This window comes from Astyanax mexicanus, chromosome 6 (assembly GCF_023375975.1).
Source record: "Astyanax mexicanus isolate ESR-SI-001 chromosome 6, AstMex3_surface, whole genome shotgun sequence".
Taxonomy (NCBI): Eukaryota; Metazoa; Chordata; class Actinopteri; order Characiformes; family Acestrorhamphidae; genus Astyanax; species Astyanax mexicanus.
In genome coordinates this window covers 47791447-47935625 of record NC_064413.1, presented here as the reverse complement: position 1 = coordinate 47935625, position 144179 = coordinate 47791447, and the positions used below count along the sequence as shown (strand labels likewise).

Genomic DNA, 144179 nt, shown 5'->3' with positions numbered 1-144179 from the left:
CAGAGCTGGGCAGACCGTGCTGAAGGTTGAGGAACTGGTCCAGAGGGATGAGGGAGGTGGAGGGTGTGAATTTGGTGACTCAGAGGGAGAGTCCAGTGGACTAAAAGCGAGAACGTTACAAAAGTGGGGTCACACCCTGACCTCTGGCTCTCCCAAATGAGGTCACACCCTGTGGATGGATACTCTGAGGCTATTCCAGAGCACAGAAATTGGTGGGATGCTCTGAGCCAAGCCAGAATGAGAGAGACGGAGAGAGAGAGAGATAGAGAGAGAGAAAGAGAGAGTTATTGAGGCCGAGAGTGTTATTGTAAGTGCTGCGAAAGGAAAACTGCTATGAAAACGCCTGCCTTAATGGAAAAATGAGGGTGAGAGCATTTGCCCTCTGTAATTTGTGTGTAATTTGTTGTATTTATTCTCCGTGCTCCTTTTCGCTCCAGAACAGGAACAAATATGGAGATGTTATGCAACCGCGCTCAGCAATCTTAGTTCAGTTTTTATTTTCATATTTCCATTTCGTCTGTCAGTTACGTTTATAGGAGCTTACCGAGACTCTGCAGTAGACTCTGTGGAGGTTTGTGGAGTGGTGAAGGCAGGCTGTTGACTGCTGAGGAAACTATTAGGCCTTTTTAGGAAGCCAAGAAGAAGATTGACATTTGTGCTGCATTACGTGTCCAGTTTATAATCCGTCAGTGTTTGTGTGGGTATACTAACACATATTTTGAAGCTTGAGTCAGGCCAAAGTCTGTGTGTAGTGGATGATGACTGCACACAATAGATATTTTAAAAATGCACAGAGAGGAAGAGGATTTCTTACACAGTCATTAAAGGCATGAATGAGCTTTTCACCCTTAGGTGATGGACACACACACACAAACAGAATCATAAATAGGTCATATATATCGTTATTTTACCCACATTGTCAAAAACAGTGCACCCAGATTGCTGTAATTGATTACAGCTGTGATCTGACTGGATCTTTGGATGCCTCTATATGCTACTTTTTGGTAGTTTACCTCTTGGTGAGAGATCGTTAACTGTTAGACATCCCTCTATCACACACTAAAGGACATTTCATCCAATTAAAAGACATTTAGAGAAGGCATATTATTAGACTGAGAGATGCAGGTTAGTCATTTTGATGACATGGCCACCAACAATGCAATCCATCGACCAGCCACCATTGCCTACTGTGCATTTGCAGTGGTGTGGTATTGGTGATATGAGGGAAATGGCATTTTTCAGCAGGATAATGTTTTTTTTTTATAAAGGCTTTCACTAGTTTGCAACTATTTGGCCTGCCCAGTCACCAGATTTGGCAACCTATAAGTGTGCAGGATCTACAGGACCAGCTATATTCATTGGCTTCAATAACTTTATCTTGTATGCAGGCTAGAGGTGTAACAAATTAGTACTTAAGGCTCCTTTCAATTGTACAGTTTTTTTCCCCAATAAACTAATGTAGCAGATATCACTTATTGTACTATACTCAGCCTTTTACATTGGCCATTACATGTTAAGGATATACAGTGTTTCTGTGGGGCAGTTATGATTTGGTCTGACATATACAGCTCAGGAAAAATAAGAGATCAGTTAATGATGATGTTTTTCCTTGATTTTACCAAATTGAAAACCTCTGGATTGTAATCAATGGATAGATGATCACAAGCCGTCAAACCAAGCTGAACTGCTTGATTTTTTGCACCAGGAGTGGCCTAAATTTATCCAAAAAGCAGTGTGTAAGACTGGTGGAGGAGAACATGCCAAGTGAAATGTGATTAAAAACCAGGGTTATTCCACCAAATATTGATTTCTGAACTCTTAAAACTTTATGAATATGAACTTGATTTCTTTTAAATATTTGAGGTTTGAAAGCTCTGCATATTTTTTCACATTTTCTGCAAATAAATGCTGTAAATTACAACATTTGTATAGAGAACATTTGTGAGAAATGTTGTCTATAGTTTATAGAATACAACATCATTGTTTATTTTAATCAAATATATACCTATACATAGCAAACTGATTCAGGAACAGAAATGGTCTCTTAATTTTTGCCAGAGCAGTATATCATATTATGGCCCTCATGTAATATAAGTGTGTTATATTAATGTAAAGTCAATAGCATTATCTTCTACAGTGGCATCAGATTTTTAGCCACTTTGACCAGAACCAAACTGTGATGTCTAGACAACTGGGTCAGAACGTCTCCAAAATATCAGACAGGTCCTTCGGGGTCGATCTGGTATGCAGTGGTCAGTACCTACCAAAAGTGCTCCAAGGAATGTAAACCGTTGAACCAGCAACGGGGTCATGAGCAACCAAAGCTCACTGAAGCATGTAGGGAGATCTGATCTCACAGTAGATGTACCACAGCACAAAAGTTCTGGCTTGCTATGTCTTGTGGAGTAGAGGCCTCGAGAGGACAGAGCTTTGGGTGGCATAAGGGGGACCTACACAATATAAGCCAATAGGGGGTTTTAATGTTGTGGCTGACTGATGTCTTGTATATACAGTGCATTGAGATGCAAAAAGTCATGGGATAGTATTATGTCAATTGATCATGAAGTGTTACATCACAGAAAAACTTCAACACAGCCCATACCTATATCATTTGTTAGGTCTTATCTTGTGAGTAAGATTGGAAACTGGCCAAAACTGGTCTGTGCATGTTGAGACATGGTCTAATAGTGGGAGCCAAACAAATGTTTCATAAGTTGCGCAGTCATTTAACATTCTTCAATACAGAGTGTCACATGTTTATCATGAATTTATCATAGAAGGCATTACCACCCACAGTGGACAGCTCAGTAACTGAGTAAGTGGTAGTGATTGTGACCAGCACTATCTGGCTAAAACAGTCCATGCTAACAGGCAAGCAAATCTTATCAAATCATACATATTCAGTTCTTTAACTTCCGTTAGGAAATGTAAAAAAAAAAAGGCATTGCATGTGATACTAGTCCATATCTCATGACTTCTGGCATGGCAGTGTATTTATTCATTTACTATCTAATAATACATTTGCTAGTAACCCATATAACCAAAAGGTTTTTACCTTTTACACACTTACTTACTTACACCCCCCCCCCCCAACAACACACACACAACTCCACAACACACACACACACACACACTTATATTAGCTAGGTCATGCTGCAGAAACCGGATGCTTTGTAACTGAGCTCTCAGGTATGTGTAAGCACTGGCTCAGTCTCAGTATCTGGCTCAGGCTCTAGGCTTTACGAATGTGACTGAAATAGGCTGCTTATGCTCGCTGAGTTACCGTATGCAAGTCATTCACTGTCTGATCTGTGCCAGAGCTCCTGCCCCAGCTTTCTGGAAGCTGATGTCACCAGAAATCACCTTACTGCTCCCCATTTCTGTCACTGTCTTCCGATAACTGTCTGCAGATTCATCTTGCGCTGGCTGTAGAAACATGATGTATGACATAATGCATCAAAACAAAGATATTTCTTCCATTTGTTACAAACACTGTATATAAAGTAAGAAAGGACAGCTCAAGATCTTTTGAAAGGGTAGTTACTGCAGGTCTAGTGCCTCTGCTGGCTGGTTGCAGTATGTTTTATGTTAATCTCAACCCTTTTTGTTGGTTTTAGTGGCAAACAGCCCATTTTCTAACAAATTCATCTAAACTGTCTAATCTTCCTATCTCCAATGTATAATTCCAGCAGTTAGTTTTCCCTGTGCTAATATTAACACATTGTATGTTTAATTTATAAAATCTTTTTCTGCTGTATCATAGTGATATGAAGTGATTTACATGGAGTAGCTAAGTTGTAAGTTCAGCAATCAGAAAATTAGCTAGTTAATCATATGATTCTTGATCAGGTGGTGTTTCTCTGCTGTTAGTCACATTAACTGACAGTCTGTGCGAAGTTCTTTCCATTTGCTGGACTCATTATTATTTCATTGCTGTCCAATAAAAAAACATGTCTCTCCATTTCTGTCGATTTTTAGTTTATTACATAAAACTAAAAACTAAATAAATAACAGAAAAACTGACCCTTACACTGTGCCAAAATGTTTTGTGAATGGACCAATAGAACTACTTAAAAATGACCTGAAATTAACTCTTTTTACATCGACTTTTACTGAAAGTTTAGAAGTTTTTTTTCTCTCTCCTGTAAAGTTGCTGTTTTAGAAATACTTGTTTTTTATTGGACAGTGATGATTTGTACTCTTTTGTCACATTAAGCCAAAATAATCTTTAAAACATGTCGGTCTAAAATTTAAACAGGACTGTAGTAGTTTCACTTAATTTCAGCGTTAAGCAATTTGATAGACATATAAATCATAAAGTAATCAAATGCATGAACTGCACTTTTACTGTTAAAATGTTAAAATACTTATTGAACAAACTTTGCTTCTTATCTTTCAGGCTGCAATGTAAACTCAATGAAGGCAGCCTGAGATGCTCGGACGCACCTGAGAGAAGGTTACTGGTCTACCAAATGCTTTGGTGTCTGCTGTGCAGATTCTGGTTGCAAATATATTTTTGATTTTATTTATAACTGGAACCCTGATATCCATGTTTATATGCATACATTGGTTTATTTAGACAGATCAAGTCTACAGATCAGGAACCACAGTGTGAGATACGGATATGTAGGACAACTTTCTACTTTAACAATGTCCACAGTCTATTGAATGGCTATCAAATGTGTGCAGAAATGCCAGGGGTAGAGTTCGTATCTAAAAATACTCTCCAATCCCGACACTTACGTGATGCTCTTTACTGCTAAATGAACAAGACATTTCTATTGCAAATGCCAGCCATCAGACGAATCTCATCAGTAGCAGCAGCAGCAGCAGAGTAGAAATGAGAGTTCTGTGTAGGAAGGATTTTATGGCCTTGTTTAACTTGATTGGAGTACGTTTATGCAGTCCAAGGAAAAATATCCACTCTGGAAAAGCGAGTCTCTCAGCATGTTAAAGATCTGCAGTAGTGTTTCCTATTTCTGTGTAGAAGAGAGATAACAGTGAACCTGCAGCTGGAAGGATACTGTTACAATTATGTTCCATTTCTACATATATGAGCACAGATGTAGTCATCGGGGCTACCCCGGGGTATATTGATATGCATAGATCATACACATAATTTTCATTATCTCTACTGTTCTCATATTTTCCCTCTCACTAGGGGTGGATAATATTGGAAAAACATACAGTATGGATTACAATATCTTGTTTTTAAGAGGTTTGTTTCAGTAGAGCTAACTAAAAGGCCATAGGATGGCCACAAAAAATCTGAAAATAGTAGAATATTGATTTTCCCCAATATTTAATATACTGTGCTGCATTCCAGTTAGTTATTAGTATATAAATAGCGATAATATCTGGAGTGTTACATACAGTTGCAAGGAAATGTAGGATTTTTTATTTGATTACAAACAAAAATGTGGTCTAATCATTATCACAGTCACAACTCAATCCAACTAAACTATAAACACAGGAAAACTGTTTTTAATAGACTTTATTATGTACATTAAGCATCTGCATTGCAGGCTTGAAAAAGTAAGTGATCCCTCTGAAACAGTCTTCACCTAATATTTTCTGTAGCTGTAAAGTATTCCTTCCAAATATTCCTTCCAGCAAATGTGCTTCAGTTGATCAATGTTTTTTGGATAATCTTCCCACGCCATAACATCAGAAACTTGGCCGGTCTAAAATCTTCCTCTTTTTTACCACTCTTTGGTTGGTTTGCTTGAGTGCTCTATATTCATTGCTATGTTGATATCTTCTGTTTACAAACACCTTCGGCAGAAAATCAACCCCAATCCATGATGCTCCCGCCACCATGCTTCACATTTGGGATGAGATTATGTGTTGGGGTACAGAATTATTTTTCCTTAAAACCATAGTGTTTTCTCACCCATCTATAGAACATTTTCAAAGAACAATGCAAAACTGGACTGTGGGGGTTCACTCAATGAGCTCAATAGGTGGCAAGAACAATACACCAGTTTATGTGTTATTTATTTAGTAATCAATGTAGAAATCATTGTAAATACAAAGGGCTCTATCTTCTTGCACCTATAATTATCACAATAGCAATAAAATGTTGTTATATTGCCCATCATTACTATGTACACCATTATGGACACTGTTTCTAGATCAGTAAAGCATATTAACCTCCTAAACTACTTAGATCATTGGTTCATTGCTTTTTCTCCAGTCACTCTTGTCAGTTTGCAATTTTTGCATATCGTCGCTGTCCGATGAAAAACAAGTATCTCTAAAACTGCAACTTTGCAGGAGAGAGAAAAAAAAACCTTCTTAACTTTCAATGGAAGTCAATTATTCTATTAGTATTTCTATTGGTCCATTCATCAAGAAAATTTGGTACAAGTACAGGACAGTTTGTCTGTTTCAATTATGTAGTAAACTAAAAATCAACAAAAATGCAGATACTTGTTTTTCATTAAACAGCAATGATATACAGTGTTTACGTATTAGTAATACCTAGGTTGTGATAAATACAGCAAAATTATAGGAAATAAAGCTCCAAGGTCAACATTTGTGCTCTTAGATGTTCGTTTGCTGAATTCCGCTTCAGAGTTTGAGTTTCTTTGATTTATTCATTGGTTGCGTTGGTTTCACATTGTTGATTTATGTGGGTGTTCTTTAGTTGAGTAGAGATTTGGCTTGGATACAAATAATCAGTTACTTGTGCATTTGCATCCATTAGTGCCAGAGAATGCCCTCTGTAAACTTTCACAAGCCACTGCATGTACACAGCCCTGATACTGTATATACTGTACGTGTTCTACCTTCCTACTACATCGCACTAAAATTGAAAGGGACTCACGTCTATATGGATCGCAGTCAAAGCAATAAAAACAAGCCTTGCTTCTTGATTAGACTGTCACTTTGAATTTAATCAGGTCACTGATGCTTGGCCAAAAAATACAATGAGCAGTCAATGTGCCAAAATTAAATGTTTCACTGCTATTTTATGGCTTGTCTGCCATTATTAGCAGGAGCTCATGCTGCAGGAACAATAGGAGTGTCTGTAACAAGTTATTCAGGTTAGAACAGGCAGATTGTGTGGACAGCGCAGTGCTGATGTGCTGCTAGAAGACAAGATAAGCCTGTTGTGATGCTGAATTGTGAGTGGATGTTGTTTTAAAGTCCCTCAAGTACCTATTAATTGGGTATGTGTACAGTGTGAACTCTAAAGTGCTGGGTTATTAAATAGTTTGGAAAACAGTAAATCCCCCAAGAAGCTTAAGATCTTAATACAATATTATATAGCAATTGTACCTTCAGATTCATGCTGATGGTGCACTGGCTGTATGAGGGAGAATGACATCTCTTCCTTCTTCTAACAGGTGTTCTAAACATATATGGCCCTAAACATAATTACATTTTCAGCTGTGTTTTGTCCTTGATCGTAGGTAGTCACCAAAGTCCCCACACTACACAGTCTGCCCTGAATGAAACATCACAAACTTATTTTTATTATGAGATTATGAGTGCAAACAAGAATCTAGCCGATGATTCTGTACCTCAAAGCATGCGGGAGATTTGATCAAAATTGCCTGGTCAGCTCCAGCTGAGTTTTGACTACAGCAGGGTGTATTTTTGTTAAAATTTTCTTATGATTTTCTGGTCTACAAGCATCCACAAAGACACCTTGCTCCAAACAAAGTTAACTTACCAGCATAAGATACGTTTTTTTGTGTGTGTGTGTTGATCAGCTTTTCAACCACCTTAACCATCAAAGAGCAGCTAACTAAAATCAGCTCACAGCTGAAGCTGGTCTTGAGCTGGGTTTTTCATCAGGGTCTCCTTGTATCTGTGCAGCAATCCAGCTTTGAGGTCAATCCCGCTTATTAACACAAACTGATTAAGATGAAAAATGACCCGTTACTGTCTGAACACAAATCCTGCGTAAACGCTGGAACCCTGCAGCACGCAGTGAGTGCTGAGTGCGGAAGTTATTGATACAGTCGTCTGGACGCTAACTCAAACAGGCCTATAAATTATGATCCCCGCTTGCTTGTCGGCCTGCGCTGATTAATCCTGGTTTAAGCTTGACACTCGAGCCAAATTAAAAGCTCGTCGCTATCTTTAAACAGAAGGCAGGTCTAAATGGGTCTGCTTACGAGTCGGGTTAAATGGACTGTATTGGTGCGGCAGTCGGTGGCGGTGCGGGCGGGAGGGGGTGGGGGTGGCGCTGAGAGAACAATGCTTCACAGACAGCTGCATATGTGTTGTTTAGATTTATGCAGCGATGCAGAAACTTGGCGGGCTGCCTCCGGCTTGTCAGCTCGTTGCTTGTGGCCGATGATATAGCATTCTGGGGGTTCGCGGAGCCATTCGGAGAGAATGGAGCAATTTGCATGGAAGGCTGATGCACTGCGGATTCCGAGCGGAGAAACACAGCACCCCCCCATTAAATGCACGTCAGTAATACCACTGAATCTAATGGAGGGAAAAGGCTTGGGAATAATGCTTTAGCTTAGGCGTGCGGTCTCTGTGGGATACTACTGTGAGATTGGTTAAAACACAATAAGAACAGATAATATAAGGACAGGATGTGTGGCTGCGTCTAATGTGTGTCTTTGAAAACGCACAGAAATGCAGATGCAGCTGAAAGCTCATGGGCCTGCTATGCTATGCTACACTGTTTTGTAAGGTTCTTAAGCTTTGTGACTGTGCTTGAAAACACAGCATTGCAGCATCTGAAGACTCAGGGTTCTCTCTTTCATGTGACAATGTCACGTAAAACCGAACGCAGCGAGGATGTCATCTGACAGAGGAAGGTTTTCAAAGTTTCCTCTTTTGTTGCGCGGGAGAAACATTTCACCAGTTTCTTCAGCGTCTGACTCAGTCGGTTTGCTGTAAAGTGAAGGGCACGTCCTTTAACACTTGCCATTTATGCGCTGGAGTCGGCCGTATGACAAAAAATCCATGCAGAAAGCTAAAAGTCCTAATTAGATTTGAGCACTACGTGAAAACACTGGCCCGTCCTTTTGCTGCATATCGACATTGACAGCTGCCAATACAATATCCAGCGTCTACATCATCGCCGAAATGGGAATATACAGCTCTGTCAGCTTCCGCGGAGGGGTGAATGTCTCGAGGCCAGAGGGAGGTAGAGAGAGGGAGACCGAGACACAGAATAAGTGAGACAGTACGTACAACACGGCGCCGTAAATACATTCAGCCACAGCATAATATTCATGAGACCACCCGCATCACCCTTTGATACAAACACCCAAATGAAATAAACATGCAGACGGCGTCCTTCCCCAAGATAATGTCATTTTATTGACTCGGCCGTATCACCCACCGACTAGAGCAGAAAAGCTTGACCCCTACAGTTTAACCCCAAGGACACCTAGACCAGGGGACTAATGTTACATCTCCCAATCTGTCCATCTGATTGACCTCCCGAGCTCTCTGGAGCAAAAGAGGAGCTTAACCAAATCTCCCCGCGCTGGCAGCCACAGCGTTTTCTCTTTTTTTCTCCCAGGTAATGTGTCCACGTTCACTCTCCCAGGTGAATAACACGGCTTAAACTGCCAGTTAAAATTCAGCAGGGCGTCTAGTGGAGGACAATCGGTGGCTGCAAGCCCTCGCTGCCTGACGATACGGACGCCACGAGCATCCGCATTTATTTATGCATTGCAGCACGAGGCCCTCAGCCAACGTCTCGCAAACTCCCCTTCAAAGGGACGATGGCAAGGGCTGGATTAAGACTGATTTAGGTAACACTTGATTTAGGCGGCAAACATGCATGTAAATGTGTATTTGTGTGTGTAGATATGGGTTGGGGAGTTCACGGGTAATGGAGAAGCCAGTGGGCACAAAAACATCATCTACACAACACACACACACTTCAAGAATCCTAACTGTACAGCCAAAACATCAACTACACAACACACACACACACTTCTAGAACCCTAACTTCACAGCCAAAACATCAACTACACACTAAGTAAAACTTGGAAACTCCAAAACCTTATCAACATACCCAACACATCTGTATAATTCCCAATTGTGTCTCGAAAACATTAACTACACATCAAATCAAGTTCTAAAATTTTAACCACACATCCCAAAAAACTTAAACCCATACACCTTCCAAACATTACATACACATCAAATTCAGCTACAAAATCTTGAAAACAGATTCAAAATATCAACTACAGACCCAATTTACCTCCAAAATAATAACAAAACATTGTCAAAATATCAACTATACACCAAGCATGCATCATAAAATAGTTCAGACTATACACACATCTACACTCCCAACTAAACCCTTAAAAATAACTACACACCAAACACACCACCAAAATCATAACCTATCCACTTTTAAAATATATTACCACAGTATACATGCAATATAACTACACACCAACTATGCCTCTAAAATCACAAACTACACTTCCAAAATCTTAACTATGCACCTAATACACTTCAAGAGTCCCATATTTCTTTTTTTTTTTTACATTCCAGTTACACACCCTTACGTGTTTAATGCATGTGGTGCAAATAATTTAGCCGTAATGAATAGAAATGTAAACGTAACATGAAAAAATCCTATGTATGAAAACCTGCAGTGTTCTGTGTTTGAATGGCTTTTTTTATTGTTTATGACTTTGGAAACAGAAATTGCATTTCAGACTTTTGCTGCCTTCAAACGTCAAATGTGACAAAAACAGTTTTCTAAGGGTTTGATGTGCTTTACAAATACAAATGACTTTGGGGATCTCGTTGGGCACCTGCAAACGAGGACCACATTACCATAAGTGCCCCCACTGGGACAGAGCTGCAGTTGAGATTTTAGAGCCTGTATGAGCTACGATTGCCCATAAAGCCCTTCTCTGCATCTCTACGCAAATACATTTTGGTGCATCTTCAGAGAAATATAAATCAGCCCTGAAATGCAGAGTGCCACTTCACACCTGCCCCACGCTGCAGCTTCAAACGCAGGCTGGGGGGATGGCATTTACCTGGATAAACAGCCGCGTTCAGGCTATTAAGAGGAAAAACAAACAGTGGCTTGATAAGGAAGTGGGATTAATAAGCAAAGCTGAGCACAAAAACACATAGAGCTGAACATGCATGAATTACCTAAAGCCGCTAGAATGCAGTGGGTCAATAATTGCAGATTGTTCAGCGGACCGGCCACCACTCCAAGACCCCACGTGCTGCTGCTCCTGGTGCTGCTGGAACAGAAAAAAAAGAGAGAAATGAGCAGCCTGGGCTGCTCAGTCTGAGAGAGAAACTGGGCCATGCGTTGAGAAAAGCCAATATAATCTCCACTCTGGAGGTCAGATGTTAATGAAATTCCCCAGTTTGGTTAAATACTCATTTATGTAATATACTGAAGCCCACACCTCCGCCCATAAATCACAGTGATTTAATAAAGGTAAGAATAATGATGAGACATCCGCCGAGGGCATTTACTCACACAGCTCATCATAGTTTAATAGTTAGAGTGTAAAACAGGAAAATGCCAGCCCTCGTTTGGATGGAAATGCATCAGAGATAATTAGGCTAAGCAATGTGGCCAGACTCCATCAGCAGACTTCCAGCCCCCCTCTAGCTTATTATTTTCTTTCTTAGATTTTCAGGGATGTCTGAGTTTCTGAAAGCGGTACGTACGTCTGCATTCTTTATGAGAACATTTAAAATCATATTTGCATTGTAAAGTAATGAGTAGTTGGCGTGCAGCATTTGTATCTTTAAAGTATATATTACAGGTAAAATCAGCATGATAGTTACACTGAAATACAGTGGCATGCCGAAAGTCATTGAACAGGAACTAGTAGTGTGTCCCATGACTTTTGCCAAGTACACTGTACACACCTGTGACATATGCATGTGGGGTCTGCTGCATTGAATGTTGGTGGGATTTCTGCCAGAGTTGCTTATCTGTTAGCATGAGCACATCTAGCAGGTCAGAATCATTGCCACTCTGTGGGAAGTAATGCCTTCTTTGCTGTATTCCTGGTACATATGTGACCCTGTATTTCTAAGAGGGGGCAGTAATAATAGTGTAGTGTGGTTTAGGTCAGGCAGATTAGAGGGGAGACAGCGCGATTGAGATAAAGAGAGAGACAAATTGAGGGACAGAAAGACAGTGTGAGTTAGCATTGCATGTTTCATGCAAAATATCAAAAACAGGCCACATTTTTTTTTAGACCATTCTTTACTAGGTAGTACTGAGACATTTTGGTCGGTGCCTTTTTGGTATTGAATTTCAATACCCAGACTAATTGGGGGATGTTAAAAGTCAGAAATAGAGAGGAATGTCCCATCTATCTGGCACCCACAACCAGGCCTCACTTCAACTCAAGTAATTGACATCGCCTTGTCATGAGCACAATGGCCAGTGTTTAGCCTCACTCACACAATATTACCTTAAAGCTGATGCAAAACTGATATAAAACTTCAGAATCAATTTACACACTTCTATGACTTTTGGAATGTCAGTATATACACTTACTGTTAAAAAAAGTAACTGCTCAGATCTGCATTTAGTATAGTACACTGGCTGTATTTGAAATGAATGGTCTACTCATTCTTTGTGACATGAAATGTCTTCATCTCTCTGCAAGACAATGAGAGTCTAATGATGGAGTGGGCTGAGCAGTGAGGAACTTGGAGTGATGTCATGGACCACACAATCACCAGATTTAAACCACTTTGAGAACTTGTGGGACTCTGTTGGTAAATGTGTGGGAAAGCGGAATGTAACCACTTTAAGATTTGTGTGAATAGAGAAGAATGTGAAAAACGTGTGGGAGGAAGTTCTTTTTTTTCCCCTTTTTTAATGCTACTGTGAAGATACTCAGTACTCATGCACACGACTGATAAATGGCTTTTTTAATTGTTGAATTGTTAATGTATGTGAATGACCATTCTAAAAATAAAATGTGAACAATATTTGACTGCAAGTCTACACATTTCCACAAACTTTATATCCCAATTAGCTGCTACTCTTATCCTTATAGGTTTAATACAAGATAAGATAATCCTTTATTAATCCCACAGCAGGGAAAAGTGCAGTGTTGCAGCAGTGCAGAGGACAGAACAGAAGTTTCAGTAAAATATATGTATCAACAAAACTAAGATGAGAGAATGCATGGCAGGTTAACAATACATAAATAGCAAATAAATAGTAAATAACTAATGATACTGCACATAGTGATGGTAAACAGATTATGCTACACATGGTGAACTCTGAGATATATTGTGCATAGTAGAGCACTAGACCAGTTAAACATTTTATTATACATAGATTTATTACACATACAGTTTTATTGCATGTAGTAATAAATAGTAAACTACTCTATACTAAGAGCAGCATCTGTTATATCATTCTCCTTTCTCCCACCACCAATATCAAACTCCATACACTTCAGAAATGTTTGAGTCAATTTCTTTGTACTGCATTATTTGATTATACTTTTCCAGTAGAGCTACAGACCACAATCAATTTACTGATATTCCATTAAAATCCACCATCTACATTCTTCAGGTGATACTGGCCATGCTACCTTAAAATCTATTGATTTAAGCTAGTTAATTCAAACTGTTAATTTAATAACTGTCTATCTCTGTGTATTTCCTGACCTCATGTTTGTTGATTTACTTTTTCTCTGCATGTGGCCTTGTGTTTTCCTCCCATGTCTCCACCATAGTGTTTTCACCTGTGCGTATGTGTAGCTCCGCCCCCTTGTTACCTGTCCCCTGGTGTATTCTGTTTCCTGTTCCCTCCATGTGTTTTTAAGTCCCTGTGTTTCATTGTCTGTTGTCGGTCCTTGTATGTTTTATGTGGGTTCGGTTGTAGGTTTTTCTTTGTTTTAGTGTATTCTCTACTTCTTATAGTTACCCTGTCTGTTTATTTGTCATGTTATGTGTTTCTTTTGGGTTATTCTGGTTTGATTCATTTAAACTCTCGCATTTGCGTCCTTGTGTCCACGTTGGAGCAACCCTAATTGAAACATAGAAAACAAAAAAAAAACATCTAAAAAGACATTTAAGAACCATGCAAGATCTTAAGGACCACCAAAACTAGTCCACTGGATCTGAAAGGATGTGGAGATGATCAATAATATCTTACTGAGAAAAGCAAGCAAACAAGAAAAAAATTACTTTAATTTGTTGTTAGAAAGAGCTGATTTATGCAGATATATTGAAATATAGTGCTGTACACTGAATTAGTGCTCTATAATGATATTTATAGGGCATTGTTTTAGACACAGCTTTCATTTTAGAGTTTATATAAATGTAGTTCCTGATTAATGAGTAATATTAGTTTTTACAGTGTCATGTAGCTCTGCTGTCATCACCATGTCATGGTGTCATGGTTTGCTAATGTCATGTTGCAGTAATGACAGTCTTTTTTCAGGTCCTCACGCATTTTTGGTTACAAAATAATGTAAAAATGGCATAAATAATAATAATGATGCTGCAAAAATCTGCTCCATGATCAGGAGGAATAGATGATTGCATTGCTTATTCCATTTTTATTTCCTGTTACAGTAGAGTAATTACAGGTAAATGTATGTAGGGTGCTGCTGTTGGGTTACTAGGATACTTAACCCTTTTGAACCCTAGCTTTATTATTTAGTTTCATGAAAATGTTATTCATACAGAAACTAGTACTGATTATTTGGCATATTTTGTGTATATTATAGGGTCAAATTTTAGGGTCTATAAAAATTATGTTTATTATACATATCTTGATTTTAGTCTAATCTTGGATTCAGAGGGGGAATTATTATGTCATTATTATGTCATTACATTACATCTACTAATTATTTGCCTAATATAATTTATGTAAACCCTATCTTGAATAGAATAAATTAATAATTTTATTACATGTTGGATTAAGTTAACTACATTTAATACCACAGGGTATTGAACTGATGTTAATTATGGGAGTATTGCAGTTTTTAGAGTGAAGAGTGAAGTGTATGCCCACATACACATTTTATTGAGTTAAGAGAAGCAAACCTGCTCACCGCACAAAACAGGAACTGGTTAGATTTCACTGTGATTGTGTCAAAAATATTTAAAAAATCCAGAGATTTTGTCTCCAATGAATAACATACAAAATTTGCAGCCAGATGCAGACACTGGAAAGACAGCACACAGCACAGACCTTGCACTTGTGTGGCCCTCAAAATGCAAGATATAGCTTACTTCATACTGCCCCCAACAGGCTGAGAGTTATTCCTACAAGCTGAAGCACCCCAGCATCCCTGGCTACTACCTCCACGTGCTCTGTTTTTGGGGGCAGTAAATGCGCCTGGCTGTGAACGATGTGGTCAAAACATCGTTGATAGCAGATTTGATTCTGTTCGGCTTTCGAGTTCGCGGCCTCTATTCTTAGACATGACACAATGAAATTATCAAGCAGGAACGGCAAAGAATGAAGCAAGACATCACGCCATCCCAACAAGACACTGCAGCCAGTGAACCAAATCAGACGTCAGCTGCAAATGCCACGGCAGCAGTTGCCATGACCCGCCATAATGTTTAATTCTTCATGACATTTTCCAGCTATTCACTGCAATTCACTTAGATATGCAAATTCAAGGCTGCTAATCTGATTCCCATAAATGTCATTCAAGATTTGAATGGGGACAGAAAAAGATGTCTTCTGTCCTTTCCACTAAAGAAGGGAAAAAACTCAACAAGAAAAGAGGAGAAACCTGTGTTGGTTAGATAAGAGTGGAGAGTGCGCGGGACACCGGCGTCTTATCTATCTAATACGAAACTGAAATGCTGCTATGCTGTAACACCACAACACTGACACACTTCTGCTGCCGTAACTTTTGTCTGCTGATTTTGTTTTATTTATTTGTTTTGTCCCTGTAGGCATGAACATACCCGTGTCCTTCATTTCACTTTGAATTTAAAGAACTTAAAGAAGAAACTGAGTCACATCTGTTTTTAATGTCTTTTACAGTTTACATCTTAATTAAATTCCTTATCAGCATCTACTAATCAAATTATCTACTAATTCAACCAACCAGGTAATGAGCAGCTGATCACTATCAGTATATTATTATTGATAATGACCCTGTAATGACCTAGTTATCATGAGCAAATAAGATCTCACTTCAATTACAGTTAATTAAAGCTAAAGATTATTTTTCATAATTGACTTTAACCCAATTAAAATGCAGTCATTATATTTGCCATTTGCCATGTGATTTCCATTTGTGTTTGTCTGAATAGGTTTTTATTTTTAAAGGACATACCATAATATAATATAATACTCCGAGCTGCAGAGACCCACTCATTGTTCTGATTGGTTAAACAAACCCCGTAATCTGATTGGTCCGGATAAAGCTTTCCTATTGGTCCATCAATCAGGCGTCAAAACAGGGTCAAAATTTGCAACTGCAGATAGAGCTTCGCACACGCAGCAGAGAAGATGAATGAGAGGATTTTTAGCTCCACAGTGAAAAACACCCACTGTCACATTTACAACCTCACAAATTCCATGTGATTTTTGGTCTGATCCAGCTTAAGCCATTTGAGCAGTACTGATTCACACATTCAAGAGATTGGATTTACAAATTAAAAAATATATATTAATAAATATATAAATATATAAATATTATTCATATTACTTTCTGTTTCAAGTTTGCACATTCCTGTTAATTTGTGGATTTGGATTTTCGTGCATGCAGTTGTTTAAACGCAGTTACAAGTTTCAGTACATTTGTGACTTCTGTTTTACAAACTCAAAATCTTTATGACCCTTTTTTGACTCCATAGGCCCACTGGTTAAGAAACCTTGGTTTAGGGTACTAAACGCAGACTCAAGCATAAATTGGCCTTAAGTTGCTGCCTCAGTATTTACTAAGATATTAAAGATGTGCACATAAGCAGTTTCTATGTAGCAGCAACTTAGTTATCTCAGTATTTACAGCATTGGATTATTGCTGACAAGGTTATGTGTTCAGTACCTGGGTTTACCAAGCTGGTACCAAGCTTGGGCTCTTGGGCAAAGCCTTTAACTTTAACTGCTCCACTGGTGCAGCGGGGGAGGCTGCCCACTGCTCCGGGCATGAGTGCACACTATCCACTATGTGTAAGTTTGTGTGTGTGTGTGTGTGTTCACTGCATTGATGCATTAATGCGGGTATTCCATATTTGTCTTTGTCTTAAGTAGCGTTCGGTTTTGGGAGTGGTCCATGCAGCGCATCAGAAATGACATGAATGTCTATTTATTTATACAAAAAAGCATTTGTAATCGAATCTAATTCAATTGAAACCACATCAATTCATTATTTGATTAATTGACTTATTTCATTTAAAATATACAAGCTTCGACAGGCATGGGTGTTTGGGGGTAGACGGCCTGCAGCCACCAATCCATTTTAATTTCTTTTCAATCCCTTTGCGCTTTAAATGCTGGGCTGTATTGAAAATGAAGGTCACCCTCAGTATATTTGCAAGTGAAATGTGATAAAGGTTGATTGATTGGCTGATTAAAAACTGTAGCATTTTAACAGACAGTTTGTTTACGTCATTGTACAGCTTAAAAGGTGATATTTCAATCAGACCAGACAACAAAGCTATCACATGCACAGTTTCACCAGCATTCACTTTTAATCACAGTTAGATACTAAATAAACACTTGTGCTTTTGTCAGTCATCATTATTCAACCATTATTACCAAAGACTTTCCCACCCTTACTAAGCCAACAAATGGGCCCTTGGCTTTGGATCAACCTATGACTGGGCACATGACTGGGTCTGGAAAGCTTGTAATGGTATTGTATTTGGTTTCTAAGCAGTACTCTTTTATTTTCAACAATCTGAGCTTTAAATTGCATTCCAACTGAACGCATTCACTCCCTGTAGTTTGAAACCACCCATAAGGCTAAATACCCTGTGCAGACTGAACAGAGGAAAATTACAGACAAACCAAAAGTCAGAATCAGAATAAGAAAAAAAAAGAACAACTAATATGATAGATGGCCAATGGCATTTAGCCTACAGGTGCATTTTAAAGAATATATAATTGAAAAGTTACTTTATTTTAGTAATTCAGTTCAAAATGTGAAACTCATATATTGTATAGATGTATTACACACAGAGTGATCTATTATAAGCGTTTATTTATTTTATTGTTAATGATTTTGATTTTGGCTTACAGCCAATGCAACCCAGTGTCTCAAAAAAGTAGAATATTATATAAGACCAATTGGTACTTTTGACAGTGTGGGCAGTGTACCAAGTCCAATGTCTCTCGAAACCATCACTGATTGGTGGAAACTTCACACTAGACCTCAAGCAGTTTGAACTGTGTTTCTGTGTGATGGTTTGGAGAGTCATCTGCTGGTGTTGATCCATTGTGTTTTATCAAGTCAGTGCAGTGTTTTCCCGCAAAATGACAACTTTTTTGGAGATTTCATTTTCCAGCAGGACTTGGCGCAATGCCCACTTGACCAAAATTACCAATTGGTCTTATATATTATTCTAATTTTCTAATACTCTGATTTTTGAGTTTTTATTGGCTGTAAGCCATAATCATCAATAAAAGAAAAAAAGACACTTGAAATAGATCACTTTGTGTGTATTAAATCTATATCATATAGGAGTTTCACATTTTGAACTGAATTATTGAAATAATGTAATTTTTTAATGATGTTAAATTTATTTAAGAAGCTCCTGTATATTATATGTTTGATATAAGAAGGGGGTAGGTAATGAGAAACTAGTCGATAGACAGGAACTGGCAGGTCCTATGAAAGCTATGGAACACTGCACTGACCTGTGGGATATGTGTGTGGGGTCTCCTGCATTGAATTTAGATGTGATTTCTGCCAGAGTTGCTTTTGTCTGTTCTTCTGGACAATTCTATCCAGACACCGCTGGTCAAAATCTTTACTACCTGATGCACTGTGTTGTAATGCCTTTAATGATGTATTGCTGGTAAACATGTGACACTGTGGATCAAGGAATGTTAAATACCCGCACAACTTCAGAAACAGAATGTCCTATTCATTTACACCCCTATAAATAAAGTCAGCTGTGTGACTGTGATGACGTTCAGTACCAGTCAAAAGTTTGGACACGCCTTCTCATGCAGTGTTTTTCTTTATTTAATTATTTTCTACATTGTAGGTTAATATTAAAGACATGAAAACTATTAAGGAAATTATATAGTAAAAAGTTTAAAAAAGTGTTAGTCCTCCACAGATGGTGATTTGGGATGAGCTGGAGCTTCACAGCATGAAGCATGAAAAGCAGCAACTATTGTTCAGCACCTCCCAGAACTCCTTCAACATGCTGAGAAAACTATTATATTATACTATTATATCCCTCATGAAGACACTGAGATTAAAATACCAAGAGTGTGCAGATCTGTCCTCAAAAATAAATGTGATACTTATTTAGAAGAATCTAAAATATAAAACATATTCTGGTTTACTTTACACTTTTTTGTTACTAAGTAAATATGCATGTGTTTCTGCTTAGCTTTAATATTGTCTTCAATATTAAACAAACAATGTAATAAATCATAAAAATAAAGAAACTAAAAGTTTTTTTTTTTACTGCATAATTCCCTTAATGTATCCCGTAATTGCTATAATTTCTTTAATATTAATATATCATGTAGAAAATCAATTAAATAAAGAAATAAAGACAAACATTGAATGAAAAGGTGTGTCCAAACTTGTGACTGTTACTGTAAATCAATGGCATATAAAATATACAATCCAATACATGTTCCAATAACCACATCTGGTCCACTTCTGGGTTATCATCTGGGTGGTGTATATGTGTATACATTGTTGAGCATTAAATGTAGATCAATTTTATAATAATGTCAATTAATAATTACTTAAGACATAATTTAAAATGATCAATATTTATATTTATATAAATTTATATATTAGTACTGTTAATTAGGTACCCTTATTGTAAAATGTTAACAAAAAATGATTTGCATGTCTGTATATACTGTGCATTTTGTCATATTATTCCCAAGCATCTGACAATGAAGTCCTTTATCTTTGCTCCTCTGCCTGTCACAGGTAAATTATGAAGTATAAATAGGAAACTTTACCTTGAAAAGGAAGCAGTTGGATGTCAACTGCTCCATTTGGTATTAAAGCCTTGGAGAAGCAGTGAATAACTGAGAACAATAACGTTTTATGCTCTTGCTGTTAAAGCTTCTGAGCTCAATGAGGCGAAAATAACTACTGCTGAAGATGATTCAGACCTGGCACAGGTACTGTCATCATTTTTTTTTTTTTTTTTTTTTGTCACCAGAATGCAGCATTTCTTTTTCACCACTAGAGTGCAGTGCTGCACTGGCAGTAGATGTGTAGCACTCTGGCTAGAGTGATGGGATCACCACTTGGTACGTAATCTGAAATAAAAGCTCAAGCTTTGTTTACATGCAGAAATCTCTAATCTCAGATTATCTCAGATTATATAAATACAGGCTGTCTCTTCACTGACTGGCTGGGATTTCAGTTCCAGGGTTAAGCAGTAGGGTAAACCCAGCTGTCAATCATTTGTGACAGTTTTTAATCACTTGTTGAAGGAGCATGATAGGGTATTTTAGCTGAGAGAGGGATGTCAGGAGTTGAAGACCGTATCTAGACTGCAGAGGAATGTCTAGGAATAACTGGGCTAGAAGGATCTATCCCAGTCACTAAAAATCTGTTTTTGTTTCTTTATTCAGTTAAAGATTGAAATGAGCAACAGAAATCTTAAGAAGTTATAAATAAAAAAATTAAGAAGAATAAGAGAGAAAGATTATTAAAAATCTGTAGGATTAGAAATTTGTGACCACTGCCCAGGTTCTCATACTTGTAAAAAAAGTATTTCTTCCACTTAGACTTGCGTTAAGATGATCTGATCTATACTGATAACAAAAATGTTTCTGTATAGTATGAAAAATGGATTATATACAGTACCAGTCAAAAATTTGGATACACCTTTTTATTCAATGTTTTTCTTTCTTTATTCAATTAATTTATTGTCCACATTGCAGAATAATATTAAAGACATTAAAACCTGATAAACTGAGCAACTATTGACATCACCTCTAGGAACGCCTTCCTTCAAGACACTGAGAAAACTATTCCAGGTGACTCTTCCTCATGAAGACACTGAGATTAAAATACTAAGAGTGTGCAGATCTGTCCTCAGAGATAAATATGCTACTTAGAAGAATCTAAAGTGTAAAACATATTCTGGTTTGTTTACAGAATAATTTTGCATGTGTTCCTGTATTGATAGTTACAATATTAAATTTACAATGTAACAAATCATAAAAAAGAAAGAAACACAGGTGTGTCCACACTTTTGAATGCTATTGTAGGAGGAACCACTACCTGCAATGTACAAAACATATATCATCATATCAGTATCATATCAATGTCTAATATCAATGTAAATGGTTGAAAGCGACAATATTTTATTGAAAGGATTTCTCTACCATAAATCCTCTGAAATCAGTGACAGATGCTGTAATTGATGTATATCAAAATATTAAAAAATCATTTAAAAAAAAAATCATCATTTTAAACTTGTTTCTATTGTGATATAGTACATTAATATTGATTGTCCTGCCCTTGCTGGGAGTAGGGAAAATACTTACCATACCATAATGGCCAGTGGGCCTCCAGAAGAACCCTTAGATTAAAGAACACTTCTATAAGCACACTGCCATTAAACCCTAAAGAGGACAATATGCACATATACAAAGACAACTTTGAACCATCAACAAGAACAAACAATGCACAATAGAAGCAGTTAAGTGGTCAGTAGTGGTCTCCACAGTATCTTTATTCAGAATGCATGATTGCTTTTATTCTAGTAATGTAGTTTTGGGCAGGAGAGGATGAGGACGGGTTCTTTTCAGTGTTTCCAATTCATGCTTTTTGAAACTTTCTCTTTTTCAGTCTTTGCTGCTTTCAAAGAATCTTTCTTATATTTTTAAAGAGTTAACCTCACTATTTGTCCCCGTGCCTGCTTAGTTGGATCGAGCTGAGTGATGTTTAAAATTTTTAGATGTTTTCAATACTGATAAATCAACTTTAATAACTGTGACAGATTTCTGAGTAATTAATACGCATGATGTTCCTAACATGCATACTGAACCTAATTTAGACTGCAAATTATGCTAGATCTTTAAAAAAATGCTTATATGCTCACTATGTTTGATAAGCCAGATTGATTAGCTACTTATTGTAAGTATGACATATAATACATATTTTTACCATTAAATTGTATTAATTTAATTTCTTTAAAACAGCTTTGTCTGCTGTGCAATTCATGCGACTTTCACGTATATAAAAGTCAGTATTAATGGTTAACAGGGGTTTGTTCTGTCAACCTTTAATAATAATAATGATCCACCATGATTGGGAGATCGCTGCTTTGAATCCCAGTCATGCAGCTTGCCATCAGCTGCCAGAGCCCCGAGAGAGCACAGTTGGCCTTGCTCTCTCTGGGTGGGTAGATGGCGTTCTTTCCCCTCATCACTCCTAGGGGGATGTTGATCAGCACAAGGCGCCTGTGAGCTGATGTATTAGAACCGAGTCGCTGCTCTTTGCTCCGAGCGTTAGCGCTCTGATGCTACTCGGAAATGCTACATCAGCAGCAGTTCAAAAAGAGGTAGTGGGTGACTTCACATGTGTCGGAGGAGGCTAGTCTTCACCCTCCTTGTGCTGTGCCATCACCAGTGATATATAGTTGAGTAGAAGCTGAATGGATGGGAAAATTGGTCTAGCTAAATTGGGAGAAAATGGGAAAAAACACCTTCCTAATTGTTCCTAATTATGTGCATGAACACTGCTGCAGCATCTTTTCACATTACCTGGCATGCAGCTCTGAGAACCCTCCGAGCGTTTGGACTAAAGGGCTAATAATGCCTCATGATAATGCAGATGCTCATTAGACAACACACTGCATCCCTCCAGCCAGCTGTATCATCAGGAACCCCCTGGCTATTCTGCACAGCATGAGACTGTGAGACGATTAGCAGCTGCAGGGAACTTAATGCGTCATACTCTCTGAGTGTAGAGCCATTTCAGCTACAATAGCTCTATATAAATGTTACTGTTAAAGACAATCCCTCTTAATTCCCTCAGTGCAGGACTTCCAGTATGCACTTTTTTTTTTTTGCTTTGTCTTCAACACCTGAACCAACTAATTAACAGCCCCCCTGTGTGCTGAGTGAGGTGTTCAAGCTAGTGCAGAGAAACCATAAAAATGTGAAAAGCATTAGGGAAGAGTTTGGGAAATCTTGCCTTAACAATATATAAAAAAAAAAAATCTCCTAGCATAAGTGATTTAGAAAATGCAATGTTTACATTGTATTGTAGTATATTGTATTATATTTATTTTATTTTTTGCTTTTAATATAAAGTGTTCATGTAAGATTATGTAAATTTCTTGGGCCAGTTCAGGCATCTGGTTTCAGATCTAAGCTGGTCTTTCCTTTTCAAAATGGTTTAAAAAGCTGCTCATCCAGGCAAAAACTATCTAGCTAACATAAACATAAATAGCGGTCTTAGAACATTCAATTTGTCAAGTTTTCTAGATGTTCTAAGAGCGTTTTTACTAACCGTTTTTATATGTTTCAGTAGAACAGTAGATCTCTAGGACATTATACAGGGTTTGTATGGTCATGAAAACCCTGTAAAAGTCATGGATTTTGAAAATAGCAGTGCCCAGGCCTGAATAAGTTTTGTAAAAATAAAAATACCTAAAAAGATTTGGAAAAGTCATGGAGTTTTGGTCTACAAATCTTTGTGTTTCAGTTTATAAATGGAGAAAATCTAACTTGAGCTAACAAATATGTCAGCTCAGAGTTAATTCAGTAATTTAGCTCCACACAATGGAGCTTGCAGGAATCTGACACACATTTTATTGTTAAGGATTGTGTGTCAACATTTTATCTGATTTGGTTTAGACCTATTATAATCAGTTTTAATTATAGTTTTAGTTGATTTTTGGTTTTATTGTCCATGTCTGCACTGATGTTTTAAAAACTGTCTGGTCATAAAAAATGCCTTGAAGGCATGGACAAAGTCATGAAAAAATCATGGAAAATTATTGGTTAAAACTTGAATCCTGTTATATTTCGGTCAGTCTGACACTGCCAGGTTACACTTCAGAATGTTCAGGAGCTCAGTGATCTAGAAGGAGGTCCCCCACATTGTCTCATACAAACTACTGACTACCATTTCACTTTGATTTTTGTCTGTATGTATTAGGACTCTTGCCTAAGGATGATTATTGGTGAAGAATGATGTTTAGACATTCTAACACTAGGGGGAGTGTTAGCCAATGATATTTAGCTGATGTTCTTTTCTATAGTGACTCAAATGTAAGGTTCATGTTACAGAGGTAGTTTGGTTTGCCCAGGTACTCTTATTGGTGTAGCATTAGATCTAGTCTGCCACTGGGATGGTGGTGTACAGCTTTACAGCTGTGGGTAGATATTACAGTGACATAATTCCTTACATTGCTACCTACAGTATGAAAGGAGACATGATACTCATTAGGACTGCTGTCAAAGTAGGACTTGTAGATAGGATATTTATCACCATCATGCTTCATCATACATCATGACATGCCATGATAGCATAGTCCTCTTATAGTGGAAGACGTTCTTTGTCAAAGCCATTTTTGTGCATTTCTATTTGTCCATTCATCATGCAATTAGGATACAATGTATAGGATAGTTTTCAGTTTCAAATTATGTAAACATTTGAAAATCAACATACAGTGACACACACACACACACAATGCCCTGTGAGATTCCCACTCTAAATGACATACAGTAATTTAAATATAAAACAAGATTTACAATATTGTAATGAACTGTAACACCTTACAACAAAAATGAGAATAATATTTTTAGGAACATGTATATGTGTCTTGTATGTTGATACATATTTGGAGAGACAATACTAGTAAATGTTTTTTTTTTCTTTTGTCTTTGTCTTCTTCTGCATTGTAGATTAAAAGTAAAGAAGTCAAAACTATGAAGGAACACATGAAGTAAATAAAAAAGTGTTAAACAAGCCAAAATAAGATCTATACTTCTTTAAAGTAGCACCTTTTACTTTGATGCCAGCTTTGCCCACTCTTGGCTAATTCTCTCAGTCGTCTTCATGAGGTAGGCCCTGGAATGATTCTTCAGCTGTCTTAAAGGAGTTCTAGAGGTGCTAAGCACTGAGTTCACTACTTAACTCCCTTAACTTCATAGTCCTCAATAATATAATATTATATTATTATTTATCTTTAATATTAATCTACAATGTATTAAACAAAACAAATAAAGGAAAAGTATTAATGAGAATGTGTCCAAATTGGTGACTGTTGCTGTATGTTGTAAAATAATATTAAAACACATCTGTTTATTACTTTTTCATTTTATATTTCTTTTATTTATTTAAAATACCATTTTCTTGCTATTGTTTTATTTTTTGACATGTTTATTATGTATATTTGTTTACTCTGTATTGTAAAACATGTTGAGCTACATTTTAAAGGAGAAATCTGGTGTGAAATTGACATGGGGTATTGAAAAATTATAAAGAGTACAAACTTTTATCAAACAGCCCATCTTCGTTCACCCCCTGCATTCCGAAATCCAGATGCTCCCAACTGACAAGCACAAACAAATATGTAGGATAGGGGAACAGATTGCAAAATAGATTCCATGGAAATGCATGAATGTCAGTTGTTGCTAAAAATGCATTCATGCATTTCCACTAAATTTGTTTTGCAATCTGTTCCCCTGACCTACCTATTCATTTGTGTTCTGGCACAGCAATCACACTCAGTTTCTGCAGGAACTGTAATCTAGCTTTTTTATTATTATTATTTTTCAATAAATTAAATAGCTACATACTGTGGCCTGTGTAATACGCTTTTTTGTCTGCTATCTAACTTTTCAAGGAGACTATATTGTCATTCACTTCACATGGGGTACATGAAGTGGAACAAAATTGTATTCTCACGGTCCAGTTACACCTAAAAAAAGTTATTGTTAAAATATGAGAAATATAAGATAAAATCAAATAGAATAAAATCAAATAACAATAAAACAGATATCAAGTTAAATACACAATATATAAAAGAAGAGTAGAGAAGTAGCAGCAACATAAAATCCAGAGTGTTATTATGCATGCTATAGCAGCATGGATAAGTGTAAATGAAGAGCAGTAAAAGTGTTACTGCATATATGTCCTTCATACTTTCCTTCATAGTCTTTAAAACGAATCTACAATGTAGTAAATAATATAGATAAATAACAAATATTAATGAGAACTTTTGACTGGTACTGTATGTTTTAAAATAATATAAAAAAAAAACATTTGTTTACTACCTTTTTTATTTTATTTATAAAATGTATTTCATTTATTTTGATAATCTCTTCATGCTGTTGTTTTATTTAATTGTGTTTATTTTTTTAATTAAATAAATTAGGTAGCTAGCTATATGGTTAGCCTGTGTATGATCAACACTTTGCTGCTCTTTAGCCTAGTGTATAAGACATTTTAAATGAGGTTGAGCTCTTTTCTAAAAGCTAAAAGTAATCTTAACATAATGGATTAGTTGTCCTGCTTTTTCTTAAACATCTTTATTGCATTTAATTGAATAAATGTCCAACAAATTAATACAATTATAAACGCTAAAAAATAATAATTATAAAGCAGGAAACCCCTGTTTAGCCCTGCTTAGCCCTGTGGAGCCCCTCTGAAACCGGTCCCCCGCCCTCTCGTAGCGGAACCTTTCTTCCGCGTTAGTTAGTATGTTGCAGGGATTGAGGCTCGGCTATGTAGTTGACAGCAGCTGCAGCGGTAGCGGCGGTAGCGACAGTAGCGCTGGGTTAGGTTTAGGTTTGGTTAGCTAGGCTGCCATGTCGCTGTGAGGTTCGTAAATGTGGTCATATAGTGATTAACGCGGTGTATAGTGCGTGTGTAGCGCTGTGTTGGCGGAGGCCGGCTGTGGGAGGGTTGAGGCGGGCGAGGCTGGCTGTGTTTGCGGGCTGTGCGGCTCCGGACGGCGGGCGGGTGGAGGCTGTTTTAGCCTGTATTTATTTATCTGTTTTGTTTAGCTGGTTTAGCGCTAATATGGTTATAAACACTGCGCTCCGCGGAACTGAGCCTTGGGAAAGTAGCTGCTGAGGGTGTGGAGGAAGGGGGTCCGGGGTGGGTAACGTTAGGTAGGTAGCCTAGCTGGTAATAGTGTTTCTCCGCCTGTTCCTCCCTCTGTATCTCCGTTCATCCGTTCCTCGCTCGGGTGGGTGGCTACAGCTACAGCCACACCAGAGATACAGTTAGCAAGGTGGTGAGGTGCCCACAAATACACCATGGGCAACACGACCTCCTGCTGCGTGTCCTCCAGCCCGAAGCTCCGGAGAAATGCCCACTCCAGGCTGGAGCCCTACCGCCCGGAGCCCGAGCTCAGCCGCGAGGACACGGGCTGCAACCTCCAGCACATCAGCGACCGGGAGAACATCGACGGTAGGACCTGTGTGGGCTGAGCCCTCGCTTATTAGTTACTTACACTACAGTTACCAAAACTGTGCTGGATGCAGGGTGATTAAATAGCTAACCTAGCTAACTTACTTAACATTGATATGGGTATGAATGATGTGATCCTAAATTCTATTGTATTTAACCTACACTGCCTGACTAACCCTTCAGTAACAGTACAGCAATAAAAAAATAAAAATAAATAAGAGACCAGTTAAAATGATGAGTTTCTTTGACTTTTAACAAATTGAAAACCTCTGTAATATATAATAAAGAGGAAGATGGATCACAAGCCGAACTGCTTAAATTCTTGCACCAGGAGTGGAATAAAAGTTATCCAAAAGCAGTGTGTAAGACTGGTGGAGGAGAACACTGTGAAAACTGTGAAAAAAAAAACAGGGTTAATCCACCAAATATTGGAATTTTAGGAATATAAACTTGTTTTCTTTGCATTATTTGGGGTCTGAAAGCTCTGCATCTTTGTTGTTATTTCAGGCATTTCTCATTTTCTGCAAATAAATGCTCTAAATTACAATATTTTATTTGGAATTTGGGGAAAATGCTGTTAGTAGTTTATGGAATAAAACAACAATGTTAAATGTATTTACACATATACCTATAAATAGAACAATCAGAGAAACTGGTTTAGAATCTGAAGTAGGGCATATTCCAAGTTGACTCTACCTCATAAAGCTGACTGAGAAAATACAGCCAATATGGCCAAAGCTGTCATTCAACAAGACATGCCTACTTTTAAGAATCTAAAATATAAAACCTATTTTGGATTCTTTAATGTAATTTGGTTTTCTCTATAACTTTGATGACTTTAGTATTAATCAACAATGTAGGAAAAAAAAATAATGTTAAACCACCAAAATTTAGTGGTATCCAAACTTTGACTGGTACTGTGTCTGCCTATGTACTAAAACAAACTTTGACATTACATAAGCTTCTGGAAATGATGCCACAGTCTTTGGGTGGCGTAATTAAAGCTAAAGGCAGTCCAACCAAATATTAGAGTGTGTGACCTTTTCTGACCAGGAACTGTTTTGTTTTATATAAATATTTATTGGCCACTTATCATGCCCCAAGCAGCCTAGTTGACACATTAACAACAAGGAACATACCAGGCTTTGTGGTGTTGTGCTCCCAGCCTGAGTAGCTTAGCTAAATACTACGTAGTTTTGTGCACAGTGTAGTTATAGTGTGTATATATAGCTGTCATGCCGTAGGCAGTCAATGAGTAATTGGTAAACCAATAAGCAATGTTTAGTTTGATGTAGCCTACATAGCAATAGATAGCATTTTATTTTTTATTTTATAATTACATACATATAAAAGGTTCAGTAGCTTAGCCATATACTGTATGTGATGTGTGTGCAGCAGTACAGTTATAATATAGCTGTCATGCCTGAAGCAATCAATGGGCAATGGGTAAATCAATAAGCAGTCTGTATGGTTTGTGATGTTGGAAGTAGAATTGATGACACATTAGAGACTGGGAAAAAATATAAGTACCAATGCATGGTAGATAACATGTCCTGCCAAAAATTGGATGCTGTATAATCATGTCATGCACACTATCCAGGCTGGAGGGCCTTTTTGTGACCACAGCCTTTGCTGTATGTAGTTTAGAAAGGATATTATCAGTGATGGATAGTTCAGAGTTCCACACCCTAGTGCAAAAATCCTGAGTAGCAATGGGATTTTTATTAGAAATGTATTCTGTATATTGAGTAGAATATAAACAGGAATAATATCAAGGTTGGTTGGGTGGCCTTGGGGTTGTGATGCCAGACTTTGTTGCATGCAGTGTAGAAAGCATGTTAGCAGTGATGGATGGTTTGTGGTGCCCTTTCAAGGGAAAAATCCATTATTTTTATATAAATATATGTATGTACGCTAGTTATCATGGCCCAAGCAGCTAAGCTGGCACATAAGAAACAGAAAAAGACCCCAAAATGTGTCGCATAAATGGCATATCAGCAGTGGGGTGGTTTGTGGTGCCATGACTGCAGTTTCTGTACTGTACGTATATAAATTTGTTGTGATGTATTTGTTGATGGTAATTAGGGTAAGATAAGTAGGTGAATTTAAGTTTGTTATCCTTGACTGTTCTGTTTACAAGGCATGTCAAGAGTTGTGTGGCTTATGGTACTATTATCGTATACTGTGTAGCATAAGTATTAGAGCTGCACAATATATACAATATATTGCACTAGTCAGATCACAGGACATGCAATGTTTTGTGTAATGGTAAATTATATATATTTTTAAAACTTTCTTGCTGCTTAATACAAAAAGAGAGAAATCACAATATCTACCAGATTTACAATTATATCAACCGAATATCATTTGTTTTAATACAGTCATTATTACACAGACTTCAATATTATTATGACATGTTGGATCACTGACACCTACCAAAATCTAGTGAAATTCCTGTATTTTTAAATAGCATATATATTGCAATGTCATTTTTCTTTTTCAGTTTTACGAAACTCTAATATGTACTGTGTATTTAAAGTGATCGTTTAGCTATTAAGCCTTGAGCTATCAACAATACAGTACATTAACAAAAGGGCCTATATCAGGGGTAGGTGGTTGTAGGGTTGTGACTTTAGATTAATTTAGTTAAATTAGCCTTATGACATGATGAGCAAAGTTTGAATGCCCTATATAGCAAGGACATGACATTAGAAATAGCAACAGGAAAATAACAAGGGTTGTAGGGTTGTGACCCCAGACTGTGTTACATCAGGAGAGAGGGGTGGTATGAGGTGATCCCAGCTTAAGTAGCAACAGGGAAATATCAAGGATGATGAGTGGTTTGTTGAGTTGAAGTAGCCTACAAGGCACATTAAATAATATACACAGACACCAGGTAGATATAATGCACTAAATAATCTAGATGACACGTACATATGGATTAAATCAATGCTAGGTGGCCTTTGCAGGGTTAAGTTATCATGTCCCAAACAATCAGCAAGCTTCATGCTTCATCAACAAGAGGTAATATCAAGCGTGGGTGGGTGTGAGGTTGTGACCCAAGATTAACTGTGATCGATGCAGCAGTTTATATGTAGTATAAGTAGTTTATATGGCATGTTGGCAGAGTTCGGTGGTACATGGTGTTACAACCCTTGATCAAGTAGATGATAAGTGGTTTGAGATGATATTAGCTCAGCCTAAGTGCCCTTTAAAGCACATCTGCAACAGGGAGAAATTCTGGGTTGGTGGTTGTATTGTACTATTAACTTGACTATATGACTATTTTCTGCAATTGATATGTCATTTAGTGCTTCAGCTAATGATTATTTTGGTAGCAGACTAAACTGACAATTTTTCCCTTCCTGTGAGCATGGCTCCTGTTTTAATGCACATTTTACCTTACCTGCTCAGGTCTGCACACCTGAGACCACTACCGTGTTGTCCAGTCTCTGTCATAACATAAGTTACCATATCTAATTAAATAGAAACAGATGAAAGTTGAATATAAGTGTAAGCTTAATAGCCTAATCAAATGTGTGTTAATAAAGTAAGTAATCCATACCCCTTCCCTGTTGTGTTTCTGTCTCCATGTCTCCTGACATTGTTGATTATGTTGAATAATAATTGTAGCCCTAATGTCACAACAATGCAGTTATAGCCTTTTAAAGAGCGGTTAATGAATTTAGATAAAACTAGTTTGGGAAATGGTTTTTGACCATTTACACTACCTGTCCAAATTTGTCATACATTTTTTAAGTACTGTTATGTTCAAAAATGCATGTTGTTCTTAGTTTTTACCTGTCCCGAGTCTGCTCTGTGTGAATGGAAAGCGTCATTATTGATGCCTTGGTCACTGCATTTATTGCACTCTTTTCATACACAATAGATGTTGCTGCTTAGCAGAACAGCGTGACTGGCTAAAATATAGCCATATATATATTTAATTCTTATATAAGCAAACACACAAGTAAACACATGGGCAATATTGAGGTTGGCAAAATGATCAAGGTCATGTCCATGTATTGTACAATAAGTCAATAATGTAATATTCGTGGCTGGTGTAGTTCTTAGTGCCATAATACCAATTTATATAATCTAGAATATTGATTGTGGATGATTTATGGTGCTGTTACTCTAGTCTAGGTAGCCTTGACGTCAGTGGCAGGAATATGATCAGTTTGGGAGGCCGTGACCTAAGTAGTTTAAGCTGCTTTTTAGCACAAGAGCTTACAAATCATGAGAGAACATTTGAAGAGCCTCATAACATATCTAAAAGCCTGTGGGGTGAGGACAGGAACAGTTACTGTTGGTGTTCTGCTGAAATCTGACAATATTAGACACTGAGAACTGTACTGAATTAATTTCACAGCTGTGATACGCAGTTCATTTGAGCTGCGGTTATTCATTGACAGCGTTCAGCATTGCTTTCTTTATTTGCATACCTTTTATGTGTTTTAGGTGGATTGTATTAGCAGTACATAGTTTTTACACCCCAGTGACCATAATTAAGCCTGCACACCTTAAGAAAGGCTTACTGTGTTTATCCTATTGGGTGATGAAGCTGCTTAAATATAATTAGCGTCATCAGCTTTCATCTCTGATCTTCTGCTGGTCTGAGGTGACTTGACATGTGTACATGTTTATTCATGATGTGCATCGTCTTTACTCACAATGAAGAAGCGCAGCATTGTTTATTTGAACCCCTCCACTTCTTTTGTGTTTGTGTGTGTGTGTGCTTTTTATTGAGTCTCTGAAGATTTGTGGGTGGCAGCACTAATCTGCAGTGCAGGCTTAATACGGTTAGCAGGCTGGGCATATGTTGCGAGTGTTTGAGCTGCTCTGGGTTCAGTTGTTCCCTCCTGGAGCAGTTTAGCATGTGAGGGGGTCATGTAAGAGCAGACAGGGATGAGCTGTGCTGATCCCAAAAAGAGGAAGTTGGGCCCAGCCCATCCTGCTGCTCCACTCTGTTGGCTATTTTAAAAGCCTAGACTTTGCTCATATGTTGGAAAAGTATGTTAGGGTGGAAAACCTTTATGTCCAAATGTTTACTCTGTATATCTGAATGTTTGTGGATAACACTTCTAAAAAAAAATGCATCCATCTGCTTTTAGGTGCACCCACAGCTTGTGTAGACAGCTTCCTGTAGACAAGAATTGTTTAGAGAAAAGGATATAAATGGAACGATCAGTCGATCAACTGTGTATCAATATTGGAGTTTTTTTTGCCAAAATACATGATCGGCATGATTAGGGAGTTAAGGTTTACTCAGCATTACTGTGGGGCTCACTGTTGCTCAGTCACATGAAGCTACAGTCACTAGATGGAACTACGGAGTCCACTAACCTGATAATAGTGCTCTCCAGAGTGATTTTCAGCTCCTACAGTGAGTAGCAGAGCTAACAAACACCACTAACCACTAACATACCAGCAAGTGCTGCAGACCACTCTTAACCCCCACCAAAAGTGCAGCAGCTGCATTTTCAACATACTTTTTTACTGCTTAACCATTAAATAATGGTTTAGCATAATTGTATCCATGTAATATGCCAGAATATTGGCATTAACAGTAATGGTATTTGCAGCAGTTTGATGATTTTATAAATGGTCTGTAAATGGATATGAGCATGTAAAGCTTTTGTACCTTATGACCCTACATGTCTGTACAGCAGTATTTAACTTTGATAAGACATAGCGCTCATATAGGTCCATGACTTTTGGCATGCAATGTGTTAATGCTTGAAATCAGGAGATGAAATTAGAAGAGAAAGAAAAACATTTGAGTTTGGCAGTTTTGATGTAATCAGCTTGAGTAAAGGTGCTTAGTGTTTATTTTTAGCTGATGCAGCAACATACAGAAAGACCCAGAAGGACTTAGAAATTGGGTCAGTGTGGTAGTTTATCAGATAGAAGAATTTCATATAAATGTGATGTGTTTATTACAACCTGTCAGTAGGAGTGTAAGACAATGGTTCAGTAGATTTCTGTCCCTTTAGTCCGAACTGTGGTTCTCTGCCCCTTTCACACCTGCTACTTTTTTATATTTTTTATATATGAAAGAATGAAGGAAGGAATGACAACTGGAATAGATTGTTTTGCTTAGAGTAATTCAGTATATTAAGGTATATTAAATAGTAACCCCTGTACAGTGTCATGTCGCCAAATTATTTCCAATACACAGTCCTACCAATTAGTCTATTTGCTCTCTGTTTACATGAACTGTCTATTGCATATCTAGGTCCAGTTCTCTCTTGGCCTTGGCTTGTAAACGTCAGATTTACTGTGTGTATTTAATATACGTTTGTGTTTCCTGCTTCAGCTACAGAGAGTGTATTCAGAACCCATTCACATAAGTGTCTTCAAATACAGGTTATATTCTTTACGTTGACTTACCTGATTATGCTCAAACAGACTCTCGCAGGTTTATCAGTTGTGCACGTTTACTCATCTTTTACAGGTCTACATCTCTCTTACACAGTCTGACTTCTGATAAGCCACCTTGGCATTAGTGTCGTGCGATATCGGTCAAATGAATACAATTTTTTTTCTTTAAGGTTAGCAAATAATATTTAACATTTAATGAAGGTAATGAGTGCTATCTAACTAAATTTGACAGACTTCAATGACTTTTATTAAATTACAGTATTGTAGTCTTTACTAATAACTATAATAACACTGTGTTTAACACTACTGTTATCCCATGATTTTGTCATGTCATGGTGTATTTTCCTTTCATACCCAAATATTTGTGACCACCCTTTCTAATGAGTGCAACCAGCTGTTTTAATTTTCACCTGTGTAAATGCACACACACTAATACAGACTTATTTTCGACATTTGGCCTGTATGATCATGTCAGAAATCCCCTGATTTTAAGAAAAATGTGATATTTGTATTTTACTCTCATTTACTTATTTAATATTGAAACTTGTCTACAGTTAGAGCTGTGATGTGATTTTTTTATTATTGTTTTATTTATTTTTTATTACAAAATCAAAAGTGTTTCCCAGCTGTTATCCGAAATTAATGATCCAGCCTAGGGGTGGGCGATAAGGCCCTCAAATAACATCACGATATTTCATGGTATTTTCACGATATGGTGATATGACAAAACACTTTTTAACAAATATTCAAAAATACACTATACACTAAAAAAAAAAAGATTTGTAACAAAAGTCAGTTATCTAGAATGTCATGATACTAATAATAATACACTCCAAATATCTCCAAATATCCAGGATTAAAGTAAAATAAATTATTCTGGACAGCTTAAATCTGCACAATATTTCAGGGTATAATATTGTTAACGATATTTAAAAACTTTGACGATATTATCGTGTACGATACAATATACGATATGGCACACCCCTAATCCAGCCATCCTTTCCATCAGGAAATCCAATGTTGGAGTAAAATAAACAGTACAGTGATATAATTCTTAATAGAGCCAAAAATGGTTCTTTTATGAATTTGTTCAAATAATGAATTGTAGCACCTTAATTTTTAAACTGCACAATGAATGTGAATATTGCTTTGCTCATGTGCATATTACAGTATTTGCAGACCTTGATTGTCATGCTACTTCTCTTGCAGTTCTGTTGGAAAGGAGGGACAGCGAGCGTGTTTGTTTGAGAGAAAGAGAGAGAGGGAGGGAGAGCATGAATGAGCAAGAGATGTAGGGCAGGGCTAATTCAGTATATATGTGTGTGTGTGTGTGTGTGTTCAGGGCCAGTCTGTGCCAGGCTGTTGAGATGGACGCAGCCCAGTGCTCTGAACTGGGCCTGATTAACACCAGGCTGTGTTCGCCACCCCTCAGCTGCAGCTGTGGAAAGCCCACTTAGAGCACAGACAGTCCCACTAATGAAGGCTCTCTTCTGCGTATTACTCAGAGCCCTTCACTCACAAACGTAATGACCATGCATCCTCCTTCTGCTTTTCAGCATCACTTTGGTGAATTGCTGGATTCCATTAGTATACTCTGTAATGCTCTTATAAATTACAGCTACACACACTTCAGATATTGGCTAGTGCCACCTCTTACTTCTCATTCAGTTTTCTCCTCTCCAAATGGACATGCAAATTACTTAAAGGCAGGCACTTAGAGTAAAACCTTCACTATGTGTCCTTCAGTCATATGGCTGATTAAGCTTTTGTTGTTTTTGGTTTGCAGCTTGTCTGTTGTTTCTCTAAGCAAAGAGGGCCTTTTTCTTGAAATTTGTCTTGGTTTTCCAGACCTGAAATTGGCATCTGACATTTCTGACAACTGAAAATGCTCTTTTCTTTTCTATATGTGTCATAATAATTATATTTATTTATGATTTATTGTCTGAGAATAATTAGGACATTAAGAGTCCCCTATCACTAGTAGTGCCCCTAACTCTAGAAGGATGAATACTAGCACTTGCCGCATCCAATACATGTGGAGTCATCCACCACTCCTTCTCCAGCTGCCACTGATGCATTATCTCTGGGTAGCCCAATGACCCTGCTCTCATACATCAGCTAACAGACACCAGTGATGACCAACAACAGACTGATGACTGATGAGGAAAGAGAGAGCCAATAATGCTGGGTGGTTAATTCCAATTAATTTAATAAATCAAGTTACAGTTTAATGTGATTTTCATAATGGCGTAATCAAGATTGTAGAACCTGCAAGATGGGATCTTAGCAGATAATGTTGTCTTTCTGTTTTTTTCCCTTTAACTGAAATGTTAGGAGATTAGGTTTGTACCTTGTTTCATATAAAAGCTGCATGTGCAGTTTTTTTATATAAAAAAAAAGCAAAACATTTTTTTTTGTTTTTATATTGGTTTGATTAAAGTTTTATTGTACTTCACAGTTTTGACTACCCTAATATGTTTTTGCTTATTTGTTGTAAAGCTCTAAATGCTACTGTTTGTTGCTGTTTTGGCACATCTACAAATACAGAAACTGAATAAAACTTTTTTTTTTTTTGAGTTGCTATGTAGAGTTAAGGACTACCAAATAGAATTTGTCTTAGAAAATTGCTGCTGATGGCAAGCAGCATGGCACAGTATTTGAAACGGCCACCTTTGAAGCATAGTGAGAGTTTTCTGAGCCCGTTTTTGTCATGTTAGGATAATTTTATCCCACTCATATTATCATAGCATCATAGTGCAATTTTAGCATTTAGCATTTTTTTTTATTCATAATGCCTAGAAGAAAATCACCTGTTGCAGTCTGCTGTGTGTATATAAAGGCACTAATATTGATGCATTGGTCATTATGAGACTAGCTATGATATTGGTGATGTTTGGAAACACAATGGATGATATCAAGGTCAGGAAAAATTATTCTGGTCATGTCTGTAGATTGTACGATAAGTCAATAAAATAATTATTGCAACAGGCCTACCTTTACTAAGAAGAGAGAGTGAAATGCACCAACCACAATTATTGCTCATGCCTGACTAGCTATATCACAGGTAGGGCTGCAACGATTAGTCGAAATAATCGTCAGTGTCGATTATTTGAAATTGTCGACCACAAATTAAATTTCGACTAACCGTTATGTGCAACAGTCCCGCATTGCGCAAAGTGCCGGGGACAGAAGTACAATGGGGGATGGGCCAGAAGTCTCCAAAAGTGCCTGACCACAACAAATGAAATATTCACTCACTAAATAATCAGTACTTTCTACGTTTTAACAACATCTAGACATTTAAATGCCTTATAAATCTCATGATCAGCTGTTTCTATCATTCTATCAAGGACATGGCAGAAGTAATCGCTGACTAATGGACTAATCGAAAAGAGAATCATCAAATTAGTCGACAACCAAAATAATCATTAGTTGCAGCCCTAATCACAGGCCTGATTGATCCTTTTGAGAAGATTTTGAGGAGAAGTTCCTTGGTTAGTGCACATCATGCTTATTCTGAATGTTTATGAATCACAGTAGAAGCAGAGTAGGAACAGATGAAGAGATCTGCTTCTTCTCAGACCAAGACAGATAGAAGAGTTCTGTGTTGAAGTGCAGCCTGCAGGCTGTGACCTCCACAGTCATGAGACACAGCTCTCCTGATCTTTACACAGAATTGTTCTCCTTTTCTCACTCTGTTGGAACATTAGTGGGAGGAGTTGGGCATATACAGTACAGTGGCATGTAAAAGTTTGGACTTATATATTATTGTTAACCTAAATAGTAGATGTTAGCCTCATTTTCATGGTCAGTATTGATAGCACACCTTTGGCAGGTTTTGCGTTTGACTTTTCAGTTCTTGATGGGTGATTTTGAGCAATTCTTCCTTGCAAAAAAATAAATAAATAAAAATAAATTAATCTGTGGAATGCTTGGGTTATCTTTCTGCTCTGCTCTTTTGAGGTCTATCCAGAGATGGTACAGGGTCTTTAGGTTTTGAGCTTTGTGAGTGCCATTATAGAACGTTTAGCCTGCTTTTCTTGAGGTAACTCATTGTAGAGAAGATTTAGTCTGCAGTACAAGCCCAAAGCATGTAAGCCTCATGTTCTGCACTATTTTCTTCTAGGGCTGCAACAATTAGTCAATAAAATCGACAGTGTCTATTATTTAAATTTGACAACTACAAATTTCATTGTCAAATAGTTGTTCATTTGTAACAGTACTGCATTACACAGTGTTGGGAACAGAAGTGCAATGGGAGATGGGTTAATGGCTCACTTACACAGGTTACACTCAACTTCTGTTGAGTCTGTGTGTCTAAGTGCCCAAACACAACAGATATAATACATATTTAATCACTGAATAAGAATTCTTTCCACGTTTAAACAACACCTAGACATTTAAATGCCTTTTAAATCTCATGTTGAGCTGTTTCCATCGTTTTAGAGATGGATAACATGACAGAAATAATCGTTGACTAATCTACTAATCAAAAAAATAATCAGATTAGTCGACTACCAAAATAATCTTTAGTTGCAACTCTATTTTTTTTTTTCAAATAATATGCAGATATATGTAACATTTCAGTCTGCAGGACCTGTTTCAAATAAATCCCACACTTGTTTAGAGTTGGTGTTCTTTTACAAAATAACATTTGAAAAATATGTTTGTGAGGATGCAAGGAAAGTTATGACTGATGACTAATGACTATATTTTAGCAGGTATTGGTGCACAGTAGAATAGTGCACCACCTCATTCTTATCATCCTTCTTAGAATGCTATCATAATAGTGGTGCAGTGACTACTCCGGTTCTGACTATGTTTACATTCTGCAAATCACTAATATACAAAGGTATGTCCAAAATTATCGAGATACCCTTTGTGTTTAGCACTTAGCATAACGCCTTCCCTGAGGAGTAGAAGCTGTTTCTGCAGCAACACAGTCATGTATTCTGTAATGATTGATTGTAGAGGAAATGTTGGGTGTAGTGTGTAGGTAATGACCACAGGTGTTGAGAGTTAATGGTGTCCATCATATTAAATTGGAGGGGGAAAAAACCTGCAGTGTGTGAAGATCAAGTTACTGTGTAAATGGAAGTGGACTGTTATTAGAACGCACTGTTCTTGCAGCTCAGAGAATCTAATGGACACTCAGGTGGTGTGAGTGTGTGATAAGAGGAAAATATGCCTATCTGATTAAAAAAGTCTCAGACAGACCTGTGTGTGAGTGTGTGTGTGAACATTTTTCCGTTGTTGAATAAACTCCAGCAACCTGGCTATTCTTCACACATGGATTCCAGTGTGACTGCAGCATGATTCTGTGCATGTGCATGTGTGTGTGTGTGTGCCTGTGTGTGTGTTCACGCCTTTAGGCTGCATATGATTTGTGGGTTCTAAACGTGTGACCACTAGGAAGTCAACCATGAGACTGCTGGCTGGAGACCAGGCAACGTCCAATAAATCAGTTACACTATATTCATGTTCCACAGATTTATACATAGTTTTAAAAATATATATTGCATAAAAAACATGTTTTTTACTATTTATATTGTGACAGCCAACAACTAAATCATCCATGTGAGGAAATCAGATTACTAAACTCTCAGTTGCTTCATATTTAATATAGAAAAGCAGCCTAAATTAGCAAATTTTAACAACAAGTCACTGCCACTATAATGCCAAATAATGCGCTAAAAATATCCATACTGACCTAAATTTGAGTATAATAAAAGTACATAAATGTTCATTTTCATACTATATAATAATAATAATAATAATAATAATAATAATAATAATATAATACATATTAATTATATAAAAGATCACAATTTAAGAGCCCAGTGTTTGATTAATATTTTCTGCAGAATTCTAAAGAGTATAGTGTGCCATTTTTTTTTTACAGCAAAATCCAATATACAGCGTTCATCATCAAACAAACAGTTGTACACAAAAGGAAGTGTCAGATTTCAATGCTATTCTTAAGGAAGATAAAAATTACTGACTAGGCCTGTCACAATAATTACATTACCAACGTATCGTACAATAAATGGACTCACCCTCAATAATTTTACTTATTGGGGAGAGTCCATTAATGTAAGACTATATGTCAACTTAGTTTTTACATGCAAAATGTATTCTATTTTACTTTATTTTTATAAGATTTAGGCCTGCCTGTCATGATGATTACATAAATGACAAATCGTACAAATCTCACAAATATATGGAGAAATGTTTGCTGACCTTGGCCGGAATATCAGCTTTGTTTAAGAACACAGCAGTCTTATCTTATTATTATTATTATTATTATTATTATTATTATTATTATTATTATTATTATTGTTATTATTATTATTATTATTATTATTATTATTATTATTATTATTATTATTAGGATGTTTCATAAAAGTAGTATTTCAGTTTGAATGTTGAAAATATATAAGTTCACCACTCTATGCTTTGTATAATTATATTGTCATATTAAATCGTTATTTTAGCTAAATTAAATGATAAAATGGTCTCAAATGACAATATTATTGATTATCGCAATAAATTATAGGATAATATATCGCCCATTCCAAAATTGTTATTGTGATTACTGACAACAATAAATGGTTAAAATGATCCTGAAATACAACATATATAAGTAGTGTTTAATGCATGTGTAATGCAACAGCATGCCAGACATTTCCTTATGGAGTTCTAGAGGTTCCTAATGTTGACTTGATAATCTATCTTAGTGTCGTGCAGTTCCTGCAGAAATTTACAGTTGGGTTGGGATGTTAATAGCATACCCAATAGCGTCCCTTACGTTTTTCATCTGTGGCAATGCTGAAATTCCAGATCTATCCCCTGTTGAAAATGTAAGGGTTGCTATTGCACACACAGTCAACACAATGAGGGGAGAAGTCGAGTGTGAATTATTGATACTGACAATGGGGGAAATAGCATTTGCATTAATACAGCATTTAAAGAATAATAAAACCCTACAGTCTGTGTATTGTTCAAAAAGAGGCCATACTGAAATGAGGGAATCCATCTATCCATTTATTCATCCATCCATGTAGTCAGGCAGTCAGCTAGCCCCCTGCATTAACGTCATTTCAAGCCCGATTGCTTCTGCAAATCCTCCTGTGTTTTTCTCATCTCCCCAGGCTCTTCTGCTCCCCTCCTAAAAAAAAAAAGAAAAGGTGAATCCAAAGCTGATTTAGTGAATGTCTTTAGCTAAGAAAACGAGAGACAGAGAGAGGGATGAACCGTTTCAGCATCCTCTTTCGCCTGCTGTCATCTTGTATCGCTGGTTGGCGTCGGCTCTAGACCAAGGCTAATTTTAGCATAAGCGTACAGAGTGGTCCAAAATATACTGTTACAGAAAGCTACTCCTGGTGTTTTGACATGAGGATGACTGTGATGCTCTGTGTGTCTGTGTGTGTAGGTGTATGTGTCTCTCACAGTGTAGGAGTTTGAGCAGGCCTGGAGATTAATGGTGTAAAAGCTTGGGGAATTAGCTGAAATGTAGATTCAGACTGTTAGCCTCAAGTGTAGTGACTGTGTGGGTGAGAGGAGGCAGTGAGCTGTTAGTATAGGTTCACATATCGTACACTCAGGGGATCTTCTGGGCTCTTGTTTTTGGGCTGGTGATGGGTGTTACTTTGCAGACTACAAACTTGCGTGCTTTGTTGGATTACATGTAGAACGGTGAGATAATTTGAAGAAGTAGTAGAGCACTGTTTAAGCCGAGTAATCAGAACAGTTAGCATAAAACTCAGGTGTTATTTAGGTGGTTAATAGAGTTTGTTCTTGGTTAAGAGAACACATGGTCTAAAGATATGCTTTTATGTAGGGGGGTAACTGATCATTTGCGGAAGCAATAAAGCAGTATATTTAATTTAGTTAGTATAGAACTATAGAACAGGAGTAAAGAAAACTATGCTTAGGATTGATTAATATTGTCCTGTTATGTCTGGTTAGAAGTACATAACTAGCAGTTATTACTAGCACTAAGCTATGTTAAGCATTGGTTATACCTTACCACGTCATATATGTTGTCCTTGAACAGCAGCAGCCTCTTTGCCCTGCTAAGCCTGTACACGGCAGGTGAATGCCACTGACAAACTAAAGTGGTTTAGCTCCTATTGTGTGCTGTTTGTAGAATAAAGCCCATGGCACTCTGACCTAACCTATTGTTTGCTTTTTGCTTTAGAGTGCTCAGAAAACACTTTGATGGAGATTTTCTTTTCTGTTTCAGATGTATTAGTGTGAATAATAAAGGGCATTGTAAAGATTTTTCAGCAGTCATGGGATAATGCAGGTGTAGCACATAGAATTCGTGGAGTCTGCTGGTGTTTTTGAGCACCTAAAGGACCAGACCAAGGTCTAAACCACGATGGACCTGGTTCGGACCAGTGTGAGCGGTACTAAAGAACTTTAATACATCTTATCTTCATCAGTTATGTGGGCTGCGTCTCTCTGTACTTCATATTCATTGGTATAGACAGGCGCATATTGCTATGCATACATACATGTAGCAGAGTGTAAAGGCTTATTCTCAGATTCCTTTTTGTTTCTGTATATAAAAAAGGTTTAATCTACTGTTACAGTAAGTAAGTGAATTCCCAGTTTGTGCGTTTGTGTCAATACTGCTGCATGATGCTCCTGGATGCCGAGTGGAGTTGGATTTCGGCACAACACCAAGTTTAACAAGCCATCTAGAAAAGTATTTCACACTGCAGATAAACCAGACCATGGTTCAGTAGATCCGGACAGAGACCCCCTTTTTTTGCGCGGAACAAACTCTGGTCCTTTTGGTTCGTTGTTTGCGGTTCTTTCACTACATTGACCACTGCATTGATTTCTGCCAGGGTCACTTGTCTATTCACACAGATAATTCTAGACAGACACCACCAATATTTTTACCCACTGCACTGTCCGCTGTGAGTAGCAATGTCTTTTGTAATGTAGTCCCAGTACACAAGTGACACTGTGGATGCCTGCACAGGTTCTGAAAAGGAAATGGACGTTCCTAAGTTGTACCTTGTGATACAACACTTTACTCTTTTGCCTTACTTTTTTTTTTATTTACCTGCTGATATCCCATTACTTTTGCAAAGTCAGTGTAATTAGTTTCTTAAAGAGCTGTTTAGCTCAAACCGGAACAGACCGAGACGACTTCTTCTCATGAGTCTCTCTGTGCAGTAGTTTTACTCCTCACCTGAGAGTGATTATGCACTTATTCCTAATCAAAGAGGTAAAACCACCAAGGGTAAAAATGACACAAAGTGTGATTTAACCAGGATAAATAGTGCATGTGTGAAAACGCCCTTAAATACAGACTCCATACCTTTAGATCCAGCTTAACTGAACAAACACCAGCACAGAGTTGTCGTCATTGCGTGTGTTAATTTGTTCTTTGAACTTAGTAACACCCTAAAGTAACAAAAGCCCAAACCTAGGTCAAAGGCTATAATGGAGGTGTCTGTGTGTGTCTGTCTGTGTGTGTCTGTCTGTGTGTGTCTGTCTGTGTGTCTGTCTGTGTGTCTGTCTGTCTGTGTGTGTCTGTCTGTGTCTGTCTGTGTCTGTCTGTGTGTGTCTGTGTGTGTCTGTGTGTGTCTGTGTGTGTCTGTGTGTGTCTGTGTGTGTCTGTGTGTGTCTGTGTGTGTCTGTGTGTGAGAAGGTTGCTGACCCTTGCAGCTGACTCCTTTAGCTGTAGACAGAGCTCAGCACAAATCTGTGAGGATCACTGAAAAAATGCTCATGTTTGATATTTGATAAGGATATAGAGGATGTAGGAAATGTACTGCAGGATGCTAACTGTTCCTTATTTGCCTGTGTGTGTTTTTGACCCTGCTCACACCTGCACACCTGGCATTAACATGGGTCCAGGGTGATCCAGTCATAATTGGCCAACAAAACGTTTTAGGTGTGAATGTAGGTTACTTTATATCCAATCAAATGGGTGGGTTCTAACAAGTACAGTGTGGCTATCTAGTGGGCAGGGTTTAAACGCAAAATGAACCACTGTCTGATACCAGTCTTTACATTTAAACAGAGATGCACTCTGTGTACAAAATATGCTACAATGACAAGCTAACAGATAAAGATGATGCTCATGGCTGATTCATTGGGATTTGTGCTGAGAACCCAATTCAAGGAAAATTGGAAGACTCTTACTGTAACTGCCCCCAATTCCAGCGGATATTATCTGAGAATTTTGCAGGGAAATCTTGTTTATTGGAAATATTCTGGTGATATGATATACATTACAACTCAGTATATTGTGATAAATTGTTAACAGGATAGTATATATATATTTTTCCTCAACAAATCAAATTCTAAGAAAACTGTCACCATTACTTTTTATCCAGTCATTGCGATATGACTAAATGAATCACTGTTTGCCACCAATATTTGTATGTAAATTATAAATTAATAAATACACTTATGCTGTGTTATTCGGAATCAGTATTGAGATACAGTATTGCAAAACTTAATATTGTAATAATTTTATATAGATCTTCACCCCTAATGCATTAAAAAGCCAGGTGTGAACAGCTATGTGTTGGGATTTATTTGTGATCAGATCAGGATGCATGTTGGAATGTGTGAAAAAGATCTTGTGTTGTGTGGTATTGGAGGACATATAACACATGAAATCTGCCTTTTGCAATTTAACACACTAGTGAGAACAGTGTACAATGTGAACGACCCCTCAGTGCCGTTTACAGTGAAACTCAGTGTTCCATATTGTGTGTAGGCTTAAGAATCCATTGCCAGTGGCCCTCATTCCTTCTGCTTCTTTTCTATATTTACGATGAGCTTACGCTTTGATGTTTATCCTTCCTTTCTTTGTGCTTATTTTAGAATCTCAATGCTTCCCTTCTGATATTCACACACACTCATACTGTACACGCACTCAAACACACAAAGACTTGTCTGGATTCCTTTGGAGTGTCATCTAAGTAGGTCTGCAGAGCCTGAGCGAAATTTAGATTTATAAATATACTGGAACAGTATCAGTACTGAGGCTGTCCAGCTCTGATGAGACTGTTGCACATTCACTACCGCTTATTAGCCACATTTATCAAATTGAGACAAACCTTAGAAAACATTAAATTAGTTGGCTGCTGATTTTTATTATAAACAAATATATATTTTTTGTTGATTTGATTGTTTTTATTGATTTGATGTAAAGTCTTTAATTCAAAACTAGCTCTTTGAACACTTTAATTCAAAAATATGAAATGAATGATGAACTAGTCTAATTGCTAAGTAACTGATGCAATGGTGGGTCTAAATGCTTGCTTTCTCAGTATTTTAGATGGCTGCTATGGTGTTGCTAAGTGTTATCTTGGTGTCCAGAAACATGTGGCACAGTTCAGGGTTCTTACGGTCCTGAAAAACCTGGAAAAGTCATGGAATTTTAAAATGGCAATTTCCAGGCCTGGAAATTGAAGTTTTGGAAAAATATAAATAGCCAGAAAGTTTTGGACAAGTCATAGAAATATGGTCTACAAATCTATGTTTTAGTTTATCGATGAAGAAAACTTATTTTGAGCTAACAAATGCAACAGCTCAGAATTGAGCCCTACACAATGGAGCTCTCAGGATCTGACACACATTTTATTATTAAAGATTGTCTGTCAACATTTTATCAGATTCATTGAAGATTTACTTATAATTTTAGTTGACTTTATGGTCATATGGTCATTAAATTTTGCCTTAAAGGCATGGAAAACCTCTTGAACAAATCATGGAAATGTATTGGTGTAAACATGAATGAACCCTGAAAGTTAGACATGTAATGATAACCATTTTTTTTAAACTGTATGTAATGATGATCCTGTAGTGTAATAATGCAATTTCAGCCTTTTAAAGACATTACTATTCAAATATTTAAAATCTATAAAACATTATTAACACACACATTTTTCATATCTTTTCAGTCATAAAATATGCTTGGTCCAAAAGCTCTTTCATACACAGACCGTAAATGAAAGCAATACTTCTTTAAGGAAGATACTTTGAGAAGAATTGTCTTCTTGCAAGACAAAACTAGAGATCAAATATACAAATAGAGCATTGAATTTTTTTTTATACTGCTGAATACAAAATGTTTTTCAGTGGAAATGTGTCCAACCAGAACACTCAGAAATGATTTATTTGAAGATGTTTGTCATGGTAAAGCAGCTATAAACAGTCTGTTTTGCTTTTTTCAGTGTTTCAGTTCCTCCTGTGAGAGTTTGTGTGTACACCCTTAGTGAGACGTTTTTAGTGTCTCAGAGCCTAATCAGCAGATCAGCACGTCTGAACTACAGGGGGCTAATCAAGGCCGCATGAATATAAAAGAAGGCCATTTTGAGATGAAAGGCTTCTGTGTGACAGTGACTATTTACGCTATATGTTGAGATGTTTGTGGACATCCCTTCTGATCAGTGCCAGGTGGTCAAGACCAGCTTAAAGCTATAGTATTAAACTGTGAAGCAAGTAGGAAATGTTTTCTCTGGAATTGTTTGTTCTTTTCTGGGGATTTTGTTAACATTAGGGCTAATGATTATTTTGGTAGTCGACTATTTTGACGATTTATTTATTTATTTTTCTCTCGATTAGTCAACGATTATTTCTGCCATGTCCTCCATCTATAAAAAATGATACAAACGGCTAAACATGAGATTTAAAAATCATTTAAACGATCAGATGTTGTTTAAACATGGAAAGTACTGATTATTTAGTGAGTAAATAAGTAATCTGTTGGATTTGGGCACTTTTGGAGACACGTACTAAGTTGAGTGTAAACTGTGTGAGAGTCATTTACCCATCTCCCATTGCACTTCTATCCAACACTTTGTGTAATGCAGTACTGTTTGAAATTAACGATTAGTCAACAATGAAATTTGTAGTCGACAAATTTAAATAAACGACATAATCTTCGCAGCCCTAGTTAACATTGAGTATTGTCTATGGTCACTTTAAAACTTTGCTGTTTGGGTATATGGGACATATTTCTGAACTTCTATCCTGACAGTTAAAAAAATAGCCTTGTGTGAGTGGGAGCAAGATATATAGGCAGAATACAAGGTGATCTTAAAAATATACAGTAAGTCCCTCAGGCTGACCCTCCTAACACATATACCTGCTCCTTTTCTGAAGATATTAACACACTGACCTATAACTCAATCAGATCTTTGAACTCTGAAGAGCCTGGAGAATCTGATCTTTTATGTCGAGCCTTGAGGTAAGTAACTGATATATGAAGCCGGTATCAGATGTCTAGTTGTTCCAGCAGTTCTTCTGCTGGTGTTTGCCTGTGTGAGGATGTCCTGAAGGCATGCACACATTACCTGTTAAACTAAAACCACATTTCCCACTATGTATCTCCTCATTTTCAGCATGTTCACCCTAGGGGATTCTGAGTCAGATTCACTCCGCCGGACAGAGAGCTCGGAAAGCAGAACGAGTGAATCACTGCCGACTCATTAGCGATTATCTATCAGGCCTTTGTGCTAACAGAGTTCACCCTTCCTGTAGCTACATTAAAGCCCTGCTAAAAGCACTCTGTAGTTGCAGCATTGGGGCAAGTACAGAGCAGGGTGGGGCTAAGGGGTGTCTAAATGGACAAAGCCACAGCTGTGTGTACTCCTGGCCCTCTGACAGGCCATTGTAAACATTTGCCATGTGAGCTGAGCTGATTCAACACAGCCTTTTCTGCCTGCTTTAGGGGTCTTACTCTTACTCTACACTGTAAATTAAATTAGGTCCTGGTGAAAACTCCAGGGTTTGATTTTCTCACTAAACCATTTTAATTTTAAGCAAACAGTTGTGCTGGTAGCTTGCAATACTGACCGTTTATGAATTTACATGTGCAATAAATAAATTTCCATTAGTTTAGATTAGCTAGACTTAAAGATTCTAATAAGCAGTGGCAGAAAATATTTATATATTAAAGCAATATTTCTTTTTTTTGCAATACTGTATTGATTTTCTAAAACTTAGTGTCTATTTTTAATTGCATACATTTGTATGTAAGTTTTGTGTCAGAGAGTGTCGTGTTGTGGTGTTCTGTCATTGATCCCATGTGATCCCACTTTCGCTATTGGGAAAAAAAAAATCTAAATAAATATTTTAAAATATATTTTTTATTTTTGTTTATTTGATTTAAACAGGCACAACAATCATCTAATAATATATTGCAAAATGTTGAATTATAATTTCTTGTTAATACACAGCCCAACTGCTTAGTTGAGGCCAATTTATACTTCTGCTTAAAACCATTACCATATCCCTACATATGTACATGTACTGTACACCTGATCCTGACTCTCACCTCCCTGGAAATTTAGCTATGCCTTGCACAACACAGAGAGCAGCAGCTGTGATTGGCCTCAGCAAATAGTCAGATTTAATCTATATTTGAAGACTGTTGTTTTTTAAGAATATGTTGGAGATTATTGAGAACAGTTTTCATTGTTTGTGTGGACAGTAAAAAAAAGAAAAGAAAAACAAGGCTTTTTAAAGGCACTGCTGTCACTGTGTATGGTTTTGCTTTATTCTGATTTAGCATCGTTGTGGCTGTTATGCTGCATCATGACGCATTTGATATCAAGCTTTGTGAGGTGCTGGTACCCCCTGATTTAATGGTTACAGTCATTTTAGGGAGATTTTTGTGTTCTCGTGTAGATGAAGAGATTTGGTGTTTTGTCAGATGCTTGCACCTGTGAACAGGTATATTGTCTGAGCTCTAGCTTTAACACCTCAGTCCACATTTCTGTGTCTGTTGTTTGCAGAGCAGGTTTTGAATGGGGCATATTGTTCTGGGTCGGATTAAAGCTGTGCAGTTCATTCTGAGGGTATTAATCAAATTTAGACTCACTTAATGTGCTATGGCTGCTAGATCACATCCATTGAGGGGTGAATCCAGTGAATCACTGGTGTGTCTGTGGAGTGTGCTGTGAATTGTGTTGAATGGGATTAACTGCTATTCATTGAAACAAACAGTGACAATCAAGGTACTGCTAAAAATCTACACAGATTTATTTCATTCTATATATTATAGCTCTATAATTTGGTTATCCTGTTCTCTACGTGTACAAAAGCTCTAGCAGTTCCTCTGAAACAGAGGTGCAGTTTGTGTTTTCCACATGATGAGATGTGTTTTTAGTCCTAGTTTACTCTTGTGTATTGCTGTGTTCAGTTGGTACACCATTATTGCACAGGTTAATGGATGTTATTGCACAGCAACATGCGGGTATTAAAGTACTAAATGCTGTGATGTAGCAATTCAAAGTTGATAAATGTTCAAATATTGTTTTACAGAGGAAAATACGTACACAAGACATACAACATTGTACACTATCAAAGAGATGTCGGCAATGTGGCAAAAATGTGTATCATGCTACTGCATATACATAATCACAATTCAAGTTATGTGTCATGTTATTTGAAAATGTATTTAAAATGCAATAGTGGTGTCAATATTTACAGTGATTTTTCTTGCACTGCTTCCAGTTGAACCAGATTTTTTTAATACTATTTTTTATACTATACTATTTTTTTTATACTATATACCAAATCATGCTGCTGTTTAGTGTTTTTTAATCTCTTGAAACTTGAAAATTTACTTATCAGTTATTAACTGATTAACTTATTCGGGAGCCATTTAGGTTAGAATATTTTGTTGAGTCCCACATGGTTCTATTTTAGGGCTTGTGAAGTTAGACATGAATGATTTATAACAGTAATGTAGTTCTGAGAGTGAAGTTATTAAATTTCAGAAACACAGTTTTTAATGGAAAAAGTGATATATACACTACCGTTCAAAAGTTTGGGGTCACATTGAAACGTCCTTATTTTTGAAGGAAAAGCACTGTACTTTTCAATGAAGATAACTTTAAACTAGTCCTAACTTTAAACAAATACACTCTGTACATTGCTAATGTGGTAAATGACTATTCTAGCTGCAAATGTCTGGTTTTGGTGCAATATCTACATAGGTGTATAGAGGCCCATTTCCAGCAACTATCACTCCAGTGTTCTAATGGTACAATGTGTTTGCTCATTGGCTCAGAAGGCTAATTGATGATTAGAAAACCCTTGTGCAATCATGTTCACACACCTGAAAACAGTCTAGCTCATTACAGAAGCTACAAAACTGACCTTCCTTTGAGCAGATTGAGTTTCTGGAGCATCACATTTGTGGGGTCAATTAAACGCTCAAAATGGCCAGAAAAAGAGAACTTTCATCTGAAACTCGACAGTCTATTCTTGTTCTTAGAAATGAAGGCTATTCCATGCGAGAAATTGCTAAGAAATTGAAGATTTCCTACAACGGTGTGTACTACTCCCTTCAGAGGACAGCACAAGCAGGCTCTAACCAGAGTAGAAAAAGAAGTGGGAGGCCGCGTTGCACAACTAAGCAAGAAGATGAGTACATTAGAGTCTCTAGTTTGAGAAACAGACACCTCACAGGTCCCCAACTGGCATCTTCATTAAATAGTACCCGCAAAACACCAGTGTCAACATCTACAGTGAAGAGGGGGCTGCGGGATTTTGGGCTTCAGGGCAGAGTGGCAAAGAAAAAGCCATATCTGAGACTGGCTAATAAAAGAAAAAGATTAAGATGGGCAAAAGAACACAGACATTGGACAGAGGAAGACTGGAAAAAAGTGTTGTGGACGGATGAATCCAAGTTTGAGGTGTTTGGATCACAAAGAAGAACGTTTGTGAGACGCAGAACAAATGAAAAGATGCTGGAAGAATGCCTGACGCTATCTGTTAAGCATGGTGGAGGTAATGTGATGGTCTGGGGTTGCTTTGGTGCTGGTAAGGTGGGAGATTTGTACAGGGTAAAAGGGATTCTGAATAAGGAAGGCTATCACTCCATTTTGCAACGCCATGCCATACCCAGTGGACAGTGCCTGATCGGAGCCAATTTCGTCCTACAACAGGACAATGACCCTAAACACACCTCCAAATTGTGCAAGAACTATTTACAGCAGAAGCAGGCAGCTGGTATTCTATTGGTAATGGAGTGGCCAGCGCAGTCACCAGATCTGAACCCCATTGAGCTGTTGTGGGAGCAGCTTGACCGTATGGTATGCCAGAAGTGCCCATCCAACCAATCCAACTTGTGGGAGCTGCTTCTAGAAGCGTGGGGTGCAATTTCTCCAGCTTACCTCAACAAATTAACAGCTAGAATGCCAAAGGTGTGCAATGCTGTAATTGCTGCAAATGGAGGATTCTTTGATGAAAGCAAAGTTTGATGTAAAAACAATGTTATTTCAAATACAAATCATTATTTCTAACCTTGTCAATGTCTTGACTCTATTTTCTATTCATTTCACAACGAATGGTGGTGAATAAGTGAGACTTTTCATGGAAAACACAAAATTGTTTGAGTGACCCCAAACTTTTGAACGGTAGTGTATATATATATATGTATATACGTTTTTTCTTATTACATGAGAGAGTGGAGTGTTTAGCACGAGTCCTCTGCCTTTTTAACTATTATTATCAGCTAGTTTGGACAGTTTATACCACTGTGTGACACCTGTGTATGCAGAAAAGTCATTGAACAGTTCTGGGTTAGTATCACAAACAGAAAGCAGATCTTTACTGATAGTCTATGCATGATCAAAAATAAATTTATTTAATTAAAAAAAAAGAAAAAAAAACAACACACAAATAAGACAAGTTGAAAATAAATATGCTAAATTGACAAATTCACAGCTTGACAAATTCAGTGTGTTCAGCAAAGTCAAAATTTGTTCTTTAAGCCCTGAGATAAGGCACCCAATTATCATCTCAGACATTATGAGACTTATTATGCAATAATATAATGCTGTAATATATAATATTTAAATATTCTATTTGGTTCTGTTTGTACATTTATGCCCTGTCCACAAGAAATAGTGTTACAGACACAACCCAGAGCTCATTCATTTCCATATTGCTGTTAAGAACACCACCCTCGCAGGGGGGCTGCTATTCTTTTTATTATATTGTTGTGTTCAATGCAGCAGGCATGAGGATGAAAAGCAGTCGGCTGAATTAAAGGCCCCTCAGGCCGGACTGCAGGCTCCATTGCTGGCAGGGTGTGGGAGTTAGAACCCCCTTCTTTACAGAGACGCATAAATATCACTGCATGTTCATTACAGCACCAGAGAGAGAGAGAGAATGAGAGAGAGAGACAGAACCCAGACAGTAACCAGCTGGCAGAATCCTGTCTGACTCTCACTCGCCCTTCTTATCTGCCCACTTTTCACTGTCGCTTGCTCTTTTCCTCTCAGATGCACTTTCACTTTTTCACATTTCATTTTTCTCTCCTTTGCCCTCGCATCAGTTGTACTGTTATCTCCTTTCTTTCTCATTTTTTGTCTCTCACTTTTTTGTCTTCCTCACGCTCTTTTTTTTTTTCCTTTTCCCCACTTTCCCCTTTACTTTTTTGTCATTCCCATATCTTTGCTCTCTATTTCTCTCTCTTTCTCTCTCTTTCTCTCTCTCTCCTTGATTTGGAACCTCATCTCACAGCTTCATCTCACAACCTCAGCCTCAGGAGACTCCCCCTCCTAATAGTGACATAGCATAATGTGTTCATCAGCCTCATATCACAGCCACATTTCACAACCTCATCTGACAGCTTCATCTCATCTCCCAGCTTCATCTCCATCACAACGGCCCTCATCCCACAACCATGTTTTAAAAACTTGTTTTGGAGTCTCATCACCTAGCTTTGTCTCATCTCGCAGCCTAATCTAATCTCGCACAGATTAATCTCAGTCTCATCCCACATATTCATCTTGCCCAACCTCGTCTTACATAACCATACGTCTCCTCATACACTCAGCTCACACAGTCTCTTCTCAGACAGCCTTATTTCGCAAGCCTTATTTTGTCTCATAACCTCGTCTCAAAGCTTATCTCACAACCTCATCGCAGTCTGTTCTCAAAACCTTGTCTCACATCCTCGTTTCGTTTTTGTCTCACAGCCTTATCTCACATTCTTGTCTCACAGCCTCATCTCACAGCATCATCTCACATAGACTCATCTCATCTCACAACCTCAGGGCCTTAATCTAATAATGTAATTAACCTAATAACTTTCTGCCACATCTACCTCCATACCCAGCTCTGAGAGTCTGAGAGTAATGGAATAGGTGCTGATCTATAAAAAGAGCTCTTCTGCAGCAGTCATGTCTGTGGAAATTACATTAGCCTGCATTCACTGTTCTCCAATCAAGAGCTGGGCACATCTGCAGGAAGCCTTTCCTATGACATCATCTCAGCAGAGATGCATAAAACAGCAAGCTGAGGGGTTTCCTAGACTGCCTCACTGATAGCAGGCCAGCCCGTCTTCAGGAAACCACGCTCTGCATGCTTCTGTGCACTCTCTTTTAAATAAAGATGCAAATGGAAAGCCTTTAGGCTAACTTTGGCCTGGGTTCTACACTGTAAGCGACTCTGCCATAGAACAATCAGATTTAGTTCAGTTTCTTTTAAAGAAAGTGTTTTATAAATATGAATAAAAAACCTCCACATAATGCTTTTGCACCAGTTCATCATAGTTACTCTTCTACTCTTACTACATGTTTTACTCTACTTACTCCACTCCAATTTGGAACATAATCAGCATTAATTTAATTATTCAGTTATTGAAAAGTTCTAAATGTTGAGGCATTTAATGAAATCGTTGCTGTTTCCACACCACAAAAGTTAATTTTTCAGAATCACATTTTCACACTATTAGTTATACAATTCACTAATAATCCTACTACTGGGAGCCATTTTAAAAAAAGGTTGCAGTTAGTCCTGTGGTGTCTGACGTAGCAAACATGCAAAACTAAAATTAAAATTTGATTTCTCTTGGCCTTAATGTTCTAAAAAATGGCTGAGTATAGAATCTTTTCTACAAACAAACAGCAAACATGTTTTTGCTGATGAACTACATTTTGGATGAGGGCCAAACTGTGCGAGTTATGTTTTCCACTACACTTCAGTCACTTGAATGTCAAAGAGCATTTGTATCAGCAATATATCCACCTCAGTACATTGCCGGCTGTTGCCTGCGGCTTTGTATAATCATAGCTGTGTTTCTGGAAGAATGACTGGAGCTGTGTTCTGTTTCCTCTGTGCAGGAACTCTTACAGGTGTCCGGGTAATTACTGCAGTCTCCAGCAGCGCTGCCTGTTCTCTGAGGAGCCTGTGGGAAGAGCTCCACTGTCTCCATTAGATCAGTGTCTCCAAGTTTAATAGTCAGCTTTTAATATATGGCTGAGTAGTAGTGCACCGGGTGAACATGTTTAAAGGGTAAAATTATTTGTTAATAAATTGATATAGTGTAAATACAATCAATCAGACATTTTACTGACATTTTAAGTGTTAGGAACTAGATGTAGTTATAGAAACTCTGTGCGTAAAGTATTAGTTGTTTTTTATGTATTAAGGTATATTATATAAATATTATGTATATTAAGGTATGTCGCAGCAATTCACATACAATTATTGAAAATACAGAATAAAAGCTTTGCTAGGTGCATGCTGTTGTTGCTATTTTGATTTTTAAGTTGGTAAGGCTCTGCAGTTGTTATGGTACGTCAGGTAGTTGCTATGGAGTTGCTAGGTGGTTGATGTTGTATTGAAGGTTGTTGCCATGCTGTTGCTTGGTCGTTGCTAGGTGGTTTATTATTCCTCAGAGGTTGCCAAGTAGTTGCTGTGGTACCCCATCAGGATGGTTGGGTGTTATTAGTGTATTTGTGTTATTATGACATTAGTGCATAGATGTTTGCTACCTGTTTATTCTTGAAGCTTGCACAGTGTCGATATATTGAGGAAATGCATTGTGGCAATGTATTCTATTGCAGTGCTTATTAAACAAGAGGTGTGTGTGTGTGTGTGTGTGAGAGAGAGAGAACTTGAACATCTGTGCCAGCTGTGGGTGTACCTTAATGCAGCTGAGTACACTATAATGAAAGGGTGTCCAAAAACATTTGGACATTAAGTGTATTTACACTCCTCCTTTTCCGTGTGAATATCAGGCAGGCAGTGTGGTGCTTGGCACAGATGGCCTCTCATTGAGGCACTCCTCTCTACAGATACAGTGTGTGTGCACTGTGTGTTGTTCAGACCTCCTGCAGTGGTTCTTACTCAGCGGATAACACTCACAACACACTCCATCACTCAATGCACGGAGTACAATACGGTTGTAGTAGGGCTGTACATTTGCAATAAACCATACAATATGTTATGCTATTATGAAAGGCTATTTTCTGGTCTATTGTCATTCATGCAGTGAACAGGGGTGTCCTGTTACAAGGATCTTTTTCGTCTAATTTAGCAGCTCTCTCCACTGGGTGTTGGTGGCGGGGTAACTAAGTTAAGTTAAGCTAAGCCAAGTAAACAAAACTGTAATTCTTAAAAAAAGCATTTTCTTTTAAAGTCAAATGAGCACTGGATGTTAATCTACACAGATTTTGCTCCTGAAAACTGTTTATTTGGGTGAGTAAAGCGCTTCCAGGTATTTACAGTAAGCTAAGATTTCCAGATTTCCAATAAGGCTGGGTGTAGCAGCATTAGCATTAGCAGCTAACTGCTTAGCACAGTAAGCGGCTATGTTAATACTGGTTCAGCATTGCTAATCGGAGTTAGCAGCTGGCTACAGGCTGATAATACTTACCTCTGAATAGTGAAATATCTAGCGCTTAGTGGCTAATGCTAATATTGCTCCTTCCTCGGTGCTGAAAAACTAAACTGAAACTCCTTTATAATGTTGTATTTCAGCAGAGTGACTTTACTGCTCCTTACAACCTGACTGGTAAAATTCATGCACAAGGCGCACTGGATTATAAGGTGCACTGGCGCCTTATATTGCAAAAATGTACGCTACATACATTTTTTGTAAAATTGTTATGGTATAAAGAGCACACCATTTTATATAAATTAAATCTGGAATCTGAAAACAGAGTACAGCACTGCTATTGGGATTTAAACACAGCAGTAAATAAACCGCTGTTTGCCACCAATCTTTACATGGAGACTGGTAATTATTATTAAATCCAAACTGTGTTTTTGAGAAGTGGTACAATATTGCACAATATAATATTGTGATACTTTGATATATTAATCATTTCTTAAACCAGTATCATTTTCATTTTTTTAACTCAATTATGAATAATCTTCCAATATTTTAAGGTGCCTATTAGTTACTGCTGGAGTTTCTTAGTCTGGCTCTGCATTTGAGATCTCTTCCATGTCAGTTCCATGTCACAGAGTAGCTGGGGTGGAGTCATGTACAGTCATGTGGGGGTTTTATATCCCTCTAGCCCACACCTGGCATTAGGCATTGTGCCAGTAGGTTCATGTTTCAGGTTCATCTGCTCCAAAGAGCACTATGCTGCTAGTGGAAGTCCTTCTCTACACGGTCTAGACAAGCTAAGTATGTGAATTTGCACATCTGTGTCAGCAGCTACATTTTAGCATACATTTGAAGGGGTGTCTTCAAACATTGAGAAATATAGTGAATTAGCTTGGTAAGTTCAGGGCTACTTAGCTGTTATTATGTGCTTATTTATTAGTAAGCAGTCTGATTGGATCGTGCAGTGCTCTGCTGTGTCGTTCTGTAACTATCGTTCCTGGTTTAGTGCTAGAGAACATTATGCAGTAGTCTAATACTAGTGACTTTTCCCCTCTGGCTGTGTGTGTTTTGGTTTGTGGCAGTGCTGTTTTGATATTTTGACTGGAGTGGCAGTGCAGAGTGACCTGTTAACATTCTCGCTCATGCATCTTTCTTTCTTTCTTTCTTTCTTTCTCTCTTTCTTTCTTTCTTTCTTTCTTTCTTTCTCTCTTTCTTTCTCTCTTTCTCTCTTTCTTTCTCTCTTTCTTTCTTTCTCTCTTTCTTTCTTTCTTTCTTTCTTTCTCTCTTTCTTTCTCTCTTTCTTTATTTCTCTCTTTCTTTCTCTCTTTCTTTCTTTCTCTCTTTCTTTCTCTCTTTCTTTCTCTCTTTCTTTCTTTCTCTCTTTCTTTCTCTCTTTCTTTCTTTCTCTCTTTCTTTCTCTCTTTCTTTCTCTCTTTCTTTCTTTCTTTCTCTCTTTCTTTCTCTCTTTCTTTCTCTCTTTCTTTCTCTCTTTCTTTCTTTCTCTCTTTCTTTCTTTCTTTCTCTCTTTCTTTCTTTCTTTCTTTCTTTCTCTCTTTCTCTCTCTCTCATTCTTGATACTACTGTCTTTTTTTTGTTTCAAGTTTCTTCTCAATTTGAAAGGTCATTTTCCCAAACTCCTTCATCACTAGTAGTGTCAAAAATCACAGGGCATCTCATGATACAATATTATCAAAATACATTGCCCACAATAACAATGATATTGTGACAATTATCTATGATACTTCACACTAGGGGTGGGCAATATTATATTGTATACAATATACCGTGACACAGAAATATCGTGATATTAAAAATCCATATCGTGATAATAGAGATGTTCTGTCTTAAAAGTAGTCTATTATTTACTGTGAAGCTTTAGGTGTATTTATTGTATAATTGTTTTAGTTTGCAGTTTATATGCATCCACTAAATATTCTGCAATATTATTTGCTGCATTATATTATTTTATGCTATATTATTTATTTTGTCATATTATGATTATTCTGTTATACTCTTATACTATATTCCTGAAATGAATGAATTATTTTTCTGTTTTCCTATATCGCCAAGTATATTGTTATCGCAAAAATACCCTGAAATATCGTGATATTATTTTAGAGCCATATCGCCCACACCTACTTCACACTATCTGTGTTATTGAAGAGGAAAAATTACTCCTACATGGGTAATTTACTCCTACATAGGCAAATAATAGGAATTATTTAATATTCCAATATTCTTTACAGCAGGTTTACCCTATTCAATAAATCAACGCCACCACACAGAGGAAATGAAGCAATGACTTTAGTACAGCAAATTTCCACATATCAGTGTATCGCAAATTAAATTACATTTACATTACATTTCATTTGGCAGACGCTTTTGTCCAAAGCGAATGTATACAATAAATCACAAATAAATATTTGGACTACACACTCACATTCTCCCTCACATATATGTGGAACTTGTCTAGCTGCTGCTGATGTAGCATTGCTGGGTAGTCAGAACGCTCAGTGAAAAGTGCAGTGACCCAGTTCTGATACATCTGCTAACAGATGCCTGTTCTGACTATTAAACTATAGCAGCACCATCTACCCACCCAGAGAAAGTGTAATCAATTCGGCTGCTGATGCTGAGGCAGCACGATCTAGGATTCAAACCTGTGATTCCCAAACCATAGTGACCGTGCCTTAGTCTGTTGGACCACTCTGAACCCTGAGAGCCTGGTCTTCATCTCATGATACAATATTATCAAAACACAGTGCCCACAATCTTTTGGAACTGTCACGCATGCAGCATCACTAGGCAGCAAATGCACTCGGAGGGAAAAAACAGATCCCCAGCTCTGATACATCAGCTAACCGAAGCCTCTGCCAGCCACAGTGGAAGTGATGAGGAAAGGAGAGCATGACCAATTGAGCTGCTAATAGTGAAGCTATTATATATATAACTGTCAGCTTTTATCAGTATTGTGTAGCCCTAGTTCCTGATGCTTTACTCTCCTCTACATCTTTTATTGCTCAGTTTGATTTATCACTTGTCAAAGTAGTGTAGATCTATTTTCCCACTTACAGGGCAGTGTGTTCTCTCGTTATGAAAGCAGAGTGTGATAATTGCACGGAGTAATAGCGTGTAATTCTGCAGTCTGAGAGCGCAGTGCTTACGGCTCCTGTTCTGTTAATATGACATTATTGCATTTAGTGTGTTCTAACTCAATAGCATATTAACATCCTCCTTCTCTATTTCTGTTTGTGCTGTGATGGTAAAAGCTTGTGTGTGTGTGTGTGTGTGTGTGTGTGAGAGTGTCTGCCTTTCTTTGAAGCCTCTGCCCAAGCCAGCTGAACCTTTTCATGCCTGCGTTGCCTAGCTACAGCGAGTGGCATGGGAGCGGGCTGCTGGAGTTTAGGGAAGCCTCCTCTTTTCTCCCTGCTTCCCTGGAGCTCTCGCACACACACACATGGGGACACGCATCCTGCCAGGTGCTTGACCTTTGACCCTTATCCCCATGATGCCCTGTTCTCACTGAAATCATAACACACGTAGCTATCCAGGTGTACCTTTTGTGAGCAAACGCACGCGCACGCGTACACTCACACTCACACTAGTGTCGCAGGGTATACCAATACTAGAAAAGTATCTGAATATCTGAATAGAACTGTATTATACCCCATTTATTTAGTATGGGCACTTTAACCCGATCAGCACCAGCGCCATGTTTGACACAAAAATTACATCAGGGCATCTTCTCAGCTTAATACATCAATGCCTCAATTAGGACTGCACGATATATCATTTAAGCATCGTCCCCACGATGTGGGGGTGTCAAGGGGCTGGTGACTGCATGGATCCAGCATTGTTTAATATCACGATATATATCGTCGAAAAAAAACAAAAAAACACAAAAAAAAAAAACATTGGAAATTCTACCAGGTCACAGCTTGCAAAGTTCAAAGTGAAATAAATTCCATAAACTTATGTTCTTACTTGATATGGAGAATAAACATAATCACATTTTCTGCTATTATTAATACAATCATTTTACTTTCATGTGTGATCTTCTATTATTCCATTCATTTCTATGTTCTAGGTTTTTGCCATGGTATTTTTTTTAAGATTGTGATATTTAGGCAGGTGTCGTATGAAAAGTCATAATTTTGTTATTGTGACAACACACTCACACACACACACAATGTCAATCAGTTTGATACAGTTTAATTCCCCTATTGCCACATGTGTACTGCCTTAGATTTGACATGTTTTGGTGTGCAAAGGTTGGCTCATCATACATCAGCCAGAATTACCCACTGTTTTCAAAGTTATGTTAGCAGATGTGGCATATTTGTGTTGGCTTAAAGTCGACCGGATGAAAGAATCCACAAGAGTATTTTGTACCATCTAAGAGAATGGCTGTTTGGGCTTCCATCAGATTTGCAGCACCCGTGCAAGGAAATATATGTATATTTTTCCTTCTAAGCTTTGCTTTCATATTCTCCGAAAGTAGACATTCCCTTTGTAACTCTGGATATGACATTCTGCATACATAAAAGTTATTTAGGGAAAGATTCAAATTGGCTGCAGTGGTGCTGATGCGCCAGCATCACAGAATCTATCAAAATTGCAATAATAGAACTGATTTTGTTCCTGAAAACAGCACTAACTCACATAATCCTGACCTCTCGTCCGGGGCCCTTCAGCCTCCTTCCTCCTACACTCTGTGTAATTCAGGTGTTTCTGCAGCATCGATTATGTAGTTCACTATGAATGAAGTGACCTTGGTGTTTCTCTTATGAAGGAGCTCAGTGGTTTAGAGAGAGATTGTGAGCTTTGTTGGCTGTAACAGAGGAGAAAATGAGGTGTATGCTTATTAACTTAGCCTTTGCATGCTGACAGTGTGGGTAAATTATCACACAACTACCTTACAATAATGTTGTTGGACATTTTTAATTCTATTGGTTACGCCGCATTGGTTGTAGCGTATTTGCAAAACAGGGCTAAGATTTGTAATAAGTGAGAAACATGAAAGCAACCATATTTGGGCTGTGTAATATGGTGATATTATGTGCAACAAAGATGGTATGATTGTGATGCTGTGATCAAGGTGATGTATTGCTGTTTTTTTTTTTTATAGTGTAACATTTACAATTAATGAAAAGTTGACAAAAAAGAAACAAGTAAATCTGTGGTAGTAAATAATGGGGCTGATTTTGAGACATATTTGCTCTTCCAGACAATCCCTAAAACTCCTTCATTTTAGTGTTTGTAAAAAGGCATGTAAGAAAATATTAGTTTACCATTATATTCTAAAGATTTTTGTTTTGCAGTTTCGTATTGATTTTCAAAAACATAGTAGCGATATTTAATCATTAGTTTAGATGTGTAGATTAGTGTCAGACTGTGGTTCATTTAGTGTTTTTTAAAGCCCACCCACTATGTAACTGCGTGTAATCTGTAGCTAAATCCCACTGTTCTGATTGGATAAAGTTTCTTGTACTCATATTTTCTAAATATACTTGTATATGTTGTACTATGACTGTGTGTGAGTAGCCAATACACAGCCCTGATTGTAAACGATACCCCTCCCACATTATTGTGTGCGTGCATTGGTGCGTATGTGCGTGCATGCATACGTTGTCCGAAAATCATACTTTAGTCCTTAGATCTTTTTGCAGTGAAGTCTGGCCGCCCTGATCGTCAATTGAATCATGATTTTATATCGTACCTAAAAGACCTTCATCCAATGAAAGCCCAGCTGAGCTGAGCTTTTTAAATACAGTAAGCAGGGTTTAGAAACACTGCACCACAAACCTGTAATTTCACATATACTATACTGCCTAATGTATATGCTCGCCTGCGTTTGTGTTTGGTGATATAAGGCTTGGATGGAGCTACTCGGCCATGGAAACCCATTGCATGTTCTATAGCTAAAGCTACATCTGCATCTAAAGCTACATGAAGTTTAGCAGCCTCTGCACACTATGCTCCTCAGCATCCGGTGACCACGCTCTGACATTGTACTTTAAAACAGTGAGTTTCTGTTGTTCACAGTTGCTTCCACTGTGTTATAATATCACTAAATGTTGAATTTAATAGTGAGGAAATTTAAAGACTGGACTTGTTGCACATTTGGCATCCTAATAGTGTACCACGCTGGAAGTTCACTGAGCTCTTGAGAGCGACCCATTCTTTTACAAATGATTGTAGAAGCAGTCTGCATGTCCAGATGCTTGAAAAGAAAAAACAATAAATCAGCATGAGTTTTTCAAATCCTGTTTTGTGGGTCAGGCATTAGTTTTTGTTTTTTCAAATAAATCTTTGAGAGCACAATTCATTTCACTTTTCTTGCACATTCAGACAGTCCCACGCATAATTTTGTGACTGTTTTGTTCACCTTTTCACATTTTATTTCTTGCTTTGTTTTTAGACACAAACACAGTCAGGGTAAGAATGGCACAAGTTGGCTTTAGGATGGCTTTAGGGTGAACACCCTTAGTGCACAGTCTGTTTCTGTCTCTCTCTCTCTCTGAGCAGATCAGCACATGTTCAGACATTCAGATACAGCTTGTACTGATGTCTGTCTGACTGGTGAAGGATTTGTGGCCGCTGTTTTAAAATGCATTTGTGTGGTAATGATTGTGGTGGTGCTTGTTCCACCATTGTGGGTGGTTATAATACTACAGGAGATGACTCAGTAATGCTGCTACACAACTGCGCTAGGTTATGAAATATAATTTTGTGAAGACCACAGGGAGACAGCGCATTCACACAGTCATTGCACGTACAATGAAACGTCAATCAGAGCAGTACTTTTTAAATTGTTGAACATGCAGGGTTTATAATAGAATCTGAGTTCTAAAAGCAACACATTCGGAATTAGCTGCTTTTGTGATGTACATGTTGTATAGACCTCTAATTTCGCCAATGCTTTTTTTTTTTTTTTTTACAGTATAATAGATTATAATAGTTGTTTTTTTATGTGTAATTCACCTATGGCAGGTGTACCTATTGAGCTCACATGCCCATTAAGCACAATACCATTTTGAACTTGTGTATTGTCGTGCTTGGTCTCTTGAAATAAAAAAGTGGAATAGGCATTACCTCATTTCCTGTGATTTTATTACAGTCAAGTTACTGCACGTTTCTACTGTTTCTGTTTTTTTTTTTTATTGCCACCACTGAATTCTATAAAACAGTGCAAAATTGCAATTACAAAACATTGACAAGGATTTTTAATTGGAGAGGATATAGAGAAATAAGGAAGACAGAGACATTAGAAAATAGACAACAGTAGAATAAACTGGCTTATGTAAAGTTAGATGGGTTCTAGAGTTAAAAAAGAACATGTAATACAGGTAATGTTACATAAAGCTTGTTGGAACACTGGAAGCACTTCAAGCTTTGTTTTGATTCCTCACTGCCACAGCTTGTCATGCAACATTTTGATAAGGAGAAGGTACTGTTAGGAGTCCTGCTCTTATTGGTGTAGCACATTGTGTTTGCTTGGCTGGGGATTCAATCCCTAGTCTCTTGGGTTCAATCCCCCAAAGGCAGCAGAATCAAACAATGTGCTTGACCAAACATTTTAAAAGCGTTTAAGCACAGATCAGATTCTTAAATGGTAGAGTGAGCATCACACACACTCTCGCACAACTCTCTCTCTCTCTCTGCAAGTTACGACGTTCCTAACACTAAGATGCTTTTGGCTCCTCTTTAGAAGAGCCTAATTGCGTGTTTAGTATTCAGACATTCTGCTCTGTACTGTGCTGGTCTTCTGCTCCGTCCAGCAGACGCTGCAGAGCTGAATCTCCATCAGATCAAGCTCAGCAGTGCTTTTACGCTTTCATCATCACATATGAGAGAGAGAGAGAGAGAGAGAGAGAGGGTTATGTGTCACTGAGACTCAGCCTGGTGCTCCTCTGCTTTATCACCGGTTGCCATGGTAGACCATGGGCAGACCCGGGCGACACAGTGTCAGAGCGGGCAGGGGCCTAAAAGGGCTAATTACTGCTATCCATTCTGTACAAAGTAGCTGTAACTCTCTTTTTCATTCTTTCTCTTTCTCTCTCTTTCTACCCTTCCAGAAAATTCCTGCACTCTCACACTGCTGCTCTCTATCTTATTTTTCATTCTTTCTCTCACTGTCTCTCTTTCTCTTACGGTTTTGCTCTCATTCTCTCGCTCTCTTTCCCTAACAATGCGTAAATCTGCTAGTAATAACACTAAGAAAAAAGGAGAAAAAATAGAGCTCTAAAACCTCACCCCCCTCTTTCTCTGTGTTCCTGTGTGACGTGTCCGTGGCATTAAGCTCTGGCTCTCTCCTCCATCAGGCTGTGTTGGTATTTGAAACACAATGGACTTTCCTTCCCTTCTCTCGCTGTGCGTCAGCGCCACTCACAATGCACCCCTGTGATTTATTTACTCTTGTGTAAGACTACAGGAGGTGTGCAGGGGAGGCGGCCGCTACACAGGAAAGCTGAGAAAACAAATGACCGCAGACTCACACACTCCTCTGTGTGTGTGTACAGTCATACACTTGTGTGAGAGGAAGAGGGGGACCCTGGTTTAATTTTACATTACACACACACACACACACACACACACACACACACACACACACACATTTGTTGAGACTGTTTTTATTTTGTTCATATTGCTACTGCAATTAAATCATATTGACCAATAGTTAGACTTATGTTTAAATATAAGCTTTGGCCATATTGTTAAGCCAGTATGTATTGTGTCAAAGGAGAACCTGTAAACTGCATACATATTTCATTCTACCCCATCCCAGTTTTCTGATTAATTCAGTAGATCTAGTGTCTGAATGAAAACTGAATATCATCTTTATGTTTAACCTTTTTTTGTTTGTTTGTTTTTTTATATATAATTTTATTTCTTTTTTTTTTTGTTGTTTTTTTTTTTTTTGCCACATTTTCTCCCCAGTGTACACGGCCAATTACCCAACCCACTCATTAGGACTCCCCGTCACTAAGGATGCCCTAACATCAGGAGGGTGAAGACTAGCACATGCCTCCTCCGACACGTAAAGTTAGCTACAACCTTTTTTTGAACTGCAGCTGATGCAGCATTTCCGAGTAGCATCACAGCGTGCACAGATTTCGTTATATCATCTCACAGATCAACATCACCCTTTGGAGTACCATCTATCCACCTAGAGAGAGCAAGGCCAATTGTGCCCTCAGGGCTCAGGGTAGCTGATGGTAAGCTACATAAACAGGATTCAAACCGGCGATCTCCTGATCATAGTGGCAGCGCCCAGCCGGCTGGATCATTTAAAGCCCCATATTAAACCAGTTTGAGAATGCTTTTGCTTTGCTTTATGGTACATCTTAAAAGATAGGTCAGTTGTGGCCACTAAAATATGCGCATTGTCAATGACGATATTCAAAAAATCTGTTGCATCCATTTAATGTTTTGTGTTAATGTCCCAAAGTGGGGAAACACGCCATTCCACATACCTTTACACCGCTTTTACCAGTCTGGACTGTCAGCAGAAACCCAGGTTCTTTGAACCACACCGTGTTTCCCCGGTCTTCATTTCACTATGGTATAAAATCACAATGATTATGTTTTTCCCTATTCTGGTGGTTGATATGGTCGGATATTATTTGTATTAGATAATTTCATGAGTGAGCTGATGTGCAGATGTTCTTAATAAGGTAGGTTAATGTAGGTGTGGGTGTGTGGGTGTGTTTGCATGTATGGTAATGTGTGATGGCATTTATTAGATTTATTAAAATAATTACCACAGCATGCATCCAGAAAGAGGATGTGACCTCTTCCCTGCACAGGAAGTGCTCTTGGATCTGTCAGCATTCACAGGAAACGTGAGTAGCGTATGTGGGTGTGCACACGCTTGCTGATGTCAGGCCACAGATGGTTCATTAGCCCTTGTTAATGATCCTACGTGACTCAGTCTTTCAATTTACTGACGTTGCCACTGCCAAGCATTTCAGTCTGTGCTTTGAGCCCTTCCCACTGTGGGTGAATAGAGTTCTACAGTTGGTCAGTGCATTCCTATCTGTAATATGTGCTTTAAAAATATCACTCCTTTGTGTTGGAATCATTGTATGTATTGTAGAATGCGTTCAGTGGTTGAAAAGACTAAAATAAAGCATTGGTTATCTATAATCTTGCACATGGACTGTTACTGGTGCAGCAAGTTGTGCTTGGCTGGTCAAGGTATCAGGCCCTGAGCTGCAAAATGTGCTTGTTTGTTGTGGGCGTGTTTCACTCTCTTCCAAATGGTGCACACCAAAGCTGGTTAAAACTGCTAAATTAAACTATATATCAGTGTAGATTCATGGTTGTTAATTTTATACAAATATACATACATTTTAATTACTTTCCGATATTCAATACAAAGTACTGTCAGCAAATTAAACTACATTTATACCAACAACAGCATAATAGCTTCTATTTAACATTACACAGATTTCATAGGTCCTAAGTAGTAATATGGTATAGGCATGTATGGCTTCTAGTGGTTTTTCTGTATTGTTGTATTTTTACACTGTTTCTTCAATTGGTGCTGCTTTTAAACTTTGAGATCATATTTGTCATTTATTTTACTGCAGCATTCTGTAATGGACAGCTTAAGTAAAAGTTTAAATTATTGGGTATTGATTTAACACACAGTTGGAATCCATAGATGTTCCTGAATCCCCAGTAACACACAGTTTAGTTTGAGCAGGAGCAGCAGGCTGTGATTGAATGTGCCATGTGCCCAGGGTGCCGGGGGAACAGTTCAGCGTGGTGCGACTGGTTCAGTGAGTAAACAGTGATTAGCTTCTGACTGCAGATCGCCATGTAATGCCTCAGTGTTTACCCAGGCCTGCTGGGAGTCTACCTTTAACTCTCTAATGGTGTGTATGTGAGTGAGTGTCAGTGAGAGAGGGCGAGAGACTATTATATATTGCTCAATTATGCTTTATAGCAAATCCAGACACTATTTAAGAGCAGGGAGTTTTAAGCCATGCTGATAGAGCCTAATGACCAAATGTAGTCACTCTGCGAGTCTTCTATAAACACTATTAATAATATAATGTAATGTACTGTAGACACTGTACTAATGAACAGTGCTGCTGCTGTGATGATGATGATGGTGATCATGATGATGACCCTCATTTTCTCCACCCCTGGTTTATATTTATGGAGAGAGAGAGAGAGAGAGAGAGAAAGAGAGAGAGAGAGAGAGAGAGAGAGAGAGAGAGAGAGAGAGAGAGAGAGAGAGAGAGAGAGAGAGAGAGAGAGAGAGAGAGAGAGAGAGAGAGACAGAGACAGAGACAGAGACAGAGACAGAGACAGAGACAGAGACAGAGACAGAGAGAGAGCGCAAGAGTCATTGCGCTGGTGAGCAGAGCTTTATTAGCTCCATTAGAGGACATTTTTCAAAGGGTTTTGGACCCACTGCGCAGCAGCAGCAGCCGAGGAAAACAGGCCTGTTGTTGGTTTAAAAGCTTCGTTTGTAACAGCCTTGCCATCTCACCCCCATAGAGCACAGTGTGGATAGAGCCTAATGACCAAAATGTCGCCCAGCAAGTTTTTTTTTTCCTCAACATTATGAGAAAAATATGGATAACTGAAATATCAACATAAGCTTGTTACAATTAAAATATATTAGTGGTGTTAATTGCTTAAAAATGAAATAAAATCATTATTATTTTTTTATGCTGGAATTTCCTAGTATAATTGTGATGGGACAGTAATAATAGTGTAGTGTGGTTTAGGTCTGGCAGACTAGATCATTTTTATGTATTATACTATCTCAGAGACAGACGGCACGAGCAAAAGAGAGAGAGAGACAGACAGATGGCAAGAGAGAGAGTCCGAGCGCCTAACCCTGTGTTCATACTGGAATGAAACAGGTGACCATTAATTTCCTATGGCAGCTCAGCGATGGTTGTGGACAGTTTGAATTAATTTGAACCGTAGTCAGCGTAATCGACAATGTTGATTATACATCTGGGATTACACACAGGGCCTATTCCCTTGGCCTATACTCCACTCTCTCCTCACTCACTATTACCTACATGACTTTAATGACTGACATGACGTAATGAAGTATTGGTATGCCAAATCAGTGCACATTGTCCAGCTGCCATTGCTGCTACACTTACATTATCCACTTTTTTCCTAATATTGTTACAGACATGAGTAGCTCCTCTCTTCATTTTACTCTGCATTGTTGAATAATATTGTCCATCACAATTGCTCTCGAAAACCAACTGGCACTGATTATTTATCTTTGACATTTGAGTATACTGAGATACTTATACACTTACATTTGTATTACGTTATACTGAAAAATTAGTTCAGTTCAGTTCAGTTACCTACTGATACACAGGTGGTATTAGGGCTGCAACTAATGACTATTTTAGTAATTGACTAATCTGATGTTTATTTGTTTGATTAGTCAATTAGTCACAATTATTTTGTCATGCCTAGGCCTGTTACAATAATTACAGTATCGATTTATCGTACAATAAATGAGCGTGACCTCAATAATATGATAATTATGATATTGTCTATTGTGTTAGTTTGTATGTTTGTTCACATATATAACAGTGAACAGTATTTTTGCCAATCCTGCTTCAAAAACTGATCAATTCTTTACACACAGTGTGAATTGCAGAAGGTTAAGAAATAAGTGTATCATTACCAAACCATGATTCATTAATTTTTTATGTCTTTAAAAGCATATCATTGTTTTAATGCTTTCTGTTATCATTAGGTCAGTGGCATTTAATGGTTCTAAAATTCAGAAAATATTGTGTATCGCAATAATTTCTGGGATGATTTATCGTCCACAAAAAATTCATATTTTGACAGGCCTAGTCATGCCCTCTATTTGTACTTCCTAATGGTGAGGACAGCTAAACTTTTAGGCCCCAAGACCAATTTACCTATATTAAACTAAAAATGACACAGTATATTATAGGAAACATAGGCTGGATGTTATTTTCAGGAGATTCTAGGATACTTTGTTTGTTTTTCCAAGGAGATACCTCCCTGAAATTAATGATTGTCTATGAAAATAAAGACTTTTTTTGTTGTTGTTGTTATTAAAGTCTGTAGTTATTATAACATATGAAACTTAATTTTAATAGTGGACAGACTACCGTATCTCCGTAACACTAATCCAGCTAGCATTAGTTTAACTAATGTTAATGAAGGGATGAAGCCTGTTTAAACTCAACTCAGCAGCTCAACATTGTCGATTAGGCTGACTAATTGTTGCAGCCCTAGTTGGGACATACCTGTACCTTAAATGTCTGAGGTTTTAATTAGACAGGCTCCTCCAAAATAATCTCTGCTGCTGATGTTCTGCTCCTCATTCTAATTTTGCACCTTTTAAGTAGTAAAAAATGTGGGGATGTAGTAGAATCTTGTTACTTTTATATTAAAATATATATTTTTAATATATTTCTTCAGTTTTATGTATTTAATTACATCACCTCCATATTACCTCAATGTCTCAATAGGTCAATGTTCAAAAAAAAAAAAAAATGATGTCCATGAAACATGTTCAAACAGATAAAGGTATTAATAGGATGTCTTAATGGTTTTGATATGGCTGTATCTCTTCTTCTACTGCTGCTGCTGGCGGTGTTGATGACTCATATATTTACACATCTTTGTTAGATGTTTCTATGCTGCATTTTTATTAAATAGTACATTAAACAATGTGTACATAATACAATGTGGACAACATGGTTATCTATCTATCACTTACTTAAAATGCTGCAGTAAAATCATTTTATTTGTTAATGTCTGTATTGTGGTACCCAGCATGAATAGATATATCTTACATTTTGTGGATTATATAATATCTATATCTGTGGAATAGCTGTATTATAGTGTTGTGAATGATCAATGGTGTCATTTGTATCTCGTCACAAGGCTGTTATCTGTTCAGAATGTGCTGTTCAGTGCAGGTTTATAACCAGTGCGAGGAAAGGAAGATGTGTGGAGAAAAAGCAGCTCAAACGCAGTTGAAACATTAACTACACTTATTAATTTTTCATATTCCGCTCTAAAATTGTTCCACACTGCAGACTATAAACTGCTTTTATATCTTCTCATAACGTCTCTCGCTGCTGTAGCTTTGGGAGTAATGTCTGCCCGTGGTGCCTAGAGGACACCAGATGAAGCTGTCAACAAAAGATTGGAACTAAATCAAGTTTAATGAATAAACAGCACATACCCAGTGCATTTTATTAAATATGCCTGCTTGCATCAGTGCAAGCCAGTCCACCTCATGTTGGCCTTGACCACTGAAAAGAGTTTGTTTCTTCCTTCTTTGTGTTAGAGATTTGTAATTATTTCATATCAAATGGTTTAAGGTCATATTGAATTGCAGTAAATGCAATCTGAAGTAAACACTGCTGTGGACGCTAATCATGAAGTAGCTAGCAGTGCTAATCCAACATTTTAACAGGCTATTTAAGTGACACTCTGTATTATTTTGTTTCTAAACTGAAAGCAGAAGCATTTCTGAGCAGAGAAAGGACAACATATTGTGTTTAGGCTAAGCCTAATATATTTCTTCTAGAAACTGGGTGTTGGGTTGCTTTTCACAGGAGTTTTTCTGGCCCCGTCACACGTCTTTACGTACTTACGTCACACATACAGCCTCTAAAAGAGCATCCGCCTCAGTTGTACTGAACGCGAGCAGCTGGTGGAGCAATGGAGACTTCAGAAGGGGAAACTCAGAGCTCAGTAGAGTCAGATTCGGAATTCCGGATTCATCCGCTCTGAAAGGAGACCGCATCACACCCGGCCAGTTTAAAATCATTCTTCCGCAAGCTCAATGCAATTACCCATTCTCATCAGAGAGGGCCCTGAATCCCAAAACTTACAAACATCAGCTTTAATCTTATTTAGAGCTATTTAGAGCAAAGCTAACACATTTTAGGACACATTTAATGATGCGATAATATCACATTGCACACAATAACGAAATCATGATACTGTAATTCTGTGATAATCAATATATATTACATGACACTTCTTCACGATACTTCACAGCATCTGTGTTACTGAAGAGGATAAAATAATCCTAAATAAGCAAATACGAGGAATTATTGTTTTTTTGGTGTTAGTTAAATATAATAACAACCATTTACCACGGTTAGTTCCGACCCTGCAATGTGATTGGCTGAAAGGCATTCTATAAGTGCCGTTATCAGCCAGTAATGCACTGTAACCGACGCTCTCTATGTATTACTCCGCCACATACAGGTAACCTAGCAACGATACAAGCCAAATAGTGCAGCTACAAACAGAGCAGCAATAGAACTATTATAACTGGCAAAGTTTTTATAACCAAACAGCTCGTATTTCAATAAACAGCGATAATGGAGCCGTGGTATAATTGCAATAATACACTCAAGGTTTGTGCTATAACGTGTAATGTTAAATTTAACCATTAATCTTCTTCACCGCAGGTTTGCTCTATTCATTTGTTTAGCTCCACCACTTCAAATAATAAAGAGGTCTTTAAGTGTGAACTTTTGTTGCATATTTCTTTCAATTATTATGTCTGAATTAAAACCTTTCAGCCTCACAGCAGATAAATTTCCACTTAATGGTTCATCTTCACACCTGCGATCCCTTGCTGTATAATTTTTGGGAGAGGAGGAGAGATAAAGAGGGTGTACAGCCCAGTGTTGCTTTATTAGCTCTATTAAACATCTTTCAGATGTGAGAATGAGCAGATTGAAGCAGGCCTGTTGTTGCTTTGAAATCTTCTTCTGTACCAGCCTCACCATCTTTTACCCCCCAGAGAGCACAGCATCACTGAGACTAATAATACTACTGTTGCAATTATACACACAGTAATGCACCATTCAGATGATAATTAAACTAATAAAGACCCAAACAAGTTCCTTTTCACTTCATTTTCTTCTGAAATTCCACTCTCAGTCATCTGAATACAAGCTAACCACGCTCAGTCTGAGGCAGTGATTGCACGGTACATACCTAATCCACCATTACGCTAATGAACATATGGATTTCTGATCTAATTACACGCTGAGAGTGAAGTATCATCAGGATGCATTCAGGCAGAAAAGGTTCAAACAGGCTGTAAACAGCCAGAAAAAAATAATGGATGTAAACAAGACTCTTCTTGTTTTTTTTTTTTAGAAAATGCAATATTAAATAGTTTTCTGCAGATATTTAGAATTTCCCTTTGTATGAATTACAAATCGGGACAATGGGATGACCTTACACTGTTCTAAAGGACTGAGTGTTCAACCTGATGCAGTTCAGCTTTGTTTCTTATTATTCTCTGTTCATGCCACTGTGGAACAGAGGCTTTATAATGAATAGAATCTGCATCAGTGAGACACATTTTTAGAAATGAACAAAGCAAATTGTGAACCCTGCAGTGTGGAACTGTTTTAAAGTGGAAATTAAACCTTTTTTAACCATGTTTGAAGTTGTTGCTTTTCATAGTAATACGCATGAACATGTAAATATGCTATCTTTATTTTAAAACATTTAAAACCTTATGAGACCTTGTATTATTTATGAACGTGTAGAGGTTGGACTGGATCATTAAGGACTGTTAAGGATTTTATTTTCTGCTGTAACTCATTATATATGATCAATACGTATTCTCAAATATTAAGAAAACATGTTAAGTTTAAGAACTGGGCAGCTCTTGTCAGTAGAACTTAAGTACTATGTACGTATTTGAACTGTGTGGTACATCACGGTGATCTTTGTGGCTTGTAGTCTCCGAACCAGTCCTATTTCCACATCCCTGGTTGCCAGGTATGAAACATAGCACAGAAACAGCGTGCTGCAGCCATGGAAATGGGCAAACTGGCTGTTTTTCTCCTAAACAAGTTATCGCTGAGCTTTAGTAAGGTTTGCTAGTCATTGCTAGGTATTATTACCACCACTAGCATATTAAACATTTAAGTGCAGTACAGGTCCATGTACAGATGGGTTATCAAAGCAGCTAATATTTGTGAAGGTTAGCTAAAGTGGTCTGAACTATGCTGGTTAATGTTATCATGCTACAGAACGCTAGTGTGGACTTATATGAGGCACAACAGACAACAAGACTGACCACAGCTGTTCAGTACTTTGGCATCAACTAGCATGGAAAAAAACAAATACATGACAGAAACCAGTAGTTCCACTCTGCATTGAGTAGTACAAATTCAGCATGTGTATTTTCATAGCATTGGACTTCTTTTGGGGATAATGGATGTAGCTTTGGTGCGTTAAGCTAACACAAATATATATTTATATAAAATACACATGAGTGCATTGATGGTGTGAAAACCATAAAAACACTGCAAACATACACATTTGCTGATCAGCTTACAGAGAGTATGACTTAGCATTGCTTGCCACTAAGTGTCAGCGATCTGGAAATTGTGAGAGCTTTGCATCTGGGGAGGGGTGGTCAGTGCAGTGAAATCAAGAGAGTACTAAAAAGAGAGCATCTTGCTTTTGTCAAAGTAACTGTTTTTATTGTCCAGAGAAAGTTTTATAGTGGATTTGATTACATTTAGTGGCAAGAGCATTAGTGAGGTCAGGTTGTTGGATGATCACCAGGCCACTTGGATGGAGTACCATTGATCCAGAGAACACAGTTTCACTGCTTCATTGCAGTGTGTATGCATTTGCACTTTTTCATAAATATAATTTTATTTTTATTTTTTTCCCCCACTTTCTCCCCAATTTACATAGAAACCAACCTACTTGTTAGCACTCCTCCCATCACTAGGGATGCCCCAAAACCAGGAGGATGAAGACTAGCATATGCCTCCTCGGATACATGTGAAGTCAGCCACCGCTTCTTTTCTAACTGCTGCTGATGCAGCATTGCTGAGTGACATCAAAGCACACTTGGAAAAAAAGCGCAGAAATTCGGTTCTGATACATCAACTCACAGATGCAGCCTTGTGCTGATTGAAATCACCCTTTGGAGTGATAAGGGCCGAGAGCGCAGTCTACCCACCCAGAAAGAGAAAGGTCCATTCTGCTTTCTCAGGGCTCCAGCAGCTGATGGCAAGCTACATGAACAGGATTCGAACCAGCATTTGCACATTTCAGTGAGCAAGTTGGGAGTGCAACTAAAAGTAGCAGAATGCACTCATTAGAAAGGGGGTCAGCCGGTGACTCTGTATTTGATGAGCTCTGTGGAATGCTGGACTTCCTCTGGCGTTCTCCTGCTGCGAACAAAAGCAGCAGCTTCTCCTTTTCACCTCCTCCACTAAAAAGCCAGTCTGATGGCTTGTCATGCCGCGCTGCTTCACCTCGGCTTTGATGGAGAGCGAGGGAGTGCCTCTGGTTCTCTGGCCAGCTGGGTGCTGTACTCAGGTCAGCATTCAAACACGCACACACACTGACGCACACTCACACGCTCGTCTTTTTGATTTGTGCTTCCTCTGAGCTTTGGCCTTACATGTGAGCTGCCAAAATCCTTACTGTGAGATGTGTGCACATGTGTTTGTGTGTTTGTGTGTGTGTGTGTGTGTGTAAGAAAGCGTGTGTCAGGCTGATGACTCAATCTGGAGAAGTTGCCCATGGCTAGCTGCAATCCATGTGGATTAGCTGTGTTGAGCCAATGTGTAGAGGCTAGGTAGAGGAGAGGAGGTGTACACACACACACACACACACACACACACACAGTGACTTCACTGGTCTCACACTGTGGGGTTTGCATCAAACTATGGTTCATGTTAATTACTGCAATGAACAGCCAGTGCACAATACAAAACAGTTGCAGAGCTTAAGTGGATTCCAATTCCTTAGTTGCTCCACTGTTGCTGGGTGGTTGCTATGGTATTCCAGGTGGATGGTATGGAGTTGTTACATAGATGCTAAAATGTTACTATTCTTTTCCATGTGGTTGCTGTTTCAGATGCTTTCTATGATGTTGCTAAGTGATTGCTATGATATCCCAGGTATGAGCTACAGTGTTACAAAGTGGTTGCTGTGGTGTTACTGGTAAGTGGGTGCTATCATACAGGGTGTTTGCTGTGTTGCTAAGGGATTGCTAGTTGGGTGTGACTGCATTGCAAGATAATTGCAATGTTATTTAAGTGCGTTTGCTACAGTATTGTTAGTGTTTGCAAGGTGTTGCTATGTGGTTTCTAGGAGATTGCTGTTTTCTGAGGTGATTATCAAATGTTTACTCTGAATACCCTATGTGGTTGGTTTGGGTGTTATTTGTTTATTTGTATCATCATGATGTTCAAAAGATGGCAGAACACCACTCATTCAGTCTGCTGCAATCTAAATTGTATAAAATATAGTTTTTTATGCTAATAATGCTAATAATTTCCATCATAATTCTGGACTCCCGTGAGAAAAGCTTTGCAGATGTTTTAATAAACTAAAAAGATGTAAAATCGATACAGACTGTATAAATGTTATTTATATTTATTCTAATATTGGCATTTTACTGAGAGCTGATAATGGTTCCTATCACACTATTATATACACCACAAACAGTGAGTGCCTCGTGATGTATGGTGCAAGAAGCTCCTTGAGGAACTTGCGCAAAACTGTAGTTAATGGAAACACTATAGGTTGCATTTTCTCTCCAGCTTTTTTTTTCAAATTTTCTTCTAAAAGATTGTGAAATTTTTAAACAGAATCCCTGATAATGTTGAGCACAGCAGTATTGGTTAGGTTTTATCATACCCCCAGTTAATACAGTTAGAGGTGACTCATCAGTTGATGCTTGTCCACAGTGGTCATCAGTAATTACTAGGGATGTGACGAGATCTCGTGAGATATTTCTCGTCAAGCTTAAACCTTTCTCCCGGGAAAAAAAAAGTTTAGTGTGGACTTTTTAAGAGGGATCTGGCAACACAGTAGCGATAGCAGCGAGTGTGGTGGCTGAGCAGTAAAAGCAGCTCTCAGCAGAGGAGGAAAATTCAGGCATTTGCATAGAAGATGCTTCTGCTACTTTTTTTAAGTTGAATGTCTGGCTGCATTTTGACTTTCCAGTAGAAACAATAAACGGTAACAGAGTGACCAACAAAACACAAACCTACATGTGACTGTTTCATAGGCAGTGGTACTAATCTCCTAGCTCTGTACTGTATAAAAAAAATTGTTCTGTCTCTGTTTGCACTTCAAGCATAGTCTTAATATGACTGGTTATGGTTATGCATAGTTAAATTACAAAAGATTTAGGAGAAAAAAACACAAACCCTAGGCTTAATATGACTGGTTTTGGTTTGCACTTATTGTTTGCAATGTGTGAGAGAAACCAGTCTGTTAAGTTTGCGTTATATGATTTTGTCAAATAAAACTCTAGTTTTCATTTTTGACATTTTCTTTAAAATGTTATTTTTAAATCTAGTCTCATCTCATTCTCGTGAACCCAATATCGTGTCTCGTCTCGTGCTATTAGTGTCACACCCCTAGTAATTACAGAGCTTTTCTAGGATGGCTATCTTGTCTTTGGTGATGTACAGTGATTTTGTCTTTCTTTACTTTCCTTTTTGTTTTTGGAAAACTGTCAAATATACCCGTTCCTCTCTGCTAGTCCCTTTTGTATGTTTAAAGTCTGTAAAAAAAAAAAAAAAGTGCAAGCCTTAGTTTATAGATCAATATTAAACATTTTGCAGGTGCAGAACTATTGTCTACAGATATTAGTTACTGTATTTTATTGTGCTGTATTCATTTAATCCAGAACCAATCCCTTCTTGCAGTCTGGGAATGGTTAATGCAGTAAGAAGTAGGGCAAGGGCAGGTAAGTGTGGGAGCAGGAAATGACTTAATCCGTGTAGCAGCTCTCACCCCACAGTGTGCCATGCTGAGCTCTTACACTCCCTGCTGGAGAGGAATCATGCACAGAAAGGCCTTCTTAACCTTATGAGCCTCACGTCCACCATGTACCTCTGTTCCTCTGGTCTCGATTCACCAGGGATTTGGAGAGACTTCTGCTGTGGGCAGGTCCAGCAGAATACAGGATATTTAATACAGTAGTGTGGGTGATATGGGGCTACAGGGATATTATGATTGTTATAGGTTGTGTTTCCAATAACTATATTCTAGTCAATGTGATTTTTTTAATTTTATTTTAAAACTTTGGCAAAATAAAGCAGTTTCAAACATTCAGCAAAAGCATACTTTTGTCTATTTTTTAAACAACATTAACTTGATATGATAATTTTTAAAAGCTTCTTTACTAAATTCAATTACAATCTTTTTTAAAATTGTATTATATTATTAATTATTCCAGTTCATAATTAAGTGCATACATAAAAAAACAAACATAAAAAGATACATTTAAAGCTTCACAGTAGACTGCATTCAAGAAACCATACTGCTTTTATCATGAATTAGATTTTTTAGATCATGGTATTACTGTCACAATATATTGATTGCAATATTTTATGGTCTAATCTTTAAAGTGGTAATCGGTAATCCTGAGATCTACAGCACCATCGATAATTAACACATCATGTTTATCTAATTATTGTCTACAGAAGTCCTGGATTACTATATACTACACATTACACCATTGTGTATAGTGTATATAGTGCATTTTACTCATTAGTATGTAGTACCCTAGTAAAACGTTGTCATGTTGTGATCATTTTTGTTATTGTGATATGATGGGTATGTGTTTAAATAGCACTGACCAACTACATATTTTATTACAGAGATTATAATTAGTCATTGTGATTGTGTGAGAGCATTAATAATACATCATGTATTGTGAAAATGTCTTTAAAGAGTCACAAGGGAGGATCTGATATTTTTACCATTTCACCCACCCTTATATTACACCACATTTACCATCATGTACAGCTGTGATTTCTAGCCATGGCATTATTACTGATATTGGTTGTTAATGATTCATTATACAGTGTTTTTCACACTCAGACACTATGAAAACATGTCCACAGATAGAAGCTGGACTGTACTGGGTGTATGATTCATTTAATTAGATACAAATATATAGAAGTGCTATCAAACTGGATGATACTTTTGGCAGCATGTAGCTTTTAAAAGCAAATACGCGTGGTTCATCTGTAGCATCTCTTAAATAACTGTTTGAAAAGTTTAGTAGTTGTAAAGAATATTTTTATTTAAATACTGAACCAAAGATTCATTGTAGAAGTTTGGAACTGTAGTTCTGCTCAGAGCTGCTCCTGCAGTGTTGATCAGTGGCAGAAAACTGTATCTTCCCTGGAGCTTTCACACTGTGCTCTTCTGACCTGCACTAAACACCGGGCTCAGGGTCACTGAGTTCAGGGAAGATGCTGCAGGTGTCTCTCGCTGATGGAGTGAGACGCTCAGCCAAAAACTCAGAGCAGAGACACACACTCCTCTTTCTCTTTCTATCTCTCTCTCTCGCTCTCCCTCCCCCTGGTCATCCATCTGGGCCATTCTTGGACAGCAGGGTGTGCCTCTGAGTAGAACCGCAAGTGTGTGTGTGTGTGTGTGCGCACAGTGATGACGTCTGTTGGCAGCGGTGCCAGGGCAGTACTGTACCCAGGGGCAGCTAAAGGCCTGAGGCCCAATGAACCGTTCCCACATCAGGATACAGTTGGCAGAGCAGAGATTCAGGTCAGGGAAGCTGATTGGACATCAGTGATTAAACAGACTGCAAAATCAGCCAGATCTCCTCAGCAGTGTTGAGTCTGCAGCTGACATTACCACTGATTTAATTACAAATCGAACTATTCTTTGATCAGAGATTTAAAAAAATATTAACAGGTCAATAATCATATACTTTACTTTAATTGGACTCGGATGACCTTTCTGCATTTGTTGCTCTCAGGTCATTTAAATTCAGATTTATTTACATGCAGTTTGATGTTGCAGACGCTTTAATAAATGTGTTTGATCATGAATCCGTCTGGCATTTGAGTGACCCCTTAGTACATCCCTCAGTGAGACAGTGAGTAAATACTGCAGCACTTTAATCCACAGCTCTTCTCTGCATTAGGGCTGAAGAACCTGCTCTGAATATCAAAACTGTGTGTCTGTATAACTGAACTAAATTTATACAGTATAAAAAAAGGTATACAGAAGTTCAGTCTTTGGCCCAGACTTTCAGGTGTGAAAACACCCTAAGATTAAGATGATCCTTAATAACTACTGGGTGCAGTGTGACAGACCTGAAGCAATGGGCAGCCACCTCAGTGTCTGAGGAGTTATGTGTTTTATGTTTCTTGCTCAAGGGGAGATTCCCCACCCCCGTTTCATATTGGTTCTGATTCCAAGCCTACAAATTGTTCAGATGTTAAAATTGTCATTTTTGTCAGTTTTTTTCCTTTTATTTGAGATCTGTTTTGCTTTACCACACCTTACTTGTGCCCACTGTCAGGTCTTAAATTTGCCCATGCACATGGTGGGAGTGTTTGAGGCAGCATGCGTTGTAGCCTGTGGACATATATCGGCGTGACCAGTTAGCATTCTGGCTAACAGCAAGCTTTCTATGGAGCTGCTCTTTACTTTCTTTCACGCTTCATTTTCCTCAGCAGTTCTTCACCTTTATGTTTAGAACCACACTGTTGGTGATAGGAATGAAATGTGGTAAAAAACATAAATTGTGTCAAAAAATGTCTCTTCACTCTTTTATAATTCTTTTGCATCTATACTTCATCTGTTGCTTACCACCAAATTGTGTCCACAAATTAAGTCTTCCCATAAGAAATGAATGGTTGCTTGTCACTCAGTCGCCTGCTAGCGTGAGCTTACTAGGTTATGCAGGTGTGGTGGTTCCCAAGCCATCTTCTGAGATCACGTGCCATGATGAACCTAAATAATGCTATCCCATGACTTTTGGCAATGCACAATATTGCACTATTACAAATCTTTCTATCCCTTTTTCTGCCCTTTTCTCAGTCCGTCTTTTCCCTCCTACATGGATCTGAGCTCCATCTTTTATTCATCTCTCCCTCTCTCTCTCTCTGGCTCTCTCTCTCGCTTGCTCCCTCTCCCTTGCTCTCTCCCTTGCTCTCTCTCTCTCTCTCTCTCTCTCTCTCTCCTCCTCCTCTCCTGTGCGGTGTTCTCCTCAGTGGAGTGATCTCGCGCTCCTTTGAGCCTTGAGTGGCTCTCCCACACAAAAAGACGCTGCTTCAAAAGACCTTCAGCACAATGGCCTGGCCTCTCTCTCCTGCTCTCAGCCATTCTGCTTTAGCGTCTCCCACGCCTCATCATGCCTGTCATTTCATTAACAAAGCACATTAACCCCACTGCAACACACACACACACACACACACACACACACACACACACACACACACACACACACTCTTACAAACAAACACCTAACATGCACATACTGCGTGCACTGGGCGAAGGTGGAATAGGGAACTCACTATAGACTTTAATTATGACATATTTGATTATGAAGTATTGTTATTATTGTAACATATTTTGCAGTGTACTATAAGTCATCATTACTTATTTCTGTGCAAATTATGCATTTGAGAAAAAGCAAGGTATCTAATATAGTTTATACTATATTAATCTTTAAAAAAAATAGAGAAAACTGCAGCATTTATTTTTATTTGTTGGAGTAACTATGCTGTATAAGAGGGACTTTCTATTAGATTTTGGAGCATTGCTGTGAGGATTTGATTGCATTCAACAACCAGAGTATTTATGAAGTCATAATATATGGATAATCACTACCTGACCTCATTATTCCAAACTTTCTAACTCATCCCAAAAATACTGAATGGAACATTTTTTCTGGTCCGTTCCAGAGAAGATCACTCTATTGATCCATAACTCAATGATGGGATGCTTTGTACCCCTTTAGTTAGGCGTGGTGCTAATAATTAAATATTTATCTGCTCCACAGTCTTATTCTATTGGCAGTACTTATCTAAAGGTGATATGAAAGCTTTGTGTGCATTTATGCATTTGTATCAGGAATGTAGATTAATACATTCATATCTGAATTAGAGGGGGTCTCTACAAATAGTTAGACATACAATATATGCCAATTTGCTGTTTTTCATTTGTTGATATAATGTGAATCAAGCAGTTCTTTGTATTCTATGAAACGCTAAATGGAATAATAGAAACACTCCACTATAAGTTGGAAGTAAGCATTTTTTACATTGAATTCCATTGCAAAATAAAGAGTTAAGGGTTGTTTTCCCATCTGCTTTAATATCTTGTGGTATATTAATAGTGTGTTACTGACTCTTCACAGAATGGGTGAGATTAGCTACATCAGGACCAGTGACTTAAGCCTTATTGTTATTAATGTTTCCATAATAATCTATAAACTTGCATCGGACTGTTTAGCATTTAACTACATATTTCTGAAGCACATTCCTGCGGAGCTTTCTAAAGGAAAAGGTCTGCGTTTCCTCCACTTCCACACTGCTTCTCTCTTTGAGGCGTGCCTCTATCCTTTCCCTTCCTGCCCTGGGCCGATGACATCATGGTTCTGTGGGTGCACTGTGGGTGTGGGTGCAGGGTGAAGAAATCTCGGAGATTACACAATCAGTGCACACAAATGAGCCCTTCAGTGACCAGCTGCCTATCAGAGCTTTCAGCAGAATGATGAATGTGTGTGTAATGTGCTATTGAAATGTTTGGACACACCAGATAGAGCTTTTAATGGTTTTAATGGTTAAGAACATTCAACTTTTGTCAGTTTGCCTAGAGTGTTGGAACTTGCCTAGAAATAGAAGTGGAGATGCACCAAACTTAGATTTTTTGGCAGATACTAAAGCAAAACAAATGGAAACATGCAGGCCAAATACTGAACATCAAAAAACAGTTACAATAAATCTACAATTTTAAATATTTATTGAACACTGAACATTGTTAAATTATTAACTCTCTTCCCATTTTTGGACAAACACAAAATCTTGGTTCTTATTAGGGAGACACTCTATTTTAGACTCTGGTTCTGATGTTGGCAGCTGTTAAATCTACATTTGATTCAAACAAGTTTCCATACTTGTTCTTGTACTATTTGTAGCAGTTTTGTTTATCAGTATTTGGGGGAAAATGCTTTTATTCCAAAGAAGACACTTTGATGAACATTGTTGACAGTTTTGAAGTAAAATACACACAATAGATATGACTATAATTATAAAAATATTACCATTGCATGTTCTTTTCCATTTCAACTGAAACATTTTTTTGTGTTTAGGGTTCTTAACAACAAAAACAGTGTCTTTATTATTCCATGTCATTGCACTAAAGGCAATAAGCTTCTGTTGAAGATCTGCGCCACCCAGTGTCCATACTGTGTAACTGCACTTCAGCAAGGGGCCAATACTCTGACCCCTGCTACCCAGTTATTGCTCTAATTCCCCAGTGGCTCTCAGTGTTTTGACTTCTTGTTGACCAGTGTCTCGCTACATTTCAAACAAATATAATGTATTTTATTTACACTTTTACTTTGCATTTGTTTTTGTGTCATTTCCATTCTCAGTTCTCTCAAATGTAACATATCCTTGCCAGTACATTCAGAGTCTTTGCATTTGTTCACTCCTCAAAGTAGTTGGGGTGCTGCCTGTCCACACAATTAAAGATTTATTTTTAATTTATTTAATTTATTTATTTATTTAAGCTTATGTGTTTTATGTCATAGTAAAAGAGAAGTGTGGAGTGTGGTTGGTTGGAGAAAGGGATGGATGATGGGTTGGGTGGAGAATCAATATTTGGTGGAATAACCCTGGTTTTAATCACAGTTTTCATGCATCTTGATATGTTTTCCTCCACCAGTCTTACACACTGCTTTGGATAACTTTATGCCACTCCTGGTATGTTAACACATTCAGTGCATGAAGTTCAGATAATAGTTCCTCTTGATTATATTCCAGAGGTTTTCAATTTGGTAAAATCAAAGAAACTCATAATTTTTAAGTGGTCTCTTAATTTTTTCTTTTTTTTTTTTACAGAACTGTATACTGCGTACAGTCACTGCCACTTTCAGTGTAGATGTTTGTAAAATTGTTTAATTTCAAGTCATTTTAAAGCATTTCTGTTTGTCCTGTTGTTAAGAAATGTTAAGACATGTAAAGAACGTGTGGCAGATTCAAATGTAGATTTTTGTTTCACATTTTTCATGATGGTGACCTTCTGTTAACACATACAGTGCATGAAGTTCAGAAGACATTCAGCATTCAGCATAGTGGACTGTAGAGTGTTTTGGGTTCATCACCATCAACATTTGTATGAAAACATGTATATGTTGTAAACCATGAAATATCGTGATATTGTTTTAGGTCCATATTGCCCACCCCTGGTGCTGTTATTACTTCTAATGTATAATTCTCTCTCTCTGTCTCTCAGAGCTGAACATGGAGTACAACCCGTCTGACCACCCGCGGGCCAGCACCATCTTCCTCAGCAAGTCCCAGACAGACGGTAAGAGAGACGCCCACCAGCACACTTCGTTATAAGAGCTAGACGACTTTAATTAAAAACAAAAGAACAGCTCAGATGCCAGGACATTGCCTTTAATTTGAACCAAATGAATGAGAAGACAGAATCGCAGATGGTGCAGCTTCTCTGAGAGCGAATGCACACGAGAGGAAGAATGAAAGAGAATCAGTCAGTCTGGGTTTCTGAATAATAGTTTCATTCAGCACCCCGCCTCAGGGTAGACTTCACTTTGTGAACCATCTTTTATCCCTGTTTGAGATGTTGGTGGTGCAGCTAATCCTCTGCTTTCCAGACCATTTCAGTGCTAATTACCAGTGTATCTTTTTTCTAATGTAACTAATCTAAGGAAACATAGTCCTTAGTAGTATTGTTAATCAGTAGTGTAAAATGAGGCTTTATAACGCTGTAAACAGTGTAATTCTCTGTCATTTTTAAGCTAAAAATGTTAAATATTTGAATTGTGCTTTTTTTTTTTAACTTGCCTCTGCTTGTTATTTTGTCTGTGTGATTAAATATTGTGATAGATGTATATCTTGAAAAGGATTGGGATATCATCCTCACTCTCTAAGTTATATTATTGAAATTTCTGACTTTAAGGGCAGTTGTGGAGGTAGCTTCAGACTAAATCTGAAAAACCTCAGGGGTTTCTTAGGATGAGACCAGCCGTGTGCAGGACGTGCATCACATCATTACATGAAATAGCTGAGTTGTAGTTAAACTTACATGAACTACACCCACTGGGCATATGGGGTATCAAGTCACTATTTAAAAATCTGCTCTTTGGCTGCACTGTGAACTTAATGAAGGCAATCTTAGACAAACTTATTTTAGGAGAAGTGTGTGAGTCTGCCAAATTCTCACCACCTAAAATCCAGCATTTATTTTCTTTATTAGATAAATTATCTTGTTATTTTGTGATACTAAGTCATGCTTTTAAAATATCAGTATTTGAAGATCTCACAATTACGACTTAGTATCGCAAAATACTGACTTTTCATCTCAAATCAATGACAGCATGTCAAAATATTGATTTAACATCTCAAAATAATGACAGCATCTTGAAATACTGACTTAGCATCTTGAAATAACAACTTAGCATCTCAAAATAATAACAGTATCTCAAAATACTGGCTTAGCATCCCAAAATATTGATTTAGCATCTTAAAATAACAACTTAGCATCTCAAAATACTGACTTAGCATCTCAACATAATGAGAGAACATCTCAAAATAATGATGTAGCATCTCAAATTAATGAGTGAACATCTTAAGATTGTGACTTGTAGCTCATTGTAATAACTAAGTATCTTATCATAACAGCTTAGTATCTCATTATAACTTAGTATCTCAAAGTATAAACTTATTTAAAAATAATGATAGAACATCTCAAAATAACGATTTAGTATCTCAAAATAAAGACGTAGTATATCAAAACAGCGACTTAGTATCTCAAAATAACTGCTGAGTATCTCAAAATAAAGAGAGAGCAGGTATGAAAGTAGGTATGTATTGGAATGGGCTTAAAAGGGGCATTATTATTATTATAATTATATTGGCTTTATTTTTATAGATCTGAAGGGAATTAAACCACAAGGTCCATGTTTGCTGCAGTCATTGAGTGTGACTAGTAGTGTTATTTTCTTAGTAAAATCCTCACTTTAATATTGTTTTTAAAAGCTGGTTCAGTTAAGAATCCACCTTATTTCTTGTCTTTCAGTTGCTCCTCCCAACAAGAAAGGTATGTTGATGCTGAGTCTGTTGAGGAGCTGGTAGTGTGTGTTTCAGCCTGTTTGTAGCAGACATAGCTGCGCTTTGCATTAGCAGAGATGTCCAAATCTACGTTCTCGTTCTCTTTCAAGCTCATCTCAATCTCATGTCAACAGTCATGATTCCTGTAGCAGTGCTGGAGTGCTGCAGGTAGTGTAACACACATCCACTAATGTTTATTCAAGCTTTAATTATACCAATAACACCAACCAGAGGTAATTAAAGCTACGCCTTAAGCTTTAAAAAAAATCTGTATTTCCAGACTCCTTACAGTAAATTGGGTGGTTTTAATTTGATTATAGGTTCAGTGCCAAGGAGTTATGCATGTTGACATAAGAGCGTGTTCTACGTGTGTGTGTGTGTGTGCTGCAGCTGTGTGTGGCAGTGCCACTCATACTGGCTTAAATCAGTAGCCCCAGCTGGAGGCAGAAACGGCTCCTGCATGCTGCTATAAGTGTTATTTGTGCCCAGTCAGACTGATCTTGTTTAAGCTGAGATTTGTGTTATAAACAGTGTCAGTGGGTTGAAACATTGCTCATTGTATATACTGTATATACTGTAAAAGTATGTGTGTGTGTGTGGCTTTGTGGCTTTGTCAGACTGAAGAGATTAATTTTGTCTGAGCTGTATATTTGTTCTTGTTCGCATTTTTGTTCAACGTCACATACACATGAACACACATATCAGCATGTGTGGAAATATACACATCCCAGTTATATATTACATAAATATAAATAACAATACCTAGTGTATACCGCATTTCCAAAAAAACTAAAAATCTGCAAAATGTCAGCTTTACATGAGAATAAAAATGCCATCTTAATGAATGAATGAATGAAGTTCAACCTTTATAGCCCCTTTCTAGGAACCCAAGGGCGCTTTACAATTTTACACGTTACACCCAACCACATTATACATCAACACTTATCCACACACCGGTGAGAAGTGGCAGCCAATAGCGCACAGCGTACTCTCAACCGGAAATGAGTCCACCTGAGGGACTGCATCGGACACTATAGCAATTTAACCAGGACAAAGAGCCAATCCGTATCTGGGCACAGTCATACATACACTTACACACACTTACACACACACACACAAACTTACATACATACCACACACTTACACACCGTACACACAAGATTAATTTAGAGTATCCAGTTTACCAGATCAATTTAGAGTATTCAATTTTTTTTCAGTTTCAGAAGTCAGTATAAACACATTTTTTTCTCCAGTCATTTTGGAGCAGTTCTGTTGGCGTATTCCTCATGAGCCTAAAAATATAAATATAAATAATATAATATAAATATAACAACTGACCAATTTAAACAAAAACAGTTGTAAAGAACAAAAGTTACTTTGACTCAAACTCATCCTGTTTAAAAGTAGTTTGGATTCTCTATTATCAGCTTGACCAAAACACACCAGATAACTTATGTAGTGTGTCAATTGCTGCATATAATATACAGTAATAAACTCCATTTGGCTTGGAGCTAAGAAAAAAAACAAAACAAAACACACATTACCAGTCAAAACTTTTTGATTTTGTTTAAGAATATGTTTTATACTTTAGATTTGTCTAAGTAGCACATTCACCTTTGAGTACAGATCTGCACACTCTTGGAATTTTAATCTCAGTGTCTTCATGAGGGAGAATCACCTGGAATAGTTTTCTCAGTGTCTTGAAGGAAGGAGTTCCTAGAGGTGCTGAGCAATAGTTGCTGCTTTTCCTTTACGCTTTGAAGCTCCAGCTCATCCCAAATATATTAATGTGTACAATGTAGAAAATTAAATTAAGTTAAAGGAATAAAGACAAACATTTAAAGAGAAGGTGTGTCCAATTTTTTGACTGGTACTGTAAAAACTAAAGGTGCTACAAAAGGTTCTTTTTGGAAGAGACAAAGTGTAAAGTGTAAAATTCTTATGAAGCAGCGGTTAGTTTAAAGATTATTTTGCCATTTTAAATGTTCTTCCCACACTCTGTTTCTTTTACAGATGTTTAAGGCACATCCATTTGATTTATAGGTTCTTTAAACACACACACACACACACACACACACACCTTTATTACAATCGAAGTTCTTTTAGGAGTCAAACATGGTTCTTCTTACAGCATCACAAACCATATGTCGCACCATAATTTATATGAGTGTAGGATATGCAATGCAAAAAAAAAAAAAAAACTTTGCAAAGTCAGAGCAGATTTGTCAGTCTTGCTTGACATTGCACATTATTCTAATTAACTCTAGATATTCCTAACATTTCAGGACATTTCTTCCTAAAAGATGGATGAAAACAGGCACACACACACACTCTCCACCAGCAGGCTTGTCAGAAAACCTGCACTTTTATTTTCTGCTTTACCCTCATCAGCATAATGCCTAAGTGCCGTGCCAGACTTTACAGAGCCGCTTTGAGTCGAGGCAGCTGCCTCCAGCAACACTGACGCTCACGTCTCTTTATGAATGAAACATTCTGCTTCATTCCTCTCATGGTTTTAACACCATCAGATTGATATCTGCCCCATATTCTCCATGCTAATAGGGTTTATGTTTGAATAAAAAGCCTCTGAGATTTCTGTACACAAAGGCCTAAACCCACATGAATAAAATATCAGTGTCGAAATGAATTTCCTGAGGCCTGCAATGGCAAACAAATGGAGGGGGCTTTATTAAGCTGTTCAGCTCACGGAGACTTTGCAAACACAGCAGTTCATATGACTCAAATCTGAGCAAACACAGCCTCGCTAACCGTTTAATAAATTCTGATCTCTGTACAGTGGCTTTCCTCTAGAGCTGCTGCTTCCAGACGCTTTATATTCAGATGGCTAGCTCTGTTAATTTGTGTCACATTTTCCCATCAAATAACTGTCTGTGCTTTCCCAGCCAGCTCTGCTTGCAGTGTGTGTGTGTGTGTGTGTGTGTGTGTGAGTGTGTGACCTGTGTAGAAATAGTGCTATAAATGAGCCTGTGTGATGGATTGGAATCATCACGTTGCTGAACCTGAACTAAGTGGAGATTATTTCCGACTCCGCTGTTCTGGATCTACGTTTCTCTACTGCCACATTTGCCTCTCATTTACACAGCTAATTGTATGACCTGATGTTCTCTGAGATGTGTGTTACTAACGAAGCTTTTCTCTTTTCAGTTCGGGAAAAGCGGAAAAGTCTGTACGTCAACCACGTAAGTACCACCTCCTTCATTAAGCATCCTCTGAACCCAACACATCTGACACATCCAACACTGTTAGTGTGAATTAGCCTTCGTTTCTCACTGAACTGGAACTTCATAAGGTGCCGGAGCTCGAGGCTTAATGTACTTGTCAGTATCAGGGCTGCAAATGTCACTGCATATTGTACTACACTGCTAGAAGCTATAATGGACGAATAAGAATTATAGAAGCTAGAGAATGTGGCACTAACCTGCAGGATATGCATGTGTGCGGTCCTCTGCATTGAAAGTGCATGTGTTTTCTGCTCATACAGACAACTGACAAACTGACAGATTTTAGCCAGTTACAATCATTACCACCCACTGTGCTGTCCACTGTGGGGGGTACTGTCTTCTTTGATGTATTCCCAGTGCACTGTAGATGGGGGAATGTTAATTGATCAGTCAACTTCAGAAATAAAAATGTATAGTCTTCAAGCTCCTACTGGCTTTTGTTTTTCTCATTATAACCTGTAAAATCACCTATTTTTTTCCAATCATCTCAAGATGATTATAATGATCAGAATTATCTAACGTCCAACATTGAGAAGCTTTGACCGACTTGGTCTTGCACATACCAATTATTAATGATTTGATTTTAATCTTATTTCAGTTATTATAATAATATGGTAATTTATTTCACTTAGTGTGTGTCATGTAATCAAATGGGTCAAAAGTATTTACCTTCATTGATCTGTAGGTACAAGTGTAGATACTAGGGTTTAAAATACTTCTATTGAAGTATTCAAGCTTTTTATTTTTACTACTTAAAGTATAAAAGTAAAAGTAATGTAAGGGGAAAACATGCTATTAGGACCAAAAGCTTAGGCTGCAAAACATGGTCTTATATTGCAGCTTGTAACTCCCCAAAAAAAAAAAAAAAGCACTAGGATATACAGTTATAACAAAAGGAATACATAAGAAAGACGCCAAATCTTACATAGAAATTACGTCCTTCAAATGCGATGAAACCTATTTTAAAAATAGTGTAATATAAAAAAAATGTAGTGTATTATTTTAAAACTATTATCTATGTATTCGTTTTAAAACTATTTTAAAAACAATACAAACATTTAACACACCGCTTTGGTTATGTAAGTTTACCGTGGTGTCTGTGCAGTCTACCTAGGCGGTCTCATGTACATGACTTTCACATGCCCATGCTAGCAAGGTCTCTCTTACCTTGCTTGCTGCATTTATTTTCAGACAAAGCTTATAAGATAATGAATGAGAATATTTCTTATTACGTTTATATCCTAAAATCTTCAGCAGTCTCTCAGAGATCATGAGTTTCTTCTTCCTCTTCTGCCTGCTGGCTGTGTTTAGTGGCTGATTGTGGAGTGTGTCTGAGTGTGTCTGTCTGTCTCTGTCTCTGTCTCTTTCTCTCTCTTTGTCTCTCTCTCTGTGTGTCTCTCTCTCTCTCTGTCTCTCTCTCTCTCTCTCTCTCTCTGTCTCTCTGTCTCTGTCTCTGTGTGTGTGTGTGTGTGTTTGTGTGTGTGTGTGTGTGTGTGTGTGTGTGTGTGTGTGTGTGTGTGTGTGCTCAGTGAAATGATGAAACTCCTGACACAGAGCTGGCCCTGTGTGTGTGTGTTTACAGATACGCTGTGGTGGGCACTGCTCTGTCTGTGTCTGCCTCTATGGAGTAAAACAGTTAAGGGCTACAGGTGGCCTACTTTCAGCACTGCTCTTCAGGTTGTGTGTGTGAAGTGGTGGGGGGACTGTGTCCATATTAAAGACTGATGTGTAACAGCTGCTGATGTGTGTGTGTGTGTCTCTTTCAGCAACACCCGTCTGGTCCTATGAGACGCAAGTACAGCTCCTGCTCGACCATCTTCCTGGATGACAGCACAGTTAGCCAGCCCAACCTCAAATACACCATTAAATGGTAAATACATTTACACCCTGTTCACTTGGGCTGAAACTACTTTTAGATTAAATTGATTAGAATTGAATATTAGAATAGTGAGTAATAAATAAACTAATTTATTAAATAATTGTTTAGATGGGTCTACATTAGTATACACATAAGTACAGTTGCTACCCCCTAATGTGGGTCAGAAAGCCAACAAAAGCCGTAGCAGTAAAACACCATTATGTTGGAGCCGTGGGTGAAGTTTGTGTACAACAGTGTAAAAATATGTATTGTTCTTAATAAATTGATATATCACTCACATTTAACGATCAAGCTAGTCTTCATGTAGACACTTAATATTTTTCATAACGGTATGTTGTGTGTTCCTTATACAATTACAGTGTTAGTAAAAATACATTTTTGTTTATTAAATATAATGCTGGAAATCAAATGTTGTTCCCCCCCTTTTGCCAGATTACCAAATAATCAATTCAAATAATAAACAGTTTAATTGATTATCAAAATAGTTGTTAGTTGCGATCCTAGTTTTTGCACATATTCACTTCATTTATCTTGCACATCACGATCATATTTGGATAAGTTTAAGGCACATTGAAAAAAAAGATACGAATCCCATCATTCTGGGCCACACTTAAGCCACGTTATAGCAGTATATATGCATCTTTCTGTTCAAGATCCATTCAACAATCAAAACTCCTCCCAGTACAACCAAGACCCATTAGAGTAATATAATTGCTGCCCAGTGAGTGAGTCTACAAAGTGTAAAATACAATCAGGATACATTCCAGATTCTAATCACAAAACATGTCTAGATGTAAATGGGTTCTATCCCACTATTAAAACTCCCAACTATATACTTGCATACAAAGTTGTTCAATTTAGATTACTAGACTTAAACGTTAATATCATTTAACTGAAATAATTAACTTAAATTAGGTATGGCAGTTTAATCAGTTATAACTTAAAAGCTCAATCTAAATATAGCTGCCATCAAAAGGCTTAAATATATTTCGTCAGTCCGAGATTAGGCTTTCAGTGATTTATTGGAATTTTTCTTGGGCAGCTTTTTTTTGCTTATTGAAAAGATTAGCAGTAAGACAGGTCAGTACAGTGGATAATATATATGAAACAAATATAGTCAATATACACAGTATTATAACAATAGAAAAACAAATATAATTATGCTGAACTGAGATTTAATATAGAGAAGAAAAAAAAAACACAAAACAAATATATTATTGTAGTTTAAAAGGGCAAAGCCTGTTACAAAACTTTCTAAAAGGGTCAATAATATCTGATTATATATTAATGGTTTTACCTGAAGCTCCCTGAAGTCTAGTGCATGATCGTCGTGATGACCAGATAAATTTGATTATTTCTTCTTTCTTTATTATCCCAGTAATAAAGGTTAGGCATTTAAACTCAAGAAATACTACACAATAACACATGCTGTTAGGTATGGAGGTGGTACCATCATGCAATATACAAGTTTACCAGTTCCACTTGCAGCAAAACTGACCACCATGCACCTCCTTGCATAACAGCATGTGTTTTTGTGAAGTGTCCTTCAGGTCAAATGCCTCAAACTTGTATCGCTAAACTTGTATTCATGTTATTACAGTGGTAATAACTTATTAGTACAACCCCAACCCACAGGTTGAAAAAAATATTCTACTTTATAACAATAATTGCAGTTTGTATGCAGTTTCACTCATATTACAGTTGTCAAAGGTGTGATTCTTCCCTCTAAGGATGTTGTTGTTATTTCTGTTTGCAGTGTTGCTCTTGCAATCTACTACCACATAAAGAACAGGTGAGTTCATGTCTTCTCCAGCATCTCTACACTCGTAGCCAGTCTCTTACTAACAGCAGGCAGTGTGTACAACCCCTTACCGCTGCATTATAAGCATCATGAATGGCTGTGTCTGTCCGGTTCTTTTGAATGAGCTCCTGGGTAAGGGCAGTGACACAGTAGCTGTGGGTCAGACTTCAAAGCCCAGTGTTGGTCCTTCAAATAGCCCTGGATGCAGAATCGTAAATGCCAAATGCATTTAAAGGACTTGGATCTTGTGTGCTCTGGACTCAGTGGGGGATTGCCCCCTTGATCAGAGGGACTAAAGGGTGAGAGTGGTATTTACTGGACATCTGGAGGCTCATTCTGGTGCTTTTGTGTACATGGTACTTGTATACAGTTTAAAGTCTTAGAAATTCAGTTAAATTCTGTGTATCATGAAATCCCACAGCTTAGGTTTTACCAAATTTGATTGTTAATCACTCAAAATGGGAGAGAAAGGGATAAAGGACTTTACTATGGATCATGGTAATGAAGTCATGTAACACAATGTGATTATTTAGAGGGTTGTCCTTCATTTAGAATCCAAATGTTTTAAACTGATTTGGTCTTCTATCTTACATCCTGTGCAAGGTGGCAAAGATTGCTACCTTACACCCCATTGACAGTCTGTTTTCACGCCTTGTGCCTGCATTGTTTAAATAGTAAAGGTAATTGTGAATATATCAACGCCATGGGCTTGGTGTTCTCGAAATGAGGTGTGTTCAGGTAAATTTATTGTGTATTGCTATCTTGCCACTAAATAAATACAACTAAGACATATGTCAACAGTCAGAAGTTTATTCCTATCAAATACTACAGGCACCAAGGCACTAGGGGGGGCAGCACACTATTAAACAGGTGGTTTTATTAGTTTTGGAGCTAGATGCTCTGTTCTTCTCAGACAAAGTCCTGCATTGGCAATGAACAGACCACAGTAAAGGTTAATTGTTTGATTTACAGCTAAAAACATTTAATCAGACAGCAAATAAAATGTATAATTAATTTGTCCATTACAGAGATGCCTGCCAAAAAAACCTTTACAACGGTTTGATGTTTCTTCTAAGCACCCCAAATAGTTTGGGGGAGACTTTGCATTTATTTAGCATGATTGTGACTGAAAATACATTCTAAAAGTAACTTGTTTTTACCTGTATTTAACCAGGGTAGTTACACTGAGGTTAGAAATTCATTTTACAGAGGGGCCCCTGGCCAAGACAGCTGCAATTAAACACAATACAGACTGAAACTACAGCCTAAATAACAATAGTTAGAGAACCAATATGCATACATATAAACATACTTTAACAAGAATAATCATATGTATAAAAAATCGAACAATTAGTTTATTTACTGATTTTAAATGTTTCTGAAGATCACTCCATGTAAAAGGTGCCCTGTAACTGAATATTTCTTTCCAAATTCAGACCGAATTGCTGTGGTATTCCATATTATGTAGCTGCTGGAATGTATTTTGTACAGGGGCTAGTTTGAAGGAAGCTGGCCAATTCCTGTATACACAAAAACAACATATAAAAGTGCATAAATAAGTGCTGCGTGTTATACATCTCAATAAAGAATGATGAATAGAATACAGTGATCGCAGAGTCTCCTTTGGAGCATGTCTATATAAAATATACCCATAGTCTAAAATTGTTAGAAGGTTCCTGAAACTACTTTTTCTTCGTCTGTTTAGTGGAGTAAGAATGCCTCCTAAAGTACCAATATTACCTTCAGATGCAATTTTGCAAACCCAACTATAAATCATCAATTTGCTAAAATCACTCTTGGTTGGAAGCAATCTTTTCATATTATACAACCATGTTATGTGCTATATGCTGCTCATGTGATTTGTAAACAAAACATCTAACATGCATTTTGTCCTCTTTAACTATTGCAGAGACGTAGATGGGCGAACGCTGTTAGACATTTTTGATGAAAAACTTCATCCTCTGTCGGTAAGTCCTCCTCTGTTGTCCAGCGCGATTCATGTACTCTGATTAAGGATAGAAATTGTGCTAATAACTTGCTGATCATTACTGTGATATTAATCTTCAACAATACTGATGTTGCAGAAGTCTGCAGTATGTAAATGAGCCCTCCAGCTCTCCAATCAACAGAATGTTTTATTGTGATTCTTCTTGACTAATCATAGATGTTGTTTATGTTTATGGATCAATCAATGGATTAATTCTTATGATCCTACAAACACAAATCACTTCAGTCAAAAATAATAAAGGCAGCTCGTTAATATACACATGCACAAAAACACATACTGATAAACACTTTGTGTGATGCATGTTATGTCTATGCATGAAGTAGCGGTTTTACATCATAATGTTCATTAAAATATCTTCAAAGCTCTCCTAATGGAGTCTAACATTTAAATATAGTTATAGTTATCACCCAACATCTGGGTTAATAAATCAGAGTGCTTAATGATGTTAAATCAGGTGACTAAGGCATGTACAGTTCTCCATATTCCAGTGTACATTGTACTTATAGGTTGTATTATTTACTCTTTTTGTCTTGGTACAGAAATCTGAATTGCCGTCAGATTATGATAAACACGATCCGGAGCAGAAGCAGATCTACCGGTTCGTCCGTACCCTCTTCAGTGCAGCTCAGCTAACAGCCGAGTGTGCTATCGTGACACTGGTAAGTCATAATAAGTGAAATAGGGTCAATTTCATTTGAGTGCGATTTCAATAGTTATCTGATTATTTAATTAGACATGCAAACATCATACTCTGCTTTCTTAGATCAGAGAAAGGTCTGTTGATCTGTTTGAGAAATCTGATGAAGAGAGATGGATTTTATCTTAGTAATAAGATAGTGTAACCTGAGAATTCTAAGATTTTTTATTTTGCACATGTGTGAAAACTGACTGTAGTACTGGAAATAAGCATGTGGTATTAAACACAGCATATTAGGTATAAGTTGGCGACGAAACAACGAGTAATGCTGAAACTGAAGGATTTAAATAATCTATATTTTATAGCTACACATCGTTAAGACAGTTTGATGTGTTAAAATAGTATAGTATAGTCAGGGTTCATACGGTCATGATAAACCTGGAAAAGTCGTGGAATTTCAAACAGGCAATTTTAAAACCTGGATAAGTTTTGGAAAAATAAAATTCCCAGAAGGTTTTGGAAAAGTCATGGAAATTTGCTCTACAAATGTTTTTCATTTATTTAAGCTAACAAATACATACGATCAGTAAGTAAGTAATTTCACCCTACACAATGAAGCTCTCAGGATTTGACACACATTTTACTATTGAAGATTCTGTGTCAACATTGCATAAAGATTTTTAAAAATCAAATTAATTTTAGGTCTATTATCAATTTTGATTATAGTTTATCATTGTTTGTCCATGTCTGCACTGTTTTAAAGATCATGTGGCCATGAAAAAGTCATGAAAAAGTCATGGAAGTGTATTGTTTAAAAAGTCTATGAACCCTGTATAGTATAGTATAGTGTAGTGTAGTCCAATGCTGTACTTAATTCATGTTTTAGAACCAGGCATAATTTTTTTTACAAGCGTATTTAATTTGCTTATGTGCTCCTATGCTTATTATAAATATCTGAAAAAAATGGCCTTCTACTCCAGCACCAGCCTGTCAGACCGTAGATAACAGGCACTGATACAGTATATAACACAGTGGGCATTTACAGTGTTAAGGAGCAGCTGTTCATATCAGATGGCAGTAGGTTTTGTGGTCAGAAAAATGAGCTTGTTTTAGTCTCTCATCTGTTTACACACTTCCGGTTACAGACTCGGCCACCAACCCAGGTTCCTTTTATATCTAAACCTCCTAGCTTACTGGAAAGACCACAGCTGTAGCGTATTTTTGTGTGTGTGTAGTTTCCATGCTCAGGTCTGGGCAGATGTCCTTGGTGTTCTTTAAAAAGATATATTGCTTGTGGAACTGTGTTCGATGTAATGATGGTGCTCCATTCAGTATTTTTGGGATGCGTTGGGGATGATGAGGTGGTGTGCTCTCATCACTAAATACAATCAAATCTTCACAGCAGTGCTTCACAATCTATCTGAAATCGTTCCCTGGATAGTAGCAGATACCCCAACAAAAAGAGGATAAACGTTTTTAATACCCTTGATTTTGGAAGACACAAACAGTCCCAATATTCTGTTTAAATAGTGTTAATGTGCATATTCCAGAAGATATTTGTATATCACTGTATACTGAGAGACTTTGAATGCACTTATTGTATGTATTTTCATGGAAGTCCCAGAGAATGTATTCCTAAAAAGAATGGGAGCATTGTACATGAAATATGAATTTGCCCTTGAGAAGTGAAGACATTAATTCAGGACCTCAAAAGTGGAGAAGTGTTTGAAGTTATCACATGAGCTGCTTAACTCCTCAAACGCAGAGACTTTCAGTGTCAGTGTTGAAAGAAATGAAAGAAAACAAATATATTTCACAAAACAGATTGTTGCTTTCATCCCTAAAGAACCCATGGTGACGTATGAGTCACAGGCCCTTTAACAGCTGTGTAAAGTTCCTTACAGCACTTTGCCCTACACTTTAATTCATGACGTTCTTAAGTGACATATACTGAACATCTTGAGAGCATCGCTAGAGGACAGTGTGTGTTAGGGGTGTGACGAGACACTAATATCACGAGACGAGGTGAGACACGATGCTGGGTTCATGAGAACGAGACGAGATACTGTACCGTGGAGCTCACCTATTGTCGTGCGGAGCTTTTTAACTGTACCACAGGGCTTTTTAACTGTACCGCGCAGCTCACCTACTGTTTTTTTTTCCCCGCGAGAAAGGTTTAAGCTTTGTCGAGAAATAATGTCACGAGATCTCGCCAAACCCCTAGTGTGTGTTCATCCATCTGAACTTATTTATAGAATGTAGGAGTGCTAGGTTAGTCGTTGAGACAAAACTGTTTTACTTGCTTTTACTGATCTGTTTCAACCTTTTTTAACAATGCATATGCTTTAATATATCTAATATATCATATAACAAGCTTTGATACTATTGCTTGAACAAACTGTTAAAATACAAGTTATGAAATTGTTGTTATGCTATTAATATGTTAACTTGTTTTGACTGGTTGGACATAACGTAGGTATCCAGTGCTACATCTGTGCAGCAGCATCACATTTTGGTAGTGCCTATGCCTTTATTTAATTTAAACTTGTAAATAAGCTACTAATAAATATTAACCACTTAAACTGCAAAACTGCTATTTGCAAGTCTGTTATTGTAAATAGGAATATGTTCTTAACGCCTGGTTAAATTAATCGTTTTAAATAATAAATAAAAAATCTTGTTTCTAGCTAATGAAAATTATTTGCTTTCAGAATATTATACTTGATCAATTTAATAGACATCTGTTTTTGACTAATTAATGACATTCTCTAAAAAGTATTTTCGCCATAAAAATGAGCTGATTAAAAAAGAATCCTGTTATACAAATAATAATTAGAGCCATAATAAAATTTACATTGCACTACATAAGTACATTTGATGGCAAATACTTTTAAACTGGAGGTCTAAAGGTAGGGTTTCTACTTTGACAGGAATAATACCTTCAGTATCTCTATTTCAACTGAAATACATTGTTTGGGTATTTGTATACCAGTAAAGTGGAAAAGACTGAATTTCTAAATAGTAACTACCCACTTTGGTAAATGTAACCCACACATATCCAATTAATTGCTACTGTACATTTAATTTTAGCCAAATTTAGTTAGAAAAATAATGATCTAATACACTTGTGTACCTGGTTACCTGGTTAATAACGAGAACGCAGAAGCCTGTAAAATAAATCATTATTAAACCATGCAGCAAACCATTCACACACACCCCCGTCACAAGTGATCACCAGTACTCTTCATCATATGGCAGGTCACATTGCTTTCACAGTGAGTAGCAGTATAATGAAGCTGTGATTTTTTGTGCATGTTGTGGAGCACTCTTTTTTCTTTAAGAAAGAGCGTTATTATCTGTGACTTAAACACACACTGAACTGAATGTGCTCAGACAGAGGATTGCATTCAGTGCGGAATTCTGAATAACCATATTAAAGCTGAAACACTAGAGCTTTGTAATTCAATGAGAGTCATGAGGCTGTGTTTTGCGCTCTCGGTCGACATCAAATGGCATACAAGTTACCCATTAGCTTGGTAATGGTCCAGGCTAGAATGAAAAAGCAGTCAAGCATAATTCAATTCCATTTGTCTGTCTTGGACAGTTAAGGTTGTTCAAACATGGCATTTTAGAGGAGGACAAAGTGCACAGTATGTGACTGTATTTTATCCTTATTGTGATAGATACACCAGAATATACCAGGGATGAATGTTTCTAAGCAGTTGTTCTTTTCGTTGTGTTTCAATTTCAATAGGAATGCTCAATTACATAAATAAAAAAAATATTAATTAAATTGACTTCTGTTACATACTAACGGTTATGTTGTCAGATTAAATTTAATAGATTTATTTAAATGTAAAACAACTGCTTTTTTTGCATGCAAAAATTAGGTCAAATTAAGACCTATTTATTAAGATGGCGTGAGTGTTTGTGTCATAAATGCTGCTTTAAGTATTTCTTAATGCTGATCATCTGAGATTTTGAGCACAGCAGTTTTTAGAGTTTCTTTAGACTGATTTAATACAGGAATATAGTGATAAGAAGTTTCAGATGGATATGCCTGTTGATGAGAGTCAACAGAGAATTGCCCGTCTTTAAGGTTGGAACTGACAGAAAGGCTACAGTAACTCGGATAATCACTCTGTACAATTATGATTAGCAGAATAGAATCTCCAAATGTACATATCTGAATTTAAGGTGGATGGCCTTCAACAGACTATGTTAGGCTTCACACTACTACTTCTAACCCCATTTCCTTCTTCCCCTCCTTCACTTCTCTATCCCTTTATTTCCCTTCGACCTCCTTTAAGCCCTATCTAAAATGGTTTATCTTAATTCCTATTACTTTTAATAAGCGTCTGCCAAATGTAATGTAATGTAATGTAATGCTTCAATTCTGTCAGACAAGAACAGAAAGGTGAGGCTGCAGTGAACGTAAGCTCGCTAGCAATGTACATTAAAGGAGAACTCCGGAGTAAAATTGACTCTTGGTGTAGTAAAACATGATAAAAAACCTTTGATGAATAGCACACCTTCGTTTAACCCAAAGCGTTCCGAGATTTATTATTATTATTTTTTTAACAAATAATTCCAATCCTCACTTAAATGCCTCAAGCTATTTCTATTGTTTTTGAGCATGTACATCCCTCTATGTCCAAAATTTACCCCTCTATCTTTAAATGGCTACTAAAATATAGCAGTGAAGCTGTCTCAATCTGATTGTGTTAATCTCACCAAGAGTTCAGTTGTGATTTGTCCTAGTTACTGGATCTCTGTAGAACACTTTGGAGTTTGGTAGAACAGGAGATTTAGAGCTGGAAAGTGCTCAATGCAATTTGTGTGATGCAATTAATCAACATTGACCAGATTCTCAAAGCAATGCTTCCAACATCTGAGTGGCTCAGCAGACCAAGATGCTGACGCTACAGCCAGAGAATCTCTGGAATGAATGCCTGGTCATGCTGCTCTGCTCTGCCATCAAACGCTGGAACTTGAGAGAGCATAATTGGCCTCTCTTTTGGTGGTTAGATGGCGCTGTCTCTCCACATCACTCTCATTGTGATGCTGATTGACGCTGGCATCTGTTGATGTATTGGAGCTAGGGGTTTGGCGCTTTTCTCTTTGCATGTTGGCAATGGTGGCTGTCCTCAAATGTATTAGAGGAAGCATGCACTTGTCCCTCCCTTTCTGGTGTTGGACGCATCCACGCCATGAAGACCTGAGTCTGTTTAAGAGCAAAAGAAGGCTCTTTCCAGTAGGGGTGGGCAATATTATATCGTATACAATATATCGTGACACAGAAATATCGTGATATTAAAAATCCATATCGTGATAATAGGGCTGTTCTGTCTTAAAAGTAGTCTATTATTTACTGTGAAGCTTTAGGTGTATTTATTGTATAATTGTTTTAGTTTGCAGTTTATATGCATGCACTAAATATTCTGCAATATTATTTGCTGTATTATATTATTTTATGCTATATTATTTATTTTGCCATATTATGATTATACTGTTATACTATTATACTATATTATTGAAATTAACAAATTATTTCTGTTTTCCTATATCGCCAAGTATATTGTTATCGCAAAAATACCCTAAAATATTGTGATATTATTTTAGAGCCATATCGCCCACCCCTAGTTCCCAGTGTATCCAGAGTATTGGTATATTGGTCCTAATTTCTTGCTTGTGAGCATATATATGGATAAATATTCCAGTTTATTCAGTAATTTCTAGTTTTAAACCAGGCTAAGCATGGATTGGTTGGCTACTAATGTAATTATCATCGACCGCTATGATCTAAGCATTGCTGTGTGCTAAAGTGCATTCTTCTCTTTGGACAATTTTCATCTGTGGTCTAAGTGTTGCATGTGCTCAGAGGAATGGCTTGTCCTGGTGACTGATGGAATCAAAAGACAAGGCCAGCACACACACACACACACACTTATATACACACGCAGCACCTGTCTGTTAAGCTCTGTTTGGGTTATGGCAGCTTCTTCCTTGTTAGACTTCTGTCCGCTAAATGCTGTTTCTCAATATGTCATGTCTGTGCAGTACTTACCCTCATAACGATCTCTCTAAGCAGCCTCGCATCGTCCACCGTTTAACCTGTCAGAGCCGCTATCGACCGTCTGCACAAAGAGAGTTATTCTGTCAGCAGCGCTTTTGGAAGATGTTGTTCCACAAGAATTCACAACTGATGTGAAAAAGAGGTTTGTCAGAGCCTGATAGCCCTCTGCGTCAGCCCTGATAGAAATCAATACATGCTTACTGCGGCTCAGTCGAGTGAGAAAGCAAGCAAAACCGTCCGAGGGCTTTGATCTTGGTGTCCAATTTACCCTGGACACGATTTGGCTTCCTGTTGATGAGCTGTTTGCAGGCTTTCTGTTTGTTATTTATCACACCCACTTCAAATGGTGGGCTTTGAGTCTCTGTGCAAAACTGCACCCACTAGAGCTCACCAACACCAGCCAGCACCCCTAAAACAGAACCCCTACTTCGACACACACCCACACACACCCACACACGTGCACACACACACACACGTCAATTATGGCTGCCCACAGGCGACCCCCACACACCTGCACAAACTCCACTGACAGTTAGAGAATAGATTGATTGTAATTAGAGAAGGAGCGTCTGACTCTGGCTGCATTACAATGAGGGACACTGGGGCTGTTATTGCTTTAGTCTCTTAAGAGCAGTGCGGCTACAGCTCACTTATTACCTGTGTGTTGTGGGGAGGATGGGGGTGTATGTTTAAGAATAAAACAATGATTTTTGCAACCAAATTTAGAAGAGAGTTGAAACAAAATGGAAAATTCAAATTAATTCCCAGATACAACCCAAGCTAGTTCATGTTTTATTTAGTTAGCTTTATATCAATTGTTAATATCCATCGATTCCTGTATTTCATGTCTGAAACACATTCCAAAAAACATATCGGTATGTGGGCAATTAAGGGCTAGTAATGGAAAAAAAAGAAAACATAATGCAATTAATTCAAACAGGTTATATCTACAGGTGATTGTAATTTAGATTTTTGATTGAGTATAAAAGCAGTATCCACAAAATGATATATATAGTATAAATATATATATATATATAGTTTTTAAGGAGCAGAAATAAACAGAGGATCTTCAGTTTAATACATACTTGAGAAAATGACTGAAATAATAATAAAAAAAAGTCATCACATGACTTAATCAAGAACTGTCATTTAACTAGAGCTACCTATATAGCTAACTATAGTACTCCTTTTCCCATGCTGTTTGCAGTTGTATTGCAGTGCTTGACAAAGGTCTTGTACCATATCTTGTAGTCAGATGAATCAGTATGCCCTGGTCCAAAGATGAAAGGGAACATCCAGACTGTTATCAGGGATGTTTTCCAGGGATGTTTCATGTATTTTCTTTTCAGCAAGATGATGCAAAACCACATGCTGCACAAATTCTGATAGGAAATATGTGGAGAGTTTTAAAACAGAAAATGCAAAACTTGTAACCGATGTACTGACCCCAGTACACACCTTAAGGGAAAAATAAAACATACAAATCCTGAAACAATATCTTGCCTAAATTCTTTGTAATATAAACAAATGAAATGAAGTTTATCCGTATTGTCTGCATGGAAATAAAAGGAAGTGAAAGTAAATGTAAGAGAGTTCAAAGTTCAAGTTCAAAGAGACACTGTCTTCTTATTTCTTTGTTCATTTGTTTGTAGAACTACTATAGAAAATAGTGGTTACATTACAGGAAATGTACATTAAAAAAGAAGAAAAAAAAACAACAATTCAATCACAGTTTGGACAAACTGTCCAAATACAACTCATCCTTTCAGCCGTAGATTACTGTTCTGTTAAATCAGTTCAAACAGAGCTAGAAGGCGTCTCTCTATTCTACCCTCTATTTTTAGCCTAACTGTAATTTTACTGCAGTTTTAGTATGTGATCATGCTGAGCGTCTGCTGTCAGTATGCAGTGAGCTTTCTCCTAGTTGCTTATGTATGACAGTCACGCTGCTCTTCCAGATGAGCGCAGTTTTACACATTTAAAAGTGTAAGAAAAAAATTGTGTTTGGCGTATTTTTGGCTTTATAGTCAAATGCACCACCCTGTAACTTATTCCTGATTTCTCAGCCATCTGTGCCATTTCCATCTTTCAGTAAAGTGGGAATTGTGTTTACGCTGTATGGAGAAAGGTATTAGGACACACCTACTAATACTCGGTTTCTTTTGAAATCAAGGGCATCCTCGCATCCATAAAGTTGGCATTACTTTTATTCAGGAATTTGACTATGTCTGTGCATCTGTGTCATCAGTTCATTTAACTTGCTAAATGTACATAATAATGCCTTTTCTCCAACACTGGAAACTTTTCAGGAAAAGTAATAAATGGTATCTTAGATTTTAATGGAGGCCAGTGTTATAGATTTATAAGCTTGTTGGTTCTGTTGGTCCAATAATAATGAAGTAAAATGTAAAGTGTCTAATTGTGAAAAACAACTGTAATAGTTAAAAAACAAATCAGCATAAATGAAGATGTAAAATTTGATTTGTGCATGTCGAGCAGCAGCACTAATGTAAATATTTGGTCCTGTGGGGGTGCATTCTAGCCCTCCTTCATTGCATATTGTTATGCATTCATGCTTTATTCTACAAGGCTGCCATTGTTCATATCAGTCTCTCTGTGTGCTGAATTTTGTATCCATTCCAAAGTTTAAATCTGTGATCTAAAGCAAATCAAATTTGCAAATCTTACTCAAAAGGTAGCAGGTCCGCCACATTGTGTTTGACTTTCAGAATTTACTTCACAGGTGTAGATACTAAAAATAGACAAAAGTGACAGATATAAAAAACGTTAGCGGAGAGCTAGCTAACATTATCAGCAAGCTAGCTAGCATACTAACGTAACGGTGAGCTAGCTACGCTACTGAAGAGAGAACTAAGGTAAGTGGAGAGCTACTGTTGAGTACGCCCTCAGATGCTACATATTGGTGCTACTTACACATTCGTTTGCACCACCTCCTGGTTGGCGAACAGACTCCAGCCTGCCAGTTCTGTGATACTCCTCAAACTATTAAACACATCTTAGTAGACTGCCCTGCACTTTTAACCACCAGAAACAAATGTTACAAATGTGAAAGAATTGTTTGAAAAGAACTCCACCAGCTAAAATATTAATTTTCTGGAAGTCCTTCAGGTGAAGACACTGATTAAAGTCTGTGATGCTCAAGTTATGAACACTGTTGATGCCATAAAATAGCCAACATGTTGCTGATATGGCACAAAACCCAAACAAACAAACTGTGCGTTCGTTTGCAATGGGAAAAGCTAACACTACCTAACATTAGTGACGAGCTAGCTAACATACTGACCTTACCGACGAGTTACTTAAGCTGCCAGGAAAAGAACTATACAATAAATTATCCAATACAGAAATTATGACTGCATGTTGGGGTCCTAAATTATAATTATCAAGGTCTTAAATTTGACTTTTAAAACATTGCAAGAACCCTTTTTACATAACCTAACTGTTTAAAATCAGCTGCATTTCACAGATGTTGAGGACTGTATTTAAACTGAAGTTGAGACACTGTATTTAAACACTCTGTACCCACTGAGTGTTGGTACAGAAAAACCCTCAAAAAAAAAACAATTTTTGCCTGTAATTATTTCTATTTGTGCTAATAAATGGCTGTAAATTCTCTAGTCGTCTGTCCATGAATTGAAAACTGACCCACTTTCAAGTGTTTTAATTTTCTGTCACTTTCCTCAAAATTAGATATTTTTTAAAAGCAAATCAAGTCAGTTTTAGGCTCTGTGTATCTGTGTACTAGTGTCAAACTACTGTAAAAGTGTAGATCAGGGATGTTGAACTGATTTGAGAACAATTCATATCATTCACACTTTATGGATAAAATCTGCATGCGAAACTGTATGGATGACTGACACATGACGTGTCAATGTAAGCACAGTGTACCTCTGAGCTGGAGGTAGGATTTTTCTCACAGAGGAGAAGAAAAATCAACACAAGGATTCATAGATTTACTGCAGTACACTGCACCAATCAGTGTGTGTAAAGAAATAATTAACACATCAGCCTTAAACCTTGTTCTCATTTTCTGTTTCACGCTTTAATTCGATCAACTAGCTTAAATGAACTTAGGTAATCGGACCATGAAAAAACTCTGAGGCAGGCAATAATTGGATTTTTGCAAGCAGCCAATAAACTCATAGAACAAGAAGTGATGTAGACATCTTGTAAAACCCAAATTTACTGTTGTTTACAAATTTCTCAAATGTTTACAGATTTTGCTTCTGCTTAATGTTTAAAATTAGTACAATATATTTCATATTAACAAGAATATCGCTGTCACAGTACATACTACATGTATAGTCAGATAACTGCAGAAATCTGAATATAATCAGATTATAAAGTGCATGTAAATGCATTTACTGTCAGTGTAAATTTTATTAGTGATCAGTATGTATATATATTTTGTGACAGGAGTGATATAAGTCAGGTATGTGTAAGTTTGTGTGTGTGTGTGTGTGTGTGTGTGTGTGTGTGTGTGTGTGTGTGTGTGTGTGTGTGTGTGTGTGTGTGTGTGTGTGTGTGTGTGTGTGTGTGTGTGTGTGTGTGTGTGTGTGTGTGTGTGTGTGTGTTTATTTGACCTGCATACCCACTGACCTTATACATTCAGCTATGTGACCACACTTTGCTCGGCATCCAAAACCCCATCCCCCCCCCCGCACACACACACACACACACACACACACACACACACACACACACACCCCGTCAGTGCATGCTGGACTTTTTATTTATTTATTATTATTTTTTGGGGGGGGGGGACTGGTTTAGTATTAGTACAACGTTTTTGTTCCCTGTGTAAATTAGACTGGAAAAGTTCCCTATCTGGGCAGTAGCTTTTGTTTAATTAATATACATATAAAAAGTCATGGTTTGACATCTGTGTTCAATAAAACATATTCAAATGTCTCCTCATGGAGTATTAATTATAGTTATCATATCAATACCTGGTAAATCAGTACTTAACTAAATTGTGCAGTTCTTTCAGAAGCTGCAAGTGTGACTGCAGTGATGCTCTGATTTAGGTGGTTGCACAGTAGTTGTTTATGCACTGCTAGGTTGTTAATGTGGTAATTGTTGCTAAGGTGTTGCTAGGTGGCTGATATGTGGTTGCTAAGGTGCTGCTATGTTATTGGAGTTGCTTGATAATTTATAATAATTTGCTTAGTTGCCTAAGCAGTACTATATATTTGATTTATACTATTTATTGGCATGCAAAGAACATGTACATAAGTTTTTATTTCAGGTCATTTTGGAGCATTTCTGTTGGTTTATGTATAAAAACAATTTTCATACATTGTAGAGAACAACTGCTATACAAATACAGCTCTGGAAAAAAATAAGAGACCACTTAAAAATTACTTTTTTTATTTTACCAAATTGAAAACCTCTAGAATATAATTAGGAAGAAGATGGATGATCACAAGCCATCAAACCAAACTGAACTGCTTGAATTTCTGCACCAGGAGTGGTATAAAGTTATCCAAAAGCAGTGTGTAAGATGAGAACATGCCAAGATGCATGAAAACCGTGATTAAAAAACAGTGATATTCCACCAAATATTTGATTTCTGAACTCTTAAAACATTATGAATATGAACTTGTTTTCTTTGCATTATTTGAGGTCTTTCTGCAAATAAATGCTCTAAATGACAATATTTTTAACATCAAATAAAAAATCCCTTTCCTTTCTCTTTTTCTGTCACTTTCTCTCTCAGGTGTATTTAGAGAGGCTGTTAACGTATGCTGAGATTGATATCTGTCCTGCTAACTGGAAGAGAATCGTACTGGGAGCGATCTTACTGGCGTCTAAAGTGTGGGATGACCAGGCTGTGTGGAATGTGGACTACTGTCAGATCCTAAAAGACATCACCGTGGAGGACATGTGAGTAACCCTGTCTGTCTGTGTGTGTGTGTGTGTGTGTGTGTGTGGTTTGTGGGTGGTCTGTGCATCTGTGTTTGTTGTTTTCAGGGGGGGTGGGGGTGGGGGGGTGCTTAGTTGAGTCCTCCTCAATTACAAGCCCTTATCCAGAGATTCCACCTGAATCTCAAACAGTAGGTGGTTTTCCTTTGCTGTCTAAAACTTCCCCACAGACTTCCTACAAACCCATTTACTAATGTATTCAATCAGCTGAGATATGATCAGAGTCTGATGTTTATATTGGTCTATTAGTACACAGTGCAAAACTGAGAAACACTCATGCATACAGAATTGGCTTGCTATTGAATTGCCTCACAGGAAATCATCCCGGCCTCTGACTATTAATAGATGCATTGATTCATACATGAATGAGTAAAGAAAGACCTACGGGATGCAGATATTCCCATATATTTACAACTAATTAAGGCCAAAATAGATCTATGCTGTTTTGTATGTGTGTGATATTGCTAAGCCCTGACATGTACTACTATCCACAGCAGACATAGCTTTATACATACTAATGTTTTATTTTTTATTCAAAGGTTCGCCTTTTTGTAACATTGATGAATATTCCCAATTTAACTGTTTAATTTAAAGTCATTTTTGCAAGAATATCTGTATGCAGAATAGGGGAAATATTTGAGTGGACTTTGTCATATTTTTAGTAAAATATTTAGTAGATATGAAAAGCTCAATTGGCTTTGTATCAATATCTGCCGACTTCCAAATGAAATACCTGATATTCTAGCCTATATTTTTCAAATTATTATCCAAACAGATCATATTTGAAAACTAAGGATTACAGCAGTTCTGTCTGTCTCACTGATGGGTCTGCTCAGTTACAGGAACTGCTGCAGTTCCGCTTTCAGCCACTAGACGGTACTTCAGAACTGGAGCACAGCTGCAGCCACTAACTTGTTAGCAGTCAGGCAGAGCTTCAGGCTAGGCCTGGTCAGTCAGCTGTTAGCCTTGTGTTGAAAAAAGACATTTAACCCCACTAACTGGATAATACCCTCTCAGCAGTGCAGCAATCAGCTCATACAGTGAGTAGCAGAGCTAACAAACACCACTAACCTGACTTATAAGCAAACAGTATATCACATTTAACCACCTCCAACATTACAGCAGCAGCAGTCAGAAAGATACAGCAATCACAATCAAAATAGTGGAGTTGTAGCACTAGATGTGCAGCTCCTCAGTGCATCGAATATATTTTTTAAAACGTATAAATTCTAGTTTAATTATAGTAGTTTTTAGAACTTTTTATTCCACTCATATAATAATAAAGTATAATCATTAAAAAATCATAAATAAAATAAACCGCTGTGTTTAAAGAAAGTGCACATGCTGTTCCACATTATTGAGTTATCCTAACTTAGAAAAAAAACCCCTAAGAAATTATCTGATTATTATCTTATGATAACTAATTGACATTGACGCACAAGAGACACAAGATTCAATTATGAAATAAACACGTCATTAAGAGATATTTTGTCTTAAAACGACATGTAATTTTCTTTTATTAATTATTGCCTTGTCTATTCAGCTTGCAACATACTCCCTGGATGCATATAGTTTTGTTAATGGCATTCAATTATTGTGGGCATTGTTAAAGAGCATAATTAGTAACTATATATTTGTTTTTAATGCTTTTAAAAACAAATAAAAAACACAAAATGTAATTATTATGTCTCACAATGAGACTTTTTTTATTATAAAATATGACATAAGATCTCATAGTAGCGACATGCTGGAGAATTGTTTTTATTATACGTGTCTGCAATATGCTTCCGTTATTATACGATAAGACAATAAAGTAATTGTGACCGGCCTGTCTATGACATTTCAAATGCTTATTCTATATATATGTTAAAATGCACCTCCTTGACATCTACTTTATCCTGCCTCCTGACATGTGAATGCAGTGATGAGTAACTAGGGCTCATCAGTGTCATTTCAGTTCAGAGCAAAGTGATTGATATTTATGGCAGCTCTAAATATTGGGACTGTAAATAGGTCGGGCAGTAGAGACATTACTGCAGTTATACGCTGTGTGATAGTAGAGCGTGGAAAAGAGCAGCGTGGAGCACACGCGGGAAATCCGAGCGTGATGCATCCACTGACCTCCGACCCCTCCTGAGTACACGCTTATTTTAAAGGCCAAATGGCGTGCTGCTCCAGCCACGGGTCCAGTAACTGAGGAGACATTGAACGAATGCATTAGATTCTCCCCAGAGACTGAAGAGGAAGAGAGGAGGTCTGTTTAAAAAAAAAAGTGTGTGTTTGTGTGTGTTAAAGCCTGCACTGCTAGCTATATTTAGCTTGTCTGTTGCTGCATTTGAATGTTGATGTGGGTGGAAAGCAAGGCCGACGTTTCTCGAGCAGCACGGTAACTGTGTGAATTTCTAATTAGTGACTTAAAAAAAAGCTCGTCTTGGAGTGGGTGGTTTTGATTCACTCCATATATAAAAATATTTCCCAGCTCTGTGTTGTGGACTAAGGAATTTGTCTGCTGTTTGTTTTCCTGACATTAATTATATTCAGCAGAAACTAAAAGAAACTGGTTGAGAAAAAGCTTATTCTGTAAATTTGATTAAATTAACTTATTAATTAAATTATATTCAATAAACAAACTTAAGTCCCTTCACATCAGCACTAAGCCCTCCTTTAATTGTCTTTCTGAGAGGCAGTGTGCTTTAGAAAGGGTTGAATTATGGGAGACGGGCTGTCAAAATAGTGGTTAATTTCACCCAGTGAAAGACAGTACGCCTGGACAAAAATGTAGCATTACAGGGATGAGAACTGTGTGTAGAATTACCATAATAAATAAGTAGTACTGTCATTATTAACCATTATTAATGTTTACCAATGTTTTGACCAGCTTCCTCTAGGTAATGTCCAGATTCCAACATGTTACATATCTGTCTAAATCAGGGATGCTCAAACACATGGTGTGAATTTGAAAGAGATTGGAGAAAGTCAAAAATCACACCAAAAAAAAACACTAAAAACACTTTTTTTTGAGTGAGATTTTTGACTTTTTCAAACCTTTTTCAAATTCACACCATAGATTAAGGAAATCATGACGTAGACAGGGGTGCACCTAATATCATCATAGAGTGTGTAGAACCTAAGATATGGTGATTTTATTTCTTAATGTATTTTATTGACAAAAAATAATATTAGTTTAGACAGTGGAACATTGAGACTTTTAATAGAGGTGTAATCTTGTCATTGTTAACACATGTGGTTTACCAATTTATCAATTATTTTACAAGCTTTCTATTATATACTATTCACTAAAATATACTGGGTTTATACAGTGGGATGTTGAGACTTTCAGTAAAGGTATGGTGTCAGGGAGATATTGTATGCGAGTGAAAATTGTATCAAGGCATTAGCAATCATGTTTTTTCTAAAAAAATAAATAAGGCAGGAGTGCGCTTAATATCATCATAGAGTGTGTAGAACCTAAGATATGGTGCTTTCATTTCCAAGGTATTTTATTGACAAAAAACAATATGGGTTTAGACAGTGGAACATTTAGATTTTTAATAGAGATGTAATCTTGTCATTGTTAACGCATTGGTTAATCTGGAAACTTTCATGCATGAAGTTTACCAATCGTTTTACCAGCCGAAGTCATTTGTTATGTTATTCGCCTATTGACGGACCACTTTCAGTTGTATATTTGAAATGGGATCAGATCTCTGCTTTGGTACGATATAAAACAAAACTAAGAGCAGCCCTTTCTTAATCAGGGATGCCCGAACACATGATGTGAATTTGAAAAAGATTGGAGAAAGTCAAAAATCACACCCAAAAAAACACAGTCAAAAAAAAGATTTTTGACTTTTTCAGAACTTCCTCAAACCTTGTATTAAGGAAATCATGACGTAGACAGGGATGCACTTAATATCATCATAGAGTGTGTAGAACCTAAGATATGGTGATTTCATTTCTAATGTATTTTATTGACAAAAATATATTGGGTTTATATAGGGGAATGCTGAGACTTACAGTAAAGGTATGATGTCAGGGAGATGTGAGTTGCAACTAGATATTGTATTAAAGCATTAGGAATCATGTATTATTTCTTAAAAAATATATAACATACTTTTTGACACCCCACTTTTTAGTTGTATATTTGTAATGGGATCAGATCTCTGCTTTGGTACGATATAAAACTAAGAGCAGCCCTTTCTAAATCAGGAATGCCCAAACACATGGTGTGAATTTGAAGAAGATTGAAGATTGAAGAAGATTGAAGTTTTTTTGGGTGTGATTTTTGACTTTTTCAGATCTTCCTCAAACTCAAACATTGTATTAAGGGGATCATGACAAAGACAGGGGTGCACTTATTATCATCATACAATGTGTCTAACCTAATATTTTTTGATTATGATTTTTTTTCCCAGTGGCACCAAACATTCTGCTACTCATAGTTCTAATGTATAAATAAATAATCTGTCTTTAATTCCTCTCTTTGTTTTAGGAACGAATTAGAAAGGCAGTTTCTGGAGCTGCTGCAGTTTAACATCAATGTGCCGTCGAGTGTGTACGCCAAGTACTACTTTGACCTGCGCTCGCTGTCCGAGGCCAACAACCTCAGCTTCCCTCTGGAGCCTCTGAGCAGGGATAAGGCCCAGAAACTAGAGGTGAGTGTTGAAATGTTGCTGCAGCAAAATAACCCTGTGAGAAAAGTGTGTCCATCTTGGCAGTGTCCCCTGAGCAGTTATTCTATCTATCTATTTAAGTGAAGAAAGACCAAACTGACAGCTAAATTAATGCTTTCAAACACACTAGAAAAAACAAGAATGCCTTAAATGACAAGTGGGTCTTGTGTATGGAGTTAGACCAAAGTAATAAAACAGACAGGATTGATGTACTTTATTTGAGAAGCACAAAAACAGACAATCCGTACAAAAGCACAAGTGAAAATAGATGAAATAGTAGCAACCTCCACTGTATAATACATTAACAGCAGACTAAAGGCTTCTGCTGACACTATGCCCTGAGGATTGCAAGTTTAATCATGCTAATATGCCATCAGTAGCTGAAGCCCAAGAGAGCACAATTGGCCATGATCTCTTTCCGTTTCCATTTGTTCTTGTAAAAGTATCAAAAAAAGGCACTGTGTAATTTGTCCATACCTGCAGATACCCTTATTTGTGCATTTTTATAAAAAAGCAATTGCAACAAAAATACAATGTAAAAAATATTTTTTGAACTCTTATCCATTTTGATATGCTAGCATACAAACCAACAAAGCGTAATCTATTTACCTCAGAAATTTGACCTTTAAAAATCTTCTGTTCCTTCTGTAGAGGGAACTTATACTTATATATTAACTATACATAAAAATAATTTAAAATATACAAGTCATTTATTTGTAATAATTATGTTTCTTTACTGTACTTTGGCCATTGTCTGGCTGTCTAGTAAAGCTGCATTTACAGCAGTGCGCTCATTAAAATGTGTCTGGATACTTTGGTGTGTACAGTGCATCATGTAGTTGTGCTGATCCTCTCGCAGTTGGAGAGATTTTCAGCTTGCAGCCTAGAAGTTTACTCTGCTCTGCGTGAGAGATTTTCAGTGCAGAGCATCCCTCCGATGTGCCTGGGGCACGCCGCAAGCATTTCCTTTATTTTAAGCTGCAATTAACCTAAGAAACATGCTCTGTACGATGGAGGTGTCTGTTATGGAGGCTGTGAAGTGGGTGAAGACTGGGCCGGAGACATGAAGCAATTACACCTCCTGCAGCTGTTTTGGTGGAGCAGGCTGCTAATGATGCTGCCTAAGTGTGTTTGTATGTGTATGTATGGTCAGGGCTGATGCTGGTGGGTGGATGACTGAGTGGGTGGAGGAGAGAGTCAATGGTTGCCCTCTGATCTGATCCTAGTCTCCTGCTGTAATTGGACCAAGTCTCAGCTTGCGTATAAGAGAAGCACACGGTCACTGCCCTCCTGCCCACATCAAGCAGCTTTCTTCCACCAACCTCAAATATTAAAGGGATAGTTCGGTATTTTTGACATGAGTCTGTATGGCATCATCATAACCAGTGTCGTGCATCCACACTGACTTACCCCCCACAGCGTCCTGTGAGCCGAGTTCTTGTCCAGTTTAGGTCAAAGCGAAAGTAGTCCGGCATGTTTGCTGGGGTCAGGAAAATAACTCCTTTTTCTTCCCAAAGCAGTACGTGTTCAAAAGAGTGATTTATTTACATCACAAAAAACTAACCCTGCAAAAGTCACGCCTCGTAAATCACTTGGGTCCTACTTTCTCTCGTTCCATATCAATGCGCGCAGCGCTGCAACCTGACAGCTAGCCTACGTGTTTGGGTCGCTTTGTTTACTTCTCGCTTGTTGACGCGTGCGCAGCTCGCTGTCAGAATGACGCGCACTGATACGAAATGAGAGAAAGTAGGACCCAAGTGATTTACGAGGCGTGACTTTTGCAGGGTTAGTTTTTTGTGATGTAAATAAATCACTCTTTTGAACACGTACTGCTTTGGGAAGAAAAAGGAGTTATTTTCCTGACCCCAGCAAACATGCCGGACTACTTTCGCTTTGACCTAAACTGGACAAGAACTCGGCTCACAGGACGCTGTGGGGGGTAAGTCAGTGTGGATGCACGACACTGGTTATGATGATGCCATACAGACTCATGTCAAAAATACCGAACTATCCCTTTAACACATTTTTTTTCTGCTTCTGTTAAAGTGTTACAAAGTTTTACATTTTTTAGATAGTCTATTTGTACTTTTTTAATCCTAGGAGTTTGTTTTCTGTGTTTCATTATTGACACATTTTTTAATTTCCTCACAGATAAGTGTTTTTAAAAAGTTTTTCTGCTGTATAGTAAAAAGGTGAACTTACACTTAGGAATGAAGATAGTGACCGTCCTTCCTGGAACAGGCAATAACATTTCACAACAAGGGTATATTATTTAACAGTGCTAAATGTCTCAACTAATTATTAATTCACACCAGTTAAGACACCATGTATCATAAAAAAAGAATAAAACCTAACAGATCAATTTATCATTATTTACAACATTCTTAAGAATTTAAATTTACCAAGGTCGAAACTAGTGTCAATGCCAATAATTAGCTGAGACATTAATTTAACAAATGTGTATTTGTGACTTATTATATAAAGTCTATAAAGCATATAAAGTATATAAAGCAGTCACCCCCTGCTGGCCTTAGTCACAGCAAATAACTGCCCTTTTCTGCCTCCTAAGCCAGTTCTTTGGTGGCTTTCTGACACTCTGCTCCAGTGCATCCAGTAGAACGGAAGGGAGTGGCCTGGAGTGGAATATAACCTGGTGATCGCACTGGAGTTGACTTTGCTGGGTCTCTGTACTGTTTTCCCTGAAGATGTCCAGCTTAGATTGTGATCTACAGCTTCCTGCCTCACTTGTCCCCTGCATGCTTGAAGGGGTTTGAAGAAGTTGGTCCACTTCTTCCTCACCTCCTCTCACAGTTCCTCTCTGTTCTCTGGCCTGGTTGCTGGAGTTGGTTGGTGTACTGCAGTTGTTTTCTGTAGGTCTGTGGCACACTCAGGACAATAAGTGTCATCGAGGGCCATCCTGAGGCCTCAGCACTGTGGTTAGCAACCTGGCTTTGGACTCCTCTTGTCTGATCTGCCATTGCCACTTCTTCTTTCCCTGGTGAATCCTAAATGTAAACCAGGTTAGATAATTTGCTTGTTAGATATCATCAGGAATCTGAAGTAGGAAGTATTGGTGTGCTTTTTGCTTTTTTTAGTGGTATTAAAAAGAAAAGTCTTAAATTTAATCATACCTGCTGATACACCGCATCTGATCCCCCTGGGCCGAATTGTAGAAAATCAAAGATCTCACAAATGAGTAGGCTTTTTATCTCTGGCCTTTCCTCTCATCTTGGTGCCTGGGATCTGGCGCTTTCCTCAGATTGCATTAGTAGCCTAGTTTGGGGATAAAGGAAAGAAAAAAATGCAAGAAAACACAGTAAACAATTTATAGCTGAATTCACATGATTACTTTAAAATACATTTACTGCTACCATTATTATTGTTACTAATACCTTTACATAAAATGTGAATGTTTTTGTTTTCAAATTAGGCATTAATGCCATTTAGATGCTTTGTGCAATGCTGGTGCCTCACTGTAAGGTTATTCCAAAATCTACGCACCATATAACTGTTATGGAGTGTGGTGCCTGCTGCATAAAGCATAGACCCCAACCCTATGACCTTCCATTCCAGGCTTAGGTAATTCACATTAAATAAACTCTAAGCAGTGTAACCCCTTGGGAATGGCGACCTGTAAAAGCTGTGAGGTTATATATTGTGAGAGAGTGTATTAAAAGTAAACATAACATAACATCTTTGTTTCTCTGGCACACAGGCTATTTCCAGGCTCTGTGACGACAAGTATAAAGACTTGAAAAAAGCAACAAAGAAGCGTTCGGTGAGTGCGGACAATCTGACAGTGGTGCGGTGGTCTCCCGCCATCATTTCCTAACAGCAGAGGCAACTGATGAACTGCACAGCAACAGACAGAGACTGTCCACGAAAGCCTCTTCTTCCTGGGAGGACAAACGTCTGCTTAGAGCTCCACCCCAACCATGGGGAGGGGGGGAGCTTTTCACTTTCCACATGTGTCTTTGTTGTTCTGACGGCTACTGTAAATACAAGACACCAGGACAGGAGATCTGTTGGACCTGCGGCTGAGAGAGAGAGAGAGAGAGAAAGGGGGGCGGAGAGAACACTGCTGTTTCATTTCAGCATCAGATGGACTCCTAATGCATCGTCTCACGTGAGGAAAAGCATTCCAGCACCTCTCAGCGTGTCTTACGTGATTGGCATTCTGGATTAGAACGCATTCGGAAACGCATCGTTTTGTATGATTTACACATTCCTTCCTTTTGTTTAAGAGTCTGCTCATTTCCTTACAGTCCTCTCTGAAGCACAATAACATCTGACCTGACAGCAGCTGGAACGACCCAAAACCATTGCTCTCCAGCTGTTCACCTGTACAGTCTCTCCAAAGGCAGTTATTTTGTTTTTAAGCCAAATGGCTGAGATGTGATCAAAGTGTAAACTTACCACTATAGCTACCTGTAAGCTCATGTTTCCGTTTCTAATCTTGGTTTATTTCATGCTACACTCTTAAAAATTCAGGTGCTACAAAGGGTTACTTACGAAAAAATGTCAACTAATTAATAATTGACACTAATTAAGACAATAGTCATTTCATTATTATTTACAACATTCTTAAGCATTACAAATTAGGAACATTTAGTGTTAATTGATAATTAGCTGAGGCATTACTTTGCTGAAACATTTTACAATGTTTATTACGGTTATAAGTACGGTTAACGTGACCCTTACTATAAAATGTTCATAAGGTTTTAACATTGAATTTCATATAAGAACTGTCTTTTTGTGGCTTCATTAATACAGTTTTTGTAAATTAGATGTGACTGCATATTCACACCGGAAAGTACAAAACAAAGTCTAAACTAGATTCATGTTTTTTTTTTTTTAACACTGTATACAGTAAATTTGGTCTACTTAGTTTTGATCCCGCTGTTTCAACTTTTTTGATCCAATCAGATTTTATTTTCTTTAGGTCTACAGAGGGCTAAAGGAAAATCTAGTAAATAAATTAATGACTCTTTATGGAATATAGTATAGCTTTGCCCCAAAGTCCCTTTAAAGCACCTTTATTTTGAAGAGTGCGTTTGTCCGTTCTAAGCCAACAGGCATCCGTTAAATAGATGGTTTATTGTAGACTATACATTTAAAACTATAAAAGGTTCTTTGAGTGATACTATAGTGGATTCCATAAAGAATGCTTCCTATACCCTTATACATTAGTGAAAATAACTTTTACATCCATTTTTTAAAACCTATAAATTGTTCACAAAGACACTATCTGGACAAAAAAAAGGGACATCTGCTAATTCTGTTTCTTTTAAAAACAAGAGGATTAAAAAGGCTAGTGGCATCTCGCAAATAACCCTTTGTAGTACCTTTATTTTTAAGGGTGCAGTTGCTCTTTTAATTATCCTAGTAGCATCCATTTAATACACTTTATGATTAGGTTATGATGTTGGTCATAGAGAGGAAATTTTGACAGTGTAAACATGATATTTATGCTCTGTTTCCTGGTAATGTAATGCGCTATGAGAGAAAATGAAGAATATGAAATTTTATAAAACATATATTATTAAAATTACCCACAGAGGCATTTAAATGCCCCACACTTGTGATGAAGCTTCCTGTCCTGTTTGAAACCTTGTAAAGCCACAGACCCCAACACAATAGAGCAAGTGCATTCTACAGCCAGCCATTCTCAAGTCAGGAGTTGCAGATAGATTAATAAATAAATAGTGGGTTACTTACTTTGAAGCCGAAACAGACAGTCCATCCTGGATGGTCATTATGTAGTAAAGCCTTTAAAATAAAGAAAGAAAGAAAGATGGGGAGGAGACACTGATATGAGACTCTCTTTTAAAAAATATTTTATGTAGGTTTTTCTCCTATTTAAAAATTGGGGCAGAGAAATATTCCTTTGCCCTCGTTCCAAATTTGGCCTCTCCTACTGAGCAATACACGGACAGCTGTGTGTCCACTGCATTACAGCAGTCTTACTTACACTACCATTGAAATGTTTGGAACAATTACTCAAAAGGCATTAAGCAACCTTAAGAATAATCCTGACAAGATTATATACATTTTTTTTCCTTTTTTGTTTCCAAAGTTTGTGATTAATGAAGCAATAGAAATGCTCCAAAATGACAAATTATACATCATGTATCTTTGCTGTCAACAAAAATATCCACATCTCAGCTTTACAGGAACAAGAAAACACCTTCTAATTATACTTCTGTGTCGAGTTAACACACAGTCTACAGTCTATACTATTACATTTTGAAGCATTTCTATTGTTCCATTTTGACACAATAAAAAGAACTCAGATTCAACTTTTGCAAAAAATAAAATATTTTTATGCAACAGTATATATAAAAAACAATTTATGTAAAATGCATTTGTTTATTTTAATCTTTAGAATTTGTTTACTTACTTTAACTTGGAAATATAACAGCTGGGGGTTACTTGGCAAACAGTTTGATGGTAGTGTAAAATGCACTTGTGAGTAGCTGCTGGCAAAATATTTAAAGTTAACTCAATTTTAAAATGATAAATGTAGATCTATTTTTCTATTAATACCAAAATATGTGTAACATTAGCCTGCTCATGCTCCACCCACAAGTGCTGGAATAAACTGTAGTGTGGATCTTTGAGAACAGCAGCAACTAAACAATTTAGATAGCATAATTTTAAATACAGGCTGGTTGTTAATCAGAAGTTATATCTGTATTAGGATCTTACCTCTTACACACACATAAAATAATAAAATAAATATGCACTGGCATGCCACGTCAGTGGAACCTCTTGCATTAAATGTTTATATGATTACTTGTCAATTGGACAATTCTATCCAGACACCGCTAGTCACAATCATTACCACCCACTGTACTGTCTACTGTGGGTGGTAATGTTTTCTATGGTGTATTCCCAGTACAGATGTGACACTGGATTTAGAAATGATAAATACCTTCAAAAATGGAATGTCCCATCAATCATGCACTCACTATCAGGCCATAATTTGTGTGTTCAGTGTTCAAAATTACTCAAAGGATAACATCTTTCCAAACTCTCCCCTGAGGTAACATCTGGCTTGTTTAGCTTTAATAACATTGTACATTGGCGTTGTTGGACTAAAAACCCTCTCTATCTCCATTTTTGCCATCATGTACAAAATAAATAGCAACTGGCAGTTATTTATTTTGTATGAGAATTCCATGATAAATAGAACAATAGAAGCAATTATTTTTAAACTGGGTTTCTTTTTAAGAAAGTTTCTTTCAAAAGTTGCCATTTTGGAGTAACAATAGTAATATTAAAATATTCCTTAAATATTTTTCTTGCCCAATCTAGGATCACTTAAAAATGTTTATTTGACATGTTACTGATACTAATGTCAGTACAGTTTGGTGTTGGGGCTTAAACTGACCTGTTAATCTTCTGTAGAAGCGCAGCATTGGAAACTGGACCTGTAAAGAGGAATTAAGAGGTTACTGCAATGTTCACTGCCATTTATTCCACCTGGTGCCTGGTTAATGCTCATTTAAGTTGCTAGAACAAGGCCTTAGATTACAGTTTTACCCATCACACTCTAAACAAATCTAACAAAAAAAACTCAACTTAATTAACAGCTTAAGCAGCATAGTGCTGTATGTTTAAGCTCTAAATACATCCATTATTGTAACATTCGTCCAAATAGCTGATCTTCCATTTGGATAGTGTAAAAGTGTCATTTTGAAAGTATTTATTTAATAATGCTCTTTATCTGCAAATGAGAGACTGGTCATTTTTATTCTCCTTCTTTTTCATCAGTGGGAAGCTAAAACTTCAAGCTCAGAAAGCATTAAAAATAAAGACTTAACTTTTTGAAAGTGAATTTTGTACAGTGTATATACTGTGTTCAGAATGATCATAGTTTAAATATGTTGAAATATTTATGAGTGATCAGTATTCACGTTCAATCATCTCTGAATCTCTTAATTGGGGCTAAGGGGGTAGGTGGTAGAAGAATCTGGAGGTGAAGATAAAAGATGGAGTTAGAATATCAGATACAGTTGCGATAATTAGAGATACTGAGGAAGAGAGATAAGGTTTTAATAAGACGAGTTTTGCAGTGTCTAAAAAGTGTTATTTTTTTTTAAGAGCTGTCATTCATTCAGGAAGTGTCTGCCATTGCTTTTGGCCAATTACTACTGTCATTATTTTTATTTTTCCACTGTGTTTAACTCCCGAAGTCAGGCCAATCTATGCTTTCAGCATGCTCGCCATGAGCCATGTTGCTGAAAGCAAACCCTCACAGCAGTGGGTTCACATTAATGGAGCCTGTTCTTTCAATTTAGGGACAGAAGCACTGCTTTGTCTTTTTTTTTTTTTAAGTTACATCATCGATAACTAAACAAACAAAAAGAAAAAAGCAATTCTAGATACTTTTCTTTGTCAATGAGGACAAAATTGTTTGGTATTATGTTTCTCTTATTGTAATTATTGATTCAAAATTGTACTTTTTCTTCTGTGTAATTCACTTCCACCATAAATACCACCCTCAAAGTCATGTATTTTTTTACATGTATTTGTATGTACTGGACTGTAGTTTGGCCTTTTGTGTGGTGCATGCCGTCTGGAGCCTGCACTAGCAATCAGTAAATATAAATACATTGAATACACTGATTGATTTGAACCTTGTTGAAAATGCTGCATAGTGAAATGCCATATAGACTTGATTATGGACGAAGTCTAGTCTGCTAACTCAGTTTCGACAAAAGCAGAGGTTTGTGTGAAAAAAGAGACTGGGTTTTAGTGGAATCTTAGGCTGTGTTCAGACTGCCAGACAAAACCCAATCTAGTTATGTTGTATCCAGATTAATTTTTTATAGTCTGGACAGCCAGAAACAACATGACTTTTTTTGTAAATGTGATCCAAGCCTCATTTGAAAAGTAAGTACAACTAGAATTTCAACATGGCTTTCTGTTGTGTTACAATTCAACAAACAATCTGACAAAATTACCTCCTTAAATCCAGAGTGACGGAAGTGTGGTGGTGCAAGAAGAGCAGCAAAAGTTCAATTAGATACATTTGTGATTTCTGGACACCTAAATCCGATTTCCATACAGTCTGAACATAGCCTTAGTGGATTTTTTTTTGGATGGTGGCGCTGTGCTTTTAAGGCTCTTTGCACTTTGTTTTGGATTGGCTGAGAACAGATAGGTGGAGAAAGTCGAGTGGAGAAGTATTCAAAGATTGTATTATTCTATTTATTGTACGCAAGCGCGCAAGTGTGTAAGGTGTTTGGAGGCTGGAGTGACTTCAGGAGGCAGTGAGCTGGTGAGGGTTGTGTTAGCCTTGCACTGAACTCTACCTCTGCATAGAGTTTTCTTTTATTTTCTTAAATGTAACCCCTCTATCTCTTACTCTTCCTGTCGTTTTCTTCTCTTTCCGTCTCTATCAACCCTCTCTACTGGCGATTTATTTATCTAAGATTTTCTGTTTCAACTTCTGAATTTCTAGATTTGAATCTGTGTCTTTCTACTCTTGGTGGTTTCCTGTGCTAACTAAAGACAATTGGATAAACTGCTGTAGTTGTGATACATTATTATTATTTTTTTTATTTCTCTGTTTAATGTTTAGTCTTGCATCTTAAAACAACTCTGTTACTGTTGTCAATCTTGTTTTTATTTTATTTCTTTTTCTAAACTTTTACTGTTCTGAAGGTTAGCCCTCAGTATGTGCCCGCTGTGTGCCAAGCGTTGAGCCTTGTGTTTCCGCTCGGATCTCTTAGTTCACTGTATTTTCTGTCTGTTTAGCAAAGTGAACCCAGCTCCTGCGGCGGACTCGCCGTGCCTGGAGGCTCGAAAGGCCGCATGCAGTTTCTTACTCTCTGAACCTATGATTTTAACCAGTGCTCCCAGTTCAAAAAGCAATGTTTAGAAACTGGCACAAGAAATAAACTTTGAAAAGTTGCAATAAAAGTGTCCTGCTTGCTTGAGTCTGTTTTCATGGTGAGTGGTTTGTTAATTTTTTTGGTTAGCTGGATGTTCACTGATTTATACTTCGCCAAATTAGCCATAACATTAAGACCACCAGGACAGTATGAAGAAGGTCCTGCTTTGTGGCGTCACTACATATCTGAGCATTCAGGGCATGGGCCTACTCTACAAGACCACTGGAGGTGCTCAGTGGTATTTGGCACCAAGACTAATATTAGCAGCTGATCCTTTAACAAGTCCAGTAAGTTGTGAGGTAGAGGCTCCATGAGCATCAGTGAGCTTTATAGTTGCCCATGACCCTGTTGCTGGTTTATTAGTCGCATGACAACTACATACCGGAAACACCCTACAAGACTGCCTGCTGTTTGGAGTCCAGTCGTCTAGCCATTACAATCTGGCCCCAATCAAACTTACATAACTTTCAAGAACTGACTGTTCACTTGCTGCCTAGTATATCCACCGCTGACAGATTCCAAAGATATGTGGTGCTAAGGTTAAGGCTGATTGGTGTATGTTTATATATATATATATAAAAAAAAAACAATCAACTAACTGTAGCAAACGGGTTACAATCCTTTAAGCTAGCTCACTGCACACCACATTACTGGGACACCAGAAGGACCTTTTACAGTCAGTAACTACAGAGTTCTTGTTACAGTGCTAAAAACAAAACTATGCTATGTGGCTTCTGTGAGCCACCTTGGTGCCATAAACCACATAGTGCTTTTCATTAAAGATAAATGTGCATGTTTCAATGTACAGTATAATATTAAAGTGGTAAACAATCTTGTTAAACAATCAACAATGCATAGTTACTATTTACATCAAATGGCAAATTAATATAATTAATAAATGCATTGTTGTACCTTTCAGAGATGGTTTATGTTAAACTGTAGATGTTTATATTGACTCTATGAATTTATTTTATTATTAGTAATGTTAGTATATTGGTGCCTTTATTTTCTGTATTTGTACTTAAAAGCATGATAAGCATGCATGATTTTTGGCATCACTCAAAGAACTCATTGAACCATCTTTGACCTGATCACTTCATGTGTCAGGATTGGATCTGGATAAGGCAAAGTTTCTTAAAATAAAAACAGTGCTCTGAAACAATTTTTAACTGCACACTATAACAGTGAAAACACATCCATCTCTCAACAGGCAAAACCCACTGCCAGTACAACCAAAACCAGTGAAGGCTGCTCAAAATTTTAGCTCTAGCTTAGAGGGGAAAAATAGCAGGGGGTCAGAACAGTCAGATAAGCGGTGCTTCTTCTTCAATGTTTGTCTTTCTGAACGCATGAGGTCGCCTAAAAGCAGTGTGAAAGACTGATGGAGAGCATGCCAAGACACACAAAAGCTGCCATTAAAAATCAGGGATATTCCACCAAATATTGAATTTTGAAAGTTTAAACTTTAAACTTGTTTAAAGTTGCATTATTTGAGGTCTGAAAGCACTGCTTTTACTTTGACCATTTCTCATGTTATACAAAGATATTCTCTAAATGAAAATACTTTTAACTGGGTGACATGACAGTAGTTCATAGAATAAAACACATTTTACTCGAAATAATTTACCTATAAACAGTAAAATCAGATCTAAAACTGATCTCAATTCTTTCCGAAACTGGCACTGCTACCTGATTGAAACAACTGTGTAAAGATGAATTAATTAAGATGAATAAAAAATGTCTATTTTATAAATAGTTGTATGTTTGACATTGTTTACACACATACAGACAAGCTTAACTTAAACCATTATTTTAAATGTCAAAATGGTTAAATTGTTATGTCTAGACTAAAGAAACGACCTTTAGAAGCCCTTTAAAAATATCCTAACACACTCCTGAAGTACACAGCGTTGTCCGAATTCAGGACTAAGGCCTAGAGTGGAGCCTTAACACTTCTAAATGTGTCCCTGATGAAGCATGCCAGGTCAGTGGGTCCAGCATTAACACTCGCTGACCAACCTTGAATGTGCCGTCAGCAAGAGGCCGGCGCTGACCAGCTGGCCCACTAATCGAGTTAGAGACAGAGATGAAGTGATGGAACAGAAGAAAAGTGATGTTTAGGTTTTTTTTGTTTTGTTTTTTTTCCCCCCATCCTCCATTTATCGAACAAGCAGACTGACATAAAATAATATTTATGGTCTAAATTTCATACTTGTAATCTATGTCTTATTTGGTCCTCATTGGGTCACATGATTGGCCACATGACTTTCATAGCATTGCAGCATGCTGTGACCTACAGTGTCAACTTAGCCAGCACAACAAATAGATCACCACTTGAATCGCTTTATATACAATATATGGACAAATATATTGGGACACCTGCTCACTCATTGATTCTTCTGTAAACAAGAGAATAAAAATATAGTTTTTAATTGCATAACTTAATTTAATTCAATTTTAATGCATTCAGCAACAAGACCATTGATGAAGTCAGGATGTTGGCTTAAATGATCATGATTCCACCTTACCCCCTAACTCCCTAACATTCAAGTTCTAATGATGCACAACTCAATTATGGTAGCTAGCTTTAGTCATGATTAGGGGTGGGCGATATGGCCCTAAAATAATATCACGATATTTCATGGTAATATTGCGATAGCGATACTCTTGACGATATGACGAAATACTGAATTTAAAAAATGATTTCAAGAATACACTACTGCACCAAAATAAATATATAAATATGTTCTTATTGCATATGATATGGCACACCCCTAACTGAGATATAAAAAAAAATGTATCAGATTGGTAACGGAAGTCAATGATCCAGAATGTCATGGCACTAATAATGAATTTTTCTTTTGCTAAAAACAGCAAAAAAGAAGCACCCATATGTGATAATTAGGGGCGGGTGATATGGAACGATATTTCAGGGTATAATATCGTTCACAATATAATTTTTTTTGGCGATATTATCGTGTACGATATGATATGGCACACCCCTAGTCATGATGCCAATAAGTTCATATCTATCTGCTCCATAGAGTCCTATTTCAGTGACTATACACTTCTAAAACAAGACAAGCTCTTTATGTGCATTTGCACACCAGTGTCAGCAACTGGTGCAACTTAAGACAGCTGAAAGCAATGATGTTTAAATATGAACAATTTTTTTTATGGGGTGTCTCATTTATTTTTTACATGACAGCATAATCAATCTTACTTAATATTTGATGTTTTAATGGACAGGTCTACACACTGTGTGCTCTGTGGTTTGAATAGTTGAGTGAAATCACTGGCAGGCTTCATGTGGATCAATATGCTTTCCAAGCCTGTGATTGAAGATCTAAAGAAGCCTATTAAGCCTTGGGATGTAAAGTACAGACCAGGATTTAATGCTTGCACTACTCCTTGAACTTCTTTTCTAAATGATCTTCAGTTTGCTGCAAGCTCCACACCCCCACATACATAGAAACATAAATACAACCTAATTCAGTATGAATATATTTTATCCAGCTTCCTTGTAGCCCTGCAGTGATTTGTTTAATGCCACAACACATGTTCAGTGTGATATATACTCAGGAAACAGGTAAGTGTAATGTTAATAACCTGATCCTCCTGACAGCTCTCTTTCATTTGGCAAACCATTACCACTAATGAATGAGTAAACACTTTCTCTTTCTTTAATAATGCAAAGCTGAATATCAATAGCTGGCTGCTAGCCCCATGAGAGTGTGCCCAATTTGTGTGCCGTTTCACTACATAGGTTATTAAATGTTGGTTGTGTAGTACCCCATGTAATGTAAGTGTTACACTGAAGCTCTGAGAATCCAAGAATCAAACATAAAACATGAATATCTAGAGAGAGAACAGAAAACAAAACTCAAAAGAAGAAACCCTGTACTTTTTTTTCCCTTGTGGAAGCTATGGAACAATGAAAACCCAAAACTCAAAAGGAGAACCTCCCTAGAAGAGCATAAAGAAAAACCATATAAATTAATTCGAACTTAAAAGAAGAATATTTTCAAAAGCATGCAGTAGAATCCCAGACAGGAATCATAGGAAACCTAAAAGACTTCAAAGTAGAACCTTTCAAAGACCTTAAGGTACAACAATTAATACGATTTAAGACTCAAAAGAAGAACATAACTAATAAGGAGGCTACCTAAACTAAGACTATGTGCCTAACCTCTCTTGGGGGCCAAATGCATGATTTTTCAAAGTAGGAAGACCCCAAGGATCAAAAAGGCAGTATGTAGAATAACTACTGAGAAGCTCCTTAAAAGCAAGATGAACACTAAAACTAATCCTAAGCTTAGTTCCTCATGAGATCTGGTGCATCATTTATAAGACTCAAATTACAGCTTCTCTAAACGCATGCTAAATGATGTAATGATGTAAATGACCCTAAAAAAAAAAAAAAACAGAAAGTGGACAATTTCAAAAAGCTTAGGATAAAAAAAAAACTGAGAAGAACCAAGATTTAAAACCAGACTCTTTTTAAACAGCATGCACTGGAACATCTAAGAGATCCCAAGACTCAAAAGGAGATTTTTTTTAAACAACACATAAGAATAACATCAAGAAAAACAAGATTCAAAATGAGATTTTTAGGAGCATGTGCTAGAACAACTAAGAGAAACCAAGATTCAAAAGCAAACTCTTTTTAACAGAATTCAGTTTCATTTCATTGAATTCAGTGACAAGAGTGACCATCAGTGGGATCAGGATGTTGAATAATCACCACCCCACCTCATAACAACGTCCCAACTTACCCTAAATGTATTGGATGGAGCACCATCATTCCAAATAACAATTTCACTGCTCCACAGATCAATGCTGGGAGGTTTTACACCCTTCTAGTTCACATATGACATGAGACCATGTTGCATAGTGCCAACAGGTGCATGTTTGTCTGCTCCAGAAAGTCCTATTCTACTGACAGAACTTTTAAACAAGGACTAGACAAGCTGTGTGTGCATTTGCACATCTGCGTCAGCCATGCTGCAGAAAGTACATCTTAAGATGACCACTGATGCCAGATGTGTTGAATTTATTTCTGACCAAACTGCTGAATACAGTACAGAATAATCACTTCTGCAGATCAGACCACACCACTAGGCAGTGCCAGTTTCTTTTTCTATCTGTATGAAGGGATGAAGAGGCCAGCAGCTCAGCTGAAAGCTCTCCTGGGTTTTCAGAAATATCTGCACTGAATCCCTCTAATGCTGGCTCAGTACCCTCCTCGCATCGCCACTCAATTATGCCACCAAGCACAAACGCTATTTCTATGCATCTCCTGGTGCACATGCAGATAAGGCACCATTCACAAGAGAACATATCTAGCCGAACTCCACCTGCCTGTCCAGATGTCCCTCTCCCTGAGGTCATTTAGAAAGGGTTAAAGGCTTCCAGAGATTTCCACTGCGCTCTTCTCTGAGCCACCGGCATCCAGTCGTGCCAAATGTCATAAGGACTGAATTAAAGAGGGACCACTTATATTTTATTAATATGCCACTGCTAGACATTGCATCACCCTATTGAAGTGCTAAATTGAGTGACCATATCAAGCTTTTAAACTTTAAATGGCATTGAAATTGCACTGTCCATCAAAGCTAAACATTACATTGCTGTTAAGCTGTGAAACTATTAAACTTAGGAATTACTTTAAATCATTTTATGTATATTGACATGCTAAATGTTATGGAACAGGAACTAGTGTTTACTATGATTCATGAAAGCTAAAGAACACTACACTGATCTGTAGGTGGTAATGTCTTCTATATATATATATATTTTTCAGTGTACATGTGACACTGAATCAAGGAATGTTATTATATATTATAAAACTATATTTTGATAAGACCCCAGAAATCATGTACTCCACGGTTCACTATTACAGCACTCTTCACAGAAGATGAGAAGCTAATGCGTGAGATTTGAGGGCTAATCCTGATGCGGGGTACTGTCCTGTAAGGACAAACAGAGCCCAAGTATCTCAGCAATGCCTGAGCACCGACGTGCCTTTGGTGGGTAAGAATAGCCTGTCACAATGGAGCTCGTGTCTCTCGTCTTCTGTTGTCTGAGAACAGTTGTCGTCCTGGAAAGAGCAGGAGTGAGAGAGCGAGAGAGAGGTAAGACAGGAAGCAGCGACAGGAGCTGTGTGCAGGACACCAGACTAGGCCCGTCCAGCTAGCGTTCCCTGCTGGGATTCTGGATAAGTTTAATGGGATCAGCTTCGGGTCCACAGTAGGAACTAAATGTGATTCTGACTAACTTTACGGTGGGCTCTTTTTGGGGAGCCTTAATCTGAAGCTATGAGGAGGCCGGGGGCCTCAGAGGTCATCTTCATCGCACTCAACTACAACATCACTATTGTGGGTAGGTAATATTACTTGTTTGTAACAAATTTCTATTTCATGATGTGTGTTGATTTTTTCTTTTTTTTTGTTGAAAATGTAGATATTATTCAGAACAAAATGGCAAAAATATTTTGAAATATTTTGAAGTAAAAAACAAAGATGCCACAAACAGCAGACATTGGCAAAAACTTGATGTTACGGGTACAGGGGTAATGAATCAATATATCTTAATAATATCTAATAATAATAAAATAATAATAATAATAATAATAATAATAATAATAATAATACAAACTTAATAAACAAAATAATAGTTGCCTTTTAAAAGAAAGGTGTGATTTAACAAAAGGGTTAAATCAGGGTTTAAAGACAGATAAACTGTTGTCTGACACCAATATATGTGTAAACAAAATTATAATCAATACTGATTATTACTGGTTTTGAAAATCTATACATTAGCGCAAAACATCACAGTACCTTATTAATATTGTATTACACCCCTGACAATTGCAATATTTATGCAATGCTATAGGAGATCTTAAGCTGGTTCTCTAATAAACTGCACTTTATCCTGGTTGAATTGAATAATAATTTGAGTTTGGTACATTGAACAGACAAACCACAAACCTCAACAATGCAACAGCCACTTATGATATTAAAATATAATGGTGTTGATACACAAGGCACTTGCTAATATACTAGACCATTTGACATGGCTTTGCCTGTGCCACTGTCAACTAAAAAATGAGATGAAAAGAGTGCACACCAGATACAGCCGAGGAAGCAAATTAATATTTTTGTTAGAAAAAATTGCTGACTGACCGGTGGTACCATCTCTTCTCTTCAATGTCTGTGACTTTGTCGGGGTCCATTTATTTTTAAAAGCTAAATCCAGTTTTGGTAAATTTGCGAAACTGCACCTGAGCATTTTTCATCCCAAACAAAGCCAGTACTTCCCATCATTTAGATTATGATCTTTACATCCATCTCAATTACAAAAGAAGCACCCATTTGCAATGTAAATTACTTTAGGAGATCACGAGTGGCTCTTTTATGGCATTGTACAAATAATGTAGTCAATGCAATTGTAGTCACCTTTTGTTGTAGTGTTAACACATTCTGTGTAAAGCTTGTTTTTTTGTAAAAGTAATTAATAACTTATAAATATGTTTGTCTTTTAGGAAAGGTATGGCTGGTCCTGATGGTCTTCTTGCGTATATTGATCTTGTTCTTTGCTGGATATCCCCTCTACCAGGATGAGCAGGACAGATTTGTGTGCAACACCATCCAACCTGGCTGTACCAACGTGTGTTATGATATATTTGCTCCACTGTCTCTGTTCCGCTTCTGGCTGGTCCAACTTACATTTATTAGCCTACCTTACATCATGTTTATAGTCTATGTGATGCACAAAGTAACGGCGAACCTACCAGTTCATTCTGAAGCTTCTGAGAAGATGATGCATGGGTCTGTCTACAAGATCTACAAGGAACCTTTGTGTGAGTCATCTCTGTCAAAGTCCACTGTTAAGTGTGAGGTTGGAAGGTTGTGTCGTTTCACAGGAGCCTACATCTTCCAACTTTTGCTCCGGATCCTTCTGGAAGTTGGTTTCGGGGCTGCAAATTACTACCTGTTTGGCTTCCAAATCCCCAAACGTTTCCTGTGCCAACAGAGTCCTTGCACCATCATGGTGGACTGCTACATATCTAGACCCACTGAGAAAACAATCATGCTGAACTTTATGTTGGGGGCATCTGCCTTGTCTCTCCTTCTCAACTTTATTGACCTGATCTGTGCCATAAAGAGGTCAGTGAAGCAGAAGAATAGGAACAAGAATAGGATAATGGTGGAGAAGATGTATGAGGAAGAGAGGTACTTTGTATCTGGAAATGGAGGTACAAGCTGTGTCAGCCCTGGGCCTCAAGACCTGCTGAGTAGTGCAAGCTTTCGGAAGAGAATTAGCAAGAGTGCAGAAGATGGGACTTCTTTACAATTAGATGTTGAACCCCACACACCTTTACCTCGAGAAGGAACCCCTCTTGGTATCAGCCTTGGCAAACCTGGCTCTTTAAATGGGGACAGTGGTTACACAGTTCCGCATGATGGAGTGCTTGAAAGGGAAGGCAGTGAGGTGGCACTGTGTCCAGCTGAACATTTGGGTACTCCAAGGTCCATTAGGGTCAGCAAGCGCAATCGCCTCAAACCACCCCCGCCACCTCGACGGGACAGACCCGCAAGCACAGCGACACTGGACATCACAGATGCTACCGCAGTCTCTACAAGGAGAGTAGGACAATACACACTTGTGGAGTTGAACACAGGAAGTGACCAGCCACCCAGTAGTGGAGAAGGACAGGATAAGAAATCTGAATGGGTTTGAAAGTCCACAGAAAACAGAGGATTTTCCTCTCTTTTAGGGCAAGAGTGGCCTGTGCCTCCTAAAGGTGGTACAATACAGTACAAAAACTCACACAAAAACCCAGAATGTGAATTTTTTATTTTTTTTGTTGTGCAGTTGTTTTTTTTCCAATGGTTCATGCTTGTAATACAGAATGGACCAATAGAAATGTTAGAAATAATTTGCAATAATATATATTTGCATTGACTTCCTACTGACAGTAAAGAATGTTTTTTTTGTCTTTTTCCAGTAAACTTGCCATTTTGATTGTGTTTTTTGTTTCATAAATACAATATGCTGTAATATACAGATGACTTATTACAGTTATTATAGAGATTATTAAAGTTATTTCTATGTCAGAATGCTAATACATTAGTTTGAATTTTAGTAAGCTCTTTACAAAATGACAAAATGATCGGTACAATGAAATACTAACACCTTTGAGCAAAGAAAGGCACCTACAGTGAATCTACCAAGACATGTGGCTGTAGCTCTGTGGTATTTTATCTGGGTCTGCAGTTGAATGTTAAGTCTCCTGTCATTATAATACGTTTTACGTCTGCTGGTAGACATACACATTCTGTGTTTTAACTTATCTACTTTACCTACATCAAGTAGATGTGTTAATTTAATTTTTTTGTTGTCTAAAACAAATAAAGAAAAACAAAACAAACACAATCTTTATCTTCATTATTTAAACAGCACATATTTTGTATTAAATGTATATTTAATGATCAAATGGACAAGTATAAATTACTCAGAATTACTTAAAAGAAAGTCTCTTTAAAGCTTCCATTTTGTAGACTTTGCAGATTTACTATGGTCACAATAAGCTGTCCTAAACACGTTCCAAATGAGTGAGGGCCAACAAACGGACATGTATACAAGCAGAACTAGCCAAAAGAGGCTGCTTTACTGTACATGGGTCCTAACGTCAGTGCAGCATACCACCCACCCCAGCCTTGACCTTCCTCTACCACCTGTTGCTTCTGTTTGTGCTAGTGCCCTCAGGCTTTGTCTAACTAAACGCAGACGGCCCTCGACCTCTCTGGACCTGTTGAGTGCTGCAGGAATGAGAGGTTGTTCTAAAATCAGGTTTGTTGTATGCAGAATGGTCTTTAAGGTTGTCAGGTCAAAACCTTCACCCGTGCTCTTGCTTGTGGGGTCACCGGCAGACCTCCAGTGCAGCTGAGCTGAGAGACTTCCCATTTTCCCTCCAACAATTATAAGAAATTGACACTACACAAACAACCTAAATATACAGTAATTTTAAATGTTACTTCTTTGCATGGGCAACGCTATGCCCCTATCTCAATCACGCCTGTTAGGAGCATCGACTAAATGCGCTGTGGTTCGTAATGCTAAGGGGAAATGTAGATGAGCTATTCAACAAAAATTCATACTCCTTGTCATGGATCACTACACCATTTCTCTTTGAAATGCTCCCTGTACAGAACACCAGTACAGTCTTAACAACAGATGATGTAAATACTGTATGTCTCAACACTACACCTAGTTTCCAATAAACCTGATACATGTTATGGCAGGAGGTTTAAAGTCTGTCACAGTCCTTTCATTAAGTAAAAACTTGATTATTTGACTCATGTAAACCCTGAGTTTTCGCATTATCTAATCACTTGAATGCATGTAAATGCATTTATTGAATTACTGACAAAATGTCATTTCTTGCAGCTATTGGATTATTTAGTGCATGTAATCACACAAAAAATGTAACGTGCGATAATGCTGTTGGATATTCTGACATTCATGTGAAACAACAAATTAAGATGTATTTAAGCTCCTTTAAATGTTTTTTCAGCACTGTTTTTCCAAGGCTTACTTTGTATTACTTTGATGTGACAGTTGACTGTGAACCTTGCTCTTCCCCGCTCTGCCTCGCTCTACCTCCAGCCTAGTCATGTAACATAAGCACAGTCCGCAGCATTGTATTGCAGCAATTCTGATGAGTTTTTTTTTGTGAAAACCTATATCGTGATAACAATGAAAAAATATTTATCTTACAGCCCTATAGAGTACAAAAAAGTTCAGTGAAGGCTTTTGATGTAGCATGGTGTGGAACATAAATCAAACAGGGAAAGAAAGTAAGAAGGGTCTAATTAGCATAATCAAAAGTGAATTATGCTGAAGGGACCCTGTCAGCTTTTCTTCATGATTAGCCACGTTAGCATTTTTGAGGTGAGGTAGTCCATCAAGAGACCAATTTTTTTTTTAGACTGTTAAAGCAGTCAGCTCTAGGCCTGCGGTTGATTGCAAAGCAGTTAGAGTCAAAGTCGGGATACATATTTATGGAGGCGGTCGCTATATATTCAAGGACCCAGAGGGCTTTGAGGATGGAACTTTAGAACATATACAAACACTTAAAATAGCGCACCATGATCCAGTGAAACACGAGAGTGTGATGACGCCTGCCTCGCGCCAACCTCTGCTAGAGAGAATTTCATCTGCACAGCCAGACGAGCTGCAGACTCCAGCCTAAGGCCTGTGCTTCAACCCCTCCTGTACGTCCAGTAACGGTCGTGTGTCACATGAAGACCCAAGCGGCCTCTCTGAGACCGCTTTAACACTCCCATATGTGTCAGCGCTGACAGTTCTGTCATTACAGGGTTTTTTGTCACCAGCTCATGTCCTTGGATCCATGTCAAAACGTTTGTTGGTGAGCTTTGATCCAAAAAAGACTGATTGTGCTTCATTGATGTAAAAGAGCCTCCTCAACTGGCTCATCACTCTGCTCTTTTTCGAACTGCTTGACCAGATTACATTCTATCTGTAGATGTGGAACAGTATAACTCCCAAACTTACTCTTATGGCTTTGTTTCAGCTCAGCCATTAACAGTGCAGAGAGGGGCTTTGATATCAGATCCAGGAAGCTCACAGACAATGGTCGACTAACAATAGAACTGTAACAACAACTAAAGAAAGATTTACTTTACTTATTGTAATTTTTTTCTCCATTGTATTTGCTTGATCCAACGTACAGCATATGTTTAATGGAGGACAAATAAGCATGAATGTTTAAGACATTTAAATTTTACTGAAGTGTAAATTAATTTTAACATGACAATTTTGTTCAGTGTTTCCTCTATGATTTTTTTTTTCAGCCGCAAGCAAAGGCAGGTCCAACCCCCTAATGATCATCACCAACTTCCACCCTGGCAGGTGAACATCTATAGCATAGCACTGTGTACATAAGCTAAATTAAAGCCTAGGCTGCGGTTAGGGTAGGACGGGTCCTGGGTAGGTCTGTTAAATACAAACCTCGATTCTCAGTAGTTTGTTAGTCTCAAAAATGTATTTTATAAATCATCAATCAAATCACATCAAATTATAAAAAAAATGGTTTAGGGCTGTAAGAGATACACAGTATTTACAGTATCTTTTACTGGCCGATGTCCATGATAGGACACTACTGTCAGTTCAGCAGAGTAGAAACAGCAAAGCACGTTGTCTAGCACTAGTTGAAGTCTAAGCTTATGAATGCAAGCAGCTATAAAATGCAGGTAAGGAAAGACATTTCTACATCACTGAAATATCACAACTCTAAATTAATTAAAATGTTACAGTAAATATGCAAGATACTCGTTGCTATGAAGGTCTTAATGGGGAACTGTATAATCTGTTCTACACATTAACAGTTATAATGTGAACAAAAGTCATTATGAATGGTTCGCAATTTACAAAAGTAGCAAGCTACCTTACACAAGTAAAGAAAACATTTAATCATATTTTATCCTTAGATCACCCTTTTAAACTTTAGATATGCACAACACTAACATTCTGCACCACATACATTGTTATTATTATTATTATTACTATTATTATTATTTATTTATTTATTTTTTAACTAGGAAAAGACAGACATCACAAAAACAACATCTGGTTGTCGCTCTTATCTAGAATAAAACAATAGTGCATAAAGTGGTGTTAGTACCAACTACACTGCACCAACTACCAATCACTGTTGGCCAAATTAGTAAGTATGATCAACCTGTTGTTCTGAATGGATTTGTGCAGCTGGCTGGCTTGTTAAAACACACTGCCCTCTAGTGAAATTATAGGAACATTAATTTAGAGCACAACATTTCCTGTCAACCAGCAGCTCACAAAACAAGTTTCTAACCTACATTTTAATTAATAATTCATAATAATAGTTTTTTTGTTTTTTTTTAAGTCCTGATAGTTAATTCCTAGAACAGGGCTGGGGACCATAGAGCCAGGCATGTTTTAAGCCAGAAGACCACAAAACTGTACAGGAATCTGGGCCTCTAGTACTGTAGAAAACAAAACAAACAAAAAAAAAAAAAACATTGATAAAGAAACAACTGGTGCAACCTAAAGTAGCAAAATGCATTCATTAAAAGGGGTGTCCACAAAAATCTGGACATGTTGTGTATCTAAAAGAAACCACTGTGATGCATGTCCTTGTCTGTCTCCTCAAACATGTCTTGTGGGTGAAAAATAAATGGAGCTTTTTAGATTTTTCAGAGTTGGCGTTTTGTGTCTTGATGACAAAAGATGATTGTCTGAAGAGATTTTTCCACTGAAACTGCTATTCTACTGTTACCCAGCACTGAGCCTACACAAAATAAAATTTGTCTCACTATTGTTCTTCTTCGTTTGTTTCCAGAACTTCAAAAATGTTTTTGAATAGGTGGCTGCATATTTGTTTATGCCATTTTTAAACAACATACTGAAATTAGCTGGACACACGTGGAACTTAAGTGTGGGATATTTAATGTGGGTTTGGCTGAGGTATTCTGAATATTGCAAAATATATAATACACTAAGCTCTTTAATGCGAACAGTCCGCTATGCAGCAGTATGAGCACACACATTTGTGTTTTATAGCAATGTGCAATGAATAAAGCGAGCCTAGACTGGATTCTAACTCCCTAACACCATCCACAGTGCAAGACAGTATGAACGGCATCCAAGCAGAAATACAGTCTATACAAGTGAAACTGCTGCAGGACCTGACTGAATTTAAGGTTTCACGTAAGAAAGTTGCTCATCTCCTTAACAAGAAACTAAACAACACATCTGAGAAACTTTACACAACCATTGCTCAAGTAGAAGAAGTGAAAGGCTGCATTTTTAAACTGGAGGAGATGGAACATGGACATGAGGGAAGCACTCCTTGAGGCCCTAGATAAACAAGATTCTCTACAAGCCAGGGTGACAAAGAAAGCATATCAAGACGAAAAAAGCCTGGATTTATGGTGTACTGGAAGGGGGCAGATAAACTCTAACTATTGTAGCTTAGATTATTAGCACAGAGCTGGAAATCACAGAGAAGCTGAACATTCAGCGAGCTCAGAGTACTTGTACCAAAACCAGGTGGAGGAGCACAGCGCCAATATTTTTTAATTCGTTTTTTAGACTACAGAGTCAAGGAGTGCGTGTTGCATGGAGAAAGGGAGAAATCTAAGAAAAGCAAGAACTTGGATACATAAAAAAGGCACCAAGAGCAGACATATAAATTATCCAGACAAACTGCTCTATCAAAAAAATTAAGGAGAAGTGTTTAAGATCCACACTTAAGTGAAAGTACTAAAGTATTTAACATTTTCTGTACTTAAGTATTGCAAGTAGATTTTTTTCTAAAAATGGAATACTGAATTACTGAATATAAAAAAATCAGTAATGTGTTGCATAGTTGAAACGGAAAGAGTGAATGTCAGAACAGGAGCAGCAAGGTCTTCTTATAAGATCAGCTTGATTCACTCAATAATAACAGCTTCATTAAACCCAAAGACAGTGCAGAGCATCTACCGTTCTGGCAGTGACTTTGTTTTCCTAAAGCAACTAAACTTCTGTCCTGAAGATTAAAAAACAAAAAACACAAAAATCTTAAGTAAATTCGAACATCTTCAGGAATCCTTTAAAGAGTATTATAAACATTATATAAATCAACTCAATGAAGCAAAAACTAGCAGTATAAAATCTTATATTGAATCATCAGGTCTTCAAACCACAGCCCCACATCAACATGAATAATTAGATGCAGAAATCACAGAGAAAAAATTACAATAAGCTATCTTAAGTCTAAAATAAGGCACACTTTTACCGTCCTAACCAAACCAACACACACACGGACTAGCCCTAAATCAAGCTGCATGTTGCATGGTTACAGGCTTGCATAGTTATCACTAAAATAGAGTTAATGTGTTTGTGTAGCTCAACAGAAAACTCATCAAATAACACAAAAATCTATTTCATTACAGTCATTACTTGGAAACAGTATTTTGGAGACTGTACTATTAGTGATAACCTAAATGGATGGACTAATGTAGCCCTAACAGTATGATTGAGAGAGGTCAAGAAATCACAGATAACCTAACATGATATACATTTTAAGGTGGGCAGAGTACAATCAACATTTTAAACCAGCTCAAGTAGATACAGTGGGCAAAAAAGGGAATAACAGCCTACTGTACAACAGTTAAAGAAAGGGAATTTGAATCGTACACGTTTCTGGCTAAACAGCATGAATTAGACAAGCAAAACTTGGACAAGATGCTTAGATTATAATACTTAATTAAAAGAGATCTGCATACCAAAAGGTAACTTAATCTAAACTTTTATAAATGTCTACAAACTGAAGAACACCAGGAAATTTGTGTTAAATATACACAGGGGCATTAAAATACCTCAGAGATACTCATACTCATTCTCATAACTGAGAGATACTCATACACAAAATTAAAGGTTTCCTTGCTTTTTAACACTGCAACATTTTATAAAATATTAGGATAATTTATCTTAACCTTTTTCTTTAACATCTTCTTGTACACATGTATCTACCTGTACTCTAAACTCAAAAATGCTACAGTAACAATGGTGGTGAAAATTACCTCAGAATGCACAGCACAGCCTGTCCTGAGGTAATTGAACTTCAGAAGACCATTTCGGGTTCGAATTCTGGCAGCCAAAAACGGAACGCTGACACTCCAGTCTGGTCTGATGAGCCTTGATGTTTGCTAAGGAAAATCACATAGATGGTAAAAATCAGAATTTGGCACCAATAAAATATATAATAATGTAAATTAATGTTACTGTTACCTGTGAAGTATGACATGGCAAACTATAGTAGTTAAGATAACATAATTCTTTATTAATCCCACAGTGAGAAACATTGCGACGCAAAGAACAGGACAAAGTGTCTGGAAAAAAGGAAGAGACATTGCTGCTCTTTTAGTGATAATTCTTCAGCATTAGATTCATTTGGTGATCCAGTTCAGGTTTCTAATTGAATCTGGTGTACCTATCAGATTGCAATAAATCAATGCTGCCCTCTAGTGCCTAACATGGCACTCATCATAACATGAAACAACGTGTATATGTTAAATAAAAATAAAAATGTTAATAAAATATTTTTCACATTGTATTTTTATTCTATAAATACTTTATATAGTTTTGTGTTTCACAAATCATTCCTAAATGGTTAAACTAAAATAAACATTACATGGTGCCTTAATAGGTGGAATGCTGCCATGCTTTACTTCAGTGTGCAGATTTTTATTTTTCCAATGCAGTGGGCAGGGTTGACCTGCTGTTTGGCTGATAAACGTATATTCTGAAGGACAGCAGGTCTCAGTTATGTAAAAGGATATGCAATAAAGACGAAAACACATGTCCACTGAAATGTAGTCAAGGTCTAAAAGAGTTAAGACAATTTCAGTTCTTTGTTAATTGTCAGACTATTATTAAAACAGTAAGCTAGCTTGCATAGCTACCAAATAAAAAAATGAGAAATACAATACGCGATTAAAAACAAATAAAGCAAAACTAAAGTTGGTGTTTTTAGTATGTGTGGCATTTTAAGACTTTTAGGATGTGAATTTAGGATATTATATTTAACTAAAATTAGTAACATTATATTTTAACTAAAGAATACGTAGAACATATTTTTTTAAGCTTTGACCAGTTGATTTAATCCCTTTCCTATAATTTTCTTCTGTCAATAATGCATTTTTTTGTTCCCACGGCTAGTTAACTAACCTAGCTAGTCAGTTAAGGTTAGCTTAGTTGTTTAGGAACTGGGTGGCGCTGTAGGTACTAATATTATGAAAATATACCGATACAAAAGTTATTTAACCTCTCAAACGAGTGTTAAAAAGAACAAGTTCAGTGACTTTGAGCGTAAATGAAACACAGAGACACTTATAAGCTCTAAATAATCATTAATTAGTAACTAGCCTAGCCTAGCTAACTGCCCCGCTGTGTCCGCGGGTGGGCTAAATTACCGTTGATTATGGCTGAACATTTAGTTAGCATCCATGCTAACATCAGCTTTTACACTTCTAACCGACATAACGTGGGAAAACTCTTATATAGGGCAAGTCTCTACAATATCCACACCCCATACGGCAGCTAATTATGACCACTAATTTAACTTTTTAATGTAAAAATGCGGTTTACCTGCCGCTGTGTGGAGAAGCGCTTGAATTTTGCGGGGTGGGCGTGGCTTGGTCTCGACGAGGGTTCAGAGCACCTGTCAGTCAGAGCCGTGATACTGTAACCGCTAGAGGGAGCCCGCGAGTGAGTCAAAAATGAAAGGGGGTGAATGGAGATAAATGATTAAATCTCTAAATAAAAATAATAACTATTTACCTGGCCAGGTTAATTCTTTAACTTTGGATAGTAGAATAATGTACTTTGGTACAAAATTAAAGATAAGCTTTTCTACAGTAAACTGGTTAAACCCATTTAGACCCTGCATCCATTTTTTTATTTAACCTTTAATTTAACCAAGCAACATGTTCTTATTTACAATAAGAGCCTGGTAATGGACAGTGGGCATCCTTAACATCATGTATTTTCTTCATTTTTAAATGTTTTGTTGCACATAACACTATTTAGGAGCTGTTGTCAATCAGAATAGACAATAAATGTTTATAAACCAATTAAACAGTAGCTTGGTCTCATCCACTGCACTGGAAAATAAGTAATACTGTTTTACAGAGCAGTAATACAGAGTAATACTAGAACCATTGAGGCAAAGTATAGCTACCTTTTTACTAATTTAATGTGATTTAAAACACTTTTAATCATGTTTTTTTTTTTACTGTTTAGGGATGGTTTATGAAATAAGAAAGGTCAAAATGAAATATAAAATTCAACACACATGCTTCCAATGCAATTGAAAAAAAAAACTATTAAATATTTTAGTTCATTTGATTTACTTGCTATATAAAATTCATGGTAGAATATTAGAGTCTTCTTTTCTGTGCATTACAGACAAAACATTTTGCATTACATTTTTCCATCACTGGAGAAAATTTAGGTCTGAAAGGGATAAGGTAGTAATGGCACAAACATCACTAGCATCACTAGCCAATCAATCAACAGTTATTTACATTTTTAATGTAACTGAGCATTTATGATTTAAAGGGAGTAGAAAATAAAAACTAATTAAAATAGGATAGGATCCCGTTAATTTTGGGCTCACTCGGGAGCGCCCTCTGATGGATAAAAAAAACATGTCGGAGATTCTCCAGTGGGTATCTGGTCAAGGTAACACCATCTAATAACACACGCCCACACTGTGTGTGTGTGCCAATAACGAGATATTTCAGAAGAAAAAGAAAAATACTTTATTAACCAAATGCACAGAAAAAAAAATTTAATAAAGCAAAATTCAAACGGAGACATTATTTATTATTTATTTATTTATTCATAACACATCGACACCCTCCTAAAATAATCTCATTTTAAATCATTGTTTATTTTTTTAAAACAATTTTTGGTTTGGCTGTTTTAAGAGGATCGTTTATCATGCCGTTGAGCAGCAGATTCATAATTTAAAACATATGGAAAAGTTAATATTTTAACATCCACTGATTGTAAAGCATTTCTATGTAGCTTTATGGGGTTAGATATTTTGCAGACTAAAAATAACTTAATAAAGCTCCATAAAAAATAACTCTAACATTAAAGAGATTCAGCATTATTATTATATTTATAGCCTATATTCTTTATTACTAAAATGTAAGCCTTATATTATAGTAAAAATTTAATCACTTACCAAATGTGGATGAGCCCTGAATCATGGAAATTAGTTCAGTGAAGGCAGCTCCATCTTGGAATCTTGCTATTAAAACTGTCACATTTTATTAATAATAATAATAAATGAGCTTGAGTCACACTCTTGACATAGGCCATTATCCTAAAGGTGTCAAATCAAATGATCTGATCAACTGAAGGTGTAAGAGATGAGGAGATGATTTAGGCAAAAAAAAAAGTAAATTTTGTCAATTATTATTTGTATTGCTTTTGCTATTATTTTAGGAAGGTGACAATATGCATTTCAATTCTACTAGTTTTGTTATTAGTTTTCTTACTTTATGTACAATTTGTGGATAAAAATAACTTAAATAGAAACTGAAAAGTGGGTCTCCAGAATTGAGATATGAAAACCATTGAGATGAAGTGCAAATGTAAATATATACTGCAACTTTCTGTTGTTTCCTTCTCAGTTTAAAATGACAAAAACCTTTATTTAAAAGTTTCAGTGTGAACGTTTGGGCCCCATTGTGTATACATAATACATATACTGTGTCTTGTAAATATATTATTAGTTGTCATGTAATATTTAAACAACTATTTAAACAGAAAAAAAAAAATTCTTTAGAATGCAACTTGGTTTTAGAGTGATTCACTTTTGCTAAATTATCTAAACAACCTAAATCTAAAATATTTTACGTATAGGCTAGATATTATTTTTAAATACTAAATATTAAAGATTCAGCTTTTTGTTATTTAAGCAGTTTATCTGTTTATTTACAGAATGCTTTTCACTACAATCCCCAGCAAAAGAGCCTGGACCAATAGTGTTAACTAAAAACATAAAAAACAAACAAAAAAACATAAAAAGCAAAATAAAATCACTTGTCCACAGGTGACATCTATGCTATGTTTGAATTAACAAATATTTTAATAATAAATAAATTTATAAAGTTTGTTCTCAACGAATACACTGGCTTTTAGTCACAGTGCACAGAGCAACGTGCAGTTTACCACTATTACATTTTTACTATTTATCTTAACTACTAATAATACAAACAATATATAATTTCTAATTTATTATCATTCATGTATTTTCTATTGTTTAAACTTTCAATTGATTTTATAACTTGTATTGGGATCATGATTTTTATTTATATTTTTGTCATTTTAATTAATTTTACTTTTATGTTTCCTTTTTCATCGTACTATTTTTGGGTTGATTATTTTGAAGTTGATTTGTAATTTCATTTATTTATTTTTGTACATTTTATATTGTTATCTTCTAACACTGATTTTTTTTAATCTTGGTTTATTCATTTCTATTTATTTATTTATTTATTTTTTATCATAATAATTTGTAAATTTTATCACATCCCTTGTCACGTCAGTGTTTTGTACTTGCACATGATGCAGATGTCATTTTCAGATTCCATAGAAAAAGCCACCCTGAAGATGTACTGAGTGATGCTCCATACAGGAGTTCTGTACTGTTGCAATTGTTGCGATTAGCCTCTAGATGGCAGTATGAGACCACTCACGGCCGTGGTTGTCGATTCTGGAGGTCTGACTAGATTTTATAACGTAAAAGAATATATTGTATCTTTAGCAATGTTTTGTGTAATAAAATATTGTTTTAAATATATACAACGCATATTACATGTATTTAAATGTACATATTAATATTAGCCTTAACTTTAATTGTCCAGCAGGACTGAAAGAAGCGAATATAACAAGAGTAAAACTTGCCTTTCTAAACTCCAAACTCCTCTCAGCTGCTCACAGGATGAAGATGTGAGACAAACAGCATGAAATGTGGTTATTTTCAAATGCATGAGAGCAGATATTAGTAATATGTAGCTTGTGCTGGAAGAAAGCTTGTTGAAAGCATAAAATGATGATATATTAATTTAAAGAGTCTTGTTTTAATTAAATTTGTGTTTTATGGGCCTTACTAAACAATAAGATGTAAATGCAGAGTGAAAATCCATTTAAAATGCAAACGACTCAATAAATGTGGTTTAAGTTAGCGCTGACTCGTCAGAAACAATTTAACCATGTAAAGTACATTCAAGTCATCTTTTAGGATATTGTAGCTTAAATTTAAAATGATCCAAGTGTCTTACACACTGTCGTTTCTTTAGTTTTGCCCTCAAGCTAACAGAAAAAATGTAGTTTAAAAGTAATAAAAATGAATTTAGCCTGGTAGCACATTCTGGACAACAGAAGTTTGTTTTCAGGGTGAAAAATGTGTAACTAAATGAGATTTCTCTGTGACCCATTCCTTTAAAATGCCAAATTAACTGGAACTTAAATAGTACAACCAAAAGCAAGTAAACAACATATGATAATATTCACTGAATACCACTAAAGTGTGAAAGCTGACTTAATAAAAGAGCAAACACTGTGGCCCCAAATAGGCTAAAGGGCTAAATAACCTTCTTACTGTGTACCAAAGCTGGACAATGTGTTAAAAAATTTCACCCCCCTCCGCCGAGTGTGATCGCAACAGGCCTGTGTGGGACAAAACAAGAAAGCATACTGTTTCATTTGCCATCAGGCAACATTTTCCAGAGAGCTTCTTTGTCTAAGCTTTAATGCAGTTCTGTCAGGGCTCACACTAAAGGTCCCTGGATGGGGGATTACTGTAAAGGGACCACCTGTAGGGGGGCCATTCACTCCCTCTCACGTCTGAGACTAAAACTCCACCATTAATAATACAGCTGAAGCTGGAGTAAGACGTTTTTGATGGCGCTCTCAAATTAGACATTAGACAACTTGGTGCATTGGCAGCAGGGAAGAAAAAAAAACTTCTATCTACATGTCACCTTTATTGGAGACTTTAAAGAGAGATCAAAGTTTCCCATAGATGAAAAGAGCCCTGTTCCCTGCATTTAAACCCCATTCACTCAGCCCCTCTTGGAGTAAATTAAGTGAAGAGCGCAACAATTATGGAGATTCTCCAACTCAAGCTCCTCGCCTCTAATTACGGCCCCAGATAGCTAAGAGCTAAGAAAAGCTTCTCTTTACAAGGCCCCACAAAAGAGCCCAGAACAAGCACCTTCAATAGGGTCACCCCCATAAAAAAGGAGAGGAAAAAAAAGAAAAACCCTCGTTACTCACCTAGAGACGAAAATACAAAAGTTTTAAGATTTCTCCAAATGTTTTATTGTCAAAATAAAATTCATATTTGTCTTCAAGTGACATCTACACTATATACAAATTTACAATAATTTTATAAATCTTTTTTGTACAGAATTTACAAAGTTTGTACACAACAATTGTATAAATACAATTTACAGAAAAGCAAAAAAAAACAACCCGTAAAATATTTGGGCACTAAGACTTTTAAGGCTTATTCGAGACAGTCTTTGATATTTTGATTGTTTAGACATTTCAAGCTGTCTTGCGCTACGTAAAAAGTGTAAAAGTGAAGCAACAACAACTTTTCCTTTAAAGGCTGGCTAAAGGATGGGGGCGAACGTCCAAACTTCACTTAAGACAGTGTGGTGCCCCGATTCTCTCTAGGCGTCACTGATTGCATGGCATGTCCATATCAATAGAATGGAAAGAAAATAATAATAATACCAACAACAATAATAATAATAATAATAATGACAAGTACCTTGTTTCTACCAGCCTTTCTTGCTGCTGGCCTAATAGAAACCATTAGCAGTCCATTTGTATGTTAATAAAGGGAAAGGCTAATGCATGACCTCCTCCAGGCAGTCAGCAGTCCATTGTCTTTTTATTCAGACCTGGGATAAGGGCATCTGTTTGGGGCAGGACACAGAGCTGGCTGTGCCTGAGCGCCATGTGAGCCCCGTGCTCACATCACTGTAAGTGGAGCCGCTCGTGCCTTTGCTGCCCCAGCAGCAGCGCGTGCACAGGGCCCGCCAAGAGTCCAAAGTCTTGCCTGACCAAATCCAAACACCGGACGTGATGCCCACAGAGAGGCACATAAAGTACTTAAGCATAAAGACAGCATAGTCAGGCCTCCGGAGCTCATGCTCCATCAGGCACGAGCAGTTGTGGCTGGTCTCCCAGCTTTGCCTGTTGTGCTGTTCATAAAAGTAACATGCCACAATAATGGTGGCTGGCACTGTGTAAAGTACTGTGAAAATTCCGATTCGGATCATCAGCTTCTCCAGTTTGTCCGTTTTAGTGCCACCTTGTTTTATAACGCTTCGGATCCTAAACAGGGACACAAAACCTGCCAACAGGAACATGGTGCCTATGAACAAGTAGATGACCAGGGGTGCCAGCACGAAGCCCCGGAGGTTGTCCAGGTTCTGGTTCCCCACGTAGCAAATCCCAGCCACAGGGTCCCCGTCCACAGAGCTCAGGGCCAAAACAGCAATGGACTTCATGCTTGGGATGAGCCAGGCAGCCAGGTGGAAGTACTGTGAGTAGCTGGCTATGGCCTCATTGCCCCACTTCATGCCCGCTGCAAGGAACCACGTGAGGGACAGAATCACCCACCAGATTGAGCTGGCCATGCCGAAAAAATAGATCAGCAGAAAGACAACAGTGCAAAGTGCAGGCCCTGTCGTCTCATAGTGCACATGCTCCACATCATACTCCCGGC

At 37.3% G+C, this 144179-nt stretch overlaps 3 protein-coding genes and 1 long non-coding RNA gene across 7 annotated transcripts in view; 2 read left to right on the top strand and 2 right to left on the bottom strand.

Annotated features, from left to right (window-relative positions):
- Window positions 1–26801: 26801 nt before the first annotated feature.
- Window positions 26802–120836, top strand: ccny (cyclin Y). Of its 2 annotated transcripts, XM_007238621.4 has the most exons (11): window positions 26802–27515; window positions 82804–82878; window positions 84613–84633; window positions 87810–87844; window positions 89653–89756; window positions 91522–91557; window positions 93476–93533; window positions 94114–94233; window positions 106028–106194; window positions 110726–110888; window positions 114622–120836. In XM_007238621.4, the coding sequence occupies exons 1-11, from the start codon at window positions 27362–27364 to the stop codon at window positions 114736–114738; spliced, it is 1050 nt and encodes a 349-aa protein (XP_007238683.1). In that variant the 5' UTR covers window positions 26802–27361; the 3' UTR covers window positions 114739–120836. The 2 variants fall into 2 exon arrangements, with proteins under 2 accessions (XP_007238683.1, XP_007238684.1); XM_007238622.4 differs by lacking the exon at window positions 84613–84633 and having other exon boundaries at window positions 26803–27515.
- Window positions 112874–138098, bottom strand: LOC111193312 (uncharacterized). Of its 3 annotated transcripts, XR_007439444.1 has the most exons (7): window positions 138008–138098; window positions 136649–136749; window positions 136441–136566; window positions 118300–118339; window positions 116625–116675; window positions 114038–114179; window positions 112874–113911 (listed from the first exon to the last, which is right to left on the bottom strand). It is a non-coding gene; the product is annotated as an uncharacterized LOC111193312 (long non-coding RNA). The 3 variants fall into 3 exon arrangements; XR_007439443.1 differs by lacking the exon at window positions 116625–116675 and having other exon boundaries at window positions 112878–113911; XR_002650419.2 differs by lacking the exons at window positions 116625–116675; window positions 136649–136749 and having other exon boundaries at window positions 112901–113911; window positions 138008–138062.
- Window positions 126893–130235, top strand: LOC103033035 (gap junction delta-4 protein). The gene is made up of 2 exons (XM_007238623.4): window positions 126893–127189; window positions 128352–130235. The coding sequence occupies exons 1-2, from the start codon at window positions 127126–127128 to the stop codon at window positions 129548–129550; spliced, it is 1263 nt and encodes a 420-aa protein (XP_007238685.3). The 5' UTR covers window positions 126893–127125; the 3' UTR covers window positions 129551–130235.
- A 4632-nt stretch (window positions 138099–142730) lies between the features above and the next one.
- fzd8a (frizzled class receptor 8a) overlaps window positions 142731–144179 on the bottom strand; it is a 2885-nt gene continuing 1436 nt past the window's right edge. Inside the window, exon 1 of the mRNA XM_007238624.4 lies at window positions 142731–144179. This exon is cut by the window's right edge and continues 1436 nt beyond it. Coding sequence (XP_007238686.1) covers window positions 143344–144179 — 836 coding nt within the window. The 3' untranslated portion in view covers window positions 142731–143343.

What these genes read in the sequence shown, in the direction of transcription:
- ccny (XM_007238621.4), top strand. Translation starts at nt 27,362, where the DNA reads ATGGGCAACACGACCTCCTGCTGCGTGTCCTCCAGCCCGAAGCTCCGG. An exon ending in TACTACCACATAAAGAACAG is followed by an intron (nt 91,558 to 93,475) that starts GTGAGTTCATGT and finishes TAACTATTGCAG; the next exon opens with AGACGTAGATGGGCGAACGC. An exon ending in GACATCACCGTGGAGGACAT is followed by an intron (nt 106,195 to 110,725) that starts GTGAGTAACCCT and finishes TCTTTGTTTTAG; the next exon opens with GAACGAATTAGAAAGGCAGT.
- LOC103033035 (XM_007238623.4), top strand. Translation starts at nt 127,126, where the DNA reads ATGAGGAGGCCGGGGGCCTCAGAGGTCATCTTCATCGCACTCAACTAC. An exon ending in CTACAACATCACTATTGTGG is followed by an intron (nt 127,190 to 128,351) that starts GTAGGTAATATT and finishes TTTGTCTTTTAG; the next exon opens with GAAAGGTATGGCTGGTCCTG.